Source organism: Ranitomeya imitator, chromosome 2 (genome assembly GCF_032444005.1).
Source record: "Ranitomeya imitator isolate aRanImi1 chromosome 2, aRanImi1.pri, whole genome shotgun sequence".
NCBI lineage: Eukaryota > Metazoa > Chordata > Amphibia > Anura > Dendrobatidae > Ranitomeya > Ranitomeya imitator.
In genome coordinates this window covers 340,823,617-340,967,795 of record NC_091283.1, presented here as the reverse complement: position 1 = coordinate 340,967,795, position 144,179 = coordinate 340,823,617, and the positions used below count along the sequence as shown (strand labels likewise).

The window sequence follows — 144,179 nt, the reverse complement described above, 5'->3', positions numbered from 1 at the left end:
CTCAGATCCTGCAGTGCCAGACGTGTCCCACTGCTTAAGCCAGTACATGTCCGGGCCCGTCTGAAGTTTGCTAGAGAGCATTTGGATGATCCAGAGGAGTTTTGGGAGAATGTCCTATGGTCTGATGAAACCAAACTGTAACTGTTTGGTAGAAACACAACTTGTCGTGTTTGGAGGAAAAAGAATACTGAGTTGCATCCATCAAACACCATACCTACTGTAAAGCATGGTGGTGGAAACATCATGCTTTGGGGCTGTTTCTCTGCAAAGGGGCCAGGACGACTGATCCGGGTACATGAAAGAATGAATGGGGCCATGTATCGTGAGATTTTGAGTGCAAACCTCCTTCCATCAGCAAGGGCATTGAAGATGAAACGTGGCTGGGTCTTTCAACATGACAATGATCCAAAGCACACCGCCAGGGCAACGAAGGAGTGGCTTCGTAAGAAGCATTTCAAGGTCCTGGAGTGGCCTAGCCAGTCTCCAGATCTCAACCCTATAGAAAACCTTTGGAGGGAGTTGAAAGTCCGTGTTGCCAAGTGAAAAGCCAAAAACATCACTGCTCTAGAGGAGATCTGCATGGAGGAATGGGCCAACATACCAACAACAGTGTGTGGCAACCTTGTGAAGACTTACAGAAAACGTTTGACTTCTGTCATTGCCAACAAAGGATATATTACAAAGTATTGAGATGAAATTTTGTTTCTGACCAAATACTTATTTTCCACCATAATATGCAAATAAAATGTTAAAAAAACAGACAATGTGATTTTCTGGATTTTTTTTTCTCAGTTTGTCTCCCATAGTTGAGGTCTACCTATGATGTAAATTACAGACGCCTCTCATCTTTTTAAGTGGTGGAACTTGCACTATTGCTGACTGACTAAATACTTTTTTGCCCCACTGTATATAATATTGCTTTCTTAGTTCTGTATATAAGATTGCTTTCTTAGTTCTGTATATAAGATTGCTTTCTTAGTTCTGTATATAAGATTGCTTTCTTAGCTCTGTATATAATATTGCTTTCTTAGTTCTGTATATAAGATTGCTTTCTTAGTTCTGTATATAACATTGCTTTCTTAGTTCTGTATATAACATTGCTTTCTTAGTTCTGTATATAAGATTGCTTTCTTAGTTTTGTATATAAGATTGCTTTCTTAGTCCTGTATATAAGATTGCTTTCTTAGTCCTGTATATAAGATTGCTTTCTTAGTTCTGTATATAAGATTGCTTTTTTATCCTGTATATAAGATTGCTTTCTTGGTTCTGTGTATAAGATTGCTTTCTTAGTTCTGTATATAAGATTGCTTTCTTAGTTCTGTATATAAGATTGCTTTCTTAGTCCTGTATATAAGATTGCTTTCTTGGTTCTGTATATAAGATTGCTTTCTTATCCTGTATATAAGATTGCTTTCTTAGTTCTGTATATAAGATTGTTTTCTTAATTATGTTTATAAGATTGTTTTCTTAGATCTGTATATAAGATTGCTTTCTTAGTTTTGTATATGATTGCTTTCTTAGTTCTGCATATAAGATTGCCTTCTTAGCTCTGTATATAAGATTGCATTCTTAGTTCTGTACATAAGATTGCTTTCTTGTTTCTGTGTATAAGATTGCTCTCTTTGTTCTGTGTATAACATTGCTTTCTTAGTTCTGTATATAGGATTGCTTTCTAGGTTCTGTATATAAGATTGCTTTCTTAGTTCTGTATATAAGATTGCTTTCCTAGCTCTGTATATAAGATTGCTTTCTTAGTTCTGTATATGATTGCTTTCTTAGTTCTGTATATAAGATTGCTTTCTTAGTTCTGTATATAAGATTGCTTTCTTAGTCCTGTATATAAGATTGCTTTCTTAGTTCTGTATATAAGATTGCTTTCTTAGTTCTGAATATAAGATTGCTTTCTTAGTTCTGTATATCAGATTGCTTTCTTAGTTCTGTATATAAGATTGCTTTCTTAGTTCTGTATATAAGATTGCTTTCTTAGTTCTGTATATAAGATTGCTTTCTTAGTTCTGTATATAAGATTGCTTTCTTAGTTCTGTATATGATTGCTTTCTTAGTTCTGTATATAAGATTGCTTTCTTAGTTCTGTATATAAGATTGCTTTCTTAGTCCTGTATATAAGATTGCTTTCTTAGTTCTGTATATAAGATTGCTTTCTTAGTTCTGAATATAAGATTGCTTTCTTAGTTCTGTATATCAGATTGCTTTCTTAGTTCTGTATATAAGATTGCTTTCTTAGTTCTGTATATAAGATTGCTTTCTTAGTTCTGTATATAAGATTGCTTTCTTAGTTCTGTATATAAGATTGCTTTCTTAGTTCTGTATATCAGATTGCTCTCTTAGTTCTGTATATAAGATTGCTTTCTTAGTTCTGTATATAAGATTGCTTTCTTAGTTCTGTATATAATATTGAGTTCTTAGTTCTGTATATAATATTGCTTTCTTAGTTCTGTATATAAGATTGCTTTCTTAGTTCTGTATATAAGATTGCTTTCTTAGTTCTGTATACTGTATAAGATTGCTTTCTTAGTTCTGTATATGAGATTGCTTTCTTAGTTCTGTATATAAGATTGCTTTCTTAGTTCTGTATAAAGATTGCTTTCTTAGTTCTGTATATGATTGCTTTCTTAGTTCCGTATGAGATTGCTTTCTTAGTTCTGTATATAAGATTGATTTCTTAGTTCTGTATATCAGATTGCTTTCTTAGTTCTGTATATCAGATTGCTTTCTTAGTTCCGTATATAAGATTGCTTTCTTAGTTCCGTATATAATATTGCTTTCTTAGTTCTGTATATAAGATTGCTTTCTTAGTTCTGTATATGATTGCTTTCTTAGTTCTGTATATAAGATTGCTTTCTTAGTTCTGTATATAAGATTGCTTTCTTAGTTCTGTATATAAGATTGCTTTCTTAGTTCTGTATATGATTGCTTTCTTAGTTCTGTATATAAGATTGCTTTCTTATTTCTGTATATAAGATTGCTTTCTTAGTTCTGTATATAAGATTGCTTTCTTAGTTCTGTATATGATTGCTTTCTTAGTTCTGTATATAAGATTGCTCTCTTAGTTCTGTATGTAAGATTGTTTTCTTAGTTCTGTATATAAGATTGCTTTCTTAGTTCTGCTATAATATTGAGTTCTTAGTTCTGTATATAAGATTGCTTTCTTAGTTCTGTATATGATTGCTTTCTTAGTTCTGTATATAAGATTGCTTTCTTATTTCTGTATATAAGATTGCTTTCTTAGTTCTGTATATAAGATTGCTTTCTTAGTTCTGTATATGATTGCTTTCTTAGTTCTGTATATAAGATTGCTCTCTTAGTTCTGTATGTAAGATTGTTTTCTTAGTTCTGTATATAAGATTGCTTTCTTAGTTCTGTATATAATATTGAGTTCTTAGTTCTGTATATAAGATTGCTTTCTCAGTTCCTTATATAATATTGCTTTCTTAGTTCTGTATATAAGATTGCTTTCTTAGTTCTGTATATAAGATTGCTTTCTTAGTTCTGTATATAAGATTGCTTTCCTAGCTCTGTATATAAGATTGCTTTCTTAGTTCTGTATATGATTGCTTTCTTAGTTCTGTATATAAGATTGCTTTCTTAGTTCTGTATATAAGATTGCTTTCTTAGTTCTGTATATGATTGCTTTCTTAGTTCTGTATATAAGATTGCTTTCTTAGTTCTGTATATAAGATTGCTTTCTTAGTTCTGTATATAAGATTGCGTTCTTAGTTCTGTATATAAGATTGCTTTCTTAGTTCCGTATATAATATTGCTTTCTTAGTTCTGTATATAAGATTGCTTTCATAGTTCTGTATATAAGATTGCTTTCTTAGTTCTGTATATAAGATTGCTTTCTTAGTTCCGTATATAATATTGCTTTCTTAGTTCTGTATATAAGATTGCTTTCTTAGTTCTGTATATAAGATTGCTTTCTTAATTCTGTATATAAGATTGCTTTCCTAGCTCTGTATATAAGACTGCTTTCTTAGTTCTGTATATAAGATTGCTTTCTTAGTTCTGTATATAAGATTGCTTTCCTAGCTCTGTATATAAGATTGCTTTCTTAGTTCTGTATATAATATTGCTTTCTTAGTTCTGTATATAAGATTGCTTTCTTAGTTCCATATATAATATTGCTTTCTTAGTTCTGTATATAAGATTGCTTTCTTAGTTCCGTATATAATAATGCTTTCTTAGCTCTGTATATAAGATTGCTTTCTTAATTCTGTATATAAGATTGCTTTCCTAGCTCTGTATATAATATTGCTTTCTTAGTTCTGTATATAATATTGTTTTCTTAGTTCTGTATATAAGATTGTTTTCCTAGCTCTGTATATAAGATTGCTTTCTTAGTTCTGTATATAATATTGCTTTCTTAGTTCTGTATATAAGATTGCTTTCTTAGTTCTGTATATAAGATTGCTTTCCTAGTTCTGTATATAAGATTGCTTTCTTAGTTCTGTATATAAGATTGCTTTCTTAGTTCTGTATATAATTTTGCGTTCTTAGTTCTGTATATAAGATTGCTTTCTTAGTTCTGTATATAAGATTGCTTTCTTAGTTCTGTATATAAGATTGCTTTCTTAGTTCTGTATATAAGATTGCTTTCTTAGTTCTGTATATGAGATTGCTTTCCTAGCTCTGACTATAAGGTAGCTTTCTTAGTTCTGTATATAATATTGCTTTCTTAGTCCTGTATATAAGATTGCTTTCTTAGTTCTGTATATAAGATAGCTTTCTTAGTTCTGTATATAAGATTGCTTTCCTAGCTCTGTATATAAGATTGCTTTCTTAGTTCTGTATATAAGATTGCTTTCCTATCTCTGTATATACGATTGCTCTCTTAGTTCTGTATATAAGATTACTATCTTAGTTCTGTATATAAGATTGCTTTCTTAGTTCTGTATATAAGATTGCTTTCTTTGTTCTGTATATAAGATTGCTTTCTTAGTTCTGTATATAAGATTGCTTTCCTATCTCTGTATATAAGATTGCTTTCCTAACTCTGTATATAAGATTGCTATCTTAGTTCTGTATATAAGATTGCTTTTTAGTCCTGTATATAAGATTGCTTTCTTAGTTATGTATGTAAGATTACTTTGTTAGTTCTGTATATAAGATTGCTTTCTTAGTTCTGTATATCAGATTGTTTTCTTAGTTCTGTATATAAAATTGCTTTCTTAGTTCCGTATATAAGATTGCTTTCTTAGTTCTGTATATAACATTGCTTTCTTAGTTCTGTATATAACATTACTTCCTTAGTTCTGTATATTAACAGCTTTACGCTACATAGCGCTTTATAGTAAGTAACAGATGATGTTATAAATGCATTGTATACGGGCGGTAGGACAGAAAACATCACACACTCGCATGACACTCGTCCAACTCTCCGGGATGAACATCGGAGCGATTTATAATACACTGATGTGAACATGCCCTTAGCTGAACTCTGAATATAGTATGTGAAGACCGCCATCCCTGGAAGGGGTTAAACACAGGAGATTTCGGCATTTTAGCTCCTGGTATGGAGTCGATAGCACAATCATATGTCGTCATATAGTAGACGTCCGGTAACTGGTGATAATTCCCTCATGTGTGGGGTCTATTTGTCTCCAAGCAGAGAAATCACACGTTACATTCCACACATAAAACTGTGTAGAAAAAGCGGCGCGGGGTAAGGCTATGTGCACACGTTTAGGAATTTCGTGTTTTTTTTCCGCGTTTTTTCGCTATAAAAACGCGATAAAACCACGAAAAAAATGCATACATTAAGCATCCTATTTTTAGAAAGCATTTCGCATTTTTTGTGCACATGCTGCGTTTCTTTCCAGGATGCAATTCCGCGGCGGAAAAAAAAGCATGTTCATTAAAGTGCAGAGTTGCGGCAATTCCGCACACATAGGAATGCATTGATCCGCTTACTTCCCGCATGGGGCTATGCCCACCATACAGGAAGTAAGCGGGTCATGTGCATTTGGTACCCAGGGTGGAGGGGAGGAGACTCTCCTCCAGGCCCTGGGAACCATATAATTGTAAAAAAAAATAAAAGAACTAAAATAAAAAATCATGATATTCTCACCTTCCGGTGTCCAGCGCAGCTTTCCCACTCCTCGCAACGCTCCGGTCCCAGTAACGCATTGAGAAAATGACCTGTGATAACGTGCGGTCACTTTGTTTGACAAGTGTGACCAACCTGTCAATCACGCTACAGATCGCTTGGAAAACGCTAGCATTCTGCAAGCTAATTACACTTGCAAAACACTAGTGTTTAGCGAGAAAAGGCCAATTCCGCCTGCAATATACCCACGGCAGGAGTTGCAGAATTGCCGTAGAAATTCCTGCGGCAATTCTGCAACGTGTACACTTAGCCTCATTGTGCCAGTAGTGAGGGCAAATAATGGTGGAAATGTCACTGACTTAGGAGAAGTTTCCATGTAATGTCTGCACTCCGGATATCATTCACTGAGGCCCTTGATCATGTGACCCCTGACTCCTCCCTCCTGTGACCTCATCACAGGTCCTGTGTGCACAGAGCAGCCGTATATGTGGTGTGCGGCTCTGCAGGAGGAGGTAGGTGCTGGAGATTGACGTTATTTTCTGTCAGGATTTTCCGTTGTTCACACTCGTCCGCACTTCATACACAAACACTCGGTTTTCCTCTGTGTGATGTTGCTCTTTTTCTATCTGTATCCGGGAAGCTGTCACATGGGATAACGTGGTTCTCCGACTCATAACGGGTTAATCCTCCTTCCTCCCTGGAGTTGCGGGCCTCAGTCACACCTGCGTCCCTTCACCGAGGGCAGCACCCCTAATAATAGACACTCCGCTCCGTATACGAATCGTCCACAATATGACACACGCGGCTCCGCTCCGTACATGAATGTCACCCAATAGGACACACACGGCTCCACTCTGTACATGAATCGTCCACAATATGACACACGCGGCTCCGCTCCGTACATGAATGTCACCCAATAGGACACACGCGGCTCCGCTCCGGACATGAATCGTCCTCCATTAGGACACACACGCGGCTCCACTCTGTACATGAATCATCCCCCAATAGGACACACTGCTCGGACACCGCTGTGTCTGCTACCCACACCACGCCACCAATGACCCCTTGGCAAACCACCAAGACAACTGCTTCCTGGAAGTTTAATGCGCATATTGGACAGCCAACTATACTGGACATTGCGCTATACGAAATACAGTGATACTACCAACTCGGTGACACTTTACTCAAAAGGCGACCATATGATAAAGGCCGTTTTACCGGTCGAAACGTCTAGCTGTCGCTTCGCTCATCATCGTTAATAAACATTCACCTGAAGCTTACTTTTCCCATTGTATGAGTGCAGTGATTCCATATTGAGCTTGTATCTATGGGGCCAGTAGTCGCCTTTCATTAGCACCTTATACCCATAGTAATTTGTCGAGTGCCATCCATCGATATTATATACCATTCCGTATATGAATTGTCCCCAATAGTACACACGCTGCTCCGCTCCGTACATGAATCGTCCCCCAATAGGACACACGTGGCTCTGCTCCATACATGAATCGTCCCCCAATAGGACACACGTGGCTCCGCTCTGTACATGAATCGTCCCCCAATAGGACACACGTGGCTCTGCTCCGTACATGAATCGTCCCCCAATAGGACACCTGCTATGACCTGGTGGTTAGGACAATAATGGACCTGGTGGTTAAGAGCACACGGAATGACCTGATAGTTACTAATATTACAGGACAAGCTCTGGGACGTGGGAACTCTGCTGACCGCAATCCCTAATCCTATCACACACACTAGAAATAGCCGTGGATTGCTCCTAACGCTCCCTATGCAACTCGTCACAGCCTAAGAAACTAGCCAGCCCTAAAGATAGAAAAATAAAGCCTACCTTGCCTCAGAGAAATTCCCCAAAGGAAAAGGCAGCCCCCCACATATAATAACTGTGAGTTAAGATGAAAATTACAAACACAGAGATGATATAGATTTAGCAAAGAGAGGCCCGACTTACTGAACAGACAGAGGATAGGAAAGGTAACTTTGCGGTCAGCACAAAAACTACAAAAAGACCACGCAGAGGGCGCAAAAAGACCCTCCGCACCGACTCACGGTGCGGAGGCGCCCCTCTGCATCCCAGAGCTTCCAGCAAGCAAGACAACAAATTAAATAGCAAGCTGGACAGAAAAATAGTAAACCAAAGAAAAACAAGCAGGAACTTAGCTTCTGCTGGGAAGACAGGTCACAAGAACGATCCAGGAGCGAACTAGACCAATACTGGAACATTGACAGGTGGCATGGAGCAATGATCTAAGTGGAGTTAAATAGAGCAGCCAGCTAACGAATTAACCTCATCACCTGTGGAAGGAAACTCAGAAGCCGCAGCCCCACTCACAACCACCAGAGGAAGCCCATGGACAGAACCAGCCGAAGTACCATTCATAACCACAGGGGGGAGCTTGACAACAGAATTCACAACAGTACTCCCCCCTTGAGGAGGGGTCGCCGAACCCTCACCAGAGCCCCCAGGCCGACCAGGACGAGCCAAATGAAAGGCACGAACCAGATCGGCAGCATGAACATCAGAGGCAAAGACCCAGGAATTAGCTTCCTGACCATAACCCTTCCACTTGACCAGGTACTGGAGTTTCCGTCTCGAAATACGAGAATCCAAAATCTTCTCCACGACATACTCCAACTCCCCCTCAACCAACACCGGGGCAGGAGGATCAACGGATGGAACCACAGGCGCCACGTATCTCCGCAACAACGACCTATGGAATACATTATGGATGGCAAAAGAAGCTGGAAGGGCCAAACGAAATGACACAGGATTGAGAACCTCAGAAATCTTATACGGACCAATGAAACGAGGCTTAAACTTAGGAGAGGAAACCTTCATAGGAGCATAATGAGACGACAACCAAACCAAATCCCCAACACGAAGTCGGGGACCCACACAGCGCCGGCGGTTAGCGAAACGTTGAGCCTTCTCCTGGGACAATGTCAAATTGTCCACCACATGAGTCCAAATCTGCTGCAACCTATCCACCACAGTATCTACACCAGGACGGTCCGAAGACTCAACCTGCCCTGAAGAGAAACGAGGATGGAAACCAGAATTGCAGAAAAACGGCGAAACCAAAGTAGCCGAGCTGGCCCGATTATTAAGGGCGAACTCAGCCAAAGGCAAAAAGGACACCCAATCATCCTGATCAGCAGAAACAAAGCATCTCAGATATGTTTCCAAAGTCTGATTAGTTCGTTCGGTTTGACCATTTGTCTGAGGATGGAAAGCCAAGGAAAAAGACAAATCAATGCCCATCCTAGCACAAAAGGATCGCCAAAACCTTGAAACAAACTGGGAACCTCTGTCCGAAACGATGTTCTCCGGAATGCCATGTAAACGAACCATATGCTGGAAAAACAATGGCACCAAATCAGAAGAGGAAGGCAATTTAGACAAGGGTACCAAATGGACCATCTTAGAGAAGCGATTACAAACCACCCAAATGACCGACATCTTTTGAGAGACAGGGAGATCCGAAATAAAATCCATAGAAATATGCGTCCAGGGCCTCTTCGGGACCGGCAAGGGCAAAAGCAACCCACTGGCACGAGAACAGCAGGGCTTAGCCCGAGCACAAGTCCCACAGGACTGCACAAAAGAACGCACATCCCGTGACAAAGACGGCCACCAAAAGGATCTAGCCACCAAATCTCTGGTACCAAAGATTCCAGGATGACCAGCCAACACCGAACAATGAACCTCAGAGATAACTCTACTAGTCCATTTATCAGGGACAAACAGTTTCTCCACTGGGCAACGGTCAGGTCTATCAGCCTGAAATTTTTGCAGCACCCGCCGCAAATCAGGGGAGATGGCAGACAAAATTACTCCCTCTCTGAGAATACCCGCCGGCTCAGGAACACCCGGAGAGTCAGGCACAAAACTCCTTGACAGGGCATCAGCCTTCACATTCTTAGAGCCCGGAAGGTACGAAACCACAAAATCAAAACGGGAGAAAAATAGCGACCAACGAGCCTGTCTAGGATTCAACCGTTTGGCAGACTCGAGATAAGTCAAATTCTTGTGATCCGTCAAGACCACCACGCGATGCTTGGTTCCTTCAAGCCAATGACGCCACTCCTCGAATGCCCACTTCATGGCCAACAACTCTCGATTGCCAACATCATAATTGCGCTCAGCAGGCGAAAACTTTCTAGAAAAGAAGGCACATGGTTTCATCACCGAGCCATCAGAACTTCTTTGCGACAAAACAGCCCCTGCTCCAATCTCAGAAGCATCAACCTCGACCTGAAACGGGAGTGAAACATCTGGCTGGCACAACACAGGGGCAGAAGAAAATCGACGCTTCAACTCCTGAAAAGCTTCCACAGCCGCAGAAGACCAATTGACCACATCAGCACCCTTCTTGGTCAAATCAGTCAACGGTTTAGCAACACTAGAAAAATTACTGATGAAGCGACGATAAAAATTAGCAAAGCCCAGGAACTTTTGCAGACTCTTCACAGATGTCGGCTGAGTCCAATCATAAATGGCCTGGACTTTAACAGGGTCCATCTCGATAGTAGAAGGTGTAAGACTCATGTCGGTGTGGTAGTTGGGGGCAGGTATATCTCGCCTGTCATGATCTGGTAATTCAGTACCACAATGGACATAGGAGTCAGAGCACATACAGTGACCTGACAATAACCCAAAAACATAGAACGAGCTCTGAGACGTGGAAACTCTCCTGACCGCAATCCCTAATCCTGTCCAACACAACTAGAGGCAGCCGTGGATTGCGCCTAACGCTCCCTATGCAACTCGGCACAGCCTGAGAAACTAGCTAGCCTGAAGATAGAAAATAAGCCTACCTTGCCTCAGAGAAATACCCCAAAGGAAAAGGCAGCCCCCACATATAATGACTGTGAGTTAAGATGAAAAGACCAACGTAGAGATGAAATAGATTTAGCAAAGTGAAGCCCGACTTTCTGAACAGAGCGAGGATAGGAAAGGTAACTTTGCGGTCAACACAAAACCCTACAAACAACCACGCAAAGGGGGCAAAAAGACCCTCCGTACCGAACTAACGGCACTGAGGTACACCCTCTGCGTCCCAGAGCTTCCAGCAAGAACGAGAAAACAAATAAGCAAGCTGGACAGAAAAAAACAGCAAACAAAAAGCAAAAGCGGAACTTAGCTATGCAGAGCAGCAGGCCACAGGAACGATCCAGGAGGAAACAGGTACAATACTAGAACATTGACTGGAAGCCAGGATCAAAGCACTAGGTGGAGTTAAATAGAGCAGCACCTAACGACTTCACCACATCACCTGAGGAAGGAAACTCAGAAGCCGCAGTACCACTTTCCTCCACCAACGGAAGCTCACAGACAGAATCAGCCGAAGTACCACTTGTGACCACAGGAGGGAGCTCTGCCACAGAATTCACAACAGTACCCCCCCCTTGAGGAGGGGTCACCGAACCCTCACCAGAGCCCTCAGGACGACCAGGATGAGCCACATGAAAGGCACGAACAAGATCGGGAGCATGGACATCAGAGGCAAAGACCCAGGAATTATCTTCCTGAGCATAACCCTTCCACTTAACCAGATACTGGAGTTTCCGTCTTGAAACACGAGAATCCAAAATCTTCTCCACAATATACTCCAACTCCCCCTCCACCAAAACCGGGGCAGGAGGATCAACAGATGGAACCATAGGTGCCACGTATCTCCGCAACAATGACCTATGGAATACGTTATGTATGGAAAAAGAATCTGGAAGGGTCAGACGAAAAGACACAGGATTAAGAACCTCAGAAATCCTATACGGACCAATGAAACGAGGTTTAAACTTAGGAGAGGAAACCTTCATAGGAATATGACGAGAAGATAACCAAACCAAATCCCCAACACGAAGTCGGGGACCCACACAGCGTCTGCGATTAGCGAAACGTTGAGCCTTCTCCTGGGACAAGGTCAAATTGTCCACTACATGAGTCCAAATCTGCTGCAACCTGTCCACCACAGTATCCACACCAGGACAGTCCGAAGACTCAACCTGCCCTGAAGAGAAACGAGGATGGAACCCAGAGTTGCAGAAAAACGGCGAAACCAAGGTAGCCGAGCTGGCCCGATTATTAAGGGCGAACTCAGCCAAAGGCAAAAAGGACACCCAGTCATCCTGATCAGCGGAAACAAAGCATCTCAGATATGTTTCCAAGGTCTGATTGGTTCGTTCGGTCTGGCCATTAGTCTGAGGATGGAAAGCCGAGGAAAAAGACAAGTCAATGCCCATCCTACCACAAAAGGCTCGCCAAAACCTCGAAACAAACTGGGAACCTCTGTCAGACACGATATTCTCTGGAATGCCATGTAAACGAACCACATGCTGGAAGAACAATGGCACCAAATCAGAGGAGGAAGGTAATTTAGACAAGGGTACCAAATGGACCATCTTAGAGAAGCGATCACAGACCACCCAAATGACTGACATCTTTTGAGAGACGGGAAGATCTGAAATAAAATCCATAGAGATATGTGTCCAAGGCCTCTTCGGGACCGGCAAGGGCAAAAGCAACCCACTGGCACGAGAACAGCAGGGCTTAGCCCGAGCACAAATCCCACAGGACTGCACAAAAGTACGCACATCCCGCGACAGAGACGGCCACCAAAAGGATCTAGCCACTAACTCTCTGGTACCAAAGATTCCAGGATGACCAGCCAACACCGAACAATGGACCTCAGAGATAACTTTATTCGTCCACCTATCAGGGACAAACAGTTTCTCCGCTGGGCAACGATCAGGTTTATTAGCCTGAAATTTTTGCAGCACCCACCGCAAATCAGGGGAGATGGCAGACACAATTACTCCCTCTTTGAGGATACCCGCCGGCTCAGATAAACCCGGAGAGTCGGGCACAAAACTCCTAGACAGAGCATCCGCCTTCACATTTTTAGAGCCCGGAAGGTACGAAATCACAAAGTCAAAACGGGCAAAAAACAGCGACCAACGAGCCTGTCTAGGATTCAACCGCTTGGCAGACTCGAGATAAGTCAAGTTCTTATGATCAGTCAAGACCACCACACGATGCTTAGCTCCTTCAAGCCAATGACGCCACTCCTCGAATGCCCACTTCATGGCCAGCAACTCTCGATTACCCACATCATAATTTCGCTCAGCAGGCGAAAACTTCCTGGAAAAGAAGGCGCATGGTTTCATCACCGAGCAATCAGAACTTCTCTGCGACAAAACAGCCCCTGCTCCAATCTCAGAAGCATCAACCTCGACCTGGAAAGGAAGCGAAACATCTGGTTGACACAACACAGGGGCAGAAGACAAACGACGATTCAACTCTTGAAAAGCTTCCACAGCAGCAGAAGACCAATTGACCACATCAGCACCCTTCTTGGTTAAATCGGTCAATGGTTTAGCAATACTAGAAAAATTGCAGATGAAGCGACGATAAAAATTAGCAAAGCCCAGAAACTTTTGCAGACTTTTCAGAGATGTCGGCTGAGTCCAATCATGAATGGCTTGGACCTTAACAGGGTCCATCTCGATAGTAGAAGGGGAAAAGATGAACCCCAAAAATGAAACCTTCTGAACACCAAAGAGACACTTTGATCCCTTCACAAACAAAGAATTAGCACGCAGGACCTGGAACACCATTCTGACCTGCTTCACATGAGACTCCCAATCATCCGAAAAGATCAAAATGTCATCCAAGTACACAATCAGGAACTTATCCAGGTACTCTCGGAAGATGTCATGCATAAAGGACTGAAACACTGATGGAGCATTGGCAAGTCCGAATGGCATTACTAGATACTCAAAATGGCCCTCGGGCGTATTAAATGCAATTTTCCATTCATCGCCTCGCTTAATACGCACAAGATTATACGCACCACGAAGATCTATCTTGGTGAACCAACTAGCCCCCTTAATCCGAGCAAACAAATCAGATAACAACGGCAAGGGGTACTGAAATTTAACCGTGATCTTATTTAGAAGGCGGTAATCTATACAAGGTCTCAGTGAACCATCCTTCTTGGCTACAAAAAAGAACCCTGCTCCTAATGGCGACGATGACGGGCTAATATGCCCCTTCTCCAAGGACTCCTTAACATAACTCCGCATAGCGGCGTGCTCAGGCACAGATAAATTAAACAGTCGACCTTTTGGGAATTTACTACCAGGAATCAAATCGATAGCACAATCACAATCCCTATGCGGAGGTAGGGTATCGGACTTGGGCTCATCAAATACATCCCGGTAATCAGACAAGAACTCTGGAACCTCAGAAGGGGTGGATGACGAAATAGTCAGAAATGGGACATCACCATGTACTCCCTGACAACCCCAGCTGGACACAGACATGGATTTCCAATCTAATACTGGATTATGGACTTGTAGCCATGGCAACCCCAACTCGACCACATCATGCAGATTATGCAACACCAGAAAGCGAATAACCTCCTGATGTGCAGGAGCCATGCACATGGTCAGCTGGGTCCAGTACTGAGGCTTATTCTTGGCCAAAGGCGTAGCATCAATTCCTCTCAATGGAATAGGACACTGCAAGGGCTCCAAGAAAAACCCACAATGCCTAGCATACTCCAAGTCCATCAAATTCAGGGCAGCGCCTGAATCCACAAATGCCATGACGGAATACGATGACAAGGAGCAGATCAAGGTAACGGACAGAAGAAATTTAGATTTTTTTAATGGTGGCAGATCTAGCGAACCGCTTAGTGCGCTTAGGAGAATCAGAGATAGCATGAGTGGAATCACCACAGTAGAAACACAGCCCATTCAGACGTCTGTGTTCTTGCCGTTCAACTCTGGTCAAAGTCCTATCGCACTGCATAGGCTCAGGTTTAAGCTCAGGTAATACCGCCAAATGGTGCACAGATTTACGCTCACGCAAGCGTCGACCGATCTGAATGGCCAAAGACATAGACTCATTCAGACCAGCAGGCATAGGAAATCCCACCACGACATCCTTAAGGGCTTCAGAGAGACCTTTTCTGAAAATAGCTGCGAGCGCACCTTCATTCCATTGAGTGAGTACGGACCACTTTCTAAATTTCTGACAATATACCTCTATCTCATCCTGACCATGACACAGAGCCAGCAAATTTTTTTCTGCCTGATCCACTGAATTAGGCTCATCGTACAGCAATCCGAGCGCCAGGAAAAACGCATCAACATTACTCAATGCAGGATCTCCTGGCGCAAGGGAAAATGCCCAGTCTTGAGGGTCGCCACGCAAAAAAGAAATAATAATTCTCACTTGTTGAACTGGGTCACCAGAGGAGCGAGATTTCAAGGCCAGAAACAGTTTGCAATTATTTTTGAAATTCACAAACTTGGCTCTATCACCATAAAACAAATCAGGAATAGGAATTCTTGGTTCTAACATAGGCTTCTGAACCACCAAATCTTGAATCTTTTGTACATTTATAACGAGATTATCCATTGAAGAGCACAGACCCTGAATGTCCATGTCCACACCTGTGTCCTGAACCACCCAAATGTCTAGGGGAAAAAAAAGGCAAAACACAGCGCAGAGAAAAAAAAATGGTCTCAGAACTTCTTTTTTCCCTCTATTGAGAATCATTAGTACTTTGGGCTTCCAGTACTGTCATGATCTGGTAATTCAGTACCACAATGGACATAGGAGTCAGAGCACATACAGTGACCTGACAATAACCCAAAAACATAGAACGAGCTCTGAGACGTGGAAACTCTGCTGACCGCAATCCCTAATCCTCTCCAACACAACTAGAGGCAGCCGTGGATTGCGCCTAACGTTCCCTATGCAACTCGGCACGGCCTGAGAAACTAGCTAGCCTGAAGATAGAAAATAAGCCTACCTTGCCTCAGAGAAATACCCCAAAGGAAAAGGCAGCCCCCACATATAATGACTGTGAGTTAAGATGAAAAGACCAACGTAGAGATGAAATAGATTTAGCAAAGTGAGGCCCGACTTTCTGAACAGAGCGAGGATAGGAAAGGTAACTTTGCGGTCAACACAAAACCCTACAAACAACCACACAAAGGGGGCAAAAAGACCCTCCGTACCGAACTAACGGCACGGAGGTACACCCTCTGCGTCCCAGAGCTTCCAGCAAGAACGAGAAAACAAATAAGCAAGCTGGACAGAAAAAAACAGCAAACAAAAAGCAAAAGCGGAACTTAGCTATGCAGAGCAGCAGGCCACAGGAACGATCCAGGAGGAAACAGGTACAATACTAGAACATTGACTGGAAGCCAGGATCAAAGCACTAGGTGGAGTTAAATAGAGCAGCACCTAACGACTTCACCACATCACCTGAGGAAGGAAACTCAGAAGCCGCAGTACCACTTTCCTCCACCAACGGAAGCTCACAGAGAGAATCAGCCGAAGTACCACTTGTGACCACAGGAGGGAGCTCTGCCACAGAATTCACAACACTCGCCCAGGTTTTTGTCCTATGTGAATTAGGCCACTCAGTATCTTCAGGATGCTAATGGGTTAACAAGTGCAGGAATAAAGGATGACCAGCTGGGGGTTTCCAGCATCAGCCTGGGGCACACAGATTGCCTGTCTGTGTGAGACAAACGTGAGTGAGAGCTGTGCTCAAGAACTGTGTGTTGTTAGCTGGGTGGGAGTAGCCCCCCCAGTTGTTGAGATAGCAACGTGTTGGTTTAGTTAGCGCCGGACAGGCTAGGATTTTTTTTTATGTTTTGTTTTTCCTATGTTGCTTTCACGCTAATAAATCTGACCTGAGGTCAGCCTGCTCAGAAAACCTGCTGTACGCCTCAGATTCAATGCACAAACCACGTGGCCTTTGACCCCAGCAAAGGCGATCCCGGAGTGTTGTGTCACATTGTGGTGGAGAATGCGGGCATACCGTGGCACAGGCGACAGCATGGAAGACGTGGTGAAAGCCTTAGTACAGTCCACTGCCGTACAGCAGCAGGCCACTGCCGCACAGCACGAAGCTAATCGCTTGATTGCCGCACAGCTGAAGGAGTTAGTGGACATGACGGTTGCAGACCGCCAGCTTCTCCAACAGGTGGCGCAGCGCCTGGTGAGCATACCTGACGCTGACCCGGAAGCAGAGTCCAAAAGGATCCATGTGAGTCGATACTGGCAAAAGCTGACTGCAGAAGATGACGTTGAGGCATACCTGACAACGTTTGAGCGGACGGCATTGAGAGAGAAGTGGCCGAAGGCACGATGGGCCGATTTGATTGCCCCGTTTCTCTCCGGCGATGCCCAAAAAGCTTACCATGATTTGGACCCGGAGGTCGCTCAGGACTTTGAGAAGCTGAAAGCTGAGATCCTGGCCCGGCTGGGTGTGACGACGGCTGTCCGGGCACAGAGGGTACATCAGTGGACATACCAGCAAGATAAACGGGCGCGGTCTCAGATGTTCGACCTGATCTACTTGACAAAGAAATGGCTGCAACCCGAGGTACTGACAATACCCGAAATAATCCAGCGGGTTGTCCTGGACAAGTACCTGAGAGTACTACCGCCAGCGCTGAAAAGGTGGGTAAGCCAAGGAAATCCCACGACAGCGTATCAACTTGTGGAGTTGGTCGAGCGTTATTCCGTGGCAGAAGGACTTCCTGACGACACCGCCAGCCCCCGGTTTGTGCCTCCTCCTCGTGGAACCGGTAAGACTGTTCCAGGGACCACGGGTGAAGGAAAATCGCTTAAAACTGTGGGGGAGGAGCCCGGGACTGCTCGCACTCCGAGACCGAGAGTATTGGACGGTGGTCTCAGTAGGGGACCTGTTAGGTGTTTCCGCTGCCATGAGAAGGGCCATGTTTCTGCGAACTGTCCTGTTACCGCTGAACCCATGCAGTGCGACGTTATAGACTCTAAAAAACGCATGTCTTTGGTTACACGGCTAGTGAGTGTGAATGCGAGTCAAAATGATACAGCGAAACACCTGTGTGAATTATCTGTTGATGGGAAAAATGTTGTGGCATTACTAGACTCTGGAAGTGTGGTGACTCTGGTGAAAGCTAGTCTGGTGGCACTTCCATCTGGTCCGTCTGACAAGTTTTCTGTAACCTGTGTGCATGGTGACACCTGCTCGTACTTAACAGCGGTCATATGGATTTCCACTCCCTATGGGTCAGTGCAGCACAAAGTGGGACTCGTTCCCGCATTGTTACAGGATGTAATCCTGGGCAGGGATTTTCCCTATTTCTGGCAGTTGTGGGAGAATCAGTTGCTCCTTCACGGTAGCTGTACTCGTGAATCTTCTCCCATGCCATCTGGAGGTCCCGAGTCCCTAGAGGAGACCCCACAGGAAGATGTTGCTGGGGAGGTTAGTGAATCTAACCTTCAGTACCCCTTCTCCGTCATGGCGGGGGAAACGGAGGAAACTGAGGAACCTCAGCGAGAGGCGGAGGCAGACAGCCATCCGGCACCCTGCCTGCCAGATTTGGGGGTCCAGTTGGATGACTACCACAGCGAGCAAATGAAAGATCCTACCCTGACTCCGGCTAGGAAAAATGTAAAAATGATAGATGGGGTACTCGTAGAACCTGACACTAAGCTAGCGTACCCGTATATGGTTCTTGAAAATGATTTGCTCTACCAGGTAGAAAAAAAAGGGGAAGACACAGTGCAACGGTTAGTGGTACCCAAACCTTATCGGCGGAAGGTACTGGACTTGGCCCACGGACATATAATGGGGGGACATCTGGGGGTACAGAAAACCACAGAAAGGATATCGCATTGTTTTGTGTGGCCTGGAATACATAATGATGTGCGTAACTATTGTGAGTCCTGTCCAGAGTGCCAAATCGCGGCACCTAAACCTCGGTTCCGTAGCCCTTTGGTACCCCTTCCTATCATTGGAGTCCCTTTTGAGAGAATTGGAATGGATTTGGTTGGGCCCCTTCCCCGATCCGCACGTGGGCACCAACATATCCTCGTCATCGTGGACTATGCCACTCGTTACCCGGAAGCCATCCCTTTGCGTAACACAGCTACCAAGACGATCGCCAAGGAATTGGTACAAGTGTTTAGTCGGGTGGGAATTCCAAAACATACTCACCGACCAGGGGACTCCCTTTATGTCGAGGGTAATGAAGGAGCTCTGCAGACTCTTACAAATAGACCCGTTGCGTACGTCTGTCTATCACCCTCAAACAGATGGCCTGGTTGAGCGGTTCAACAAAACCTTAAAACAGATGCTTCGGAAGGCGATAGACAAAGATGGGAAGAACTGGGATTACTTGTTACCCTATTTGCTGTTTGCCATTAGGGAAGTTCCCCAGTCTTCCACAGGGTTTTCGCCTTTCGAACTGTTGTACACCCGTCATCCCCGGGGACTGTTGGACGTCGCAAAAGAAACCTGGGAAGGTCAAGTCACTCCCTTTAAAACGGTGATCGACCATGTAACACAAATGCAGGATCGTATTGCCGCTGTCATGCCCATTGTTAGGGACCATATGTTACAGGCCCAGGGAGCCCAGAGGCAAAGTTATGATAAAGGCGCTAAGGTCCGTACATTTGCATCCGGGGATAGGGTGTTGGTCCTAATCCCTACGGTGGATAGTAAATTTCTGGCGAAATGGCAGGGCCCATTTGAGGTCCTGGAAAGAGTTGGTGAAGTGAACTATAAAGTGTACCAGCCTGGTAAGAGAAAACCAGAACAGATTTATCATGTGAATCTGATAAAACCCTGGAAAGACCGCTCTGCCCTAACGGCGGATCTGCCCCGTCCGGTTTGTTCACCTACTGTACCGGAGGTGCAGGTTGCCGAGACTCTCTCGGAACAACAAAAATCTGAGGTTAAGCAGTTTTTGTTACAGAACCGACAGTTTTTCTCGGAAAAACCTGGCCGGACTAAGCTAGTGAAACATGAGATTGTTACAGAGCCTGGCGTCACCGTTCATGTGAAGCTCTACCGGATTCCGGAAGCACGCCGTGAAGCCGTCTCCCGGGAAGTGATGGCAATGTTGGACTTAGGAGTCATTGAAGAGTCGCACAGCGCCTGGTCCAGTCCAATCGTGTTGATACCTAAACCGGATGGCTCCATACGGTTTTGTAATGACTTTAGGAAACTGAATGCGGTTTCTAAATTTGATGCGTACCCTATGCCCCGGGTCGATGAGTTGATCGACCGGCTTGGTAAAGCCCGATACATTACGACCCTGGATTTAACAAAGGGGTACTGGCAGATCCCTCTGGCTGAGGCGGCCAGAGAGAAGACGGCATTTTCTACACCGGAAGGTCTGTTCCAGTATGTTTACATGCCGTTTGGACTTCACGGAGCTCCCGCAACATTCCAGAGATTGATGGATCGAGTCTTGAGGCCCCACAGACAATACGCTTCTGCCTACCTGGATGACATCGTAATTTACAGCATGGACTGGGAAACTCACCTCCGGAAGGTACAAGCGGTGATTGATGACCTGCGAGATGCAGGCTTAACGGCAAACCCCCAAAAATGCCACATCGGGCTTGAATACTTGGGCTACGTGATTGGCAGAGGAGTGGTTAAACCCCAGATCGACAAAATACAGGCAATTCAGGGCTGGCCACAACCAGTGAACAAAAAACAAGTACAGGCTTTCCTGGGGATTGCCGGTTCATACCCAGTTTTGCAGCCATGGCTACCCCCTTGACGGATCTTACCAAAGGGAAGGGTTCCGTCATGGTAAAATGGACCTCAGCTGCTGAAGAAGCCTTCCACAGCCTGAAACGGGCTTTATGCTCTCAGCCCGTACTAGTGACTCCTGATTTCAGCAGCGAGTTTTTGGTACAAACTGATGCCTCTGATACTGGTGTCGGAGCTGTACTTTCCCAGGTGAGGGACGGAGTCGAACACCCGGTCCTCTACCTCAGTCGGAAATTGAATGTGCATGAGCAGAGGTATGCGGTGGTTGAAAAAGAGTGCCTAGCCATTAAATGGGCTCTCAACTCCCTCAAGTATTACCTGGCCGGTAGGAAGTTTAGGCTGGTCACGGACTATGCCCCTCTCAAGTGGATGCACCTCCACAAGGATTGTAATAGTCGGGTTTTTGTCCTATGTGAATTAGGCCACTCAGTATCTCCAGGATGCTAATGGGTTAACAAGTGCAGGAATAAAGGATGACCAGCTGGGGGTTTCCAGCGTCAGCCTGGGGCACACAGATTGCCTGTCTGTGTGAGACAAACGTGAGTGAGAGCTGTGCTCAAGAACTGTGTGTTGTTAGCTGGGTGGGAGTAGCCCCCCCCAGTTGTTGAGATAGCAACGTGTTGGTTTAGTTAGCGCCGGACAGGCTAGGATTTATTTTTATGTTTTGCTTTCACGTTAATAAATCTGACCTGAGGTCAGCCTGCTCAGAAAACCTGCTGTACGCCTCAGATTCAATGCACAAGCCACGTGGCCTTTGACCCCAGCAAAGGCGATCCCGGAGTGTTGTGTCACAAAGGGGAAAAAATGAAACCCAAAAATGAAACCTTCTGAACTCCAAAGAGACACTTTGACCCCTTCACAAACAAAGAATTCGCATGAAGGACCTGGAACACCATTCTGACCTGCTTCACGTGAGACTCCCAATCATCCGAGAAGACCAAAATATCATCCAAATATACAATCAGGAATTTATCCAGGTACTCTCGGAAGATGTCATGCATAAAGGACTGAAATACTGATGGAGCATTGGAAAGCCCGAATGGCATAACCAGGTACTCAAAATGGGCCTCGGGCGTATTAAATGCTATTTTCCATTCATCAACCTGTTTAATACGCACAAGATTATACGCACCACGAAGATCTATCTTGGTGAAACAACTAGCCCCCTTAATCTGAGCAAATAAATCAGACAGCAGCGGCAAAGGGTACTGAAATTTGACTGTGATCTTATTAAGAAGGCGGTAATCAATACAAGGTCTCAAAGAACCATCCTTCTTGGCCACAAAAAAGAACCCTGCTCCCAATGGTGACGACGACGGGCGAATATGACCCTTCTCCAAGGATTCCTTTATATAACTCCGCATAGCGGCGTGTTCTGGCACAGATAAATTGAACAGTCGGCCCTTAGGAAACTTACTACCAGGAATCAAATTAATAGCACAATCGCAATCCCTATGAGGAGGTAGGGCACTGGATTTGGGCTCATCAAATACATCCCGGTAATCCGACAAAAACTCCGGGACTTCAGAAGGGGTGGATGACGAAATAGACAAAAATGGAACATCACCATGTACCCCCTGACAACCCCAGCTGGACACAGACATAGATTTCTAATCCAATACTGGATTATGGACCTATAGCCATGGCAACCCCAAAACGACCACATCATGCAGATTATGCAACACCAAAAAGCGAATATCCTCCTGATGTGCAGGAGCCATGCACATGGTCAATTGGGTCCAGTACTGAGGCTTATTCTTGGCCAAAGGTGTAGCATCAATTCCTCTCAATGGAATAGGATACTGCAAGGGCTCCAAGAAAAAACCACAGCGCCTAGCAAACTCCAAGTCCATCAAATTCAGGGCAGCGCCTGAATCCACAAATGCCATAACAGAATAGGACGACAAAGAGCAGATCAGAGTAACGGACAAAAGAAATTTAGACTGTACCGTACCAATGGTGGCAGACCTAGCGAAACGCTTAGTGCGCTTTGGACAATCGGAGATAGCATGAGTGGAATCACCACAGTAAAAACACAGCCCATTCTGACGTCTGTGTTCTTGCCGTTCAGCTCTGGTCAAAGTCCTATCACATTGCATAGGCTCAGGTCTATGCTCAGATAATACCGCCAAATGGTGCACAGCTTTACGCTCACGCAAGCGTCGATCGATCTGAATGGCCAAAGACATAGACTCATTCAGACCAGCAGGCATGGGAAATCCCACCATGACATCCTTAAGGGCTTCAGAGAGACCCTTTCTAAAAATTGCTGCCAGGGCACATTCATTCCACTGAGTGAGTACAGACTACTTCCTAAACTTCTGACAATATATCTCTACCACATCTTGACCCTGACACAGAGCCAGCAAGATTTTCTCTGCCTGATCCACTGAATTTGGTTCATCATAAAGCAATCCAAGCGCCAGAAAAAACACATCAACATCACGCAATGCCGGATCTCCTGGCGCAAGGGAAAATGCCCAGTCTTGAGGGTCGCCACGTAACAAAGAAATAATGATTTTCACTTGTTGAACAGGGTCACCTGAGGAGCGAGGTTTCAAAGCAAGAAACAATTTACAATTATTTTTGAAATTCAGAAACTTAGATCTATCCCCAAAAAAACAAATCAGGAATTGGAATCCTAGGCTCTGACATCGGATTCTGAACCACAAAATCTTGAATGTTTTTATTAGGTTCTATTAGGTTCTGTAGAAGGACGTAGATCTGGGGATTTATTATGATGGAATATAGGCTGAACTGGATGGACAAATGTCTTTTTTCGGCCTTACTAACTATGTTACTATGTTACTATGTTACCCTTGCAGTGAGATTATCCATACAAGAGGACAGACCTTGAATGTCCATATCTACACCTGTATCCTGAACCACCCAAAGGTAAAGGGGAAAAGAGAGACAAAACACACTGCAAAGAAAAAAAAATGGTCTCAGAACTTCTCTTATCCCTCTATTGAGATGCATTAATACTTTGGGCCACCTGTACTGTTATGACCTGGTGGTTAGGACAATAATGGACCTGGTGGTTAAGAGCACACGGAATGACCTGATATTTACTAATATTACAGGACAAGCTCTGGGACGTGGGAACTCTGCTGACCGCAATCCCTAATCCTATCACACACACTAGAAATAGCCGTGGATTGCTCCTAACGCTCCCTATGCAACTCGTCACAGCCTAAGAAACTAGCTAGCCCTAAAGATAGAAAAATAAAGCCTACCTTGCCTCAGAGAAATTCCCCAAAGAAAAAAGGCAGCCCCTCACATATAATGACTGTGAGTTAAGATGAAAATTACAAACACAGAGATGAAATAGATTTAGCAAAGAGAGGCCCAACTTACTGAACAGACAGAGGATAGGAAAGGTAACTTTGCGGTCAGCACAAAAACTACAAAAAGACCACGCAGAGGGCGCAAAAAGACCCTCCGCACCGACTCACGGTGCGGAGGCGCCCCTCTGCATCCCAGAGCTTCCAGCAAGCAAGACAAAAATCAAAATAGCAAGCTGGACAGAGAAATAGCAAACAAGAGAAAAACAAGCTGGAACTTAGCTTCTACTGGGAAGACAGGTCACAAGAACGATCCAGGAGCGAACTAGACCAATACTGGAACATTGACAGGTGGCATGGAGCAATGATCTAAGTGGAGTTAAATAGAGCAGCCAGCTAACGAATTAACCTCGTCACCTGTGGAAGGAAACTCAGAAGCCGCAGCCCCACTCACAACCACCAGAGGAAGCCCATGGACAGAACCAGCCGAAGTACCATTCATGACCACAGGAGGGAGCTTGACAACAGAATTCACAACAGACACCTGCGGCTCTGCTCCATACATGAATCGTCCCCCAATAGGACACAAGCGGCTCCACTCTGTACATGATTCGTCCCCCAATAGGACACACGTGGCTCTGCTCCGTATATGAATCATCCCCCAATAGGACACACATGCGGCTCCACTCTGTACATGAATCGTCCCCAAATAGGACACACGCGGCTCCGCTCTGTACATGAATCATCCCCCAATAGGACACACGTGGCTCTGCTCCGTACATGAATCGTCCCCCAATAGGACACCTGCGGCTCTGCTCCATACATGAATCGTCCCCCAATAGGACACACGCGGCTCCACTCTGTACATGAATCGTCCCCCAATAGGACACACGCAACTCCACTCTGTACATGAATCGTCCCCCAATAGGACACATGCGGCCCTGCTCCGTACATGAATGGTCCCCCAATAGGACACCTGCAGCTCCGCTCCGTACATGAATCGTCCCCAGTAGGACACACATGGCTCCGCTTCGTACATGAATCATCCCCCAATAGTACACACATGGCTCCGCTCCGTATATGAATCGTCACCAATAGGACACATTCGGCTCCGCTCAGTGCATGAATCATCCACCAATAGGATGCACGCAGCTTCGCTCCGTACATGAATTGCCCCCAATAGTACACATGCGGCTCCACTCCGTACAAGAACCATCCCCCATTAGGACATTTCTCGGTCGCTGTGTGTGGACGGGGAGGTCACTACATCGCTCCGGGCTCCAGAGGAAAGAGCTGCTCCAGTGCAGAATATAAAGTTTCTTTATCTGGAGACGTAGTTACAATCCAAGGCTGACGAATGACGCGAGTGCTGACACTCACGCGAGTGCTGACACTCATGTCCTGAGTTGTCGCTGTTGGTCGGACACAGATAGATCTGATGTTTCTCGCTCTCGACCAATCAAATCTCCTGAGAGTTCATTGCAATAATGAGAGAAGAAACAGACGGCGAGGACATAGTATGTCTGTATCATCTGATTAATAAAAGTATGAAAACTCATACTTTTATTAATCAAATGAGTTGCCATATGAATTGAAAATCTAGTCCAGACATTGACAAGGTTCGAAAAAAATATTTGTGTTTGAAATAATAATTTTCTCCTTCAAACTAAAATAATGCTTCATTTGCAGCAATTACAGCACTGCAGTCCTTTGGCATTCTAGCAGATAAATTGCTGAGGTAATCTGGAGAAATTTCACCCCATGCTTCCGGAAACCCCTCCCTCAAGTTGGTTTGGCTTGATGGGCACTTTTTATCTACCATACGGTCAAGCTGCTCAATGGGGTTGAGATCTGGTGACTGCTCTGGCCACTCCATTACAGATATAATTCCAGCTGCCTGCTTCTTCCCTAAATAGTTGCATATTTTGAAGGTCATTGTCCTGTTGTAGGATGAAATTGGCTCCAATCAAGTGCTATCGATAGGGTATGTCATGGCATTGCAAAATGGAGTGATAGCCTTCCTTATTCAATATCCCTTTTACCTTGTACAAATCTCGCACTTTACCAGCACCAAAGCAACCCCAGACCATCACATTACCTCCACCATGCTTGATAGATTGTGTCAGGCACTCTTCCAGCATCTTTTCAGTTGTTCTGCGTCTCAAAAATGTTCTTCTGTGTGATCCAAACACCTCAAACTTGGATTCATCTGTCCATAACACTTTTTTCCAATCTTCCTCTGTTCAATGTCCGTGTTCTTTTGCCCATATTAATCTTTTCCTTTTATTAGCCAGTCTCAGATATGGCTTTTTTTTCCACTCTGCCCTGAAGGCCAGCATCCCGGAGTCGCCTCTTCACTGTAGACATTGACATGGTGTTTTGCGTGTACTATTTAATGAAGCTTCCAGTTGAGGACCTGTGAGGCGGTGATTTCTCAAACGACAGACTCTAATGTACTTGTCTTGTTGCTTAGTTGTGCAGCGGGGCCTCCCACTTCTCTTTCTACTCTGGTTAGAGCCTGTTTGTGCTCTCCTCTGAAGGGAGTAGTACACACCGTTGTAGGAAATCTTCAGTTTCTTGGAAATTTCTCGCATGGAACAGCCTTCATTTCTAAGAACAAAAATAGACTGTCGAGTTTCACATGAAATTTCTTATTTTCTGGCCATTTTGAGAGTTTAATGGAACCAACAAATGTAATGCTCCAGATTCTCAACTAGCTCAAAGGAAGGTCAGGTGTATAGCTTCACTAATCAGCCAAACTGTTTTCAGCTGTGCTAACATACGTGCACAAGGGTTTTCAAGGGTATTCTAACCATCCATTAGTCTTCTTACGCAGTTAGCAAACACAAAGTAACATATGAACACTGGACTGGATACACCTATGAAGATATTGCATTACAAACCAGATGTTTGTAGCTAGAATAGTCATTTACCACATTATCAATGTATAGAATGTATTTCTGAATCATTTAATGTTAGCTTCATTGGAAAAAACTGTGCTTTTCTTTCAAAAATAAGGAAATTTCTAAGTGACCCTAAACTTTGGAACGGTAGTGTAGATGTAAAAAAGAAAACTAAATATTATGAAATAATAAATCTCAGCATAAGTTTCCTTTATTATCTCCAGTAGTTTTATTATTACTCAGGATTTTTATTATGTTTCTTCGGCTCATCTTCTTCTCATTCAGGTCCCTACAATCCTTTTAGTGAAGAAAATTTTCCTTATTTACCCATCAAAGATTGATATGGACAGAGACAAGATGGTGGAGAGGATATTACACTTCACCCTAGAGATCCTCTTCCGGCTTACTGGAGAGGTGAGAGATTCTGATGACATCACATTACATTATTCTTATATATGGGAATAACAGATGGACAGAATTGGAGAGGCGAGGACTCTGGAAATGTCTGTAGTGAGATTTATTAATGTGTTTCTCCATAACCAGGATTACACAGTAGTGAAGAAGACCTCTAGTGAGTGCTGTCAGGATCCTGTGTCTGAGGAATGGGGAAGACCCCTGAGACCCATCACTGGGCCTCCACCGCACCCCCTGATACATGACAAAAATGACCAGAAGATTCTAGAACTTGCCTACAAGATGATTGAGCTGCTGACTGGAGAGGTGACACTGCTTGGAATGCTGGGACGTTATACAGTAACCGTATGAAGGTATCTGGGGATGATGGTATCATTGTATGTGTCAGGTTCCTATAAGGTGTCAGGATGTCGCCGTCTATTTCTCCATGGAGGAGTGGGAGTATTTAGAAGGACACAAAGATCTTTACAAGGGCGTCATAGTGGAAGTTCCCCAGCCCCTCACATCACCAGGTAATAGACAGGACAAAATTCACACGGCGTATAATTATCTGTATGTAAAAAATGAATTCAGTCCCTGTATGTGTTTCCTCCAGATCTATCCAGAAAGAGCACAACACCAGAAAGATGTCCCTGTCCTCTTCTTCTTCAGGACTGTAAAAAAGAAGATTCCAATGTTCCTCAAGATCATCTGGTAGATGGAGAGAAGGTGTTCTTAGATCTTCCCTATGATGTGTAGACGGGAGTGAAAGTCTTGTATTCAGAATTGTTTTATCCACCAGTATTATATGTTCTATATTTGTGTAATGAGAATGGTGGAGATTGCAGGATTAGATCTGATCATAGATGTGACTTCTCCATGTGTCTGTGACTTTTACAATATTTGTTTCAGGGTGAAGATCTGACCCATATTAATACTACAGAGACATATGTGAGGGGTGATGAGTGGTGTAAAGAGCAGATTCCTACATATGACTACCCAGGTGAGTAGTAACCATTAAATGCAGAAAAGTCACAGATTCTTCTCAGTCACCGGCTGTGGCTGCTTTATCGGTAGTGTAATCCGGCCGTATTACTATGATCACCATTTTGCCTTTAGACCACAACATTCTCCTTCACCAAAACTGATCAAATGACTTTGGGCATTGAAAGCCCTTTTCTGTAGAACTTACAACATGGAAGATACACCTACACCCTTGAATTAGAAGATGCTGACGGTTACCTGCCCAGATCTGTAAACTGCAAAGCCAAATGACAGCGTACGTAGAATGTGCTGACAAGTTAGAAAATCACTTAATAAAAAATATTAGGAAGGGTCTGTAAAAGAAACAGGAGAGTAATGATGCTGTTGGCTTCCTAGATCCCTGACATCTTATTGTATGAATCTACCTTTTCTCCGTTTTGTGCTACTGAATGTGCTCATATGGTCCCTACGAGACCAGGTCCAGTCTTTCTGGCCAAACTTCACTTTTATGATCGACAACATTAAATGTGCAGTCAGGGCCAAGTGCGAATTTCTGTACAATACCAACAGAGTTTCCCTTTATCCTGACTTTTCAATCTCTTTTATTCCGACTAACTTCAAACAAGATCATGATAAACTACATAAAAACATTACACCCTTGCCATGATATATCTCTAAGCTTTGTATGGCTGATGGCTGTAATATATATTTTTTTCACATCTTCAGGAGATGTGTTGGCATGGCTCGAGCCCTGGTTTAATCTATTCACTCCACGTCATAAATTCCATTATGTTTTGAATTTTAAGGAATTTGGATTCCTGCACAATCTCTCCTGAAATGGGGAGCAATAATATTTTCTCTACTCTCCTGGACAGGATTTATTGTATCTTTAATGGCCCACCATAAATGAGCGCAAAACTGTTGAGTTTGATCATTTCAGTAGATGTGTTATTGTGTTTTAACCTCTTCCCTCAGCCAGTTTTGTGTTCCTATTCATGCCCCATTTTTCATATCTGGCAAGTGTCACTCTATGTGGTGATATCTTTGGAATTATTCACAAAGGACAATAATAGACAGACCTTACAAATTATTTTCCAACTTCTCTTGAATCCAACAATACTCTACATACTGATGTACACTACTGTCTGGGCACACGTCTGGGTTAAGAAGGGAAGGAGCGCCATTTAGCTATTTGAATGCAGATCTTGCTGGAATAGTTTGCAGACATGATGTATTGGGGGCACTGTCCTTGGTCACCTGGCCAGATTCCAGGGAATGTTTTGCTCATCACCATTTAACCCTTCTACATGGATCTGTACTTGCACAGAGACCCCCAGGCCTGGGTCATGGTGTTACCTGCTGTTCTGTGGAGTGAAATGGGGAAAAATAGTCATAGCCGGGTCAGAACCAGGAGCGCAAAGAAAATTCAAGATGAGAAGATGCAAGAGTATTCAGAAAACAGGCCGAGGTCACAACAGGAAACAAACACACAAGCCAGGAGCTGAGCACAGAGGACTGAACCACAGGAAAACAAGGCTGTACTAGTCAGCATCCAGCAATATGCTATGAGCTTTGGAAGGGTGTGGTGCTCTCCAATTGGTGGAAGCAGGTAGCAGATTACTGCAGCTAGACAGCACACACACCCATAACGCCAGAGTGGATGGTACTACTGGTCACAAGCATCGTAATCTTAGTGGCTGGAAAGAGCCTGCGCCCAGAGCTTCTGATTCCGACCTCTCCATCACCAGTGCTGCCTGCAGATTTAATAAGGTGGCTCCTGATGACAGAAGAAGATGCTGCAGGAGCAGATCCAAGACGAGATGGAACACACCATTTGCAAAAGCCCTATTATGACAAAATGGCAGAAAACCAGAGCAGTAGAAATCCCTGTAAAGTGACTCCATTTTGGAAATGATAGCCCTCAGTGAATTAATCTATAGGAGTAGTGACAATTTTGACTCCATAAACTTTCTGGAAATTAGCATACAGTGGATGTTGGAGAGTGAAAATTACTGTACAAATGTGCCATTTTATTGCCCAACATAAAATGCCCAGATTGTGATCCAGGAGACAGACTCCATAAATTAAATGGGTTCTTCTCGCTATAGTAATGCCAAATACATGGATGCTAAACGTTGTTTGAGCACACTGCAAGGCTTAGAAGCTAGGGTGAGATTTGACTTTGGGAGAGCCGATATTGCTGGATTGGTTTATGGAATCCATGTTGCTTTTCAAGAGCATTTAAGCCACTAAGAATGTGGAAACCTGTTTTTCCACTGAGACATGATGGACATGAAAGGGGGCTTGTTTTATGTGGGATGAATAGAAGTTTAGTGGAATAATTTTTGTCTACATAACATTGTTTGGTGGCTTTTTATGCTATATTTGGGAAGCAGAATGAACAAACAGTTGAACCCCACGCTCTACTGGTTCATCCTATGAGGTTTTCTATTAGACTGTAAACTGTCATTGTTTTGGTGAATAATTCAATATTTTTACATAACTTGCTATTTTTACTTTCCAAGTAATCTTTCTTGGATTTTAACAATTAACTGGGTAGGAAGGGAGAAGGAAAAGGGGGGATGAGGGGAGAGGGAAAGGGGAAGAGGAGGGGGGCTGGAAGGGGGGGGGAGAAAATGGAAAGAAAAGGGGAGAGAAGACACTTGAAGTAAGCGACAACAGGTAATCATATTTGTCAAATGATAAAACAACGTTTGGAAGGTGAATAATCAGAATACATTTGATCATGAAAGAAGGATAAATTCACTGGTCAGTCCTGAAATACAGACACTTTAAACCAAAGTCCGGATCACTTTGCGACAATTCCAACTGTAAATTGCTACGGGAAAGCTTCTTCCCAACGAGCCCATTTTTTTGAGCATTTTTTGAAGCTATGATTATTTAGGGCGAATTTTTGCTCGTATGTACTATGGAGGGCAATACGATCTTTGATCTCTTGGAATGATGGAGGTTTAGGATTTTTCCAATTGTATGCGATGGCATTTTTAGTTACCAAAAGAATATGAATGACCAACGCTTTAAGAGGAAAGTGTGTGTCACTTAATCCCACAGAGAGCAATGCCATCTGAGGAGTCAGGATGAAATTTTTATCCAGAAGTACTCCAATCAGGTCAGAGATTTTAGACCAAAGTGTTTTTATTTTGGGACAGCTCCAGAAAATATGGAGCAAATTAATAAAGTAAAATATGGAGCAAATTAATAAATAAAATATGGAGCAAAATATGCTCCATAAAATATGGAGCAAATTAATAAAGGGGATGGGAGAACTACAATACCCAGATAGATTAGCGAAATTAGGATTATTTAGTCTAGAAAAAAGACGACTGAGGGGCGATCTAATAACCATGTATAAGTATATAAGGGGACAATACAAATATCTCGCTGAGGATCTGTTTATACCAAGGAAGGTGACGGGCACAAGGGGGCATTCTTTGCGTCTGGAGGAGAGAAGGTTTTTCCACCAACATAGAAGAGGATTCTTTACTGTTAGGGCAGTGAGAATCTGGAATTGCTTGTCTGAGGAGGTGGTGATGGCGAACTCAGTCGAGGGGTTCAAGAGAGGCCTGGATGTCTTCCTGGAGCAGAACAATATTGTATCATACAATTAGGTTCTGTAGAAGGACGTAGATCTGGGGATTTATTATGATGGAATATAGGCTGAACTGGATGGACAAATGTCTTTTTTCGGCCTTACTAACTATGTTACTATGTTACTATGTAAATTGCCCCTGTGACCACAAACCCTCCAACAATCTGGAGAAGTATGACCCCCTATCATAGACAGTCTTGCTGGGGTGAGGTACCAGCACGTAACTAGTTTGAAATAGGACTCTTGTAACGACATAGAAATGGAAGCTGAGTATGAGTGGACCAGGGCACTTTCCCATTCATCTGGGTCAATTGTTGTCTGGAGATCCTGTTCCCATTTCAGCATGTATGAAGATTTCGCGAAGTCTGAATCATGGTTAAACCAACTATAAATATATTTGTAGCTCCAGAAAATATTATGGTCGGGGTTACAAATCAGATTTTGAGCCGCTTCAGAAAAACTGGGCTTTTTTGATAAGAATTTTTGACATTGATCCTTGATGATCATGCACTCGCAAAACATAGAAGAGGGGATATTATAAGTGTTTTTGAGAGAATTAAAGGGTACAAAATTTTCTCCGTCGAATATGTGGGAGAGTTTTGTGATTTTGTAATCGGACCATTTGGGATTGACCAATTTATTATGCAACTCGAATATATAAGAGATAGCCAGATTTTTCAGAGACTCGAATCTTTCTGTTCCTCTTTTGGGCCTAGCAAACTTAGACCATGCATTACATATTGCACTAAAAATAGGGTGGGATTTATTACTGGATTTTTTTATGTTCGTTAGCTGGTCTAGGATCAGTTCTTTGGGAGCTCTATCCAAGTTTAAAGATGACTCGATCTCTAGCCAGGCTGGGGATTCTAATTTAGACCACCAGGAGCAGCTTTGTTTAATCAAATTTGTATGGTAATGAGCCAGAATATTAGGAAGGCCCATTCCCCCTGACGCTTTATTTTTGTAGAGGGTACTAATAGCTACTCTCGCTTTTTTATTATTCCATAGGAACTTGTTGATCAGAGTTTGGATATTAGTTAAGTAAGAAGTTGGGATAGGAACGGGGATGGATCTAAATATATATAGGATTTTAGGGATTATAAATGTTTTTACTGATAAGTTCTTTCCCCACCAGGAGAGATCCCTCCCTGCAAAGTGGTTCAGATCAAGTGAGATAATTTTGGTTACGCTATCTAGATTCGTAGAAATGAGTGAGTCTATATTTTTAGTGATTTTGATCCCCAGATAGGAGAAATCGCTAGCCGCCCAGCTCCACGAAGTTGCTTTTGATAAATCTTTGATTTGAATGGGATCGAGGTTAAATTGCATAATTTGGGATTTGGTTTTGTTGATTTTGAAGTATGAGAGCTGGGAGAAAGTATCTAATAAATTTTGGGTGGCAGGAACAGATACTATAGGGTTTGTCAGGGTCAGAGTGACATCGTCGGCGAAGAGGCCTATTTTGAATTCTCTGTTTTTTGTTTGAATGCCAGTTATGTTATCATCTTTTCTTATTGACTGAGCCAAAGGCTCCATCGCCAAGGCGAACAGTAGAGGAGACAGGGGGCAGCCCTGACGCGTACCGTTTGTAATTGAAAAAGGAGATGAAAGGTGGTTATTGGAGAAAACCCTGGCGGTGGGACTCGAGTACAGAGCCATAATTGCAGAGATAGATTTTGGGTTAAAACCAAATTGTTGCAGAGTGAGTTTCAAGTATGACCAGTTCAGGCGATCAAACGCCTTTTCCGCATCTAGTGAGGCGAAGATTGAGGGGATTCTTTTTGAGTTGATAAACTTCATCAGATTTATGATTCTTCTTGTACCATCACTCGACTGTCTGCCCCTGACAAACCCTATCTGATCATTAGTTATCAAATTGGGAAGGAAGTTATTAATTCTGTTTGCGAGGATCTTTGAATACAATTTAATGTCCGTATTGACTAGGGAAATTGGCCTATAGTTTGGGAGCTGATCAGGATCTCCTTTATCTTTGGGAATTAAAATGATTGAGGCCTCCAACATTTCTTTTGGGAACTTGCCCAATGTTGCAGCGGAATTGAAAATTTTAGACATGTGTGGGGCTAGGATTTCACTGAAAGATTTAAAATATTCGTTGGTGAAACCGTCCAGCCCTGGGGCTTTCAGAGATTTTAATTTTTTAATGTTTTCGGAAATCTCCTCAGGGGAGAACGGGGCGGTGAGTTCGTCTATGTTTTCCGGCGAGAGATTAGGTAGATTAAGATTTGATAGGAATTTTTTAATATCAGAGTCCGATGGTTGTACTAGTTGGGGATTTAGATTGAGATTATATAATTCTGAGTAAAAGGCAGCAAACGCGTCTAATATGTCCTGCGGGTGAGTAAGCAAACGACCACCAGGGGGAGCTATTTTTATGCTCCTATTCTGGATCCTTTGTTTTTTCAGTCTGTTTAGCATGAACCTATTAGGTTTGTTTAGGGAAGCAAACTGTTCAAATTTTAAAGACCTATTTGACGCGTCATAAAAAGAGAAGATTAGAGCCCTCAACTCCTGCCTGAGGGATATCAATTCGGTTTGAAGGTTGGGAGATTTAATGACTGAATTAGCAAGTTCTGTTTCTTTGGTTTTTATTTTTGACTGTAGCTCCTTTATTTTAGCCCTGATATGTTTTTTTTCTCTAGCAGAGATTTGAATCAAGGCCCCTCTTGTCACAGCCTTGTGGGCGCTCCAAAGGGTGAATGGGTCAGTTGAATCTGATTCATTCTCTCTGAAGTAGTTTTTAATAGTCTGGTTAATCGCATTTTTATGTGCTGGATTACAGAGAATGGAAGAGTTGCACCTCCATGAGACATGAGATCTGGAAGTTGGGCCGCAAGATAATTCTGCAATGACAGGAGAGTGGTCAGAAATTGTTTTAGGTAGGATTGAGATTTTTCTAAATTTTGGTAATGAAAAAATGTTGGAGATCATCAGGTCAATTCTAGAGGCGGAATGATGCACGTCTGAAAAGTGGGTGTACTCAATAGAGGTAGTATTGAGACATCTGAAAATGTCGTACATTTCATTTTGGTGGAGCCACTTGTTTAGGGTCAAAGATTTGTGCCTGTTCTGGGAAGAGGAGTCAAGGTGGCCGTCAGGAACCACGTTGAAGTCACCCACTATTATTAAATCTCCCTTCTTGATCTCCAACACTCTTCTCATGAGCCTATTCAGAAATCTAATTTGGCCTTTGTTCGGGACGTATATGTTGACAATGGTGAAAGGATGGTTGTCAATGTTACCGATTAGGATATGAAAATTGCCTTTTGAGTCCTTGCATTCCTTAATGAGTTCAAATGAGACATTGCGACTAATTATGGTCATAACACCAGCTTTCTTTTTGCTACCACAGGATTCGAAAACCTGTGAAAACTTTCTATCTGTAAATTTTGGGTGATCGTTGGATTTAAATTTGGTTTCTTGTATGCACATGATGTCGGACCTTGATTTAACCAGCTCATTTTTTATAGAGAACCTCTTTCTCGGACTATTAAGACCCCTAACATTATATGACATTATCTTAAGAGACATGTTTGATTGAGGTTAGGGGGATGTGAAGAAGTTATTCACCTGAAGATACCTGTGAGTAGATTTAGGAACTGTATAACAGAAATACACTAACTAAAGATTTAGGAATTACTTTTAGTGTGTAGTAAAACAGAAATACAAAATAGAACAACACACACTTGAACTTAACCTGTCCTCTCTGAAGAAACCCTCCAGTGGGTTCTTCGCTGTCCGGGGGAAAGTTCGTGAAAGAGCTCTGGATGGAACTTGAGGCATCCTCCGAGATATAGAAAAAGTGGACAAAGGAATAAAAATTTTAATATAAACATTATAACATTGGTAATATCTTGGACCTTGGAACCTCCTACAAAGATTTATTTATAGGCAGCAGGCTAAGGTCATATAGATTAATCAGGGAAAAATAACTCTTAAACTGAACTAAGTGATAGAGGAAATGAACCTTTCTCCGTCTTCAGGAGTACTAATGGGGATAGTTTTACTTTTGTATTGTACCAGAAGCTTCAGCGGAAACCCCCATTTATATGAGATTCCCATGTCTCTCAAAGAATTTGTCACCTTTTTAAAAGCTTTCCTGCCCTCCAGAGTCTCTCTGGATAGATCCGCGTATAGTTTTAAGTTCTCAAAGGGCTCAGGGAACCTTTTCTCCACTTTGATAAAGTTTTGTAGCTGTTCTTTTATGTGGAAGAAATGAATCCTGAGAATTGTGTCTCTAGGGAGGTCTGCAGCAACGCTTGAGGGCTTGGGCAGTCTATGGATCCTATCTATAGTGAGCTCCTGGGCTGATATGGATGGGATAACTTTTTTAATCAACGATTGGGTGAAATTGAGGAGTTTTTCTGGAGGGACATTTTCGGGGATGCCACGAATTTTTACGTTGTTACGTCTGCTTCTGTCTTCCAGGTCAGCCATTTTTAATCTGAGACGGTCTACTTCTATTTTTACTGATAGTTTAAATAGGAATGTTAAATGTAAACTTTGTGGATATTTTATTAAAAAATGATAATTGGTTTTATTCTTGGCAGATGACTGTACCAGGAGATCAGAGGGACAGCTGACCTCTTCAATTTTTAAATCAGATGATCTTGAGATCCCACAGGATACAACTGAAGTGAATGCCATTTCTCCAGATATACCATCATGCCTTCACAGAAAAGATCTGTCATCTGATCCTTTGAAACAGGTCCTGTCTTCTGATTCATTACCAACTACTAAGGAAAATCCAAGTCATAAAATCAGCATTAAAAAACGAAGTGCTTCTACAGCAAAGAAGCAATTTTCATGTTCAGAATGTGGAAAAAGTTTTGTAAATAAATCAAATTTTATTATACACCAGAGAATTCACACAGGGGAGAAGCCTTTTGCATGTTCAGAATGTGGGAAATGTTTTAACCAGAAATCGAGTCTTAATGGACACCAAAGAACCCATACAGGGGAGAAGCCTTTTTCATGTTCAGAATGTGGGAAATGTTTTAACCAGAAATCAAATTTTGTTAAACACCAGAGAATTCACGCAGGGGAGAAAACTTTTTCCTGTTCAGAATGTGGGAAATGTTTTACAGATACATCAAATCTTATCTCACATCAGAGAACTCACACCGGGGAGAAGCCTTTTTCATGTTCAGAATGTGAGAAATGTTATAACTATAAATCGGATCTTGTTAGGCACCAAAGAACCCACACAGGGGAGAAGCCTTTTGCATGTTCAGAATGTGGGAAATGTTTTAACCGGAAATCGAATCTTGATGAACACCAAATAGCTCACACAGGGAAGAAGCCTTTTTCATGTTCAGAATGTGGGAAATGTTTTAACCGGAAATTGCATCTTGATGAACACCAAATAACTCACACAGGGAAGAAGCCTTTTTCATGTTCAGAATGTGGGAAATGTTTTATACGGAAATCGAATTTTGATGAACATCAAAGAACCCACACAGGAGAGAAGCCTTTTTCATGTTCAGAATGTGGGAAATGTTTTAACTCTAAATCGTATCTTGTTAAGCACCAAAGAACCCACACAAAAATATCAGAATGTGGAAAACGTTTTGTGGTGAAAAAATCTCTTCTTAATCACCAGAACAGTGAAACAGGGGAAAAGCCTTTTTCAGGTTCTTAGTGTGGGAAATGTTTTACACAAAAATCTAATCTTAATAAACATCAGAGATGTCACAGGACAAATCCATTTTAATGTTTAAAATGTTGGAAATGTTTAAACTGAAAAGGTTTTCTTACTAAAGGTGTTATCCACCAGTAGGACAACACCTTATTGTTTGGCCTCATTAAAATAAAAACGCTCATACTCGCCTCCTGTACCTGAACAATTCCTGCAGTGTCAGGACCCATATTCTGGGAGCTCACATGAGGTTTTTACATCACATGAGCCTTGCGCCCAATCAGTAAAGACTTCACTGTCCCCATTTTCATATGTATTGAACATTAACAGGAAGGTTACTATGTATTCCTATTAATGTTTGATTTGTCCGAAGGTGAGGACAGTGAGACCAGCACTGATTTCGGCACAGTGGTCACATGACGTAACAACCTCACATGAACCTCAGGAATGCAAGTGCTCACGCTACTGGAATGCCGACAGCATGGGAGGTGAGCATAAATGTTTTTATTTTAAAAGGACCAATCATGAGGAAATGTAAGAAAGGGTTGTCCAAGTAGTGGAAAACCCCTTTAAACATTAAGTGTATATACCCTCTATTAGAGATCCTGCGGGACACGTATCGGCCCACCCAGAGATCATTTACAAAGCATTTTACGAATTCTATCAGAAACTCTACTCCGCTCCCGAAACACCCCCCCGCACCTTCTACAAGCATTCCTACAGGATACACCCCTGCCCAATATCACTGAGCAAATATCCCAGCAGCTCCAATCAGAAATTCTAACTGAAGAAATAGACTTAGTGATCAAAAAACTAAAAACAGGAAAAGCCCCCGGTCCAGATGGACTCACTGCCTTGTACTATAAAAAATTTAATAAATTATTAACACCCCACATTAAAACATTCTGCAATGCCCTTCTTAACGGTTCCCAAATGCCCCCCGAATTCTATATAGCCCACGTAACGGTCATTCCCAAACCAAAGAGTGATCACTTACTAGTTAAAAACTATAGACCCATCTCATTATTAAATGTCGACCTCAAAATATTTACTTCAATTATCAACGATAGACTCAGTAAACTTCTTCCCTCACTGATACACCAGGACCAAGTGGGCTTCATACCCCAAAGACAAGGCCCTGATAACATAAGGAGAAATCTTAATATTATACACTCAGCAAATCATTTACACAAACCACTCATGATGTTAGCCCTAGACATTGAAAAAGCTTTTGATTCCCTCTCCTGGCCATACCTCTTTTTGGTCCTAACTAAATTTGGCTTTCTTCAAAAATTGATCTCATGTCTTCAACTAATTTATGATAATCCAACTGCATATCTTAAGCTCCCAACTACCAGGCCCTCCCCTATAAACATACAGCGAGGTACACGTCAAGGATGCCCGTTATCGCCAACGTTATTCGCCCTAGCAATGGAACCTCTGGCCCATGCTATAAGGAAAAATCCTAATATATTATGCCCTGCAGATCTCGGGGATCAATATAAAGTCAGCCTTTTCGCGGATGATCTCCTCTTGGCCTTAACGAACCCTTACTCCACCCTCCCTAACCTATTCTCTCTTCTACGCATGTTCGAACTGGTATCTGGCCTCAAAATTAACGTCGAAAAGTCGGAAGCATTATTTGTTAATACCTCTAAAGAAGACCAAGATAATCTGGTGGCCCAGTTCGGATTTAGCAAAAAAGATCACTTTCTAACCTATCTAGGGATTAACTTGACATCTCACAAATCAACCCTATACAAATGGAATTATCTCCCTTTAATTAAAAAATTTCAGGCCGATGTGACCAGATGGTCTTCTCTGAATCTATCACTACTGGGTCGACTACATGCTATTAAAATGATATCTCTTCCGAGATTTTTATATCTCTTTCGATCCCTCCCTATCACAATACCGTCAAAAAATCTTCGGGATATACAAACGCTTATCGCAAAATTCGTATGGAATGGTAAGAGGCCAAGGATCAAACAAAATGTTATGCTTTTGCATAGAAAGATAGGCGGGCTGTCCTTACCCAACCTCAATTTATACTTTAAATCAGCCCAAATAGCCCAACTAACTAGTGTCAACTCTGGTAGCAGACGCCCTAGGTGGGTACATTTAGAATCCTATCTCCTTAGGCCATATTCTCTCCAGGGTCTCCTCTGGTCCACTGGAAAACTACCGCATAATATTTTTGACACTGCCCCTTTTACTGCCCACTCCTTAATACTATGGAGGAAGGAAAGATTCAAGTATGGATTACAATCAGATCCCTCTCCACTCACCTCCCTTTTTTATAACCCCATGTTTTTACCAGGCCTAGAGCCCTCTCTTTTTGCTTGGTGGATCCTGAAAGATATCACTACCTTGAAACACCTATGCACCCCATTCAATGTCCTACTCACCAGGCAAGAATTTATTCAAAAGCATGAACCACCATTTAGGGAAGCTCTCCGCATAAATCAAGTGCTCCACTTCGCCAAGCATATTACGCCACATGGAACACCACTTCTGGCATCTGGGTTTGAGAATAGGTGCCTACATGACCCCATGGGGAAGGGATTGATCTCCCTAGTATACTCTGCCCTTAATACACCCTGCACTAAAGGGAAGTTAAAATATATGTTACAATGGGAGGAGGATTTAGGCCTAGTAATGCCTATAGAGAAATGGCACATGTCTTGCGATACATTGACAAAGGGCAGTCATCAGGCCTCGTTAGCGGAAACGTCGATTAAAGTCCTCCACAGAGCATATTACGTCCCAGCGAGACTTCATGCCATCCACTCACACATACCTAGCAATTGCTTTAGAGGTTGTAATGCTTTAGGTGACATGTTGCACATATGGTGGAGCTGCCCTATTGTCGAGGCTCTGTGGCGAGAAGTTAAATTAATTATAGATCAAATCTATGGTAAGACAATCTCCATGGATCCTTCAGTTTTCCTGTTGGGAGCAAAATATCCCAGCTTCTCCAAAAGTCTACATAAACTTGTGACCATTATATGTATGGCCACGAAAATTCACATTGCGGCCAGATGGAGAACCACGTCACTCTCTATTTCGCTAGTTAAAGACAGAATAAACTCGATTCTACTGCATGAACGCATACAAGCTACCAGGAATGATGATTGGAACACTTTCTTTCGGACTTGGAGTCATTGGATTGATCTTGACCTGGATTCCGTCGCTCAACTGACCCAAGCTCTCAGGATCTCCCCATAATGTGAACATATATGGTTAGAAGGTCTGGAGACGAACACTTCTAGGTGGGATTAATATCCCTATCATTTACTTACAAAGTTATATATTCTTGGTGCCCCTCTATTGTTTGCTATATTTGGATTGTTCCTGATAATGGCTAACCAGACTAACGAGACCTTTAGTTTCTGACCTACCTGAGTAATTTCTCATGTTATGTTAAAGTTGTTGCTTGTTTGATGACTGATTAGATACCCCCCTCCCTGATGTCTCCATCCTTTGTCTCTCTGTATTGTCTATGAGTCTTTGTACGTTTTGTTTGTCCCCTCTAAGGCTAATTATTTGTACAGAACAATTATTACATTTCTCTTTTTTTGTTGATGCACATTTCTCTTCTGTACGGAAGTTTGCCTAGCCTTGGTTGTATTGAAAACTTTAAATAAATATATTGAAACTAAACATTAAGTGTATGTTTCCACGTTCAGGAAACGCTGCGTTTTTGATGCTGCGTTGAGCCGCAGCGTCAAAAACGCAGCGTTCAGATGTTGGCATAGTGGAGAAGATTTCATGAAATCCCGTCTCCACTATGCATTAAAAAACGCATGCGGCATACCTGCAAAAACGCACATGCGGCGCGTCTTTTAAGAACGCAGCATGTCCTTACATTGCAGAAACAACGCAAGGACAGCGCAGGTGACCTGCTAGTGACCTCAGGTGCAGATTTGGTCAGGATTTTACCTGCATAAAATCCTGACCAAATCCTGATACAATCCTGAACGTGGACACATAGCCTAAAAATCCCACACGGATAGACAGCATTATTAGTGATGAGCAAGCACTAAAATAATCGAGTGTTCGAATAGAGCAGGTCGGGTGCTCTGCAGACTTTCCAATGAGGTCTGGGGGGCAGGAAAACCTGTGAAATGAATGGGAACAGCTCAGGGAAGATACCTGGATGCATCTCTGACTCCCAGGACGCTGCTGGGATCAAAGGTGTCAAAGTATTACGCCACTTTTACGGAGTGAAAATAAAACCGAAGATAACATTTATTTTACAAGAAAAGATATTAGGAAACATTCTTGTATAATTTATTTTATATAAGGCAATTTAAAAAGGAGAAAAAAAGCCTCCTCTACCCCTTAGGTTATGTTTGCACATAGCGTTTTTGCACTTTCTCATTGCTTTCGATGGTGAAAAAAATATTCACTGTAAATGTAATTTTAACATTTTACTACCTTATATGGGCATGTGGTGTGTGTGACATGGTCAGACATGTCCTGTTTAATTTATGAAAAAGGGGCTCTGAAACTCACAAAAAATATCCGGGCAGTGCAAGAACTTCCAAAAATTAGAAGGAAGAGGTACTCCAATACCCAGGAAGACACATACAGGAGGACCTCAGAAAACCTTTTTTTCTCATTTTTAAGGTGTGGGACTCTTACACTGGTAAAGCCTGTGCACTAAGTGCAAGGTCTAGCAAAAATGTAAATGAGGGATGTACTCTGGAAGACACACAGAGAATGGCCTCAGAATTAATGTTTTGACAATTTTAAAAAGATTGTGATGAAGCCCTCACCAACGACTATCTCCCTGGGTCACGTTACATTTGCCTTTTTGTGAATGTCTGCAGATGACCACAAACAGCCTGACTTTGTCCAAGAATATATGGAAAGCAGCTATCATGTTACAGACTGTGGAAGAGATTAATTTGACCAGAAGGAATACTCATCTGATGGAAATGATACTGACATGAGACCAGAAATAGAATAAGATGGGAAAAAGCAAATGCTTAACTTGAATAAAAGAGAGAATAATTTTCAAAACAGTGGGACTCCTGTTGTGAATTCTGTGGCAGAGCTCCCTCCTGTGGTCACAAGTGGTACTTCGGCTGATTCTCTCTGTGAGCTTCCGTTGGTGGAGGAAAGTGGTACTGCGGCTTCTGAGTTTCCTTCCTCAGGTGATGTGGTGAAGTCGTTAGGTGCTGCTCTATTTAACTCCACCTAGTGCTTTGATCCTGGCCTCCAGACAATGTTCTACTATTGGACCTGTTTCCTCTTGGATCGTTCCTGTGGCCTGCTGCTCTGCATAGCTAAGTTCTGCTTTGCTATTTTGTTTGCTGTTTTTTCTGTCCAGCTTGTCTATTTGTTTTTTCCTGCTTGCTGGAATCTCTGGGACGCAGAGGGTGTACCTCCGTGCTGTTAGTTCGGTACGGAGGGTCTTTTTGCCCCCTTTGCGTGGTTTTTGTAGGGTTTTGTGTTGACCGCAAAGTTACCTTTCCTATCCTCGCTCTGTTCAGAAAGTTGGGCCTCACTTTGCTAAATCTATTTCATCTCTACATTTGTCTTTTCATCTTAACTCACAGTCATTATATGTGGGGGCTGCCTTTTCCTTTGGGGTATTTCTCTGAGGCAAGGTAGGCTTATTTTCTATCTTCAGGCTAGCTAGTTTCTCAGGCTGTGCCGAGTTGCATAGGGAGCGTTAGGCGCAATCCACAGCTGCCTCTAGTGTTGTTGGAGAGGATTAGGGATTGCGGTCAGCAGAGTTCCCACGTCTCAGAGCTCGTTCTATGTTTTTGGGTTATTGTCAGGTCACTGTATGTGCTCTGACCTCTATGTCCATTGTGGTACTGAATTATCTTATCATAACAGTACTGGAGGCCGAAAGTACTAATGATTCTCAATAGAGGGAAAAAAGAAGTTCTGAGACCATTTTTTTTTCTCTGCACTGTGTTTTGCCTTTTTTTTCCCCTAGACATTTGGGTGGTTCAGGACACAAGTGTAGCGATGGACATTAAAGGTCTGTCTTCATGTGTGGATCAGCTCGCGGCAAGAGTACAAAATATTCAAGACTTTGTGGTTCAGAATTCTATGTTAGAACCGAGAATTCCTATTCCTGATTTGTTTTTTGGAGATAGAACTAAATTTCTGAGTTTCAAAAATAATTGTAAACTATTTCTGGCTTTGAAACCTCGCTCCTCTGGTGACCCAGTTCAACAAGTTAGGATCATTATTTCTTTTTTACGTGGCGACCCTCAGGACTGGGCATTTTCTCTTGCGTCAGGAGATCCTGCATTAAGTAATATCGATGCGTTTTTCCTGGCGCTCGGATTGCTGTACGATGAACCTAATTCAGTGGATCAGGCAGAGAAAAATTTGCTGGCTCTGTGTCCGGGTCAGGATGAGATAGAGGTATATTGTCAGAAATTTAGAAAGTGGTCCGTACTCACTCAATGGAATGAAGGTGCGCTTGCAGCTATTTTCAGAAAAGGTCTCTCTGAAGCCCTTAAGGATGTCATGGTGGGATTTCCTATGCCTGCTGGTCTGAATGAGTCTATGTCTTTGGCCATTCAGATCGGTCGACGCTTGCGTGAGCGTAAATCTGTGCACCATTTGGCGGTATTACCTGAGCTTAAACCTGAGCCTATGCAGTGCGATAGGACTTTGACCAGAGTTGAACGGCAAGAACACAGACGTCTGAATGGGCTGTGTTTCTACTGTGGTGATTCCACTCATGCTATCTCTGATTCTCCTAAGCGCACTAAGCGGTTCGCTAGGTCTGCCACCATTGGTACGGTACAGTCAAAATTTCTTCTGTCCGTTACCTTGATCTGCTCTTTGTCATCATATTCTGTCATGGCATTTGTGGATTCAGGCGCTGCCCTGAATTTGATGGACTTGGAGTATGCTAGGCGTTGTGGGTTTTTCTTGGAGCCCTTGCAGTGTCCTATTCCATTGAGAGGAATTGATGCTACGCCTTTGGCCAAGAATAAGCCTCAGTACTGGACACAGCTGACCATGTGCATGGCTCCTGCACATCAGGAGGTTATTCGCTTTCTGGTGTTGCATAATCTGCATGATGTGGTCGTGTTGGGGTTGCCATGGCTACAAGTCCATAATCCAGTATTAGATTGGAAATCCATGTCTGTGTCCAGCTGGGGTTGTCAGGGGGTACATGGTGATGTCCCATTTCTGACTATTTCGTCATCCACCCCTTCTGAGGTTCCAGAGTTCTTGTCTGATTACCGGGATGTATTTGATGAGCCCAAGTCCGATACCCTACCTCCGCATAGGGATTGTGATTGTGCTATCGATTTGATTCCTGGTAGTAAATTCCCAAAGGGTCGACTGTTTAATTTATCTGTGCCTGAGCACGCCGCTATGCGGAGTTATGTGAAGGAGTCCTTGGAGAAGGGGCATATTCGCCCGTCATCGTCGCCATTAGGAGCAGGGTTCTTTTTTGTAGCCAAGAAGGATGGTTCACTGAGACCTTGTATAGATTACCGCCTTCTAAATAAGATCACGGTTAAATTTCAGTACCCCTTGCCGTTGTTATCTGATTTGTTTGCTTGGATTAAGGGGGCTAGTTGGTTCACCAAGATAGATCTTCGTGGTGCGTATAATCTTGTGCGTATTAAGCGAGGCGATGAATGGAAAACTGCATTTAATACGCCCGAGGGCCATTTTGAGTATCTAGTAATGCCATTCGGACTTGCCAATGCTCCATCAGTGTTTCAGTCCTTTATGCATGACATCTTCCGAGAGTACCTGGATAAATTCCTGATTGTGTACTTGGATGACACTTTGATCTTCTCGGATGATTGGGAGTCTCATGTGAAGCAGGTCAGAACGGTGTTTCAGGTCCTGCGTGCTAATTCTTTGTTTGTGAAGGGATCAAAGTGTCTCTTTGGTGTTCAGAAGGTTTCATTTTTGGGGTTCATCTTTTCCCCTTCTACTATCGAGATGGACCATGTTAAGGTCCAAGCCATCCATGATTGGACTCAGCCGACATCTCTGAAAAGTCTGCAAAAGTTCCTGGGCTTTGCTAATTTTTATCGTCGCTTCATCTGCAATTTTTCTAGTATTGCTAAACCATTGACCGATTTGACCAAGAAGGGTGCTGATGTGGTCAATTGGTCTTCTGCTGCTGTGGAAGCTTTTCAAGAGTTGAAGCGTCGTTTTTCTTCTGCCCCTGTGTTGTGTCAACCAGATGTTTCGCTTCCGTTCCAGGTCGAGGTTGATGCTTCTGAGATTGGAGCAGGGGCTGTTTTGTCGCAGAAAAGTTCTGATTGCTCGGTGATGAAACCATGCGCCTTCTTTTCCAGGAAGTTTTCGCCTGCTGAGCGAAATTATGATGTGGGCAATCGAGAGTTGCTGGCCATGAAGTGGGCATTCGAGGAGTGGCGTCATTAGCTTGAAGGAGCTAAGCATCGCGTGGTGGTCTTGACTGATCATAAGAACTTGACTTATCTCGAGTCTGCCAAGCGGTTGAATCCTAGACAGGCTCGTTGGTCGCTGTTTTTTGCCTGTTTTGACTTTGTGATTTCGTACCTTCCGGGCTCTAAAAATGTGAAGGCGGATGCTCTGTCTAGGAGTTTTGTGCCCGACTCTCCGGGTTTATCTGAGCCGGCGGGTATCCTCAAAGAGGGAGTAATTGTGTCTGCCATCTCCCCTGATTTGCGGCGGGTGCTGCAAAAATTTCAGGCTAATAAACCTGATCGTTGCCCAGCGGAGAAACTGTTTGTCCCTGATAGGTGGACGAATAAAGTTATCTCTGAGGTTAATTGTTCGGTGTTGGCTGGTCATCCTGGAATCTTTGGTACCAGAGAGTTAGTGGCTAGATCCTTTTGGTGGCCATCTCTGTCGCGGGATGTGCGTACTTTTGTGCAGTCCTGTGGGATTTGTGCTCGGGCTAAGCCCTGCTGTTCTCGTGCCAGTGGGTTGCTTTTGCCCTTGCCGGTCCCGAAGAGGCCTTGGACACATATCTCTATGGATTTTATTTCAGATCTTCCCGTCTCTCAAAAGATGTCAGTCATTTGGGTGGTCTGTGATCGCTTCTCTAAGATGGTCCATTTGGTACCCTTGTCTAAATTACCTTCCTCCTCTGATTTGGTGCCATTGTTCTTCCAGCATGTGGTTCGTTTACATGGCATTCCAGAGAATATCGTGTCTGACAGAGGTTCCCAGTTTGTTTCGAGGTTTTGGCGAGCCTTTTGTGGTAGGATGGGCATTGACTTGTCTTTTTCCTCGGCTTTCCATCCTCAGACTAATGGCCAGACCGAACGAACCAATCAGACCTTGGAAACATATCTGAGATGCTTTGTTTCCGCTGATCAGGATGACTGGGTGTCCTTTTTGCCTTTGGCTGAGTTCGCCCTTAATAATCGGGCCAGCTCGGCTACCTTGGTTTCGCCGTTTTTCTGCAACTCTGGGTTCCATCCTCGTTTCTCTTCAGGGCAGGTTGAGTCTTCGGACTGTCCTGGTGTGGATACTGTGGTGGACAGGTTGCAGCAGATTTGGACTCATGTAGTGGACAATTTGACCTTCTCCCAGGAGAAGGCTCAATGTTTCGCTAATCGCAGACGCTGTGTGGGTCCCCGACTTCGTGTTGGGGATTTGGTTTGGTTATCTTCTCGTCATATTCCTATGAAGGTTTCCTCTCCTAAGTTTAAACCTCGTTTCATTGGTCCGTATAGGATTTCTGAGGTTCTTAATCCTGTGTCTTTTCGTCTGACCCTTCCAGATTCTTTTTCCATACATAACGTATTCCATAGGTCATTGTTGCGGAGATACGTGGCACCTATGGTTCCATCTGTTGATCCTCCTACCCCGGTTTTGGTGGAGGGGGAGTTGGAGTATATTGTGGAGAAGATTTTGGATTCTCGTGTTTCAAGACGGAAACTCCAGTATCTGGTTAAGTGGAAGGGTTATGCTCAGGAAGATAATTCCTGGGTCTTTGCCTCTGATGTCCATGCTCCCGATCTTGTTCGTGCCTTTCATATGGCTCATCCTGGTCGTCCTGGGGGCTCTGGTGAGGGTTCGGTGACCCCTCCTCAAGGAGGGGGTACTGTTGTGAATTCTGTGGCAGAGCTCCCTCCTGTGGTCACAAGTGGTACTTCGGCTGATTCTCTCTGTGAGCTTCCGTTGGTGGAGGAAAGTGGTACTGCGGCTTCTGAGTTTCCTTCCTCAGGTGATGTGGTGAAGTCGTTAGGTGCTGCTCTATTTAACTCCACCTAGTGCTTTGATCCTGGCCTCCAGACAATGTTCTAGTATTGGACCTGTTTCCTCTTGGATCGTTCCTGTGGCCTGCTGCTCTGCATAGCTAAGTTCTGCTTTGCTATTTTGTTTGCTGTTTTTTCTGTCCAGCTTGTCTATTTGTTTTTTCCTGCTTGCTGGAAGCTCTGGGACGCAGAGGGTGTACCTCCGTGCCGTTAGTTCGGTACGGAGGGTCTTTTTGCCCCCTTTGCGTGGTTTTTGTAGGGTTTTGTGTTGACCGCAAAGTTACCTTTCCTATCCTCGCTCTGTTCAGAAAGTCGGGCCTCACTTTGCTAAATCTATTTCATCTCTACGTTTGTCTTTTCATCTTAACTCACAGTCATTATATGTGGGGGCTGCCTTTTCCTTTGGGGTATTTCTCTGAGGCAAGGTAGGCTTATTTTCTATCTTCAGGCTAGCTAGTTTCTCAGGCTGTGCCGAGTTGCATAGGGAGCATTAGGCGCAATCCACAGCTGCCTCTAGTGTTGTTGGAGAGGATTAGGGATTGCGGTCAGCAGAGTTCCCACGTCTCAGAGCTCGTTCTATGTTTTTGGGTTATTGTCAGGTCACTGTATGTGCTCTGACCTCTATGTCCATTGTGGTACTGAATTATCTTATCATAACAGACTCCTATACTGCTAAAGTCTATAAACTATATGCAAGAGCTGGAAAAAAATCAGGGGGTGAGAATGCAATACACCCTAGAAGATAGGTAGAGGAGTGCCCAAGACCTGCTCCTGCAGCAGGCACATTTTTCCCTGGCCCACAGCCTCTGCGAGCACCACCATCAGCAGGACATCCCCTTCCCTTACCTCATGCCTTGTGCATTTTTTAGTTGGATAATAAATACCTGAAAAATTTACGGTATTTGGAAAATTAAATATATAGCCTTAAAAAGGACTTTTGTTTTAAGCTTGCTGCAGCAATAGACCTGTGAAATGAGTAGACGCCAATAAACGCTGCCTATATGCCTCTTATACTACAATTCCCTAATCGAGCAACTATCCCTACAATCAGTGCAGGTAATTGCAGTATTGTTAAGGATATGCATTTGATTGAAGATATACAAAATGAATGAATATATACAAAATGGACGCTTACATCAATATACATAAGAATCATAGAGACTGATTATATGTCTACATGGTAGAAATCATACCTGTCAGTAGTTTAAGAACACATGTGGACTTTGATATGATGGCGTCTCTCCTTTGCTGATAAAGAATGAAGTAATACTTGGGGGAAAAAACAAAATCATAAAAGCTAATGAATATTGGTTCCTGAGGGAGGAGGAATTAGGAGGTTTTACCAATGAACACTATGATAACTGATAATCTATATAAGGATGTACCTTATTACATGTGTTACATGTGTTACATGTGTCCTTAATAAAACAGATTTTCTGTATATGACTATGTGATCAATCACAAGTATATAATTTGGCAACAGACAATTAAGATGATCAAACAGCTTTAGTGTGACTCTAACAGTTGGCGCCCAATGTTGGCCAGGACGAGGCGTTCAGACTGCAGCCGCACCAGACCTCTTCCCGTGGTGAACCACACCTGAGGGCCAGAGACCGTGCAGCTCCTAAAGAGGTAGGAAAATATGTCATCTTGCCTAATGACCCTCTAGTGTGTGTCCGTAAAGAGATAGAGATAGCCGACTGTCATCTTCGGACAATAATTGACCACAATTGACAAGTCCTGAGCCTTTGAGCCAGTCAGATTATTATCCCTAATTGTCTGTTTGTCTGTGTTGTTCAAATAAGTGAGAAGTGTTTCCAGTGATAACATATTGCAACGGACAAGCAAACGGAGAAATACACAGAGTAACATCGAGCAATCACTCTGGTTCCAGCCTCTAGCATGGCTAATGATGGTCCCAGGTGTGTTCAGTCCTCGTCCAGGGTACAGCTCCCCAGATCAGCGCAAAAAATATTACGATTGTGGTGATTATTAAATTTCTCCCTGCTTGCATCAAGTTGTTGAAACCAGTATTAGGGGGAAAAAAGGGAAAAATCATCCAAGTTAATGATTAGCTTAACCTTTATTATCCCAGCCAAATCAAAGGCCAGATTCCCCGTTGCCTTGGTGACAAACGTATTAGCTAAAATTTATTACTGATGCCCAGGCAGGGTCACAGTCCAGGCTGCAGTAATAGTAAAAAGGTAGAACTGGTTTGTGCTAAAATATTAACCATTTCACAACCAGCCACATCGGTCAGACGACATGCCCTCATTGCACTGAAGCATTAGAACTTAGTATCTCACATGAAGGTTGGCGTTTTACCAGAATAGTAGGGTAGCAGAGACACCCTTCGCTAAAATTAAAACAGGTTATACAGCTTTTTTCCACTAAGTCAGATCACACCAACACTGGCAGCCATCGTAAGTCAGGCCACACCGATGGACATCTTAAGCACCAACCTTCTGGTGGCACAAGACCACTCACACAACATGAACACACAGAGCCCAGGATCAGCTGCTACAACTGTGGCAAGGTAGGACACCTGAAAATGAACTGCAGATCAGCCCCCCAGAGGAGGGAACCAGTACAGCAGGGGCAACCGGATAACAAGCCATAATAGGACATTGGCAAGCCAGATCCACCACAAACACCAGGACTACATACACTTACATGCTATAAAACAGTTGAGTGGACAAACCCCCCACCATCCAGGTAAATGTTGAGGGTAAACCCCTCAATTTCCTCGTGAATACTGATGCAGCCAGAAGTGTAATAAGGAACATTGACTTACCAGATTGTCTCACAGATGAAGTGGTGCCTTGTGTAGGGGTGGATGGAAACACGGTACACACCAATGTCCATACCCCTACACATAGGCCTACAACCCACGCAGGGTATGCTGTCTCAGCTAGTAGTCTTTTCAATCTGCCCTATAAATCTGCTGGGATAAGATCTACTGTCAAAACTCCAGGCCAGCATTCGATTTCATGAGGAACTGTCATATTCAACACTCCACTTTCAAAGGAACACTCAGCAGAAGAATACGGCCTCTTCTCTCTGAAGGATACACCTCTAGACACAGCAGCTGCTAAACTGATGGCACAAGTTCCGGACACACCATGGGCACAAGGCCCAGAAGACATTGGACGACTCCAACTCCAGCTTGTGGAAGTGAAACTCAAGCCAGGAGCCTTGCTACCACAGAAACCCCAATACCCACTCTCCATTCCACAATCTGCTGCTATCACCCAACAATTCAAAATCTACCTCAGGAATGAAGCAAGTCACCTTGCAATACCCCATTGTTTTCAGTGAAGAAAACACTAAAGGGGCAACCTACCAAGTTCCGCATGGTACATTATTTACATGCTGTTAATGAAGCCACAGTACTGAACACCCTAATTGTGCCAAATCCACACAGTCTGCTTTCATCTATCCCGTCTACCTCCACCTGGTTCACCATGATTGATTTGGGAAATGCCTTCTTCAGTGTTCCACTACACCCTGACAGCCAGTACTTGTTTGCTTTCACACATGAGGGCCAAAAATATCCTTGGACTGTGTTGCCTCAAGGGGCACAAAAAAGCTTCTCCATGTTCACCCAAGCCATGACCACAGTCCAGGAACCTTGGAAAATGACACACCCCACTTTCACACTTCTGCAGTACCTTGATGACCTCCTCTGGTCTGACACTAAGGCAAAAACACAGAGGAAGTCCATCTCCTTACTCCAGTTTCTGGCACACAATTGATGCAAAGCATCCAAAGTTAAGTTGGAATTCTGCCCGGATAGGTTTGTGTTCCTACAATACTGCATCTCACATCGGACAAAACATCTGACTGAAGACAGGAAGACAGCTGTGGAGAACATACCACTGTCAATATGGCTACATTCCTTCCTTGGACTTGTATCCTATTGCCGCCCTTAGATCCTTGATGTCTCTCTACACATGCAACCCTTGCATGATTGCCTCAAGGACACTCCCTTCAGCCTAACCAAGGTTGCCAGGGATGGATTCTACATGCTAAAGGCTGCAATCACATCCTCTCCTGCTCTAGGACTTCCAGACTACAACAAACTTCTGCCAGTTTGTCATGGAGAAGAAAGGACATGCAACTGGAGTCCTGACACAACTTCACGGAGGAAGACCACACCCTCTTGGGTACTACTCTGCCAGACTAAACCCAGTTGCCCATTGAGCACCGACCTGCATGAAAGCCGTGTTTGCAACTCATCTATTGCGGATAAGGCTTCTGACAGCATTCTGGGCTACCAGCTAAAGATAATAGAAGTAGAGGGCTAGCACTCAACTGAGGGAGTTGGACGGTGCTAGTAAGGGACTGATAATCCCAATAGTCAGTAGTTCAAAGAGATACTGCACTCGTCAAAATGAAGATTTATGCTCAATAGTGTAATATTATTTGCAACAAGTGATTTGTAGCCACAAGTTAAACGTTTCAGCCCATTTAGTGGCCTTGATCACATAGTCGCACTGTGCGGGGAACCTGCATTAATATGACCCTTAGTGATGCATAAGGAGCATGGCCAGTCTATAAGGCATAAGGCAACCGCCAATCAGTGTTGGTGCAGCTGCCTGGTGCTTACACTATTGAGCATAAAACTTCATTTTGAGTGCAATATCTCTTTGAACTACAGCTAAAGATAATGGCACCCCATGACATTACTGCCATTCTTGCCCAGACACAGCCAAACCACCTACAGTCATGGCCAAAAGTATTGACACCCCTGCAATTCTGTCAGATAATACTCATTTTCTTCCTGAAAATGATTGCAAACACAAATTGTTTGGTATTATTATCTTCATTTAATTTGTCTTAAATGAAAAAACACAAAAAGAATTGTCCTAAAGCCAAATTGGATATAATTCCACACCAAACATAAAAAAGGGGGTGGACAAAAGTATTGGCACTGTTCGAAAAATCATGTGATGCTTCTCTAATTTATGTAACTAACAGCACCTGTAACTTACCTGTGGCACCTAACAGGTGTTGGCAATAACTAAATCACACTTGCAGCCAGTTGACATGGATTCAAGTTGACTCAACCTCTGTCCTGTGTCCTTGTGTGTATCACATTGAGCATGGAGAAAAGAAAGAAGACCAAAGAACTGTCTGAGGACTTGAGAAACCAATTGTGAGGAAGCATGAGCAATTTCAAGGCTACTAGTCCATCTCCAAAGACCTGAATGTTCCTGTGTCTACCGCGCGCAGTGTCATCAAGAAGTTTAAAGCCTATGGCACTGTGGCTAACCTCGCTAGATGTGGACGGAAAAGAAAAATTGACAAGAGATTTCAACGCAAGATTGTGCGGATATTGGATAAAGAACCTCGACTAACATCTAAACAAGTTCAAGCTGCCCTGCAGTCCGAGGGTACAACAGTGTCAACCCATACTATCCGTCGGCGTCTGAATGAAAAGGGATTGTATGGTAGGAGACCCAGGAGGACCCCACTTCTTACCCCGAGACATAAAAAAGCCAGGCTGGAGTTTGCCAAAACTTACCTGAAAAAGCCTAAAACGTTTTGGAAGAATGTTCTCTAGTCAGATGAGACAAAAGTAGAGCTTTTTGGGCAAAGGCATCAACATAGAGTTTACAGGAGAAAAAAAAGAGGCATTCAAAGAAAAGAACACGGTTCCTACAGTCAAACATGGTGGAGGTTCCCTGATGTTTTGGGGTTGCTTTGCTGCCTCTGGCACTGGACTGCTTGACTGTGTGCATGGCATTATGAAGTCTGAAGACTACCAACAAATTTTGCAGCATAATGTAGGGCCCAGTGTGAGAAAGCTGGGTCTCCCTCAGTGGTCATGGGTCTTCCAGCAGGACAATGACCCAAAACACACTTCAAAAAGCACTAGAAAATGGTTTGAGAGAAAGCACTGGAGACTTCTAAGGTGGCCAGCAATGAGTCCAGACCTGAATCCCATAGAACACCTGTGGAGAGATCTAAAAATGGCAGATTGGAGAAGGCACCCTTCAAATATCAGGGACCTGGAGCAGTTTGCCAAAGAAGAATGGCCTAAAATTCCAGCAGAGCATTGTAAGAAACTCATTGATGGTTACCAGAAGCGAATGGTCGCAGTTATTTTGGCTAAAGGTTGTGCAACCAAGTATTAGGCTGAGGGTGCCAATACTTTTGTCTGGCCCATTTTTGGAGTTTTGTGTGAAATGATCAATGTTTTGCTTTTTGCTTCATTCTTTTTTGTGTTTTTTCATTTAAGACACATTAATTGAAGATAATAATACCAAATAATTTGTGATTGCAATCATTTTCTGGAAGAAACTGAGTATTATCTGACAGAATTGCAGGGGTGTCAATACTTTTGGCCATGACTGTATATGCTTCCTGTCATCTACGACTACAATGCTCCCTTCTGCTCCCAGACAACATCACCACCTACAGATGTGTTATCCTTAACCCAGCTACTCTCTTGAAGGTATGTGCACACGTTAAGGTTTTTTCGCGTTTTTTCGCGATAAAACCGCATCAGAAACTGCAGACATATGCATCCTATCATTTAGAATGCATTCTGCAATTTTTGTGCACATGATGCGTTTTTTTCCACAAAAAAACGCATCGCGGTAAATAAAGCAGCATGTTCATTAATTTTGCGGGGTTTTTTTCGTGTTTTTCCCACTATTCTATGCATTTGGAAAAAACGCGCAAAAAAACACTGGCAGAAATGTCAGGTTTTTGTCGGGAAAATTTCTGCCAGAAATCCTGATGTGTGGACATAGCCTAAATCTGCCAAAGGGGAAGATGATGAAGATCACATCTCTTGACACACTAGTGGAAGATGTAGTTGACTCATAGTAACATAGTAACATAGTTAGTAAGGCCGAAAAAAGACATTTGTCCATCCAGTTCAGCCTATATTCCATCATAATAAATCCCCAGATCTACGTCCTTCTACAGAACCTAATAATTGTATGTTACAATATTGTTCTGCTCCAGGAAGACATCCAGGCCTCTCTTGAACCCCTCTACTGAGTTTGCCATCACCACCTCCTCAGGCAAGCAATTCCATATTCTCACCGCCCTAACAGTAAAGAATCCTCTTCTATGTTGGTGGAAAAACCTTCTCTCCTCCAGACGCAAAGAATGCCCCCTTGTGCCCGTCACCTTCCTTGGTATAAACAGATCCTCAGCAAGATATTTGTATTGTCCCCTTATATACTTATACATGGTTATTAGATCGCCCCTCAGTCGTCTTTTTTCTAGACTAAATAATCCTAATTTCGCTAATCTATCTGGGTATTGTAGTTCTCCCATCCCCTTTATTAATTTTGTTGCCCTCCTTTGTACTCTCTCTAGTTCCATTATATCCTTCCTGAGCACCGGTGCCCAAAACTGGACACAGTACTCCATGTGCGGTCTAACTAGGGATTTGTACAGAGGCAGTATAATGCTCTATCATGTGTATCCAGACCTCTTTTAATGCACCCCATGATCCTGCTTGCCTTGGCAGCTGCTGCCTGGTACTGGCTGCTCCAGGTAAGTTTATCATTAACTAGGATCCCCAAGTCCTTCTCCCTGTCAGATTTACCCAGTGGTTTCCCGTTCAGTGTGTAATGGTGATATTGATTCCTTCTTCCCATGTGTATAACCTTACATTTATCATTGTTAAACCTCATCTGCCACCTTTCAGCCCAAGTTTCCAACTTATCCAGATCCATCTGTAGCAGAATACTATCTTCTCTTGTATTAACTGCTTTACATAGTTTTGTATCATCTGCAAATATTGATATTTTACTGTGTAAAGCTTCTACCAGATCATTAATGAATATGTTGAAGAGAACAGGTCCCAATACCGACCCCTGCGGTACCCCACTGGTCACAGCGACCCAGTTAGAGACTATACCATTTATAACCACCCTCTGCTTTCTATCACTAAGCCAGTTACTAACCCATTTACACACATTTTCCCCCAGACCAAGACTTCTCATTTTGTGTACCAACCTCTTGTGCGGCACGGTATCAAACGCTTTGGAAAAATCGAGATATACCACGTCCAATGACTCACCGTGGTCCAGCCTATAGCTTACCTCTTCATAAAAACTGATAAGATTGGTTTGACAGGAGTGATTTCTCATAAACCCATGCTGATATGGAGTTAAACAGTTATTCTCATTGAAATAATCCAGAATAACATCCCTCAGAAACCCTTCAAATATTTTACCAACAATAGAGGTTAGACTTACTGGCCTATAATTTCCAAGTTCACTTTTAGAGCCCTTTTTGAATATTGGCACCACATTTGCTATGCGCCAGTCCTGCGGAACAGACCCCGTCGCTATAGAGTCCCTAAAAATAAGAAATAATGGTTTATCTATTACATTACTTAGTTCTCTTAGTACTCGTGGGTGTATGCCATTTGAACCCAGAGATTTATCTATTTTAATCTTATTTAGCCGGTTTCGCACCTCTTCTTGGGTTAGATTGGTGACCCTTAATATAGGGTTTTCATTGTTTCTTGGGATTTCGCCTAGCATTTCATTTTCCACCGTGAATACCGTGGAGAAGAAGGTGTTTAATATGTTAGCTTTTTCCTCGTCATCTACAACCATTCTTTCCTCACTATTTTTAAAGGGGCCTACATTTTCAGTTTTTATTCTTTTACTATTGATATAGTTGAAGAACAGTTTGGGATTAGTTTTACTCTCCTTAGCAATGTGCTTCTCGATGTGTTTCCTTTTTGGCAGATGGCTCAACATGATTGTCTTGCTCTCATAAGGCAAGAAACCTCCAGATTTGATTTTCTCACTGAGAGACTCCAGACCCAACAATGCAGATGAGCTGAACAACACCTCAGTAGTGCCCCAGGCTGATCGCCTCATGCCATGCTGCATTGATGCAGTAATTGATGCAAAATGAGCCCCGACAAGTATTGAAAACATTTACTGAACATACATTTCAGTACCCCAACATTTCTGATTAAAATCCTTTAACCCCCAAGGCCAATTTTTACAATTCTGACCACTGTCCCTTTGAGGCAATACCTCTGGAACGCTTGCATGGATCCTGGTGATTCTGACAATGTTTTCTTGTGACATATTGTACTTCGTGATAGTGGTAAAATTTCTTTGATATGACTTGCATTTATTTGCGAAAAATGGAAATTTGGCGAAAATTTAGAAAATTTCACAATTTTCCAGTTTTGAATTTTCCTGCCCTTAAATCTCAGAGATATGTCACACAAAATACTTAATAACTAACATTTTCCACATCTCTACTTTACATCAGCACAATTTTGTAATACAATTTTTTTGAGGGGTCTATATGATAGAAAATACCCCAAAGTGACACCATTCTAAAAAACTGCACCCCTCGAGGTGCTCAAAACCACATTGAAGAAATTTTTTAACCCTTCAAGTGCTTCACAGAAATTTTTGGAATGTTGAAAAAAATGCAAATTGCCTCTTCAGAGAAAAAGAGGAATTAAACTCTATAGCGTCACCTGTTGGAAGTAGCGATCCTACAAGTCACAATCAACCCTTTAACGAGTCGTGCAATATGACTTAGGATAAAAGCCAAATCAGTATCTCAATTCGCAGACACGGTGTTTCGGGCTGTTGGCCCTTGTCAGTGCGAAGCATTGACATTTACATAAAGAAATCTATTTATTGTAAAAAAAAAAATTATATATTTTGGAATTAAAAAAAAAATTTTTTTTTACACATTTAAATTTTTTTCTTTTACTTTTTTATATTGTCCAAGAGTGGGACATCACTGTATAAAGTCAGATCGCTGATCTGACACTTTGCAGAGCACTGTGTCAGATCAGCGATCAGACAGGCAGTGTAGGAGGCTTCTCAGCACCTGCTCTCAGCAGACACTGACAAGCCACCTCGTGGCCATCTTGGATCCAGGGGATCAGCAAGGAGGAGACCCTCAGAACAATGTGCGACACTTCCCTATGCCACTGGAACGCTGCAATCTTGTTTGATCGCAGTGTTCTGGGAGCGGTCCTTGACCGCTACTGGCACATAGTGCCGCGCTTCCCCTGTGAGCGCTGCTGATCGCGTATGATGTACTATCCCGTCGATGGTCAGACAGGCCCAGGTCACCTCGACGGGATGGTACATCGGATGTCAGAAAGGGGTTAAAATCATTTTCCTTTTATAAAGTATTCTAATTTACTGAGATAATGACTTTTGGGCTTTCATTCCTTATTTTTCTCATTTCCATAATCATCCGCATAAACAGAAATAAACACTTGAACTATATCACTTTGTTTGCAATGACTATATAATATATGAGTTTAATGCTAAAGTAAAGACGTGGCACTCACCCGAAGTACACTGAAATCAATGTCCTTTATTCATCTTCATGCAGTAATGAACATTAGTGGAGAGGCGGCAGGTAAACGAGGGGGTGCGAGTGAGGATAGGACGACGGCCGTTTTGCGCAAATGCGCTTCTACGGGTCCAGGTGCATAATTAAGAACGTAATTTCCTTTATAAGGGGTTAGACAGGTTAGTGAAATAATGTGAATTCATGCAAATAACAATAAAAATCACATTTTGCAATCGAAATAAGTTCCTCTTAATATCAAAATAGACTGTGACATTGCGAACTTATAAAAATATAGCCATATCTAGTTTGTCGTTAAGACCAATAGGACCTTGGGCATTCGTTTTTATTATCCACCTTGCTTCATGTTGAAGGAGTAATTTATTCAGGTTTCAGCCTTGGGGTGGAGATTTAACTAACTCTAAACCCGCAAAACGTAGTACATTGGGATTTGCATTATGCTTTTCTTGCATATGCTTAATAAATCGCAAACAACCTTTACCTGACGGAATAGAACTGTAATGTTCGGGCGGATGGTCTTACCGATATAATAAAACAAACACAGGCAAAAGACTACGTGGACTACCAACACACCCCTCATCCCAGCCTGCAGCATCACCCCACTCCTGACTCCTGCAGCAGCGACCCTGGGACCCCGCTTCACCGCAGCCACCACCCCCAGTAAGCAATAAGATGCATGTATTATAAGAAGTACCACCATTTTATTTAAATAAAAATCCTATTTTTCTTTTCAAAATTTGGGGTGCGTCTTATAATCCGGAGCGTCTTATAATCTGAAAAATACAGTATTTTTCTGACCACCTTTTTTACTTTATAAATTGTATTATTTATTATTATATTTTATTGTCATATTCATCATAAATGTTATTATTCTATTAATTGAGGATTAATTATTTTAACACACTTCTAATACATTCATAAATTTCATTGTCATATTTATCACTCTTATTTATAATAGGTTTAATACATTTCTACTATAAAAACACATAGTTTGTTTATATGAAATCGGGTAATTACTCTTTTCATATCCTAATATATACCATACTATATACTACACACCTGCCACCACAGGCTGGCTGGCATTTTTCAGCCTGGGGGGGAGGAGGGGGGCAATCACAAGGCAGTGGCCCTCCAGTTGCGGTGCTTTTGCCCTGCTTACAGTATCTCTGGACGCTGCACTAAAGCAGCAGAGATAAAAGGCTTTAAAAACATGCTGGTACATAGATATGAGAACAGAACAGAGCTAGCTGCATATATATGGAAGCAGAACCAAGCTTGCTGCCTACATAGAAACTGTAACAGAATCAAGCTGACTACATAGACACGAGATCAGAACCATGATTGCTATGTAGACAAGGAAACTGACTGGAGCTTACTATAGAGCTTTTGGGAGCAGAACCGAGCTTACTACAGAGATGTAGGAACAGAACCGAATTTACTACAGAAATATGGGAGCAGAACTGAGCTTACTACAGAGATATGGGAACAGAACCGAGCTTACTCCAGAGATATGGGAGCAGAACCAAGCTTACTGCAGAGATAAGGGAGCAGAACCAAGCTTACTGCAGAGATAAGGGAGCAGAACTGAGATTACTATGTCTACTGCAAGATACGGAAACAGAACCAAGCTTACGGCATACATATCGTACCAGAATCTAGATTACTACATCGATACAGTGCCAGAACCAAGGTTACTGCTTAGATATGGTACCATAACTCAGCTTATTTACAAACATACATATAACTCCAGAAACACAGACATGTAAACCAGGGCCGGCGTCAGCACCCGGGCAAGTGGCGGGGCCCTGAGCAGGCAGGGGGCCCACTCGCCGTCGGGGACACTGGCGTGCTATAGTGGACCCCCACCTGCTCTGGACCCCGGCACTTGCGATACTTACGTCTCCCGGTTCCAGCGCTGCATCGTCTTCCATCCTTTGACTGTGACATTCAGGTAGAGGGCGCAATGACGTCACCAGTGCGCGCCCTCTGCCTGAGCAGTCGCAGCACAGAGAGAGCAGGAAGACACCGAGGAGTCAAGAAGCAGAGCAGCGTCAAGCAATGAGAGATATTTTATTTTATTTATTTTGTTTAATATTTGGAGCAATATATGGGGACCATCAGAATGGGCCCGTATATGGAGCATTATATGGGGCTAATTCTATATGGAGCATCTTATGGGGCTAATAATATAGGGAGCATCTTATGGGGCCAATTCTATAAGGAGCATCTTATGGGGCCAATAATATAGGGAGCATCTTATGAAGCCAATTCTATAGGGAGCATTGTTGTGAGTTCTGTTTTTGGGCTCCCTCTGGTGGTTACTGATGGTACTGGGTGACTTGTCTTTCCTGGGTTTCTGGGTTCCACCTGTTCCATCAGCATATGGGAGTTTCCTATTTAACCTGGCTTTGCTGGCATTTCCTCGCCGGTTATCAATGTATCCAGTGTGTCTTGTTTCCTCTGCTCCCTGCTCCTAGAACCTTCTGGACAAGCTAAGTTTGGATTTTCCTGTTTTGTGTTTTGCTTAATTTGGTTTTTAGTCCAGCCTGCAGATATGTGATTCTCTGCTGCTGGTTGCTCTAGTGGGCTGAAATTGCTTTTCATGTACCATGAGTTGGTACATGAGTTCAAGTAATTTCAGGATGGTTTTTTGAATGGTTTTACGCTGACCGCGCAGTTCACTTTTGTATCCTCTGCTATCTAGCTTTAGCGGGCCTCATTTTGCTGAAACTGTTTTCATTCTATGTATGTGCTTTCCTCTCATTTCACCGTCATTATATGTGGGGGGGGCTGCTATTTGCTGTGGGGTATTTCTCTGGAGGCAAGAGAGGTCTGTGTTTCTTCTAATAGAGGAAGTTAGATCTTCGGCTGGAGCGAGACGTCTAGGATCATCGTAGGCACGTTCCCCGGCTACATTTATTTGTGTGTTAGGTTCAGGGTCGCGGTCAGCTCAGGTTCCATCGCCCTAGAGCTTGTTTGTATCTGTGCTTGTCCTTTTTGTGATCCCCTGCCATTGGGATCATGACAGTATAACCGGCCCACAAAGTGTTAATTGTATTGGCTGAAGTAGGAGGATAAGTAGTCTGAGGAAGTTTTTTTTTTTTTTTTTCTTTCTCTTTCCCTCAGAGTTTGCTGCCTAGCCTTATTGCAGTCTGGCTACTTCCTCCTCCTCTTAATCTTTGAATGGCTCTGATCCCAGCTGTTTATCATGGACGTCCAGAGTTTGGCTTCCAGCCTGAATAATCTTGCCACTAAGGTTCAAAATATACAGGATTTTGTTGTACATGCTCCTATGTCTGAACCTAAAATTCCTGTCCCAGAGTTTTTTTCTGGAGATAGATCTCGTTTTCTGAATTTTAGGAACAATTGCAAGTTGTTTCTTTCTTTGAAATCTCGCTCCTCTGGAGACCCTGCTCAGCAAGTCAAGATAATTATATCTTTCCTGCGGGGTGACCCTCAGAATTGGGCATTTGCATTGGCACCAGGGGACCCTGCGTTGCTTAATGCGGATGCGTTTTTTCTGGCATTGGGTTTGCTCTATGAGGAACCTAACCAAGAGATTCAGGCTGAAAAAGCTTTGTTGGCCCTCTCTCAGGGGCAAGATGAAGCAGAAATTTATTGTCAAAAATTTCGGAAGTGGTCGATGCTTACTCAGTGGAATGAGTGCGCTCTGGCTGCAAGGTTCAGAGATGGCCTTTCTGAGGCCATTAAAGATGTTATGGTGGGGTTCCCTGCGCCTGCTGGTCTGAATGAGTCTATGACTATGGCTGTTCAGATTGATCGGCGTTTACGGGAGCGCAAACCTGTGCATCATTTGGCGGTGTCGTCTGAACCGTCACCTGAGATAATGCAATGTGATAGAATTCAGTCCAGAAGTGAACGGCAAAAGTATAGGCGGAAAAAAGGGTTGTGCTTTTATTGTGGTGATTCAGCTCATGTTATATCAGCATGCTCTAAACGCACAAAAAAGGTTGATAAGTCTGTTGCCATTAGTACTTTACAGTCTAAGTTCATTCTGTCTGTGACTCTGATTTGTTCATTATCATCCATTTCCGTCGATGCCTATGTGGATTCAGGCGCTGCCCTGAGTCTTATGGATTGGTCATTTGCCAATCGCTGTGGGTTTAGTCTGGAGCCTCTGGAAGTCCCTATTCCTTTGAAGGGAATTGACTCTACACCTTTGGCTATGAATAAACCTCAGTACTGGACACAAGTGACCATGCGTATGACTCCCGTTCATCAGGAGGTGATTCGCTTCCTGGTACTGTATAATTTGCATGATGTTCTAGTACTTGGTCTGCCATGGTTACAAACTCATAATCCAGTCCTTGACTGGAAATCAATGTCTGTGTTAAGCTGGGGTTGTCAGGGGGTTCATGATGATGCACCTCCGATTTCTATCGCTTCATCTACTCCTTCTGAGATTCCTGTGTTTTTGTCTGACTATCGGGATGTTTTTGAGGAGCCTAAGCTCAGTTCGCTTCCTCCTCACAGGGATTGCGATTGTGCTATAAATTTAATTCCAGGCAGTAAATTTCCTAAAGGTCGTTTGTTCAATCTGTCAGTGCCAGAGCATACTGCTATGCGGGATTATGTTAAGGAGTCCTTGGAAAAGGGACATATCCGTCCATCTTTGTCCCCTTTGGGAGCAGGTTTTTTTTTCGTGGCCAAAAAAGATGGTTCCTTGAGGCCTTGTATAGATTATCGTCTTTTGAATAAGATTACCGTAAAATATCAGTATCCTTTGCCATTGTTGACTGATTTGTTTGCTCGCATTAAGGGGGCTAAATGGTTCACTAAGATTGATCTTCGGGGTGCGTATAATCTTATACGAATAAAGCAAGGTGATGAGTGGAAAACCGCATTTAATACGCCTGAGGGCCATTTTGAGTATTTGGTAATGCCTTTTGGACTTTCTAATGCTCCTTCAGTCTTCCAGTCCTTTATGCACGATATTTTCCGTGAATATCTGGATAAATTTATGATTGCGTATTTGGATGATATTTTGGTTTTTTCTGATGACTGGGAGTCTCATGTTCAGCAGGTCAGGAAGGTGTTTCAGGTCCTGCGGGCCAATTCCTTGTTTGTAAAAGGCTCAAAGTGTCTCTTTGGAGTCCAGAAGATTTCTTTCTTGGGGTATATTTTTTCCCCTTCTACTATTGAGATGGATCCCGTCAAGGTTCAGGCTATTTGTGACTGGACGCAGCCTACATCTCTTAAGAGTCTACAGAAGTTCTTGGGCTTTGCTAATTTCTATCGTCGTTTTATAACTAATTTTTCTAGTGTTGTTAAGCCTTTGACGGATTTGACTAAGAAGGGTGCTGATGTTGCTAATTGGTCTCCTGCGGCTGTGGAGGCCTTTCAGGAACTTAAGCGCCGGTTTTCTTCTGCTCCTGTGTTGCGTCAGCCAGATGTTTCGCTCCCTTTTCAGGTTGAGGTTGATGCTTCCGAGATTGGAGCGGGGGCGGTTTTGTCACAGAGAAGCTCCGATGGCTTAGTGATGAAGCCATGCGCATTTTTTTCTAGAAAGTTTTCGCCGGCTGAGCGGAATTATGATGTTGGTAATCGGGAACTTTTGGCCATGAAGTGGGCATTTGAGGAGTGGCGTCATTGGCTAGAGGGTGCTAGACATCGTGTGGTGGTCTTGACTGATCACAAAAATTTGATTTACCTTGAGTCTGCCAGGCGTCTGAATCCTAGACAGGCTCGTTGGTCACTGTTTTTCTCTCGTTTCGATTTTGTGGTTTCGTACCTGCCAGGTTCAAAGAATGTGAAGGCGGATGCTCTTTCTAGGAGTTTTGTGCCTGACTCCCTTGGAAATTCTGAGCCCTCTGGTATCCTTAAGGATGGGGTGATTTTGTCTGCTGTCTCCCCAGACTTGTGACGTGCTTTGCAGGAGTTTCAGGCGGGTAAACCTGATCGTTGTCCGCCTGAGAGACTGTTTGTTCAGGATAATTGGACCAGTAGAGTCATCTCCGAGGTCCATTCTTCTGCGTTGGCAGGTCATCCTGGAATATTTGGTACTAGAGACTTGGTGGCCAGGTCTTTTTGGTGGCCTTCCTTGTCGAGGGATGTGCGTTCTTTTGTGCAGTCTTGTGAGGTTTGTGCTCGGGCTAAGCCTTGCTGTTCTCGGGCCAGTGGATTGTTGTCACCTTTGCCTATCCCGAAGAGGCCTTGGACACACATTTCCATGGACTTTATTTCGGATCTCCCTGTCTCTCAAAAAATGTCCGTCATCTGGGTTGTGTGTGATCGCTTTTCTAAAATGGTTCATCTGGTACCCTTGCCTAAGTTGCCTTCCTCCTCTGAGTTGGTCCCTCTGTTTTTTCAGAATGTGGTTCGTTTGCATGGGATTCCTGAGAACATCGTTTCTGACAGGGGATCCCAGTTTGTATCTAGATTTTGGCGGACGTTCTGTGCTAAGATGGGCATTGATTTGTCCTTTTCGTCTGCATTCCATCCTCAGACGAATGGCCAGACTGAACGAACTAATCAGACCTTGGAAACTTATTTAAGGTGTTTTGTTTCTGCTGATCAGGATGACTGGGTTACCTTTTTGCCGCTGGCCGAGTTTGCCCTTAATAATCGGGCTAGTTCTGCTACCTTGGTTTCTCCTTTCTTTTGTAATTCGGGGTTTCATCCTCGTTTTTCCTCTGGTCAGGTGGAACCTTCTGATTGTCCTGGAGTGGACATGGTGGTGGATAGGTTGCATCGGATTTGGAGTCATGTGCTGGACAATTTGAAGTTGTCCCAGGAGAAGGCGAAGCAGTTTGCTAATCGCCGTCGCCGCGTGGGTCCTCGACTTCTTGTTGGTGACTTGGTGTGGTTGTCTTCTCGTTTTGTTCCTATGAAGGTCTCTTCTCCTAAGTTCAAGCCTCGGTTCATCGGTCCCTATAGGATCTTGGAAATTCTTAACCTTGTGTCGTTTCGTTTGGATCTCCCGGCATCGTTTGCTATTCATAATGTGTTCCATCGGTCGTTGTTGCGGAAGTATGAGGTACCTGTTGTTCCTTCGCTTGAGCCTCCTGCTCCAGTGCTGGTGGAGGGAGAATTGGAGTATGTTGTGGAGAAGATCTTGGATTCTCGTGTTTCCAGACGGAAACTCCAGTATTTGGTCAAGTGGAAGGGTTATGGTCAGGAGGATAATTCTTGGGTGGTTGCCTCGGATGTTCATGCTGATGATTTGGTTCGCGCTTTTCATAGGGCTCATCCTGGTCGCCCTGGTGGTCTCGTGAGGGTTCGGTGACCCCTCCTCAAGGGGGGGGGTACTGTTGTGAGTTCTGTTTTTGGGCTCCCTCTGGTGGTTACTGATGGTACTGGGTGACTTGTCTTTCCTGGGTTTCTGGGTTCCACCTGTTCCATCAGCATATGGGAGTTTCCTATTTAACCTGGCTTTGCTGGCATTTCCTCGCCGGTTATCAATGTATCCAGTGTGTCTTGTTTCCTCTGCTCCCTGCTCCTAGAACCTTCTGGACAAGCTAAGTTTGGATTTTCCTGTTTTGTGTTTTGCTTAATTTGGTTTTTAGTCCAGCCTGCAGATATGTGATTCTCTGCTGCTGGTTGCTCTAGTGGGCTGAAATTGCTTTTCATGTACCATGAGTTGGCACATGAGTTCAAGTAATTTCAGGATGGTTTTTTGAAGGGTTTTTCGCTGACCGCGCAGTTCACTTTTGTATCCTCTGCTATCTAGCTTTAGCGGGCCTCATTTTGCTGAAACTGTTTTCATTCTATGTATGTGCTTTCCTCTCATTTCACCGTCATTATATGTGGGGGGCTGCTATTTGCTGTGGGGTATTTCTCTGGAGGCAAGAGAGGTCTGTGTTTCTTCTAATAGAGGAAGTTAGATCTTCGGCTGGAGCGAGACGTCTAGGATCATCGTAGGCACGTTCCCCGGCTACATTTATTTGTGTGTTAGGTTCAGGGTCGCGGTCAGCTCAGGTTCCATCGCCCTAGAGCTTGTTTGTATCTGTGCTTGTCCTTTTTGTGATCCCCTGCCATTGGGATCATGACAGAGCATTATATGGGGCCAATTTAATATGGAGCATCTTATGGGGCCAATTCAATATGAAGCAGTATATGGGGCCAATTACATATGGAGCAGTATATGGGGTCAATAATATATCAAGCATCTTATGGGACTAATTATATATGGAGCATTTTATATGCCCAATTATATATGGAGCATTATATTGGGCCCATTATACATGGAGCATCTTATGGGGCCAGTTATTTTTGGAGCATTATATGGGCCCATTCTGTATGGAGCATCATATGGGGCACATTCTGTATGGAGCAATATATGGGACTCAGTATACTGTATGGGGCTGATCATATACTGTATGGAGCATTATGTGAGGCCCATTATATATGGAGCAATAGATGGGGCCCATCATATACTATATGGAGAATTATATGTGGCTCACTATACTGTATGGAGCATTATATGGGGTAAATTCCATATGGAGCAATATATGCGGCTCATTCTAAATGGAGCACTCTGTGGTGCCCATTATACTATATGAAGCATTATATGAGGCTCATTATTCTGCTTGGAGCAATATATGGGGCTCATTATTCTGTATAGAGGACTATGTGGTGCCAATTATAATGTATGGAGCACTATATGGGGCCATTATACTGTATGGGGCAATATATGGGGCTCATTATTCTGTTTGAAGCAATATATGGGGCTCATTATTCTGTATAGGGGACTATACTGTCCGGTTTCTGAGCTAATATAGAATGTACAATAGATATCACTCATGTAATGTAAGAAGTAAGTGAAATCTTTGGCATTGTACTATACCTTTATTTCTCTGCCGCATCGGTGCATTATGAATTGTGGTATGTCTTAAAGGGGCCCACTGGGACTCTTTCGCCCAGGGCTCATGAAAACCTGGAGCCGGCCCTGGGTGTTCCAATGTGCGGCGTGCCTCTGCAGATGTCCGGCGCTGCTGGGGTGTCCAGCGCTTCTCCAGCGCTGCTGTGGGTGTCTCCGGCGCTGCTGAGAGTGTCTCCGGTGCTGCAGGAGCTCTGCCGACAGAGCCCCTGCAGTTCCATGGTTAACTGTGCAGTAGACTTCGGGAAAATGATCGCCGGGGGCGGCGCATGCACAGATGGAGATCTCAGCACCATCTCGAGAGATTCTGAACCTGTGGGGGAATCTCCTCTATTGGGAATATTTTCAGTTGTTTGAAAACTTTATTGTGTTTGGTGGTGCAGTGGCGTGAAAGCCCATGTTTGAGAAAACCCTTTTGAATATTGGAATGATGTGAGTTCAGCCTTTTATGGAAGGGTTGGGTAATCCTTCCCACATATAAATTCTGGCATTAGCATACAATCACATATATAACATAACTGGTGGAACATGACATGGGACTTTTGATCAGAAAATTTCACCTATAGAATAAAAGGTGAATTCAGAGAGACCATTGCAGATTACGTGACAACATAGACAATTTTTCAGATCACATTTAATGATTTTATTCGGCAGACACGCCACTTTTAGGGAATCTTCCATCTTCTTTTTTTCTTTCTTGGTGCTAGGACATTTTTTAATGATGGAGCTCTATTCGAAATGTAAAAAAGGGATTGCTAGTTAATGTTTTTCCCACTTCAGCTGTCTGACATATTCACGATGCTCCTCCAGAGTACGTGAGTAAGGCCGGGGACACACACAACGTATAAAAATACGGTCCGTTTTACATGAGAATCGCACCAATGTTTACAAAACAGTGATCCGTGTGCAGTGCAAGGATGCGATTTCCTCGCATCAAATTATCCGTATGGCATCCGTACGGCGATATTTTTTCGCCGGCTTGCAAAACGGACATAGAATGGATCCGTGGCCTAAAATATTAGTAAAAACATATATACAATCTGTCTGTATATATATATATATATATATATATATATATATATATATATATGTCAGTGAGACACATATATATACAGGTCCTTCTCAAAAAATTAGCATATAGTGTTAAATTTCATTATTTACCATAATGTAATGATTACAATTAAACTTTCATATATTATAGATTCATTATCCACCAACTGAAATTTGTCAGGTCTTTTATTGTTTTAATACTGATGATTTTGGCATACAACTCCTGATAACCCAAAAAACCTGTCTCAATAAATTAGCATATCAAGAAAAGGTTCTCTAAACGACCTATTACCCTAATCTTCTGAATCAACTAATTAACTCTAAACACATGCAAAAGATACCTGAGGCTTTTATAAACTCCCTGCCTGGTTCATTACTCAAAACCCCCATCATGGGTAAGACTAGCGACCTGACAGATGTCAAGAAGGCCATCATTGACACCCTCAAGCAAGAGGGTAAGACCCAGAAAGAAATTTCTCAACAAATAGGCTGTTCCCAGAGTGCTGTATCAAGGCACCTCAATGGTAAGTCTGTTGGAAGGAAACAATGTGGCAGAAAACGCTGTACAACGAGAAGAGGAGACCGGACCCTGAGGAAGATTGTGGAGAAGGACCGATTCCAGACCTTGGGGAACCTGAGGAAGCAGTGGACTGAGTCTGGTGTGGAAACATCCAGAGCCACCGTGCACAGGCGTGTGCAGGAAATGGGCTACAGGTGCCGCATTCCCCAGGTAAAGCCACTTTTGAACCATAAACAGCGGCAGAGGCGCCTGACCTGGGCTACAGAGAAGCAGCACTGGACTGTTGCTAAGTGGTCCCAAGTACTTTTTTCTGATGAAAGCAAATTTTGCATGTCATTCGGAAATCAAGGTGCCAGAGTCTGGAGGAAGACTGGGGAGAAGGAAATGCCAAAATGCCTGAAGTCCAGTGTCAAGTACCCACAGTCAGTGATGGTGTGGGGTGCCATGTCAGCTGCTGGTGTTGGTCCACTGTGTTTCATCAAGGGCAGGGTCAATGCAGCTAGCTATCAGGAGATTTCGGAGCACTTCATGCTTCCATCGGCTGAAATGCTTTATGGAGATGAAGATTTCATTTTTCAGCACGACCTGGCACCTGCTCACAGTGCCAAAACCACTGGTAAATGGTTTACTGACCATGGTATTACTGTGCTCAATTGGCCTGCCAACTCTCCTGACCTGAACTCCATAGAGAATCTGTGGGATATTGTGAAGAGAAAGTTGAGAGACGCAAGACCCAACACTCTGGATGAGCTTAAGGCCGCTATTGAAGCATCCTGGGCCTCCATAACATCTCAGCAGTGTCACAGGCTGATTGCCTCCATGCCACGCCGCATTGAAGCAGTCATTTCTGCCAAAGGATTCCCGACCAAGTATTGAGTGCATAACTGAACATTATTATTTGATGGTTTTTTTGTTTGTTATTAAAAAACACTTTTATTTGATTGGATGGGTGAAATATGCTAATTTATTGAGACAGGTTTTTTGGGTTATCAGGAGTTGTATGCCAAAATCATCAGTATTAAAACAATAAAAGACCTGACAAATTTCAGATGGTGGATAATGAATCTATAATATATGAAAGTTTAATTGTAATCATTACATTATGGTAAATAATGAAATTTAACACTATATGCTAATTTTTTGAGAAGGACCTGTATATTTATATTTCATACAGCGCTAGATAGCAGAAAAGCCGGTAATTCAATCGCCGGCTTTTGCTATCTCCTTCCCAAACCCGACAGGATATGAGACATGGTTTACATACAATAAACCATTTCATATCCCTTATTTTTTTTACATATCCCTCATATGTAAAAAAAATAAGGGATATGAAATGGTTTATTGTATGTAAACCATGTCTCATATCCTGTCGGGTTTGGGAAGGAGATAGCAAAAGCCGCCAGTGAGAAAAACATATAATTTATGAAATTTTCCAAGACTGCCAGAGCATTAATTAACCCGAATGGCATCACCAAATTTTCAATATGACCCTCAGGTGTATTGATTGAGGTCTTCCATTCATCACCATGGCGTATACGTATAAAGTTATATGCCCTTCTTACGTTGAGTTTGTGAAACCATTTAGCTCCAGGTAATTGGTTAAACAGGTCAGGTATAAGGGGTAAAGGATAGAGAAGGTGAGCTGTGATTTTATTAATCTCTCTAAAATCCAAGCATGGACGCATCCCTACATCCATTTACCAAAACAAAAACCCCACGGCGACTGGAGAGGTGGATGGCCATATATGAGCTAAGCGTCGGGCCGACGTACCGACGCACGTTGTGAAATTTGTGCACGACGTGGGCAGCGGATGCAGTTTTTCGACACATCCGCTGCCCATTCTGAAGTCCGGGGAGGAGGGGGCCGCGCATGCGCGGTAGAAAATAGCGGACGCGACGTCCGAAAAAGTTACATTGAACTTTTTTTCGTGCCGACGGTCTGCCAAAACACGACGCATCCAGTGCACGACGGACGCGACGTGTGGCCATCCGTCACGATCCGTCGCTAATACAAGTCTATGGGCAAAAAACGCATCCTGCGGGCATATTTGCAGGATCCATTTTTTGCCCAAAACGACGGATTGCGACGGATTGCTAAAAACGCAAGTGTGAAAGTAGCCTTAGTCGGACTCTGAAAGGGGTTAAATAAATGAGATTTCGGCATTTTAGCTCCTGGTATGAAGTCGATCGCACAGTCATATGCCGCCATATAGTAGACGTCCGGTAACTGGTGATAATTCCCTCATGTGTGGGGTCTATTTGTCTCCAGAGAAATCACACGTTACATTCCACACATAACACTGTGCAGAAAAGGCGGCGCGGGGTAATTGTGCCAGTAGTGAGGGGCGAATAATGGCGGAAATGTCACTGACTGAGGAGAAGTTTCCATGTAGCGTCTGCACTCAGGATATCATTCACTGAGGCCCCTGATCATGTGACCCCTGACTCCTCCCCTCCTGTGACCTCATCACAGGTCCTGTGCGCACAGAGCAGCCATATATGTGGTGGCGGCTCTGCGGGTGGAGGTAGGTGCTGGAGATTCCCCATTACTGAGCGCGGGGGACATTAACCCCTTCAGCACTGAGACTCTTTTGGGGTTTTTGTTGCCACTTTATAAGAATCATAACGTTTCTGTTCTGTTTCCTGTAATAGAATTAGGATTATTTATTCTAGAAAAAAGACGACTGAGGGGCGATCTAATAACCATGTATAAGTATATAAGGGGACAATACAAATATCTCGCTGAGGATCTGTTTATACCAAGGAAGGTGACGGGCACAAGGGGGCATTCTTTGCGTCTGGAGGAGAGAAGGTTTTTCCACCAACATAGAAGAGGATTCTTTACTGTTAGGGCAGTGAGAATCTGGAATTGCTTGCCTGAGGAGGTGGTGATGGCGAACTCAGTAGAGGGGTTCAAGAGAGGCCTGGATGTCTTCCTGGAGCAGAACAATATTGTATCATACAATTATTAGGTTCTGTAGAAGGACGTAGATCTGGGGATTTATTATGATGGAATATAGGCTGAACTGGATGGACAAATGTCTTTTTTCGGCCTTACTAACTATGTTACTATGTTACATACGACCCAACTATGGGAGACAGGAAGTGAGGAAAGGGAATGTTCTCATAGTACAGGGCCCCATTCTTGGTTACTCCATAATGTAATGCCCCCAATATGCCCCTTAAGCAGTATATATGATGCCCCCCACCAGGGGCGGATTTTAGACAAAGTGGGGCCCTAGGCAAAAATTTAAAGTGGGGGCCCCAAATGATAACATTGCACTGTGACCCCCATATTTAGGGGCCTTATATCGGCCGACGGGTCTGCCACTATTAGCTGTACGCAGGGGCGTTGCTAGGGTCAGAAACGATTGGGGGCCCAAGACAAAGGGTTGCCACCAACCCCCTCTTAATTTTTTTTTTTTGAGAACAGATAATGTAGTAGATGTCACCTGCAGTCCTATGTAACACCAGAGATAGCAGTGATAATTCTCTGAGTACAGATAATTTAGTATATATCACATGCAGTCCTATGTAACACCACAGATAGACCTAGCGTTTCAGAGTAAGACCATGCAACATTTTTTTTATTTTTTTCAGTAGCTAAAACCTTTTCTATTAGCAGTAAAAATGTTGCGTTCAAAACACCTGTTTTTCAGCTTGTTTTGTGGTGTTCTTCACACCTTTTTCAGCTTTTTTTTGGAGAGAGGATGTTAGTTTTGTCTACAGTATGTTTAAGGCCACGTTCACACGTTGAGTGTTTGGTCAGTATTTCACATCAGTATGTGTAAGCCAAAACCAGGAGGGTGAGAAATACAGAAGTAGTTACGTGTTTCTCAGGCTATGTGAACACGTTGCGGATTTTGCTGCGGATCTGCAGAAGTTTTCCATGCGTTCACAGTACCATGTAAACGTTTGGAAAACAAACTCCGCAGTGCACATGCTGCGGAAAATGCAGCGCGGAAAAGCTGCGTTGTATTTTCTGCAGCATGTCAATTCTTTGTGCGGATTCCCCAGCATTTTACACCTGCCCCATAATAGGAATCTGCAGGGGTAAAAACGCTGTTGAAAACCGCAGTAAATCCACGATAAATCCGCTGTAAATCTGCAGATAACACGAAGGGCGTTTTACCTGCAGATTTTTAGGAATCTGCGTGTAAAAATCCGCAGCAGATTCCGCAACGTGTGCACATAGCCTCATTGTTCCACTGCTGTTTCTGCATTACAAATACCGACCTAATAGTTTAATTCACCAAAACCACTTAAAAAATTGCAGCGAATAATGCCGTTGCAATATCTGCAGCTTTTTATTCTTTCATTGCTTTCTACGGGTGAAAACACACTGAAAGAAGTGACAAGCTACAGATTTAAGAAGTGCTACAGTTCTGAAATCCAGTCAGAAAAAAAACAAGCGCATGCAGGAGATTTCGGAAATCTATGTTTTGCTGGCACTTTATAAAGCAGCTTTTCGCCATGTTCATATGCAGACGTTTTGCAGCTTTTTCTTCTGCAAATAAGAAGTTTACAGCACTTTACAGCACAAGCAAAAACTGAGATTTTCAGAAATCTCCTGCACACCCTTTTATTTTACCCTGACTGAATTTCACAACTGCAGCGTTTTTTAAATCTGCAGCATGTCACTTCTTTCAGCAATTTTTTTCACCCGTAGAAAGCAAATAAAAAGTTAAAAAAATGCTGCAAATGTTGCAATGTTGTTTTTCGCTGCATTTTTTTGTGAATAACACTAACTTTATTAAACATGTACTGTAGACAAAATGCATACTGTAAAAAACAAACTGCAAAAGCTCTAAGGGTATGTGTCCACAATCAGAAAACGCTGCAGGTCGGCTGCTGTATACTTGTGCAGCGTCCAACCCGCAGCGGCCAGATGTTACAGTATAGTGGATGGGATTTCAAGAGATTCCATCTCTACTATGCGTGCATGACACCCGCACCTCACCCGCAGAGACGGACATGTTGCGCGTCTGTCCATGCTGCAGCATGTCAATTTATATGGCGTAGACGCGAGTCTCCGCAAGAGAAATCTCACCCCTGCAATGTATAGGACGCAGGGATTCCGCACAGATCAATGAACACACGCGCAATCACCTGTGTTCAAAAGATGGCAGCACTTTGGACACCGCACATATCCGCTGCATCCAAAGGGCTGTCATTTCCAGTGTTTTTACTGCCAAGAGAGCAGGCTTTGGCTGCAAAAAAAAAATGCACCAAAAAATACTGATTCCTATGCACACCTGTATTATATATATGTGTAGTTTACCCTTATTATTTCACGTGGGAATTTATTTCTATATAAAAAATACCCTGATTCAGCAGACAATATTCCTGCCTTGTGTCATCCAGACAGTAGTGACAGCAGGTCGCCCTGTCAGATTACAAGCAGTGATTCAATGACTGTGATCAGAGCCTATGCTGATCCCTGCTGTATGTTACTGTGAAACCTGATCCTACAGCAAACAGCACAGAGCTCCAGACCACATGAGTAAATCACAGCACTGAGGGGGTCTCAAGGGGGGTTTGGGAGAGACATTCCAGGACAACAGAGCAATGCACAGCCTTATTCACTGCTGTGCACCCTCTGGGCACTTCATACAGGGGCTGCAGAGGCAGGGGGCCCCTTTTCTAGGTGGAGGCCCCAGGCATCTGCTTGGTCTGCCTGTGCCAAACGCCGGCCCTGCCCACCACGCAGGATAATGCCTCCATAATGCCCCTATAAGCAGGTGACCTGATATAACACACAGACAAACCAGAAGTAACCAATATAATTATTTCCCTGATAAGAAGAATTGTGATCAGTATTGCAAGAGTAAATAATACAAAACAGGGTGATTACGAGGTGAAAAATACAAAATCCCATATACAATGAATTTTCTGGCTCACTCACTGTAATAGCAGCCTCTAACCATATGTTACTTTAGCTACTGAAAATAGTGATTTTCCTGATACATATAGTCGACAACACTGTCTCTTTTGCGAACACAGGCCATAGCGGGGTCTCCGCCTTTTCTCGTTAGGCCATAAGTCCTAACAATGTCTATCAAGGCTCGCTGGACCGCCTTCACTTCAACCAGCTTTCACCTGTACTGACGTCAGTGCTGGAAGCAATGGCCCGACTCACTCGCTCCTCCTGCTCTTTACTGCATGCGAATACTACTGAGTGGAATCTCCTCACAGATCATTGGCACATCCATCTCTTGTACCAGAAGTAATAAGAGCTCTGCTCTTGCCTGGTATAGTCTGGACTCTAAGTCTTGACCGACGCAGGTCAGCTTCTTAGGCCTTGACAGGCATAGTCTGGTCTGAATTCCGAGTCTTGACCTGCGCAGGTCTGCTTCTCTGGTCTTGGCTGGCGTAGTTTGGACTCTGGGACTTGTTTGGTGCCGCCTGGGTTCTGCTGCCACAACCAGCTGCCTCAGGCACTTTACCATGGCTTGGTACCTCAGATTCTTTACTGGCACCCTCTTTTTTTTTTTGCTTGGCGCAAAATCTGTTCTGGCTTTGGAGCTATAGCCTTTATAATAACATTAAACTGCACCATCAAGGTCATCTGACTTGGTGTGTTGTGAATTCTGTTGTCGAACTCCCTCCTGTGGTCGTGAATGGTACTTCGGCGAGTTCTGTCTATGGGCTCCCTCTGGTGGCTATGAGTGAAGCTGCTGCTTCTGAGGTTCCTTACACAGGTGACGTGGTTTATCCTTTGGTTGGCTTCTCTATTTAACTCCACTCAGATCGTTACTCCATGCCAGCTGTCAATGTTTTAGCACTGGTTCAGTTCGCTCCTGGATCTGCCTGGTGACCTGTCTTCTCCTGCTGAAGCTAAGTTCCTTATTGTTATTTTTGCTCATTGTTTCTTTGTCCAGCTGGTTATCCTGATTTTGTCTTGCTAGCTGGAAGCTCTGGGATGCAGAGTGCCTCCCCCCCCCCGCACCGTGAGTCGGTGCGGAGGTCTTTTTTGCACACTCTGCGTGGTCTTTTGTAGGTTTTTGTGCTGACCGCAAAGATTCCTTTCCTATCCTCTGTCTATTTAGTAAGTCTGGCCTCTCTTTGCTGAAACCTATTTCATTTCTGCGTTTGTGACTTTCATCTTTTCTCACAGTCATTATATGTGGGGGGCTGCCTATTCCTTTGGGGAATTTCTCTGAGGCAAGGTAGGCTTTATTTTCTATCTCTAGGGCTAGCTAGCTCTGAGGCTGTGACGAGGCGCCTAGGGAGCGTCAGGAGCGCTCCACGGCTATTTTTAGTGTGTGTGATAGGATTAGGGCTTGTGGTCAGCAGATCTCCCACATCCCAGAGCTCGTCCTGTATGAGTTTAACTATCAGGTCGGGTGCTCCTAACCACCAGGTCATAACAGTACAGCTGGCCAAAAGTATTAATGCATCTCAATAGAGGGATAAGAGGACTTCTGAGACCATTTTTTTTTTCTTTGCACTGTGTTTTGTCTTTCTTTTCCCCTAGACCTTTGGGTGGTTCAGGACACAGGTGTAGAGATGGACATTCAGGGTCTATCCTCTTGTGTGGATCATCTCACTGCAAGGGTACAAAACATTCAAGATTTTGTAGTTCAGAATCCTATGTTAGAGCCTAGAATTCCTATTCCTGATTTATTTTCTGGGGATAGATCTAGATTCTTGAATTTCAAAAATAATTGTAAACTGTTTCTAGCTTTGAAACCCCGCTCCTCTGGTGACCCCGTTCAACAAGTAAAAATCATAATTTCTTTGTTGCGTGGTGACCCTCAAGACTGGGCATTTTCCCTTGCGCCAGGAGATCCTGCATTGCGAGATGTAGATGCGTTTTTTCTGGCGCTTGGATTGCTTTATGATGAACCAAATTCAGTGGATCAGGCAGAGAAAATCTTGCTGGCTTTGTGTCAGGGTCAAGATGAAGCGGAGGTGTACTGTCAGAAGTTTAGAAAGTGGTCTGTGCTTACTCAGTGGAATGAATGTGCCCTGGCGGCAATTTTCAGAAAGGGTCTTTCTGAAGCCCTTAAGGATGTCATGGTGGGATTTCCCACGCCTGCTGGTCTGAATGAGTCTACGTCCTTGGCCATTCAGATCGATCGGCGCATGCGTGAGCGCAAAGCTGTGCACCATCTGGCGGTATTCTCTGAGCATAGGCCTGAGCCTATGCAATGTGATAGGACTTTGACTAGAGCTGAACGGCAAGAACACAGACGTCAGAATGGGCTGTGTTTTTACTGTGGTGAATCCACTCATGCTATCTCCGATTGTCCTAAGCGCACTAAGCGGTTCGCTAGGTCTGCCACCATTGGTACGGTACAGTCTAAATTTCTTTTGTCCGTTACTCTGATTTGCTCTCTGTCGTCCTATTCTGTAATGGCATTTGTGGATTCAGGCGCTGTCCTGAATTTGATGGGCTTGGAGTTTGCCAGACGCTGTGGTTTTTTCTTGGAGCCCTTGCAGTATCCTATTCCATTGAGAGGAATTGATGCTACGCCTTTGGCCAAGAATAAGCCTCAGTACTGGACTCAATTGACCATGTGCATGGCTCCTGCACATCAGGAGGATATTCGCTTTTTGGTGTTGCATAATCTGCATGATGTGGTCGTTTTGGGGTTCCCATGGCTACAGGTCCATAATCCAGTATTGGATTGGAAATCTATGTCTGAGTCCAGCTGGGGTTTCAGGGGGTACATGGTGATGTTCCATTGCTGTCAATTTCGCATTCCACTCCTTCTGAAGTCCCTGAGTTTTTATCAGATTACCGGGATGTATTTGAAGAGCCCAAATCTGGTGCCCTACCTCCTCATAGGGATTGCGACTGTGCTATTAATTTGATTCCTGGTAGTAAGTTTCATAAGGGCCGTCTGTTTAATTTATCTGTGCCAGAGCACGCCGCTATGCGGAGTTATATAAAGGAATCCTTGGAGAAGGGTCATATTCGTCCGTCGTTGTCACCATTGGGAGCAGGGTTCTTTTTTGTGGCCAAGAAGGATGGTTCTTTGAGACCTTGTATTGATTACCGCCTTCTAATAAGATCACAGTCAAATTTCAGTATCCTTTGCCGCTGCTGTCTGATTTGTTTGCTCGGATTAAGGGGGCTAGTTGGTTCACCAAGATAGATCTTCGAGGGGCGTATAATCTTGTGCGAACTAAACAGGGTAATGAAAGCAAAACAGCATTTAATACGCCCAAGGGCCATTTTGAGTACCTGGTTATGCCTGTTGTGAATTCTGTTGTCGGGCTCCCTCCTGTGGTCATGAATGGTACTTCGGCTGGTTCTGTCCATGGACTTCCTCTGGTGGGTGTTTCTGAGTTTCCTTCCTCAGGTGACGAGGTTAATTCGTTAGCTGGCTGCTCTATTTAACTCCACTTAGATCTTTGCTCCATGTGTTGTGAATTCTGTTGTCGGGCTCCCTCCTGTGGTCACGAATGGTACTTTGGCTGGTTCTGTCCATGGACTTCCTCTGGTGGGTGTTTCTGAGTTTCACAGGTGACTAGGTTAATTCGTTAGCTGCTGCTCATATTTAACTCCACTTAGATCTTTGCTCTATGCCACCTGTCAATGTTCCAGTATTGGTCTAGTTCACTCCTGGATCGTTCTTGTGACCTGTCTTCCCATCAGAAGCTAAGTTCCAGCTTGTATTTCTTTGGTTTTCTATTTTTCTGTCCAGCTTGCTATTTAATTTGTTGTCTTGCGTGCTGGAAGCTCTGGGACGCAGAGGGAGCGCCTCCGCACCGTGAGTCGGTGCGGAGGGTCTTTTTGCGCCCTCTGCGTGGTCTTTTTGTAGGTTTTTGTGCTGACCGCAAAGTAACCTTTCCTATCCTCGGTCTGTTCAGTAAGTCGGGCCTCACTTTGCTAAATCTATTTCATCTCTGTGTTTGTATTTTCATCTTTACTCACAGTCATTATATGTGGGGGGCTGCCTTTTCCTTTGGGGAATTTCTCTGAGGCAACGTAGGCTTTATTTTTCTACCTTCAGGGCTAGCTAGTTTCTTAGGCTGTGCCGAGTTGCATAGGGAGCGTTAGGCGCAATCCACGGCAATTTCTAGTGTGTTTGGTAGGTTTAGGGATTGCGGTCAGCAGAGTTCCCACGTCCCAGAGCTCGTCCTTATTATCAGTAACTATCAGGTCATTCCGTGTGCTCTTAACCACCAGGTCCATTATTTTCCTGACCACCAGGTCATAACAGTACAGGTGGCCCAAAGTACTAATGCATCTCAATAGAGGGATAAGAGAAGTTCTGAGACCATTTTTTTTTCTTTGCAGTGTGTTTTGTCTCTATTTTCCCCTTTACCTCTGGGTGGTTCAGGACACTGGTGTAAACATGGACATTCAAGGTCTGTCCTCTTGCATGGATAATCTCACTACAAGGATACAAAACATTCAAGATTTTGTGGTTCAGAATCCGATGTCAGAGCCTAGGATTCCAATTCCTGATTTGTTTTTTGGTGATAGATCTAAGTTCTTGAATTTCAAAAATAATTGTAAATTGTTTCTTGCCTTGAAACCTCGCTCCTCAGGTGACCCTGTTCAACAAGTAAAGATCATTATTTCTTTGTTACGTGGTGACCCTCAAGACTGGGCATTTTCCCTTGCGCCAGGAGATCCGGCATTGCGTGATGTTGATGCGTTTTTCCTGGCGCTTGGATTGCTTTATGACGAACCTAATTCAGTGGATCAGGCAGAGAAAATCTTGCTGGCTCTGTGTCAGGGTCAGGATGAAGAGGAGATATATTGTCTGAAGTTTAGAAAGTGGTCTGTGCTTACTTAGTGGAATGAATGTGCCCTGGCAGCAATCTTCAGAAAGGGTCTCTCTGAAGCCCTAAAGGATGTCATGGTGGGGTTTCCCATGCCTGCTGGTCTGAATGAGTCTATGTCCTTGGCCATTCAGATAGATCGACGCTTGCGTGAGCGTAAAGCTGTGCACCATTTGGCGGTGCTATCTGAGCATGGGCCTGAGCCTATGCAATGTGATAGGACTTTGACCAGAGCTGAACGGCAAGAACACAGACGTCGGAATGGGCTATGTTTTTACTGTGGTGATTCCACTCATGCTATCTCCGATTGTCCTAAGCGCACTAAGCGGTTCGCTAGGTCTGCCACCATTGGTACGGTACAGTCTAAATTTCTATTGTCTGTTACTCTGATTTGCTCTTTGTCATCCTATTCTGTTATGGCATTTGTGGATTCAGGCGCTGCCCTGAATTTGATGGACTTGGAGTATGCTAGGCGCTGTGGTTTTTTCTTGGAGCCCTTGCAGTATCCTATTCCATTGAGAGGAATTGATGCTACGCCTTTGGCCAAGAATAAGCCTCAGTATTGGACCCAATTGACCATGTGCATGGCTCCTGCACATCAGGAGGATATCCGCTTTCTGGTGTTGCATAATCTGCATGATGTGGTCGTTTTGGGGTTGCCATGGCTACAGGTTCATAATCCAGTATTGGACTGGAAATCTATGTCTGTGTCCAGCTGGGGTTGCCAGGGGGTACATGGTGATGTTCCATTTTTGTCTATTTCGTCTTCCACTCCTTCTGAAGTTCCAGAGTTTTTGTCGGATTATCGGGATGTATTTGATGAGCCCAAAGCCAGTGCCCTACCTCCTCATAGGGATTGCGATTGTGCAATTAATTTGATTCCTGGTAGTAAGTTTCCTAAGGGCCGATTGTTCAATTTATCTGTGCCAGAACACGCCGCTATGCGGAGTTATATAAAGGAATCCTTAGAGAAAGGCCATATTCGCCCGTCGTCATCACCGTTAGGAGCAGGGTTCTTTTTTGTGGCCAAGAAGGATGATTCTTTGAGACCTTGTATTGATTACCGCCTTCTTAATAAAAGTACAGTCAAATTTCAGTATCTTTTGCCGCTGCTGTCTGATTTGTTTGCTCGGATTAAGGGGGCTAGTTGGTTCACCAAGATAGATCTTCGAGGGGCGTATAATCTTGTGCGTATTAAACAAGGCAATGAATGGAAAACTGCATTTAATACGCCCGAGGGCCATTTTGAGTACCTGGTTATGCCATTCGGGCTTTCCAATGCTCCATCAGTATTTCAGTCCTTTATGCATGGCATCTTCCGAGAGTACCTGGATAAATTCCTGATTGTGTATTTGGAGGATATTTTGGTCTTTTCGGGTGATTGGGAGTCTCATGTGAAGCAGGTCAGAATGGTGTTCCAGGTCCTTCGTGCGAATTCCTTGTTTGTGAAGGGGTCAAAGTGTCTCTTTGGAGTTCAGAAGGTTTCATTTTTGGGGTTCATTTTTTCCCCTTCTACTATCGAGATGGACCCTGTTAAAGTCCAGGCCATTTACGATTGGACTCAGCCGACATCTGTGAAGAGCCTGCAAAAGTTCCTGGGCTTTGCTAATTTTTATCGGCGCTTCATCGCTAATTTTTCTACTGTTGCTAAACCGTTGACTGATTTGACCAAGAAGGGTGCTGCAAAAATTTCAGGCTGGTAGACCTGACCGTTGCCCAGCGGAGAAACTGTTTGTCCCTGATAGATGGACTAGTAGAGTTATCTCTGAGATTCATTGTTCAGTGTTGGCTGGGCATCCTGGAATCTTTGGTACCAGAGATTTGGTGGCTAGATCCTTCTGGTGGCCGTCTTTGTCACGGGATGTGTGTTCTTTTGTGCAGTCCTGTGGGACTCGTGCTCGGGCTAAGCCCTGCTTTTCTCGTGCCAGTGGGTTGCTTTTGCCCTTGCAGGTCCCGAAGAGGCCCTGGACGCATATTTCTATGGATTTTATTTCGGATCTCCCCGTCTCTCAAAAGATGTCGGTCATTTGGGTGGTTTGTGATCACTTTTCTAAGATGGTCCATTTGGTACCTTTGTCTAAATTGCCTTCCTCCTCTGATTTGGTGCCATTATTTTTCCAGCATGTGGTTCGTTTACATGGTATCCCGGAGAACATCGTTTCTGACAGAGGTTCCCAGTTTGTTTCGAGGTTTTAGCGATCCTTTTGTGCTAGGATGGGCATTGATTTGTCTTTCTCCTCGGCTTTCCATCCTCAGACAAATGGCCAAACCGAACGAACTAATCAAACTTTGGAAACATATCTGAGATGCTTTGTTTCTGCTGATCAGGATGATTGGGTGTCCTTTTTGCCGTTGGCTGAGTTCGCCCTTAATAATCGGGCCAGCTCGGCTACTTTGGTTTCGCCGTTTTTCTGCAATTCTGGTTTCCATCCTCGTTTCTCTTCAGGGCAGGTTGAGTCTTTGGACTGTCCTGGTGTAGATACTGTGGTGGATAGGTTGCAGCAGATTTGGACTCATGTGGTGGACAATTTGACGTCCCAGGAGAAGGCTCAACGTTTCGCTAACCGCCGGCGCTGTGTGGGTCCCCGACTTCGTGTTGGGGATTTGGTTTGGTTGTCGTCTCGTTATGTTCCTATGAAGGTTTCCTCTCCTAAGTTTAAGCCTCGTTTCATTGGTCCGTATAAGATTTCTGAGGTTCTCAATCCTGTGTCATTTCGTTTGGCCCTTCCTGCTTCTTTTGCCATCCATAATGTGTTCCAAAGGTCGTTATTGCGGAGATACGTGGCGCCTGTGGTTCCATCCGTTGATCCTCCTGCCCCGGTGTTGGTTGAGGGGGAGTTGGAGTATGTGGTGGAGAAGATTTTAGATTTTCGTGTTTCGAGACGGAAACTCCAGTACCTGGTCAAGTGGAAGGGTTATGGTCAGGAAGATAATTCCTGGGTTTTTGCCTCTGATGTTCATGCTGCCGATCTGGTTCGTGCCTTTCATTTGTCTCATCCTGGTCGGCCTGGGAGCTCTGGTGAGGGTTCGGTGACCCCTCCTCAAGGGGGGGTACTGTTGTGAATTCTGTTGTCGGGCTCCCTCCTGTGGTCATGAATGGTACTTCGGCTGGTTCTGTCCATGGACTTCCTCTGGTGGTTGTTTCTGAGTTTCCTTCCTCAGGTGACGAGGTTAATTCGTTAGCTGGCTGCTCTATTTAACTCCACTTAGATCTTTGCTCCATGCCACCTGTCAATGTTCCAGTATTGGTCTAGTTCACTCCTGGATTGTTCTTGTGACCTGTCTTCCCAGCAAAAGCTAAGTTCCAGCTTGTATTTCTTGGGTTTGCTATTTTTCTGTCCAGCTCGCTATTCTTATTGTTGTCTTGCTTGCTGGAAGCTCTGGGACGCAGAGGGAGCGCCTCCGCACCGTGAGTCGGTGCGGAGGGTCTTTTTGCGCCCTCTGCGTGGTCTTTTTGTAGGTTTTTGTGCTGACCGCAAAGTAACCTTTCCTATCCTCGGTCTGTTCAGTAAGTCGGGCCTCACTTTGCTAAATCTATTTCATCTCTGTGTTTGTATTTTCATCTTTACTCACAGTCATTATATGTGGGGGGCTGCCTTTTCCTTTGGGGAATTTCTCTGAGGCAAGGTAGGCTTTATTTTTCTATCTTCAGGGCTAGCTAGTTCCTTAGGCTGTGCCGAGTTGCATAGGGAGCGTTAGGAGCAATCCACGGCTATTTCTAGTGTGTTTGATAGGATTAGGGATTGCGGTCAGCAGAGTTCCCATGTCCCAGAGCTCGTCCTTTATTATCAGTAACTATCAGGTCATTCCGTGTGCTCTTAACCACCAGGTCCATTATTGTCCTGACCACTAGGTCATAACATATGCCATTCGGGCTTTCTAATGCTCCATCTGTGTTTCAGTCCTTTATGCATGACATCTTCCGAGAGTACCTGGATAGATTTATGATTGTATATTTGGATGACATTTTGGTCTTTTCGGATGATTGGGAGTCTCATGTGAAGCAGGTCAGAATGGTGTTCCAGGTTCTTCGTGCGAATTCCTTGTTTGTGAAGGGGTCAAAGTGTCTCTTTGGAGTTCAGAAGGTTTCATTTTTGGGTTTCATTTTTTCCCCTTCTACTATCGAGATGGACCCTGTTAAAGTTCAGGCCATTTACGATTGGACTCAGCCGACATCTGTGAAGAGCTTGCAGAAGTTCCTGGGCTTTGCTCATTTTTATCGTCACTTCATCGCTAACTTTTCCAGTATTGCTAAACCGTTGACTGATTTGACCAAGAAAGGTGCTGATGTGGTCAATTGGTCCTCTGCGGCTGTAGCGGCTTTTCAGGAGTTGAAGCGTCGTTTTGCTTCTGCCCCTGTGTTGTGCCAGCCAGATGTTTCGCTCCCTTTTCAGGTGGAGGTTGATGCTTCTGAAATTGGAGCAGGGGCTGTTTTGTCGCAAAGAAGTTCTGATGGCTCGGTGATGAAACCCTGTGCCTTCTTTTCTAGAAAATTCTCGCCTGCTGAGCGCAATTATGATGTGGGCAATCGGGAGTTGTTGGCCATGAAGTGGGCATTCGAGGAGTGGCGACATTGGCTTGAAGGAGCTAAACATCGCGTGGTGGTCTTGACGGATCACAAGAATTTGATTCATCTCGAGTCTGCCAAACGGTTGAATCCTAGACAGGCTCGATGGTCGCTCTTTTTCTCCCGTTTTGATTTTGTGGTTTCATACCTTCCGGGATCTAAGAATGTGAAGGCTGATGCCCTGTCAAGGAGTTTTGTGCCTGACTCTCCGGGTGTTCCGGAGCCGGCGGGTATTCTTAAAGAAGGGGTAATTTTGTCTGCCATCTCCCCTGATTTGCGGCGTGTGCTGCAAAAGTTTCAGGCTGATAGACCTGACCGTTGTCCTACGGAGAAACTGTTTGTCCCTGATAGATGGACTGGTAGAGTTATCTCGGAGATTCATTGTTCAGTGTTGGCTGGGCATCCTGGAATCTTTGGTACCAGAGATTTGGTGGCTAGATCTTTTTGGTGGCCTTCTTTGTCACGGGATGTGCGTTCTTTTGTGCAGTCCTGTGGGATTTGTGCTCGGGCTAAGCCCTGCTGTTCTCGTGCCAGTGGGTTGCTTTTGCCCTTGCCGATTCCGAAGAGGCCCTGGACGCATATTTCCATGGATTTTATTTCTGATTTCCCTGTTTCTCAAAAGATGTCGGTCATTTGGGTGGTTTGTGATCGCTTCTCTAAGATGGTCCATTTGGTACCCTTATCTAAACTGCCTTCTTCCTCTGATTTGATGCCATTGTTTTTCCAGCATGTGGTTTGTTTGCATGGCATTCCGGAGAAAATCGTCTCGGACAGAGGTTCCCAGTTTGTTTCGAGGTTTTGGCGGTCCTTTTGCGCTAAGATGGGCATTGATTTGTCTTTTTCTTCGGCTTTCCATCCTCAGACTAATGGCCAAACCGAACGAACTAATCAGACTTTGGAGACATATCTGAGATGCTTTGTTTCTGCTGATCAGGATGATTGGGTGTCCTTCTTGCCTTTGTCTGAGTTCGCCCTTAATAATCGGGCCAGCTCGGCTACTTTAGTTTCTCCTTTTTTCTGAAATTCTGGTTTCCATCCTCGTTTCTCTTCAGGGCAGGTTGAGCCTTCGGACTGTCCTGGTGTAGATGCGGTGGTGGACAGGTTGCAGCAGATTTGGACTCATGTGGTGGACAATTTGACATTGTCCCAGGAGAAGGCTCAACGTTTCGCTAACCGCCGGCGTTGTGTTGGTCCCCGACTTCGTGTTGGGGATTTGCTTTGGTTGTCATGTCGTCACGTTCCTATGAAGGTTTCCTCTCCTAAGTTTAAGCCTTGTTTCATTGGACCATATAAAATTTCTGTAGTTCTTAATCCTGTGTCATTTCATTTGGACCTTCCAGCTTCTTTTGCCATCCATAATGTGTTCCATAGGTCGTTATTGCGGAGATACGTGGCGCCTATGGTTCCCTCCGTTGATCCTCCTGCCCCGGTGTTGGTTGAGAGGGAGTTGGAGTATGTGGTGGAGAAGATTTTGGATTCTCGTGTTTCGAGACGGAAACTCCAGTACCTGGTCAAGTGGAAGGGTTATGGTCAAGAAGATAATTCCTGGGTTTTTGCCTCTGATGTTCATGCTGCCGATCTTGTTCGTGCCTTTCATTTGGCTCATCCTGATCGGCCTGGGGGCTCTGGTGAGGGTTCGGTGACCCCTCCTCAAGGGGGGGGGGTACTGTTGTGAATTCTGTTGTCGAACTCCCTCCTGTGGTCGTGAATGGTACTTCGGCGAGTTCTGTCTATGGGCTCCCTCTGGTGGCTATGAGTGAAGCTGCTGCTTCTGAGGTTCCTTACACAGGTGACGTGGTTTAGCCTTTGGTTGGCTTCTCTATTTAACTCCACTCAGATCGTTACTCCATGCCAGTTGTCATTGTTTTAGCATTGGTTCAGTTCGCTCTTGGATCTGCCTGGTGACCTGTCTTCTCCTGCTGAAGCTAAGTTCCTTATTGTTATTTTTGCTCATTGGCCCCCCCCCCCCTGCACCGTGAGTCGGTGCGGAGGTCTTTTTTGCACACTCTGCGTGGTCTTTTGTAGGTTTCTGTGCTGACCGCAAAGATTCCTTTCCTATCCTCTGTCTATTTAGTAAGTCTGGCCTCTCTTTGCTGAAACCTATTTCATTTCTGCGTTTGTGACTTTCATCTTTTCTCACAGTCATTATATGTGGGGGGCTGCCTATTCCTTTGGGGAATTTCTCTGAGGCAAGGTAGGCTTTATTTTCTATCTCTAGGGCTAGCTAGCTCTGAGGCTGTGACGAGGCGCCTAGGGAGCGTCAGGAGCGCTCCACGGCTATTTTTAGTGTGTGTGATAGGATTAGGGCTTGCGGTCAGCAGAGCTCCCACATCCCAGAGCTTGTCCTGTGTGAGTTTAACTATCAGGTCTGGTGCTCCTAACCACCAGGTTATAACATTGGTGTACCATATAGACTCTTTCTTCCTGAAATTCTCCCTCTTCCCATTGATTCCGCAGGGTCCCATCTGGATGGCATATGGCAGTCTTTCTGCCGCAGTATAATGTTTCTACAGTACTGGCATCTCTCACACAAAACATATTTCCACAGTATCGCTATACGCCTACACATAGTATAATCTTCTTACAGTATCGATGTTCCCCCCACACATAGTATAATCTTCTCACAGTACCAACATCCCACCACACAGTATAATCTCACAGTACCGCCATTCTCTCCACACAGTTTAATATTTCCGTAGTGCCATCATCCCACCACACACAGTGTAACGTTCCCACAGTACCACCATCCCCCTACATAGTATAATGTCCCCACAATAGCAGCTTGCCATACACACAGGATAATGTTTCCACAGGACTGACATCCCCCTCACACAGTATAATGTTCCAACAGTACTGCCTTCCCCTTACTTTCTAGTTTTCCCACAGTTCATCCCCTACATGCACAATATGGTACAATCCACTCCACCTAAAACCTCACAGCTAATTAAGAAATACTCACTTAGCCTCATTCTTGGTGCAGATACTAATGAACCCAGAATCTATGACATATTTACAATACAATAGTTGGATAGGCTTTAGTGTATCATCCATAAAGATAGCCCACTCAGTTGCTATGATGCCCATGAATTCCGAGGGCTCGTGGGGTTTGATATTGATCACCTTCTCCTTTCCATCATAACCATTTCAGAGATATCTACATTCCGATGACGGTGAATAGAATAGTGAATCAGGGAGTCAAAAGCTCCTGATTCACCATTCAACCTTCACTTCTGAGTCTGAGACTCTGTGCAATGCAGGCACAATGACGTTACTACATCACACCTGTAGTATGAAACCTCTACTCAACACTGCACATACTGGAGCATTACACCTTAGGAACTGGGTTGGGTGAGTAGTGTGTGTGTATTTTTTTTTAACCCCTTCCCGATCTGTGACACAGCGTATGCGTCATGAAAGTCGGTGCCAATCCGACCTGTGACGCATATGCTGTGTCACAGAATGATCGCGTCCCTGCAGATCGGGTGAAAGAGTTAACTCCCATTTCACCCGATCTGCAGGGACAGGGGGAGTGGTAGTTTAGCCCAGGGGGGGGGGGTGGCTTCACCCCCCCGTGGCTACGATCGCTCTGATTGGCTGTTGAAAGTGAAACTGCCAATCAGAGCGATTTGTAATATTTCACCTAAAAAACTGGTGAAATATTACAATCCAGCCATGGCCGATGCTGCAATATCATCGGCCATGGCTGGAAACACTTATGTGCACCCACCCCACCCCACCGATCGCCCCCCCAGCCCCCGATCTGTGGTCCGCTCCCCTCCGTCCTGTGCTCCGCTCCCCTGTCCTCCTGTCCGCTCCCCCCGTGCTCCAATCAAACCCCCCCGCACTCCGATCCCCCCCCCGCACAGCGATCCCCCCCATGCTCCGATCCACCCCACTGCACAGCGATCCCCCACCCCGTGCTCCAATCCACCCCCCCGTGTTTCGATCCACCCCCCCCCCGTGCTCCGACGCCCCCCCGTGCCCTGATCTCCCCCCCCTTATACTTACCGAGCCTCCCGGGGTCCGTCCGTCTTCTTTCCTGGGCGCCGCCGGCAGATTCGTTCCAAAGTGAATTTTGATCACTGAGATATAACCTATCTCAGTGATCAAAATAAAAAAAATAGTAAATGACCCCCCCCTTTGTCACCCCCATAGGTAGGGACAATAAAAAAAATAAAGAATTTTTTTTTTTTCCACTAAGGTTGGGGTAAGAACTAGGGGTAGGGTTCGGGATGTGCACACGTATTCTGGTCCTCTGCGGATTTTTCCGCAGAGGATTTGATAAATCCGCAGTGCTAAACCGCTGTGGATTTACCGCGGTCTTTCTGCGCATTTCACTGCGGTTTTACAACTGCGATTTTCAATTGGAGCAGTTGTAAAACCGCTGCGGAATCCGCAGAAAGAAGTGACATGCTGCGGAATGTAAACCCCTGCGTTTCCGTGCAGTTTTTCTGCAGCATGTGTACAGCGATTTTTGTTTCCCATAGGTTTACATTGAACTGTAAACTCATGGGAAACTGCTGCGGATCTGCATCGTTTTCCGCAGCGTGTGCACATACCTTTAGAATTAGGCTATGTGCACAAGGTGCGGATTTGGCTGCGGATTCGCAGCGGATTGGCCGCTGCGGATTCGCTGCAGTGTTCCATCAGGTTTACAGTACCATGTAAACATATGGAAAACCAAATCCGCTGTGCCCATGGTGCGGAAAATACCACGCGGAAACGCTGCGTTGTATTTTCCGCAGCATGTCAATTCTTTGTGCGGATTCCGCAGCGTTTTACACCTGTTCCTCAATAGGAATCCGCAGGTGAAATCCGCACAAAAAACACTGGAAATCCGCGGAAAATCCGCAGGTAAAACGCAGTGCCTTTTACCCGCGGATTTTTCAAAAATGGTGCGGAAATATCTCACACGAATCCGCAACGTTGGCACATAGCCTTAGGGTTAGGGTTGGGTTGGAATTAGGGTTGTGGTTAGGGGTGTGTTGGGGTTAGGGTTGTGGTTAGGGTTACGGCTACAGTTGGGATAAGGGTTAGGGGTGTGTTGGCGTCAGAATTGAGGGGTTTCCACTGTTTAGGCACAGCAGGGGGTCTCCAAACGCAACATGGCGCCACCATTGATTCCAGCCAATCTTGTATTCAAAAAGTCAAATGGTGCTCCCTCACTTCCGAGCCCCGACGTGTGCCCAAACAGTGGTTTAGCCCCACATATGGGGTACCAGCATACTCAGGACAAACTGCGCAACAATTACTGGGGTCCAATTTCTCCTGTTACCCTTGAGAAAATAAAAAATTGCTTGCTAAAACATCATTCTTGAGGAAAGAAAAATGATTTTTTATTTTCACGGCTCTGCGTTGTAAACATCTGTGAAGCACTTGGGGGTTCAAAGTGCTCACCACATATCTAGATAAGTTCCTTGGGGGGTCTAGTTTCCAAAATGGGGTCACTTGTGGGGGGTTTCTACTGTTTAGGCACACCAGGGGCTCTGCAAACGCAACGTGACGTCTGCAGACCATTCCATCAAAGTCTGCATTTCAAAAGTCACTACTTCCCTTCTGAGCCCCGACGTGTGCCCAAACAGTGGTTTACCCCCACACATGGGGTATCAGCGTACTCAGGAGAAACTGGACAACAACTTTTGGGGTCCAATTTCTCCTGTAACCCTTGGGAAAATAAAAAATTCTGGGCTAAAAAATAATTTTTGAGGAAAGAAAACGTATTTATTATTTTCACGGCTCTGCGTTATAAACTTCTGTGAAGCACTTGGGGGTTGAAAGTGCTCACCACATATCTAGATAATTTCATTTCGGGGTCTAGTCTCCAAAATGGGGTCACTTGTGGGGGGGTTTCTACTGTTTAGCCACATCAGGGGCTCTGCAAACGCAACGTGACGCCCGCAGAGCATTCCATCAAAGTCTGCATTTCAAAACGTCACTACTTCACTTCCGAGCCCCAGCATGTGCCTAAACAGTGGTTTACCCCCACATATGGGGTATCAGCGTACTCAGGAGAAACTGGACAACAACTTTTGTGGTCCAATTTCTCCTGTAACCCTTGGGAAAATAAAAAATTCTGGGCTAAAAAATTATTTTTGAGGAAAGAAAACGTATTTATTATTTTCACTGCTCTGTGTTATGAACTTCTGTGAAGCACTTGGGGGTTCAAAGTGCTCACCTCACATCTAGATAAGTTCCTTTCGGGGTCTAGTTTCCAAAATGGGGACACTTGTGGGGGGTTTCTACTGTTTAGCCACATCAGGGGCTCTGCAAACGCAACGTGACGCCCACAGAGCATTCCATCAAAGTCTGCATTTCAAAACGTCACTACTTCACTTCCGAGCCCCAGCATGTGCCTAAACAGTGGTTTACCCCCACATATGGGGTATCAGCGTACTCAGGAGAAACTGGACAACAACTTTTGGGGTCAAATTTCTCCTGTTACCCTTGGGAAAATAAAAAATTGCGGGCTAAAATATCATTTTTGAGAAAATAAATTTTTTTATTTATTTTCATGGCTCTTTGTTATAAACTTCTGTGAAGCACTTGAGGGTTCAAAGTGCTCACCACACATCTAGATTAGTTCCTTTGGGGGTCTAGTTTCCAAAATGGGGTCATTTGTGGGGGATCTCCAATGTTTAGGCACACAGGGGCTCTCCAAACGCGACATGGTGTCTGCTAATGATTGGAGCTAATTTTCCATTTAAAAAGCCAAATGGCGTGCCTTCCCTTCTGAGCCCTGCCGTGCGCCCAAACAGTGGTTTACCCCCACATATGGGGTATCTGCGTACTCAGGACAAACTGGACAACAACATTTGTGGTCCAATTTCTCCTATTACCATTGGCAAAATAGGAAATTCCAGGCTAAAAAATCATTTTTGAGAAAAGAAAAATTATTTTTTATTTTCATGGCTCTGCATTATAAACTTCTGTGAAGCACCTGGGGGTTTAAAGTGCTCAGTATGCATCTAGATAAGTTCCTTGGGGGGTCTAGTTTCCAAAATGGGGTCACTTGTGGGGGAGCTCCAATGCATAGGCACACAGGGGCTCTCCAAACGCGACATGGTGTCCGCTAACAATTGGAGCTAATTTTCCATTCAAAAAGTCAAAAGGCGCGCCTTCCCTTCCGAGCCCTGCCGTGTGCCCAAACAGTGGTTTACCCCCACATATGAGGTATCGGCGTACTCGGGAGAAATTGCTCAACAAATTTTAGGATCCATTTTATCCTATTGCCCATGTAAAAATGAAAAAATTGAGGCGAAAAGAAATTTTTTGTGAAAAAAAAGTACTTTTTCATTTTTACGGATCAATTTGTGAAACACCTGAGGGTTTAAAGTGCTCACTAGGCATCTAGATAAGTTCCTTGTGGGGTCCAGTTTCCAAAATGGGGTCACTTGTGGGGGAGCTCCAATGTTTAGGCACACAGGGTCTCTCCAAACGCGACATGGTGTCCGCTAACGATGGAGATAATTTTTCATTCAAAAAGTCAAATGGCGCTCCTTCCCTTCCGAGCCTTACCATGTGCCCAAACAGTGGTTTACCCCCACATGTGAGGTATCGGTGTACTCAGGAGAAATTGCCCAACAAATTTTAGGATCCATTTTATCCTGTTGTCCATGTGAAAATGAAAAAATTAAGGCTAAAAGAATTTTTTTGTGAAAAAAAGTACTTTTTCATTTTTACGGATGAATTTGTGAAGCTCCTGGGGGTTTAAAGGGCTCACTATGCATCTAGATAAGTTCCTTGGGGCGTCTAAGTTTCCAAAATGGGGTCACTTGTGGGGGAGCTCCAATTTTTAGGCACACGGGGGCTCTCCAAACGTGACATGGTGTCCGCTAAAGAGTGCAGCCAATTTTTCATTCAAAAAGTCAGATGGCGCTCCTTCCCTTCCAAGCCCTGCCGTGCGCCCAAACAGTGGTTTACCCCCACATATGAGGTATCAGCGTACTCAGGACAAATTGGACAACAACTTTCGTTGTTCAGTTTCTCCTTTTACCATTGGGAAAATAAAAAAATTGTTGCTGAAAAATCATTTCCATTACGTCCCTCAGGCCAGCACCCTGGAGGACGTCCTTCCTTGACCTATAGCGGGACAGGATCATAGAGAGGTTAAAGGACCCTCCCACCTCCACCCTCCAGTGTTTTTCCTGTCCCTACAGGGACGGTTGTATGAGAGGTTGCTCCTAGAGCGAAGATAGCCTGTGGATTCTCTTCCCCCTGTCAAGTGGTCCGTGGCTGACACCTCACTGGGTAGAGGTCCCTCAGCTATCAGTGCTGTACCAGATGGACTCAGAGTTCGGGGGTCTCAGCCTTCCCTTTTCCTGGTCAGACGGACCATGGCTGACTCCTCTTTGAGAGGTTCCTCAGCCAACAGCCTGTGTAATGGGCTTAGGGGGATCGTGCGGCAGGTCCAATCCTTCCCCCTGTCAAGTAGCCCAGGGTGGAAACTCCCCGGTGGGGAGTCCCTCAGCCCCAGAGACCAGTCGAGCGGACGGGCTCCTGGGTAGAGCCGCCTCCTCCCAGTGGGGGGCTCTCGGCTCGGACGCCGACCAGCAAAACACCGCTACTTCCGAAAGTCATGTGGTGAAGAAGGCCATTGCGCTTCCATTGACCGACGTCAGAGAGGAGCGCCGGCACTTAGGATCGGCGTGCGTTCCACGATGGAACACGGAAGGGGGCACAGGCAGTAATGCAGCATTTCTGACGGGACGCCGCTTCCTTCCACGGTAGGCTCTCGGCGTTACCAGCTCCCCCTGTCTTCTAGCAGGTATGGAGCCAGCACAGGTGAGTGCATGGTTTAATGTTGCATTGATGGCCTGGGCCTCTGGGCTGACTCTAGTCTCAGGCCTTGGTGCCAAAGCTGTACCTGGAGCTAGGCCTTGGACCTCTAGGCTGTGGTGAGGCCATACGTCCAGGCTACATCTCATGACTGGACTTCAGTTTGTTGCAGGTCTTGTCTGCACAGAGCCTTATGATTGGGCTTCAGAGTGACTTTTTTGGAAGCATGCTTTCCATTTTCTGGTTCAATAAGCAAGCGTTTCACTTTTCTTTGCAACTTAACTACTCCATCCATAGGAGGACACAGGGTGTTAAATTGGCACATTGTCTCCATGAAGACTGCCCTCCAGCTGCTGCTCATTAATTAGCTCCTTCGGGTGGAGTCAGTCTGACAAATGAGATGTACTGTTCAGAGTGGAGATTTATCTGGAACTCTGATAGATTGCTCTTTTGCTTAAAAGTGTAAGTCTGGTCTCTTGTTTGGCACCTTCAGGCATGGCCTAATCATACTGCTTCTATGCATCGTATTGAGTGCCTCCGGGCATAATACTGCATCATAGTGCCCTCTATGCATCATATTGAGTGCCTCCGTGCATAATACTGCATAATAGTGCTTCTATGCATTATATTGAGTGCCTCTGTGCATAATACTGCATCATAGTGCCTCTATGCATCATATTGAGTGCCTCCGTGCATAATACTGCATCATAGTGCCTCTATGCATTATATTGAGTGCCTCCGTGCATAGTACTGCATCATAGTGCCTCTATGCATCATATTGACTGCCTCTGTGCATGATTCTGCATCATAGCACATCTATGCATCATACTGAGTGCCTCTGTGACATCATACGGCATCATACTGTTTCATAGTCACTTCATGTATCATTACATCATATTTCTTCATTGTTCCAATATGCATCATAGCGCTTCATAGTTACTTCATGCATCATATTGCATTATATTGCTTCATGGTTCCTATATCCATCATGGTGCTTCATTGTTCCTATATGCATCATAGCGCTTCATAGTTACTTCATGTATCATATTGCATCATATTGCTTCATGGTTCCTATATGCATCATGGTGCTTCATTGCTCCTATATGCATCATAGCGCTTCATAGTTACTTCATGTATCATATTGCATCATATTGCTTCATGGTTCCTATATGCATCATGGTGCTTCATTGCTCCTATATGCATCATAGCGCTTCATAGTTACTTCATGTATCAGATTGCATCATATTGCTTCATGGTTCCTATATGCATCATGGTGCTTCATTGTTCCTATATGCATCATAGTGCTTTATATTGCCTTTCTGCATCATATTGCTTCATGGTTCCTATGTGCATCATAGCGCTTCATAGTGACTCTGTGCATCATTTTGCATCACTGTTCCTATATGCATCATAGTGCTTCCGATTGCCTTTGTGCACTAAATTACAGCATATTGCTTCATGGTTTCTATACGCATCATAGCGCTTCATATTGCCTTTGTGCATTATATTACAGCATATTGCTTCATGGTTCCTATATGCATCATAGCGCTTCATATTACCTTTGTGCATTATTTTTCAGCAGGTTGCTTCATGGTTCCTACATGCATCATATTGCTTCTTTGTTCCTATATGCATCATAGTGCTTCAAGTTGCCTTTGTGCATCATATTTCTCCATAGTTGCTATATGCATCATAGCACTTCTTAGTAACTTTGTGCATCATATTGCTTCATTGCCTCATAGTTCCTATATGCATCATTTTGCATCATAGGGTTTCGGTGCCCTTTGCAGTGCAGGGGGTATCATTAGTGTGCCGGACTTGGTGCCTTTTTCACCTCTGGCTGTGAGCCAATGGGTCAGACCTTCTGTCTGGTGCCTTGTTGTGTGGCCGCACATTGTATCTTCGGCCTACAACTTCACATTAGTGTCTTGGGCCTCAACTCCAGATATGGAGTCCTTGTGTTTTCGGACCCAGATCCAGCTTCTGTTACTTCTTTCTTTACAACAGGGCTTAGTCAAGCAAACAGATATGCTTGAATTGGCTTAGTAAAATTTGCATTTCTTCTGTTTGGAACAGATCTCTCAGGTAGGTTCTACCTTGAGTGCTAAAGGCAAGTCTATTACATAATTAGCTTTATAAGATGACATATGTCATTTTGGTACATCCTATAATCCTATAAAAGGACATACTTCTGTCCTGGGAGTGGAAGATCCCACGAGTTGGAAGTAAGGATTCCTTCCGCCTCGGAATGCTTTGCCCTAAGATATTAGGACCATCTACAATTTGCATAGTTTTAGGCGCTCCCTTAAGACACATTTGTTCAGAGCGGCCTATCACGTTCCCCAATAAGTCATTTTATGTTTGTGTGTGTAGCCCATTCACTGTCTCCATCTATCCCCCACCCCCTGAAGATGGCTGGACCATGATTGTAAATAAAATATTGTTGATACACACCTGTACTTTGTATCTTCCCCGCCTCATTGTAGATTGTAAGCTTTCACGAGCAGGGTCGTTTTATTTTGCTTTAATTATTATGTGGTTGTTACTTATGACTGTTGTGTTTGAAACTGTCAATCTGTAAAGCACTGCGATATATATTGACACTATATAAATAAAGTTTATTATTGTTGTTATTATTAATCCTTCCCAAACTCCACATTTGGCAATCGGACAGATTCTTGTCCCATAAGTCTGTTGCGTTATGTTTACCAGGGACATCAGCACTGCCTTCTGTACCTTGTGGTGAAGCAGCAGCACTGTGTCGTGTGGCAGAGGATACCATACTCGCGGCTCTTACAGCAGTCGCGGCTCCTAAGATAAATTAAACTGTATCCAGGGCTCTTACTCTTAAGACCCCATTGTCTCACTGCCTCACAGTAGATAATCTCCCTCTGTTATGAGGAAGAAACCAACTTTTCTCTAGCCATGGAATATGGTTACTCCCACAATGGCAGTCTGAGTGTATAAAGATCCCTGAGAAGATTGCCTCTTGGGATATGTATGTGCGTATATGCAGATATGGACAAATAAGTTGACATACTTATAATGTCTGGACCAATGACTCGTATAAATGCAGTTTCGAATAATTTCAAGTGTCGGAAGATTTTACTAGCACCACCACCACCTTCATCGATTCAGAGTCCAGACTCCCTGTGTCTAACATCAGTAAAACAGGAGTAATGATCCACGTTTCTTTCAGCGCTTCTAAAGAGAAGCCCGACGTTGGTAATGGCAGGAGATATTACCTGCCGGATGGTGTATTCCTTAGTTTCAACAATATATAACCCTTACTTGGGGTTAGACATCTAAGGATTTGGAATAGACGTGATCTCCTGGATGAGTAATGTGCGTACATCCCAATGCTCTGCCATTATCCATGTACTAACTGTTATTGGTTTGATCTTCCCGCAGTCCAGGGCCTCTGTCCTGCAGGTCTCCTTGTAGTATGGTAAGCTGCTCTGTAACCAAGGTTTAACCTGAGCCCAGAAGGACTGATTAAGGAACAGTCCCGTTATAAGCACATGGAGCTTATTATTGGTCGGTACAGTCCTCATGGTGTGGTGGCTGGGACTTTCACCATATTTTGCTGGGCAATAAAGTTTTCTAACCCTATTCTGGGGCTGTGATGTCTATAAGTATCTATCACAATAAATAACTTGCTGTGGTTCATTATTGGTATTGGAGTACAATGGGTGTATTTCACTCTCTACTTCTGATGCTTATTTCGTTTACCACATTTCATACTGAAATTGGCCATTATAGATGTATATCAGACACTACGGTGTTTCTCTTTGCGGATCTCTAGATATCTATGGTTTTTCTGATCTTTCAGATCATTTATTTATCATCTAGTCCGGTTTTTGCCTTGGACTTTGATTCCTGGCTTCTGTACCCACCCTGGGAGAGTTGCTTTGGTATTCTCCAGGGTGCTGGCCTGAGGGACGTAATGGAAAAAGGGAATTACACTTACCGGTAATTCGGTTTCCAGGTAGTCCCTCAGGACAGCACCCTTATGTTCCCTTTTTAGGCTTGTACGGGATTAAGCTACCGGCAGATCGTTCATCCTTTGGGTCACCATGGCTCGAAATTAAGACGGAGGCGTTAAAGGGTTTACTACACACGTGTTTGTAAGGGCATGTATAGACCATTTATTTCCATCCTTCGGTGGTACTTTGAAACAACACTGGAGGGTGGAGGTGGGAGGGTCCTTTAACCTCTCTATGATCCTGTCCCGCTATAGGTCAAGGAAGGACGTCCTCCAGGGTGCTGTCCTGAGGGACTACCTGGAAACCGAATTACCGGTAAGTGTAATTCCCTTTTTTTGTGACTAAAAAGTTAAATGTTCATTTTTTCCTTCCATGTTGCTTCTGCTGCTGTGAAGCACCTGAAGGGTTAATAAACTTCTTGAATGTGGTTTTATGCACCTTGAGGGGTGCAGTTTTTAGAATGGTGTCACTTTTGGGTATTTTCAGCCATATAGACCCCTCAAACTGACTTCAAATGTGAGGTGGTCCCTAAAAAAAATGGTTTTGTAAATTTCGTTGTAAAAATGAGAAATCGCTGGTCAAATTTTAACCCTTATAACTTCCTAGCAAAAAAAAATTTTGTTTCCAAAATTGTGCTGATGTAAAGTAGACGTGTGGGAAATGTTATTTGTTAACTATTTTGTGTCACATAACTCTCTGGTTTAACAGAATAAAAATTCAAAATGTGAAACTTATGAAATTTTCAAAATTTTCGCCAAATTTCCGTATTTATCACAAATAAACACAGAATTTATTGACCTAAATTTACCACTAACATGAAGCCCAATATGTCACGAAAAAACAATCTCAGAACCGCTAGGATCCATTGAAGCGTTCCTGAGTTATTACCTCATAAAGGGACACTGGTCAGAATTGCAAAAAACGGCAAGGTCTTTAAGGTCAAAATAGGCTGGGTCATGAAGGGGTTAAATATCAGGAATTATGGGGCCTTAATATTAATAGAAGAGCTGTTGGATCTCTCATACTGATTGTATGGCTGGTAGGGGCCATTACACTGAGTAAGGGGTTGTGGAGGACTGTAAATGCCTCCCATTTGACTGGGGGTCCTTATTTTCTGTAGCAGGTTGTGATGGCCATAATACTGTGTGAGGTGTTGTGGGGGCCGCCATACTGTGTGGGAGACCTCATTGTGAGCTACATGGGCACACAGAAGAGCAAATTCCTTGTGACGAGTCAGATAGGGATAAATAAGTGAGAAATACAAACCTTTGGTCTATCTGATTGTAGACTTGAATTCACATGGTGCCAGGAGGGAGACCTCAGATAGTACGTTCTGAAGGAAAGCAAAGATATAATGGCTGTGAGAATAGCGGAAACAAAAAGTAAGGCGAGGTTCTAAGCTCAGGTTTGCTGGACTATTTGGCTTATAACAAAAGTTATGCATCGCCACATGTAACCGGAAAGTTCCTGACTCTGCATAATGCAGAAGAAGCATTTTAGAGTAATGTACATGCTATCTGATGCCAGCTATCTGGTTTATATAGTGAGGATGGGAGGGAGATCATATGCGAAGGTCGATATGTATCATCCAGGATGCAGACAGAGTTCTATTAGACCCGCTGGAGTGCCTTATGGTCACAGCAGGTCAAAATATTTGGCCAAGGCATTGTTCAGGAAAGCTTTTATTTTTTAAACGGAAGGTGGCGGAGTGGTCCGTTTGCTCCAGGCTGGGTCTTGCAAGTGGCCCATGGCCACAGATTCCAGGTTAAAACCCTGCAGTAAGGGTTTGGGTGTGTCAGTTTTGGAGTTTGCAACTTGCAGAGGATTCGACTCTACAGAAGCTTAGCCTGTGTGAGCTAACACAGAGCCAGCAGTGCGAGCTCCTGGCACTCTGCAGCGTGATATAGGGGTGATGTCGCCCGTGGTAACCAGACTCCCATGGACTGTTTTGTTTCAAAGCTGCGATCCGGAGGATGCCATATGCTGTACACTGTGTGAATGTGGACATTAAAACATATTTGCTGTGAACTGTTCCTGCAGACAAAATGGAGGAAATCCTGAGGCAGCTGGTCCTCACGCAGCACCGACAGCAACAGACCAATAACCTGTTGTTGCAGCAAATTGCAGCCCTGCGTGAGTCACCTTCAGCACCGACCCCTGAACATCGCGAGGTGCACTTTGCTTTGAGGAAACTAAGTCCAGAAGACAATGTTGAAGCTTTCCTCAACGTCTATGAGTGCACGGCAGAGCGGGAGAACCTGCCAACTTCCCAGTGGGCCGAAGTGGTGACTCCGTTCCTGAGATGTGGCGCGCTAAAGGCCTACTCTGACCGCCGGAGCCCACCTCAAAGCAGGGGAGTCTGCCAGCTGACGTACTATCCCATCAGCTGGCAGAAAGGGGTAAAGGACACTAAAGCTGTCCTAAAAGTATTTGATAAATTTGTGTGGAATGACGAGATCAGCTGGATTACAATAGATGTAGTGGCAATCTATCCATCATTCCCTTTTGAGGTGGGTACAATAGCTCTAAAATTCTTTCTTTTTAAATACAGATCAATGATGAACTCTGCCATATGCAACTAATAAGCTGTATATGGTAGAGTTCATCATTGAATCTTTGAAATTTATTCTTAATGAATATTATTTCACATTTATTAGCAACATTTATATCCAGAAACAAGGTGTAAGCATGAGGGGGGGGAGTTCTCACCCTCCCTTGCAAATATTACCATGGCCTATTGGGAAGAAACTATATTGTTCTCTGCAGATAATCCTTTCTTGAATGACATAATAACATAGTTATTAAGTTTGAAGGAAGACTTTAAGTCCATCTAGTTCAACCCATAGCCTAACCTTACATGTCCTAACATATTGATCCAGAGGAAGGCAAAAAAAAACCTTGTGGGAAAAAACATTCCTTCCCGACTCCACATACGGCAATCAGATTAGTTCCCTGGATCAACACCCTAACAAAGAATCTAGTATATACAGTATACCCTGTAACATTATACTTTTCAAGAAAGGCATCCAGTCCCCTCTTAAATTTAAGTAATGAATCACTGTTCTTCAACTATATCAATAGTAAAAGAATAAAAACTGAAAATGTAGGCCCCTTAAAAAATAGTGAGGAAAGAATGGTTGTAGATGACGAGGAAAAAGCTAACATATTAAACACCTTCTTCTCCACGGTATTCACGGTGGAAAATGAAATGCTAGGTGAAATCCCAAGAAACAATGAAAACCCTATATTAAGGGTCACCAATCTAACCCAAGAAGAGGTGCGAAACCGGCTAAATAAGATTAAAATAGATAAATCTCCGGGTCCGGATGGCATACACCCACGAGTACTAAGAGAACTAAGTAATGTAATAGATAAACCATTATTTCTTATTTTTAGTGACTCTATAGTGACTGGGTCTGTTCCGCAGGACAGGCGCATAGCAAATGTGGTGCCAATTTTCAAAAAGGGCTCTAAAAGTGAACCTGGAAATTATAGGCCAGTAAGTCTAACCTCTATTGTTGGTAAAATATTTGAAGGGTTTCTGAAGGATGTTATTCTGGATAATCTCAATGAGAATAACTGTTTAACTCCATATCAGCATGGGTTTATGAGAAATCGCTCCTGTCAAACCAATCTAATCAGTTTTTATGAAGAGGTAAGCTATAGGCTGGACCACGGTGAGTCATTGGACGTGGTATATCTCGATTTTTCCAAAGCGTTTGATACCGTGCCGCACAAGAGGTTGGTACACAAAATGAGAATGCTTGGTCTGGGGGAAAATGTGTGCAAATGGGTTAGTAACTGGCTTAGTGATAGAAAGCAGAGGGTGGTTATAAATGGTATAGTCTCTAACTGGGTCGCTGTGACCAGTGGGGTACCACAGGGGTCGGTATTGGGACCTGTTCTCTTCAACATATTCATTAATGATCTGGTAGAAGGTTTACACAGTAACATATCGATATTTGCAGATGATACAAAACTATGTAAAGCAGTTAATACAAGAGAAGATAGTATTCTGCTACAGATGGATCTGGATAAGTTGGAAACTTGGGCTGAAAGGTGGCAGATGAGGTTTAACAATGAGGTTTAACCTTTTTGGAAGTGCATTTGAACAGCAAGGTGGATTGCTGTTAAGGGAACTAGAGAAAAAAAAAATCTATAAATCTTCAGCATAGCGAGTGTGAGCGAGCTGAGTGTGGCCTGAGCGTAAGTGTGGACCGCGGTAAGTGTGACTTGTGATTCAGTGACTTTGGATTCAGGGAGTTTCCAGGGGAGGAATTACTGAATTGCTGTCTGTTTCTTATTAATACTTTGTATTTATTTTTTATTTATTTTTATTTAACTTTTCTGTCTGGTACAATCCCCATTAGGAAATGTGCTCCACTCTTGTTAATGCCATCCAGTGCACGTCTTGCCACATGTATGCAGTCCTTGAGCAGCCGATCGAGGGTGCATACTGCTGTGCGAGATGTGAGCACGTTGTGAATTTGGAAACACAGATTCTGACTCTAAATGTGCAGCTGGCAACACTGAGATCCATAGACAATATGGAGAGGAGTCTTCTGCTCACGGAGCAGACGCTCAATGGGACAGATGAGGGGGGGGGGGATGGTAGAATGGAGCTGCAGGATGGTGAAGTAGGAAGCTGGGTGACAGTTAGGAAGCGGGGTAGAGGGAAGAGTGCTAGGGAGGCTAGTCCTGATCTGGAACACCCCAATAAGTTTGCTAAGTTGGCAGATGAGGGGGGTGCCAGTACAGGGGTAGCACTGCTGCAGTCAGGCATGTCCTCTGAAAGCCGGAGGAGTGACTGCTCCAGTAAGGAGGGAAATAGGAGAGCAGGGCAGGCCAGACAGGTGCTGGTAGTTGGGGACTCAATTATTAGGGGAACAGATAGGGCAATCTGTCACAAAGAAAGCCGGAGGAGTGACTGCTCCAGTAAGGAGGGAAATAGGAGAGCAGGGCAGGCCAGACAGGTGCTGGTAGTGGGAGACTCAATTATTAGGGGAACAGATAGGGCAATCTGTCACAAAGACAGGGATCGTCAAACGGTGTGCTGCCTACCTGGCGCTCGACTCCGACACATCGCTGATCGGGTGGACAGATTACTGGGAGGGGCTGGTGAGGACCCAGCGGTCATGGTGCACATTGGCACAAATGACAAAGTTAGAGGTAGGTGGAAGATCCTTAAAGATGATTTCAGGGAATTAGGCCGCAAGCTGAAAGCAAGGACCTCCAACGTGGTATTTTCCGAAATACTGCCTGTGACACGCCAGAGAGGCAACGGGAGATTAGGGAGGTTAATAAGTGGCTCAAGAATTGGTGTAGGAAGGAGGGGTTTGGGTTCCTGCAGAACTGGGCTGACTTCTCAGTTGGCTACAGGCTCTACGCTAGGGAAGGTGCAGCTGTGTTGGGGGAGAAAATGGCTAGAAGGTTGGAGGAGTGTTTAAACTAGGAATTGGGGGGGAGGGTATTCAATTTATAGGAGGGGAAGATAGTGCAGATAGAGACCTGGGCACAAATAAGGAAGTTGGGGGTGGCGGTGGCATGGGGGGTGGGGTTAGAACAGTTAATAATTTAAGAAAGAATAGAGGTACAGAGAGGAACATCAAGTGCATGTATACTAATGCCAGAAGCCTCGCCAACAAAATGGACAAATTAGAACTAATGTTGTTGGAGCATAATTATGACATGGTGGGGATATCCGAAACGTGGCTGGATGAGAGCCATGACTGGGCTGTTAACTTGCAGGGCTATAGCCTGTTCAGAAATGACCGTACAGATAAGCGAAGGGGAGGGGTGTGTCTATATGTAAAATCATCCTTAAAACCCATTCTACGTGATAATATAGGTGAATTTAATGAAAATGTAGAATCCCTGTGGGTGGAGATAAGGGGAGGGGGAAAAATAATAAATTACTGATAGGGGTTTGTTATAAATCTCCAAAAATAATGAAAGCAATGGAGAATATCCTCGTAAAGCAAATAGATGAAGCTGCGACTCAAGGAGAAGTCATTATTATGGGGGACTTCAACTACCCTGAAATAGATTGGGGAACAGAAACCTGCAGTTCCAGCAAAGGTAATCGGTTTTTGACAACTATGAGAGACAATTACCTTTCACAACTGGTTCAGGACCCAACAAGAAGGGGGGCACTGCTAGACCTAATATTAACCCACAGGCCAGACCGCATAGCAAATGTAAGGGTTGGGGGTCACTTGGGAAATAGTGATCACAAAATAATGTTTTCATGTATCCTTTAATAAGATTTGTAGTAGAGGGCTTACAAGGACACTAAATTTCCAACGGATGAGAGATGATCTTGGTGCAATTTACTGGGACGATATCCTGAGACACAAAAATACACAAAGAAAATGGGAGACATTTATTAGCATCCTGGATAGGACCTGTGCACAGTATATACCGTATGGGAATAAACATACTAGAAATAGGAGGAAACCAATATGGCTAAATAGAGCTGTAAGGGGCGCAATAAGTGACAAAAAGAAAGCATTTAGAGAATTAAAGGAAGTAGGTAGTGAGGAGGCATTAAATAAATACAGAAAATTAAATAAATTCTGTAAAAAGCAAATCAAGGCAGCAAAGATTGAGACAGAGAGACTCATTGCCAGAGAGAGTATAAATAATCCCAAAATATTCTTTAACTACGTAAATAGTAAGAAACTAAAAAATGATAGTGTTGGCCCCCTTAAAAATAGTCTGGGTGAAATGGTGGATGAGGATGAGGAAAAAGCCAATATGCTAAATGACTTTTTTTCATCAGTATTTGTACAAGAAAATCCCATGGCAGACAAAATGACTAGTGATAAAAATTCCCAATTAAATGTCACCGGCTTAACCCAGCAGGAAGTGCGGCGTCGTCTAAAAATCACTAAAATTGACAAATCTCCGGGCCCGGATGGGATACACCCTCGAGTACTGCAGGAATTAAGTACAGTTATTGATAGACCATTATTTTTAATCTTTAGAGACTCCATAATAACAGGGTCTGTACCACAGGACTGGCGTATAGCAAATGTGGTGCCAATATTCAAAAAGGGGACAAAAACTGAACTCGGAAATTATCGGCCAGTAAGCTTAACCTCTACTGTGGGTAAAATCCTGGAGGGAATTCTAAGGGATGCTATACTGGAGTATCTGAAGAGGAATAACCTCATGACCCAGTATCAGCACGGGTTTACTAGGGACCGTTCATGTCAGACTAATTTGATCAGTTTCTATGAAGAGGTAAGTTCCGGATTGGACCAAAGGAACCCAGTGGATGTAGTGTATATGGACTTTTCAAAAGCTTTTGATACGGTGCCACACAAAAGGTTGATACATAAAATGAGAATAATGGGGATAGGGGAAAATATGTGCAAGTGGGTTGAGAGCTGGCTCAGGGATAGGAAACAAAGGGTGGTTATTAATGGAGCACACTCGGACTGGGTCGCGGTTAGCAGTGGGGTACCACAGGGGTCATTATTGGGCCCTCTTCTTTTTAACATATTTATTAATGACCTTGTAGGGGGCATTCAGAGTAGAATTTCAATATTTGCAGATGACACTAAACTCTGCAGGGTAATTAATACAGAGGAGGACAATTTTATATTACAGGATGATTTATGTAAACTAGAAGCTTGGGCTGATAAATGGCAAATGAGCTTTAATGGGGATAAATGTAAGGTCATGCACTTGGGTAGAAGTAATAAGATGTATAATTATGTGCTTAATTCTAAAACTCTGGGCAAAACCGTCAATTAAAAAGACCTGGGTGTATGGGTGGATGACAAACTCATATTCAGTGGCCAGTGTCAGGCAGCTGCTACAAAGGCAAATAAAATAATGGGATGCATTAAAAGAGGCATAGATGCTCATGAGGAGAACATAATTTTACCTCTATACAAGTCACTAGTTCGACCACACTTAGAATACTGTGCACAGTTCTGGTCTCCGGTGTATAAGAAAGACATAGCTGAACTAGAGCGGGTGCAGAGAAGAGCGACCAAGGTTATTAGAGGACTGGGGGGTCTGCAATACCAAGATAGGTTATTACACTTGGGGCTATTTAGTTTGGAAAAACGAAGGCTAAGGGGTGATCTTATGTTAATGTATTGGTCTGGGGGAAATTGTGTGTAAATGGGTTAGTAACTGGCTTAGTGATAGAAAGCAGAGGGTGGTTATAAATGGTATAGTCTCTAACTGGGTCGCTGTGACCAGTGGGGTACCGCAGGGGTCAGTATTGGGACCTGTTCTCTTCAACATATTCATTAATGATCTGGTAGAAGGTTTACACAGTAAAATATCGATATTTGCAGATGATACAAAACTATGTAAAGCAGTTAATACAAGAGAAGATAGTATTCTGCTACAGATGGATCTGGATAAGTTGGAAACTTGGGCTGAAAGGTGGCAGATGAGGTTTAACAATGATAAATGTAAGGTTATACACATGGCAAGAAGGAATCAATGTCACCATTACACACTGAATGGGAAACCACTGGGTAAATCTGACAGGGAGAAGGACTTGGGGATCCTAGTTAATGATAAACTTACCTGGAGCAGCCAGTGCCAGGCAGCAGCTGCCAAGGCAAACAGGATCATGGGGTGCATTAAAAGAGGTCTGGATACACATGATGAGAGCATTATACTGCCTCTGTACAAATCCCTAGTTAGACCGCACATGGAGTATCCCTAGTTAGACCGCACATGGAGTACTGTGTCCAGTTTTGGGCACCGGTGCTCAGGAAGGATATAATGGAACTAGAGAGAGTACAAAGGAGGGCAACAAAATTAATAAAGGGGATGGGAGAACTACAATACCCAGAAAGATTAGCGAAATTAGGATTATTTAGTCTAGAAAAAAGACGACTGAGGGGCGATCTAATAACCATGTATAAGTATATAAGGGGACAATACAAATATCTCGCTGAGGATCTGTTTATACCAAGGAAGGTGACGGGCACAAGGGGTCATTCTTTGCGTCTGGAGGAGAGAAGGTTTTTCCACCAACATAGAAGAGGATTCTTTACTGTTAGGGCAGTGAGAATCTGGAATTGCTTGCCGGAGGAGGTGGTGATGGCGAACTCAGTCGAAGGGGTTCAAGAGAGGCCTGGATGTCTTCCTGGAGCAGAACAATATTGTATCATACAATTAGGTTCTGTAGAAGGACGTAGATCTGGGGATTTATTATGATGGAATATAGGCTGAACTGGATGGACAAATGTCTTTTTTCGGCCTTACTAACTATGTTACTATGTTACTATGTTACTATGTTAAATATATGAGGGGACAGTACAAAGACCTTTCTGATGATCTTTTTAATCATAGACCTGAAACAGGGACAAGGGGGCATCCTCTGCGTTTGGGGGAAAAAAGGTTTAAGCATAATAACAGACGCGGATTCTTTACTGTAAGAGCAGTGAGACTATGGAACTCTCTGCCGTCTGACAGGAACAGTCCCTAGTAAACCCATGTTGGTATTGGGTCATGAGGTTATTCCTCTTCAGATACTCCAGCATAGCATCCCTTAGAATGCCCTCCAGGGTTTTACCCACAGTAGAGGTTAAGCTTACTGGCCTATAGTTACCGAGTTCAGTTTTTGTCCCCTTTTTGAATATTAACATAGTAACATAGTAAGGCCGAAAAAAGACATTTGTCCATCCAGTTCAGCCTATATTCCATCATAATAAATCCCCAGATCTACGTCCTTCTACAGAACCTAATAATTGTATGATACAATATTGTTCTGCTCCAGGAAGACATCCAGGCCTCTCTTGAACCCCTCGACTGAGTTCGCCATCACCACCTCCTCAGGCAAGCAATTCCAGATTCTCACTGCCCTAACAGTAAAGAATCCTCTTCTATGTTGGTGGAAAAACCTTCTCTCCTCCAGACGCAAAGAATGCCCCCTTGTGCCCGTCACCTTCCTTGGTATAAACAGATCCTCAGCGAGATATTTGTATTGTTCCTCATATACTTATACATGGTTATTAGATCGCCCCTCAGTCGTCTTTTTTCTAGACTAAATAATCCTAATTTCGCTAATCTATCTGGGCATTGTAGTTCTCCCATCCCCTTTATTAATTTTGTTGCCCTCCTTTGTACTCTCTCTAGTTCCATTATATCCTTCCTGAGCACCGGTGCCCAAAACTGGATACAGTACTCCATGTGCGGTCTAACTAGGGATTTGTACAGAGGCAGTATAATGCTCTCATCATGTATATCCAGACCTCTTTTAATGCACCCCATGATCCTGTTTGCCTTGGCAGCTGCTGCCTGGCACTGGCTGCTCCAGGTAAGTTTATCATTAACTAGGATCCCCAAGTCCTTCTCCCTGTCAGATTTACCCAGTGATTTCCCGTTTAGTGTGTAATGGTGATATTGATTCCTTCTTCCCATGTGTATAACCTTACATTTATCATTGCTAAACCTCATCTGCCACCTTTCAGCCCAAGTTTCCAACTTATCCAGATCCATCTGTAGCAGAATACTATCTTCTCTCGTATTAACTGCTTTACATAGTTTTGTATCATCTGCAAATATCGATATTTTACTGTGTAAACCTTCTACCAGATCATTAATGAATATGTTGAAGAGAACAGGTCCCAATACCGACCCCTGCGGTACCCCACTGGTCACAGCGACCCAGTTAGAGACTATACCATTTATAACCACCCTCTGCTTTCTATCACTAAGCCAGTTACTAACCCATTTACACACATTTTCCCCCAGACCAAGCATTCTCATTTTGTGTACCAACCTCTTGTGCGGCACGGTATCAAACGCTTTGGAAAAATCGAGATATACCACGTCCAATGACTCACCGTGGTCCAGCCTATAGCTTACCTCTTCATAAAAACTGATTAGATTGGTTTGATAGGAGCGATTTCTCATAAACCCATGCTGATATGGAGTTAAACAGTTATTCTCACTGAGATAATCCAAAATAACATTGGCATAATATTGGCACCACATTTGTTATACTCCAGTCCTGTGGTACAGACCCTGTCATTATGGACTCTTTAAAAATGAAAAATAATGGTCTATCAATGACTGTTCTTAATTCCTGCAGTACTCGGGGGTGTATCCCATCCGGGCCCGGAGATTTGTCAGTTTTAGTGATTTTTAGACGCCGACGTACTTCCTGCTGGGTTAAGCAGGTGACACTTAATGGGGAATTTTTGTTATCACTGATCATATTGTCTGCCATGGAATTTTCTTGTGCAAATACTGAATTTCTTTTGTAAATACCGATGAAAAATAGTCATTTAGCATATTGGCTTTTTCCTCATCCTCATCCACCATTTCACCCAGACTATTTTTAAGGGGGCCAACACTATCATTTTTTAGTTTCTTACTACCGTATATACTCGAGTATAAGCCGAGATTTTCAGCCCAAATTTTTGGGCTGAAAGTGCCCCTCTCGGCTTATACTCGAGTCACGGTCGGCGGGTGAGGGGGAGAGGGCGCTGAGGCATACTTACCTAGTCCCAGCGATCCTGGCGCTCCCCCTGCCGTCCCACGGTCTTCGGTGCTGCAGTTCTTCCTCTATCAGCGGTCACGTGGGACCGCTCATTAGAGAAATGAATAGGCGGCTCCACCTCCCATAGGGGTGGAGCCGCCTATTCATTTCTCTAATCAGCGGTAACGGTGACCGCTGATAGAGGAAGAGGCTGCGGCACCGAAGACAGCTGTCCGGGAGAAGGAGCCGGACGCCAGGACCAGGTAAGTATTACATATTCACCTGTCCGCGTTCCAGCCGCCGGGCGCCACTCCATCTTCCCGGCGTCGATCCATCTTCCCAGCGTCTCTGCGCTCTGACTGTTCAGGTCAGAGGGCGCTATGACGCATATAGTGTGCGCGGCGTCCTCTGCCTGATCAGTCAGTGCAGAGACGCCGGGACGAGACGCCGGGACCGAACGCCGGGAGCTGCAAGCAAGAGAGGTGAGTATGTGTTTTTTTTTTTTTACTGCAGCAGCAGCGACAATGGCAGAGCTTTCTATGGGGCAGTATGAACGGTGCAAGAGCACTATATGGGGCAGAGCTTTCTATGGGGCAATATGAACGGTGCAAGAGCACTATATGGGGCAGAGCTTTCTATGGGGCAATATGAACGGTGCAAGAGCACTATATGGGGCAGAGCTTTCTATGGGGCAATATGAACGGTGCAAGAGCACTATATGGGGCAGAGCTTTCTATGGGGCAATATGAACGGTGCAGAGCACTATATGGGGCAGAGCTTTCTATGGGGCAATATGAATGGTGCAAGAGCACTATATGGGGCAGAGCTATAGGGCAATAATGAACGGTGCAGAGCACTATATGGGGCACAGCTATAGGGCAATAATGAACGGTGCAGAGCACTATATGGGGCAGAGCTACAGGGCAATAATGAAAGGTGCAAGAGCACTATATGGGGCAGAGCTATAGGGCAATAATGAACGGTGCAGAGCACTATATGGGGCAGAGCTATAGGGCAATAATGAACGGTGCAAGAGCACTATATGGGGCACAGCTATAGGGCAATAATGAACGGTGCAGAGCACTATATGGGGCACAGCTATAGGGCAATAATGAACGGTGCAGAGCACTATATGGGGCAGAGCTATAGGGCAATAATGAACGGTGCAAGAGCACTATATGGGGCAGAGCTATAGGGCAATAATGAACGGTGCAAGAGCACTATATGGGGCAGAGCTATAGGGCAATAATGAACGGTGCAGAGCACTATATGGGGCAGAGCTATAGGGCAATAATGAACGGTGCAGAGCACTATATGGGGCACAGCTATAGGGCAATAATGAACGGTGCAAGAGCACTATATGGGGCAGAGCTATAGGGCAATAATGAACGGTGCAAGAGCACTATATGGGGCAGAGCTATAGGGCAATAATGAACGGTGCAGAGCTATAGGGCAATAATGAACGGTGCAAGAGCACTATATGGGGCAGAGCTATAGGGCAATAATGAACGGTGCAGAGCACTATATGGGGCAGAGCTATAGGGCAATAATGAACGGTGCAGAGCACTATATGGGGCACAGCTATAGGGCAATAATGAACGGCGCAGAGCACTATATGGGACAGAGCTATAGGGCAATAATGAACGGCGCAGAGCACTATATGGCACAGCTATGGGGAAATAATGATCTATTTTTATTATTGAAATTCACCGGTAGCTGCTGCATTTCCACCCTTGGCTTATACTCGTGTCAATAAGTTTTCCCAGTTTTTTGTGTCAAAATTAAGGGGGTCGGCTTATACTCGGGTCGGCTTATACTCGAGTATATACGGTATTTACGTAGTTAAAGAATATTTTGGGATTATTTTTACTCTCTCTCTGGCAATGAGTCTCTCTGTCTCAATCTTTTCTGCCTTGATTTGCTTTTTACCGAATTTATTTAATTTTCTGTATTTATTTAATGTCTCATCACTACCTACTTCCTTTAATTCTCTAAATGCTTTCTTTTTGTCACTTATTGCGCCCCTTACAGCTCTATTTAGCCATATAGGTTTCCTCCTATTTCTAGTATGTTTATTCCCATACGGTATATACTGTGCACAGGTCCTATAATCATTTAGTTTGAGTGATATATTGATGACCTCTTGCTGGTGTGGACAGTGACATAGATGAAGCAAATGCATTTCTGAATGATAATCCATTCAATTTTAACCCCTTAGTGACAGAGCCAATTTGGTACTTAATGACTGAGCCAATTTTTACAATTCTGACCACTGTCACTTTATGAGGTTATAACTCTGGAACGCTTCAACGGATCCTGCTGATTCTGAGATCGTTTTTTCGTGACATATTGTACTTCATGTTAGTGGTAACATTTTTTCGATATTACTTGCGATTATTTATGAAAAAAACGGAAATATGGCGAAAATTTTTAAAATTTTGCAATTTTCAAACTTTGTATTTTTATGCCCTTAGATCAGAGAGATATGTCACGAAAAATAGTTAATAAATAACATTTCCCACATGTCTACTTTACATCAGCACAGATTTTGGAAACAAAATTTTTTTTTGTTAGGGAGTTATAAGGGTTAAAAGTTGACCAGCAATTTCTCATTTTTACAACACCATTTTTTTTAGGGACCACATCACATTTGAAGTCATTTTGAGGGGTCTATATGATAGAAAATAACGAAGTGTGACACCATTCTAAAAACTACACCCCTCAAGGTTCTCAAAACCACATTCAAGAAGTTTATTAACCCTTTACGTGCTTCACAGGAACTGAAACAATGTGGAAGGAAAAAATGAACATTTAACTTTTTTTTGCAAACATCTTAATTCAGAACCATTTTTTTTTTATTTTCACATGTATAAAAACAGAAATGTAACCATAAATTTTGTTATGCAATTTCTCCTGAATACGCCAATACCCCATATGTGGGGGTAAACCACTTTTTGGGTGCACCGCAGAACTTGGAAGTGAAGGAGCGCCGTTTGACTTTTTCAATGCAGAATTGGCTGGAATTGAGATCGGACGCCATGTCACGTTTAGAGAGCCCCTGATGTACCTAAACAGTGGAAACTCCCCACAAATGACACCATTTTGGAAACTAGACCCCTTAAGGAACTTATCTAGATGTGTGGTGAGCACTTTGAACCCCCATGTGCTTCACAGAAGTTTATAACGTAGAGCCGTGAAAATAAAAAATCGCATTTTTTCTACAAAAATGATCTTTTTGCCCCCAAATTTTTATTTTCACAAGGGTAACAGGAGAAATTAGACCACAAAAGTTGTTGTGCGATTTCTCCTGAGTACGTCGATACCCAATATGTGGGAGTAAACCACTGTTTGGGCGCACCGCAGAGCTTGGAAGAGGAGTGCCGTTTTACTTTTTCAATGTAGAATTGTCTGAAATTGAGATCGGACGCCATGTCGCATTTGGAGAGCCCCTGATATGCCTAAACAGTAGAAATCCCCCACAAGTGACCCCATTTTGGAAACTAGACCCCCCCCATGGAACTTATCTAGATGTGTGGTGAGAACTTTGAATGCCCAAGTGCTTCACAGAAGTTTAGAATGCAGAGTCGTGAAAATAAAAAATATTTTTTTTCCCACAAAAACGATATTGTAGCCCCCAAGTTTTTATTTTCACAAGGGTAACAAGAGAAATTGGACCCCAAAAGTTGTTGTCCAATTTGTCCTGAGTATGCTGGTACCCCATATGTGGGGGTAAACCACTGTTTGGGCGCACGGCAGAGCTCGGAAGGAAGGAGCGCCGTTTTGGAATGCAGACTTTGATAGAATGGTCTGAGGGCGTTATGTTGCGTTTGCAGAGCCCCTGATGTACCTAACCAGTAGAAACCCTCCACAAGTGACCCCATTTTGGAAACTAGACCCCCCCCAAGGAACTTATCTAGATGTGTGGTGAGAACTTTGAATGCCCAAGTGCTTTACAGAAGTTTAGAATGCAGAGTCGTGAAAATAAAAAATATATTTTTTTCCACAAAAAATATTTTGTAGCCCCCAAGTTTTTATTTTCACAAGGGTAACAGGAGAAATTGGACCCCAGAAGTTGTTGTCCAATTTATCCCGAGTACGCTGATGCCCCATATGTGGGGGTAACCCACTGTTTGGGCGCACGGCAGAGCTCAGAAGGGAGGGAGCACCATTTGACTTTTTGAGCGCAAAATTGGCTGTCGTGTTTGGAGACCCCCTGATGTACCTAAACAGTGGAAACCCCCCAATTCTAGCTCCAACCCTAACCCCAACACACCCTTAACCCTAATCCCAACCTGATCCATAATCCTAATCACTAACCCTAACGATAATCACAACCCTTACCCCAAAACAACCCTAATGTCAACCCTAACCATAACCCTAATCAAAACCCTAAATCCAACACACCCCTAATCCTAATCTCAACCCTAACCTCAAACCTAACCCTAATCCCAATACACCCCTAATCACAACCCTAACCTTAACCCTAATCCCAAACCTAACCCTATACCCAAGCGTAACCCTAATGCCAACCCTAACCCTAATACCAACCCTAATCCTAACCCTAATCCCAACTCTAACCCTAACTTTAGCCCCAACCCTAGCCCTAACTTTAGCCCCAACCCTAACCCTAGCCCTAAGGCTACTTTCACACTTGCGTCGTTTGGCATCTGTCGCAATCCGTCGTTTTGAACAAGAAACGGATCCTGCAAATGTGCCCGCAGGATGCGTTTTTTGCCCATAGACTTGTATTGCTGACGGATCGTGACAGATGGCCACACGTCGCGTCCTGTTATGATACAGTGGTCTAGGAGCAACATGGAACGAGCTCTGAAGGACATGGTAACTGTACTGACCGCAGTCCCTAAGCTAAACACAACACTAGAAATAACCGTGGAATGCTCCTAACTCTCCCTAGGCATCTTGTCACAGCCTAAGAGCTAACTACCCCTAAAGAAAGAAGCAGGAAAACTATCTTGCCTCAGAGAAAATCCCCAAAGGATAGATTAGCCCCCCCACAAATAATGACTGTGAGTGGAGAGGGAAAAGACATACACAGAATGAAACCAGGATGAGCACAGGAGGCCAGTCTAGCTAAATAGATAGGACAGGATGGAATACTGTGCGGTCAGTATAAAACACTACAAAAATCCACACAGAGTTTACAAAAAATCTCCACACCTGACTAAAGGTGTGGAGGGCAAATCTGCCTCCCAGAGCTTCCAGCAAGACAGAATTAATTCACACTGATAAGCTGGACAAACATAGAAAGCACAGAATGGATAAGTCCACAATCTATGGACAGAAAAGAGCAAGCAAAAACTTAGCTTAGCTGAACTGGTCAGGATAACAGGGAACTCCAAAGAGATGTGAATCCAACCAGGAACCATTTACAAGTGGCACTGGCTGAAGAAAGAGCCAGACTTAAATAGCCGAGCAGAAGAGACGATAAGTGGAGGCAGCTGATGACAGCTAACTCCAAGGAGCAGCCATACCACTAGAAACCACAAGAGGGAGCCCAAGAGCAGAACTCACAAAAGTGCCACTTACAACCACCGGAGGGAGCCCAAGAGCGGAATTCACAACAGCGTCCATCGTGCACTGGATCAGTGTTTTGGCGGACCGTCGGCACAAAAAAAGTTCAATGTAACGTTTTTTTGTTCGGCGCATCCGCCATTGCTGACCGCGCATGCGTGGCCGTAACTCCGCCCCCTCCTCCCCAGGACATAGATTGGGCAGCGGATGCGTTGAAAAACTACATCCACTGCCCACGTTGTGCACAATTTTCACAACGTGCGTTGGTATGTCGGGCCGACGCATTGTGACGGCCCCGTACCGACGTAAGTGTGAAAGAACCCTAACCCTGAATTTAGCCCCAACCCTAACCCTAAATTTAGCCCTAACCCTAGCCCTAACCCTAGCCCTAACCCTAGCTCTAACCCTAGCTCTAACCCTAGCCCTAGCTCTAACCCTAGCCCTAACCCTAATTTTAGTCCCAACTGCTCTTCTCCTGTCGGCCGGCAGATGGCGATAGATGGCGGGCGCACTGCGCATGCGCCCGCCATTTTCTTTTCCCCGGCAGCCAGGTGGAGCAGCAGGAGGATCCAGGGACTCCGGTAAGTATAATGGGGTCCCCGAATCCCCCTATTTCTCTGTCCTCTGATGTGCGATCACATCAGAGGACAGAGAATTACACTTTGATTTTTTTTTTTTTTTTTTGCGGTCGCCGGTAACCAGTTAATTACCGGCGATCGCAAAACAGGGGTCGGTAAAACCGACCCCGATCATGTTCTTTGGGGTCTCGGCTACCACGAGGAGCACCGGGGGAGATAGGTGAGTATCGGGGGGCTATCTGGGACCCCTTTTCTCTGTCCTCTGATGTGCGATCACATCGGAGGACAGAGAAATTAAAAAGAGATCGCTTTTTTTTTTTTTTTTTTGCGATCGCCGGTAAACGGTTAATTACCGGCGATCGCAAATGCGGGGTCGGTTAAAAAAAACCCCGAATCATGTTCTCTGGGGTCTCTGCTACCCCCGGCAGCCGAGACCCTGGAGAAAATACGACTCTGGGGGGCGCTATTTACTTTTTCCACAGCGCTGTTAATTAAATAAACTGACACTAATACCATTCTTAAACCAAACTTATGTCATCCGAAGCATGTTACACACAATATACCTGTGGGAGAACTCATTAGAATCAAAAGGAATTGTTCTGAGAAAAAAATGTGTTGAATTACTGAGTAGAGGATATTCACAAAACATCTCGAAAGGAGCCAAAGACAAGGTAGCAAAATAGAGTAGAGATGATCTCATTAAAAATAATAAAAAAAGTAATATCTATCGGTACAGGTTATATTAATTTCACTACCCAATATAGTGCTAACTATGGGCAAGTAGTGAATATAATTAGAAAATACATACCGATTCTACACCAGAATCCACAGCTCAAACAAATTCTGGCTGAAAATACTGTTCAGTTTTCTGCCATAAAAGCTCCCACTTTGGGCACAATATTTCTCCTAGAATTTTTGTTAGAGATAACACTAAGGAAACCAATAACTGGTTAAGTTTGACAGGATTCTATAAATGTGGTCAGAAAATATGTACCAGTTGCACGCATGCTATGAAATGTAAGGAGTTTACTTCATATCACATGGGTTTGACATACCCAATCAAAGATTTCATAAATTGTAATACCAGCGAAGTTATATATTTATTTGAATGTGTGAAGTGTAAGGTTCAGTATATTGGTTGCACGATCATCCCCTGAAACGTACAATCAGGAGACATCTCTCTGATTCTATGGGTGAATTGAAAATAAATGTTTCAGCCGTCTCAAGACACTTTGCGGGAATGCATGGTGGGAATACTGCCGCATTACGACTTTGCTGCATTGAGAAGGTCAGACGCCCGATTCGAGGTAGAGACTATAGAAGAAAGGTTCTGAATCGCAAAACATTCTGGATGTTTAAGTTGGTTACTAGACATCCAGATGGTTTTAAAATTATGAGGGATTTAATCCTACAATATAATTAATATCCTGAAAAATTGCATTAAATTATAGGAACCTGTTATTTCTCCATTAAAACATCTAAGTTGAGCCTTTCTATAAACAACTTTTTCTGAATTATAACCCACATGCCCACAAACTTTTTATGTTCCAGTTTAATTTAAAATAACGTATATTATACTGATCGGGTTTGGAACTAATATGATATTCAGGCTTCATATATTATGCAGAATCTTTAGGAATAATTGATAATTGTGATATATATGGATGATGGTATAAAATAGGTCATATTGCAAAGGTAGGTGGAATACTATTCTATTTACATTAACCAGTGGATAATGTATGTTGTACAGGTATATTCATATATTGATATCCCAATTATTTGTTTTTTTTGTATCAATTTATTTATTGTAAAAGATAAAAAATATTAATAAATACCGTGCACATATACAGTGGGGAAAAAAAGTATTTAGTCAGCGACCAATTGTGCAAGTTCTCCCGTTTAAAAAGATGAGAGAGGCCTGTAATTGACATCATAGGTAGACCACAACTATGAGAGACAAAATGAGTAAACAAATCCAGAAAATCACCTTGTCTGATTTGTCAAGATTTATTTTGCAAAGTATGGTGGAAAATGAGTATTGGGTCATTAACAAAAGTTAATCTCAATATTTTGCTATACATCCTTTGTTGGCAATGACAGTGGTCAAACGTTTTCTGAAAGTCTTCACAAGGTTGACACACACTGTTGGTATGCTGGCCTATTCCTCCATGCAGATCTCCTCTAGAGCATTGATGTTTTAGGCCTGTTGCTGGGCAACACAGACTTTCAACTCCCTCCAAAGGTTTTCTTTGGGGTTGAGATCTGGAGACTGGCTAGGCCACTACAGGACCTTCATATGCTTCTTACGAAGCCACTCCTTCATTGCCATGGCAGTGTGCTTGGGATTATTATCATGCTGAAAGACCCAGCCACGTTTCATCTTCAATGTCCGTGCTGATGGAAGGAGGTTTGCACTCAAAATCTCACAATACATGGCCGTATTCATTCTTTCATGTACACGGATCAGTCATCCTGGTCCCTTTGCAGAGAAACAGCCCAAAAGCATGATGTTGCCACCCCCATTCTTCACAGTAGGTATGGTGTTCTTTGGATGCAACTCAGCATTCTGTCTCCTCCAAACACGACGAGTTTTGTTTCTATCAAACAGTTCTACTTTGGCTTCATCAGACCATATGACATTCTCCCAATAGTCTTATGCATAATTCAAATGCTCTCTAGCAAACTACAGTCGGACCCGAACATGTACTGGCTTAAACAGCAGGGCACGTCTGGCACTGCAGGATCTGAGTCCCTGGCGGCGTAGTGTGTTACTGATGGTAGCCTTTGTTATGGTGGTCCCAGCTCTATGCAGGTCATTCACTAGGTCCCCCGTGTGGTTCTGGGATTTTTACCCCACAGGGTGAGATCTTGCATGGACCACTAGATCAAAGGAGATTATCAGTGGGTCTTGTATGTCTTCCATTTTCTTATTATTGCTCCCACAGTTGATTTCATCACACCAAGCTCCTTGCCTATTGCAGATTCAGTCTACCCAGCCTGGTGCAGGGCTACAATTTTGTTTCAAGTGTCCTTCAACAGCTCTTAAGTCTTTACCATAGTGAAGTTTGGAGTGCGACTGTTTGAGGTTGTGGACAGGTGTGTTTTATACTGATAACAAGTTTAAACAGGTGCCATTACAACAGGTAATGAGTGCAGGACAGAGGAGCCTCTTAAACAAGAAGTTACAGGTCTGTGAGAGCCAGAAATCTTGCATAGTTTTAGGTGACCAAATACTTATTTTCCACCATGTCTTGCAAAATTAGACAGTGCAGTGTGATTTTCTGGATTTGTTTTCTAATTTTGACTCTTATAGTTGTGGTCTACCTATGATGTCAATTACAGGCCTCTCTTACCTTTTTAAGTGGGAGAACATGCACAATTGGTCTCTGACCAAATACTTTTTTTCCCCACTGTAATACCATCAATATATTCCACTAAAGTTTGATTGTCAATGTTGTGTCATCTGCAAATGTTCCATAGTCTATTATGTATCACATTAATTTGTAATGAGTATGGGAATGTCCTAATATATGAAAGGATACACTCCTTGTAGTGTTGTTGTTTTTTTTTTATAAAATAACATAATTCCTTGCTCTCTTTTATCATATTTATAGGTTCACAGGAACCTTTTTTTCTAGCTGCACTTCTGGTTACAAGGAATGTTTGAAATTGAACAACCACATTGAAACTATCTGCATGCATGCTGGATATGAAAGAGTTACTCACACAGCAGAAATTACTGCTGAATTTCGCACATTGGAATACCCCCTCATCCCATCCTGCAGCAACACTCCACTCTTGCCTTCTCCAGCAGCGACCCTGCTTCACTGCAGGCACCACTCCCGGTAAGTAATAAGACGCATGGATTATAAGAGACACCACCATTTTATTAAAAAAAGTTTTTTCCCCATTTTTCTCCTCAAAATTTGGGGTGTATCTTATAATCTGGTGGGTCTTATAAACCGCAAAATACGGTATATTGTAATTCTTGCAAGAATAGGTACCGTATATACTCGAGTATAAGCCCAGATTTTCAGCCCATTTTTTGGGGCTGAATGTTCCCCTCTCGGCTTATACTCGAGTCATACCCGGGGGTCGGCAGGGGATGGGGAGCGGGGGCTGTGTAATTATACTTGCCTGCTCCCGGCGCGGTCCCTGCAGTCCCTGCTTTTTCGAACGCTGCATCTTCTTTCTGTATTGAGCGGTCACATGGTACCGCTCATTACAGAAATGAATATGCGGCTCCACCTCCCATAGAGATGGAGCCGCATATTCATGACTGAAAATGAGCGGTAACTGACCGCTCAATACAGGAAGAAGATGCAGCATCGGGACCGCGCTGGGAGCAGGTAAGTATACCGGGAGAGGAGCGCTGCGTGATATTTACCTGGTCCTCGTTCCGGTGCGGCTCCGTCTCCAGTGTCCTCTAGCTGTGACGCTCAGGTTAGAGGGCGCGGTGATGTAGTCAGTGCGCGCCCTCTGCTGAGCGTCAGTGCTGGAGACGGAGCCGCACGAGGAGCAGGTAAATATTGAAAGCGCCGGCGTCCTGAGCGAAGGGAGGTGAGTGTGATTTTTTTTTTTTTTTTATTGCAGCAGCAACAGCAGCATTATATATTGGACAGCTTTATATGGAGCATCTATGGGGCAATAATCAACGGTGCAAAGCATTATATATGGCACAGCTTTCTATGGAGCATCTATGGGGCCATAATGAACGGTGCAGAGCATTATATGTGGGGCACAGCTTTATGTGGAGCATCTATGGGGCCATAATGAACAGTGCAGAGCATTATATATGGGGCACAGCTTTATGTGGAGCATCTATGGGGCCATAATGAACGGTGCAGAGCATTCTATATGGGGCACAGCTTTATGTGGAGCATCTATGGGGCCATAATGAACGGTGCAGAGCATTCTATATGGCACAGTTTTATATGAGGCAATAATGAACGGTGCAGAGCATTCTATATGGCACAGTTTCATTATGGCCCCATAGATGCTCCTTATAAACGGTGCAGAGCATTCTATATGGCACAGTTTTATATGGAGCATCTATGGGGCCATAATGAACGGTGCAGAGCATTCTATATGGCACAGTTTTATATGGAGCATCTATGGGGCCATAATGAACGGTGCAGAGCATTATATATGGCACAGCTTTATGTGGAGCATCTATGGGGCAATAATGAATGGTGCAGAGCATTCTATATGGCACTGCTTTCTATGGAACATCTATGGGGCCTTAATGAACGGTGCAGAGCATTATATATGGCACAGCTTTATGTGGAGCATCTATGGAGCAATAATGAACGGTGCAGAGCATTCTATATGGCACAGCTTTCTATGGACCATCTATGGGGTTATAATGAACGGTGCAGAGCATTATATGGGGCACAGCTTTATATGAAGCATCTATGGGGCAATAATGAACGGTATGGAGCATCTATTTTTATTTTTGAAATTCACCGGTAGCTGCTGCATTTCCTACCCTAGGCTTATACTCGAGTCAATAAGTTTTCCCAGTTTTTTGTGGCAAAATTAAGGGGGTCGGTTTATACTTGGGTCGGCTTATACTCGAGTATATACGGTAATCATATACTGTATAATTTAGGATAGAAATAATACAATCTTTGCATAAATCAATAGGACCGATGATAAGTATAAAGTTTGTAAAATATGTTTTTAGATGGCTTTACTCTGAGCTTTTAATATCAGGCTTGTCTCGGGGTACTGTTATGGCCGGCAATCAGGCAACACAGCGTGCAGTAATCAGCGCACATACAGAGATCTGGCAATAACCAAAAACAATAGGACGAGCTCTGAGACGTGGAATCTCTGTAGACTGCAGTACCTGATCTATCCTCACACAACTATAAGCAGCAGTGGATTGCGCCTATCACTACCTATGCAACTCGGCACTGCCTGAGGAGCTGACTAGCCTGAAGATAGAAATACAAGCCTGACTTACCTCAGAGAAATACCCCAAAGGAACAGGCAGCCCCCCACATATAATGACTGTTAGCAAGATGAAAAGACAAACGTAGGAATGAAATAGATTCAGCAAAGTGAGGCCCGATATTCTAGACAGAGCGAGGATAGCAAAGAGAACTATGCAGTCTACAAAAAACCCTAAAACGAAAACCACGCAAAGGGGCAAAAAGACCCACCGTGCCGAACTAACAGCACGGCGGTGCACCCCTTTGCTTCTCAGAGCTTCCAGCAAAAGTTAATAGCAAGCTGGACAGAAAAAACAGAAAACAAACTAGAAGCACTTATCTAGCAGAGCAGCAGGCCCAAGGAAAGATGCAGTAGCTCAGATCCAACACTGGAACATTGACAAGGAGCAAGGAAGACAGACTCAGGTGGAGCTAAATAGCAAGGCAGCCAACGAGCTCACCAAAACACCTGAGGGAGGAAGCCCAGAGACTGCAATACCACTTGTGACCACAGAAGTGAACTCAGCCACAGAATTCACAACAGTACCCCCCCCTTGAGGAGGGGTCACCGAACCCTCACCAGAACCCCCAGGCCGACCAGGATGAGCCACATGAAAGGCACGAACAAGATCTGGGGCATGGACATCAGAGGCAAAAACCCAGGAATTATCTTCCTGAGCATAACCCTTCCATTTGACCAGATACTGGAGTTTCCGTCTAGAGACACGAGAATCCAAAATCTTCTCCACAATATACTCCAATTCCCCCTCCACCAAAACAGGGGCAGGAGGCTCCACAGATGGAACCATAGGTGCCACGTATCTCCTCAACAACGACCTATGGAATACATTATGTATGGAAAAGGAGTCTGGGAGGGTCAGACGAAAAGACACCGGATTGAGAATCTCAGAAATCCTATACGGACCAATAAAACGAGGTTTAAATTTAGGAGAGGAAACCTTCATAGGAATATGACGAGAAGATAACCAAACCAGATCCCCAACACGAAGTCGGGGTCCCACACGGCGTCTGCGATTAGCGAAAAGCTGAGCCTTCTCCTGGGACAAGGTCAAATTGTCCACTACCTGAGTCCAGATCTGCTGCAACCTGTCCACCACAGAATCCACACCAGGACAGTCCGAAGACTCAACCTGTCCTGAAGAGAAACGAGGATGGAACCCAGAATTGCAGAAAAATGGAGAGACCAAGGTAGCCGAGCTGGCCCGATTATTAAGGGCGAACTCAGCCAACGGCAAAAATGACACCCAATCATCCTGGTCAGCGGAAACAAAACATCTCAGATATGTTTCTAAGGTCTGATTGGTTCGTTCGGTCTGGCCATTAGTCTGAGGATGGAAGGCCGAGGAGAAAGATAGGTCAATGCCCATCCTACCACAAAAGGCTCGCCAGAACCTCGAGACAAACTGGGAACCTTCTGTCAGAAACAATATTCTCAGGAATGCCATGTAAACGAACCACATGCTGGAAGAACAAAGGCACCAAATCAGAGGAGGAAGGCAATTTAACCAAGGGCACCAGATGGACCATTTTAGAAAAGCGATCACAGACCACCCAAATGACCGACATTTTTTGAGAAACGGGAAGGTCAGAAATGAAATCCATCGAAATATGTGTCCAAGGCCTCTTCGGGACCGGCAAGGGCAAAAGCAACCCACTGGCACGTGAACAGCAGGGCTTAGCCCTAGCACAAATTCCACAGGACTGCACAAAAGCACGCACATCCTGTGACAGATGGCCACCAGAAGGATCTAGCAACCAACTCCCTGGTACCAAAGATTCCTGGATGACCGTCCAGCACCGAACAATGAAGTTCAGAGATAACTTTACTAGTCCACCTATCAGGGACGAACAGTTTCTCGGCCGGACAACGATCAGGTTTATTAGCCTGAAATTTCTGCAACACTCTCCGCAAATCAGGGGAGATGGCAGACACAATGACTCCTTCCTTGAGGATACTCGCCGGCTCAGATAACCCCGGAGAGTCGGGCACAAAACTCCTAGACAGAGCATCCACCTTCACATTTTTAGAGCCCGGAAGGTATGAAATCACAAAATCAAAACGAGCAAAAAATAACGACCAACGGGCCTGTCTAGGATTCAAGCGCTTGGCAGACTCAAGATAAGTAAGGTTCTTATGATCAGTCAATACCACCACGCGATGCTTAGCACCCTCAAGCCAATGACGCCACTCCTCGAATGCCCACTTCATGGCCAGCAACTCTCGGTTGCCCACATCATAATTACGCTCAGCAGCAGAAAATTTCCTGGAAAAGAAAGCACATGGTTTGAACACTGAGCAACCAGAACCTCTCTGTGACAAAACCGCCCCTGCACCAATCTCAGAAGCATCAACCTCGACCTGGAACGGAAGAGAAACATCAGGTTGACACAACACAGGGGCACAGCAAAAACGACGCTTCAACTCCTGAAAAGCTTCCACGGCAGCAGAAGACCAATTAACCAAATCAGCACCCTTCTTGGTCAAATCGGTCAATGGTCTGGCAATGCTAGAAAAATTACAGATGAAGCGACGATAAAAATTAGCAAAGCCCAGGAATTTCTGCAGACTTTTTAGAGATGTCGGCTGAGTCCAATCCTGGATGGCCTGAACCTTAACCGGATCCATCTCGATAGTAGAAGGGGAAAAGATGAACCCCAAAAATGAAACCTTCTGAACACCGAAGAGACACTTTGATCCCTTCACGAACAAGGAATTAGCACGCAGTACCTGGAAAACCATTCTGACTTGCTTCACATGAGACTCCCAATCATCTGAGAAGATCAAAATGTCATCCAAGTAAACAATCAAGAATTTATCCAGATACTCACGGAAAATGTCATGCATAAAAGACTGAAAAACAGATGGAGCATTGGCAAGTCCGAACGGCATCACCAGATACTCAAAATGACCCTCGGGCGTATTAAATGCCGTTTTCCATTCATCTCCCTGCCTGATTCTCACCAGATTATACGCACCACGAAGATCAATCTTAGTAAACCAACTAGCCCCCTTAATCCGAGCAAACAAGTCAGAAATCAATGGCAAGGGATACTGAAACTTAACAGTGATCTTATTAAGAAGGCGGTAATCAATACACGGTCTTAGCGAACCATCCTTCTTGGCTACAAAAAAGAACCCTGCTCCCAATGGTGACGACGATGGGCGAATATGTCCCTTCTCCAGGGACTCCTTCACATAACTGCGCATAGCGGTGTGTTCAGGTACGGACAAATTAAATAAACGACCCTTAGGGAATTTACTACCAGGAATCAAATCGATAGCACAATCACAATTCCTATGCGGAGGTAGGGCATCAGACTTGGACTCTTCAAATACATCCTGAAAGTCCGACAAGAACTCTGGGATGTCAGAAGGAATGGATGACGAAATAGACAAAAATGGAACATCACCATGTACTCCCTGACAATCCCAGCTGGTTACCGACATAGAGTTCCAATCCAATACTGGATTATGGGTTTGTAGCCATGGCAACCCCAACACGACCACATCATGCAAATTATGCAGTACCAGAAAGCGAATAACTTCCTGATGTGCAGGAGCCATGCACATGGTCAGCTGGGCCCAGTACTGAGGCTTATTCTTGGCCAAAGGTGTAGCATCAATTCCTCTCAACGGAATAGGACACCGCAAAGGCTCCAAGAAAAATCCACAACGTTTAGCATAATCCAAATCCATCAGATTCAGGGCAGCGCCTGAATCCACAAACGCCATGACAGAATACGATGACAAAGAGCACATTAAGGTAATGGACAAAAGGAATTTGGACTGTACAGTACCAATAACGGCAGAGCTATCGAACCGCCTAGTGCGTCTAGGACAATTAGAAATAGCATGAGTAGAATCACCACAATAGAAACACAGTCTGTTCAGACGTCTGTGTTCTTGCCATTCTACTTTAGTCATAGTCCTGTCGCACTGCATAGGCTCAGGTTTACTCTCAGACAATACCGCCAGATGGTGCACAGATTTACGCTCGCGCAAGCGACGACCGATCTGAATGGCCAAGGACATAGACTCATTCAAACCAGCAGGCATAGGAAATCCCACCATTACATCCTTAAGAGCTTCAGAGAGACCCTTTCTGAACAAAGCCGCTAGTGCAGATTCATTCCACAGAGTGAGTACTGACCACTTCCTAAATTTCTGACAATATACTTCTACATCATCCTGACCCTGGCATAAAGCCAGCAGATTTTTCTCAGCCTGATCCACTGAATTAGGCTCATTGTAAAGCAATCCCAGCGCCTGGAAAAATGCATCAACATTACTCAATGCAGAATCTCCTGGTGCAAGAGAAAACGCCCAGTCCTGTGGGTCGCCGCGCAAAAAAGAAATAATAATCAAAACCTGTTGAATAGGATTACCAGAAGAATGAGGTTTCAAGGCCAAAAATAGCTTACAATTATTTCTGAAGCTCAGGAACTTAGTTCTGTCACCAAAAAACAAATCAGGAATCGGAATTCTTGGTTCTAGCATCGATTTCTGATCAATAGTATCTTGAATCTTTTGTACATTTACAACGAGATTATCCATTGAGGAGCAGAGAGCCTGAATATCCATGTCCACAGCTGTGTCCTGAAGCACTCTAATGTCTAGGGGAAAAAAAAGACTGAAGACAGAGCTAAGAAAAAAAAATGATGTCAGGATTTCTTTTTTCCCTCTATTGGGAATCATTGGTGAGGCTCCTTGTACTGTTATGGCCGGCAATCAGGCAACACAGCGTGCAGTAATCAGCGCACATACAGAGATCTGGCAATAACCAAAAACAATAGGACGAGCTCTGAGACGTGGAATCTCTGTAGACTGCAGTACCTGATCTATCCTCACACAACTATAAGCAGCAGTGGATTGCGCCTATCACTACCTATGCAACTCGGCACTGCCTGAGGAGCTGACTAGCCTGAAGATAGAAATACAAGCCTGACTTACCTCAGAGAAATACCCCAAAGGAATAGGCAGCCCCCCCACATACATGACTGTTAGCAAGATGAAAAGACAAACGTAGGAATGAAATAGATTCAGCAAAGTGAGGCCCGATATTCTAGACAGAGCGAGGATAGCAAAGAGAACTATGCAGTCTACAAAAAACCCTAAAACGAAAACCACGCAAAGGGGCAAAAAGACCCACCGTGCCGAACTAACAGCACGGCGGTGCACCCCTTTGCTTCTCAGAGCTTCCAGCAAAAGTTAATAGCAAGCTGGACAGAAAAAACAGAAAACAAACTAGAAGCACTTATCTAGCAGAGCAGCAGGCCCAAGGAAAGATGCAGTAGCTCAGATCCAACACTGGAACATTGACAAGGAGCAAGGAAGACAGACTCAGGTGGAGCTAAATAGCAAGGCAGCCAACGAGCTCACCAAAACACCTGAGGGAGGAAGCCCAGAGACTGCAATACCACTTGTGACCACAGAAGTGAACTCAGCCACAGAATTCACAACAGGGTACAGCTCACTAAATGCTTCACATCATATTTCTTCACAGTCTATGAAGAGGGGAGGAGGAAGGGAGCATGTTTCTGCTGAATCATATTCCAGAACACACACACAAAAATATATATGTCCTCATCGATCCTGCTACTGTATTTCCGAATTTGAGATGTTGGAATACAGTTTTTCCCCTTATATTTTATGTATAGTGTATATAAGTAATCAGAGCAGCTAATTTCTCCAGACATGAGCTAAGAGGAAAAATAAACTAAAACATCAAGCATACAGAGACAACATATACCGGATTATTGATTTATAGTGATGAGCGAGTGTACTCGTTGCTCTGGTTTTCCCAAGCACGCTCGGGTGATCTCCGAGTATTTGTTAGCATTCGGAGATTTAGTTTTCATCTCCTCAGCTTAATGATTTACAGCTACTACCCAGGCTGAGTACATGTGGGGGTTGCCTGGTTGCTAGTGAATCCTCACGTGTAATCAAGCTGTCTAGTAAATCATTCAGCTGCGGCGATGAAAACTTAATCTCCGAACACTAGCAAATACTCGGAAATCACCTGAACGTGCTTGGGAAAACCCGAGCAACGAGTACACTCGCTCATCACTATTGATTTATGCACAGTTTATTGAAAGTTTAGGTATGCTTTAAGAAGTACTTACCTTAATCCTGCTTTTCTGTTCACTCCAGAATTTCTGAGAAGAATGCAGGCATTCCTTCCCTGTGTGTTTGTTATTTTTTCCCCTTATCTGTAGAGGAAGAGCTTCACTACTTATCATGAACATAAACAGCAGCACAGATTCATCTCAACTAAAAGTCTAGACCTTACATCAGGAATAGGACAGACATTTATAGGACATTTCATAACTTTCCCAAATTCTTATGAAAAAAATATTCCCCACAAACTCCATTAAACTATTGTACCCAATTTATTATATATTTTAGGAGTCAGTCAATCCATTTTATACCGACTCCACCAAAATGGGCTCCGTCGTCACGACTCCGACTCCACAGCCCTTAAAAATACCATTGGTGCTTGGGTCCCCACCAGTCTCTGTATTTCCTGGTCAATCCCAACGAATTTGTGATTCCTACAGCTAATCAGTCGCTGAACCAGTGAGTAACCTAACCAGTGATTGGGAGCATAGAGGAGATGACTTAGTCAGCAATTCAACTAGTGTTCTAATCCATACAAGACTAGAAGATACAACATCTACACGTTCTATCTCCTGATATGTTTCCTTTATTATCTTCAGTAATTGTATTATTACATAGGATTTTTATGATGTTACATCGGCTCGTCTTCTTTTCATTTAGGTCTCTACAATATTGAATCCTCTTAGTGAAGATCTTTTATAGTAAGAAAATTTTTCTGTTTTATTCATCAAGGATGGATATGGACAGAGACAAGATGGCAGAGAGGATATTACACCTCACCCTAGAAATCCTCTTCCGGCTTACTGGAGAGGTGAGAGATTTTGATGACGTCACATTACATCATTCTTATCTATGGGAATAACAGATGGATAGAACTGGAGAGGTGAGGACTCTGCAAATGTCTGTAGTGAGATTTATTAATGTGTTTATATATCCAGGATTACACAGTAGTGAAGAAGACCTCTAGTGAGCGCTGCCAGGACACAGTGTCTGATGGATGGGGAAGACCCCTGGGCCCAATTTTAAGGCCTCCACCTCACCCCCTGATACATGTGGACATCAATGACCAGAAGGTCCTAGAACTCACCTACAAGATGATTGAGCTGCTGACTGGAGAGGTGACATTGCTTGGAATATTGGAAAATTATACAGTAATGCTATAAAGCGATTGGAGGGATGACTGTATCATTGTATGTGTCAGGTTCCTATAAGATGTCAGGATGTCACTGTCTATTTCTCCATGGAGGAGTGGGAGTATTTAGAAGAACACAAACATGTGTACAAGGACGTCATGATGGATGTTCCCCATCCCCTCACATCATCAGGTAAAACACACATGGCCTATAATTATCTGTATGCAAAGAATGAATTCAGTCCCTGTATGTGTTTCCTCCAGATCTGTCCAGTAAGAGGACAACACCAGAGAGATGTCTCCGTCCTTCTTTTTCACAGGACTGTAAACAAGAAGATCTCAATGCTCCTCAGGATCATAAGGTAGATAGAGAGAAGGTGTCATGAGATCTCCCCTATGATGTGTAGACGGCTGTAAAGGTTTTGTTTTCAGTCTTGTTTTATCCACCAGTATTCTATGTTTTATACTTGTGTAATGAGAACGGTGGAGATGGCAGGATTAGAGCTGATCATAGATGTGACTTCTTATCTGTCTGTCACTTTTACAATATTTGTTTCTTCAGGGTGAAAATCTGACCCATATTAATACTACAGAGACATATGTGAGGGGTGATGAGTGGTGTAAAGAGGAGATTCCCACATATGACTACCCAGGTGAGTAGTAACCACTAAATGCAGAAGAGTCACAGATTATTCTCAGTCACCAGCTGTGGCTGCTTTATCAGTTGTGTACCACGACCATATCATAATCGTGTGATAACCATTTTGCCTCTAGACCACAACATTCTCCACCATTTGGAAGTGTTGAAATTACTTTGTGAAATTGTGAAATCCTTTTCTATAGAACTTATACCCTGGAGGATTCACATACTCCATGGGATTAGAAGACACTGACCGTTACCTGCTGAGATCTGTAAACTGCAAAGCCAAATGACAGCATGCATACAATGTGCTGACAAGTTAGAAAATCACTTGAAGAAAAATATTATAATGGGCCTATAAGAGAAAGTGGAGGGTAATGATGCTGTTGGCTTCCTAGAACCCTGATATCTTATTGGATAAATCTACCTTCTCTCCCATCTGTGCTGCTGAATGTGCTCATATAGTCCCTACATGACCAGGTCCAGCCTTTCTGACCAATCTTAGCTTTTATGATCGACAACATTAAATGAGCAGTGATGGTAAAGTGTGAATTTCTGTACAATAACAACAGTTTCTCTTTATCCTGACTTTTCAATTTCTTTTAAAACCGACTAACATTAAACAGAAGTTTGATAATCTACATAAAAATATTACACTTGTGCCATGATATATCTCTTAGCTGTGCGTGGCTGATGGCTGTAATATACATTTATTCACGCTTGCAGGAGATGCGTTGGTATGGCTCGAGCGCTGGTTTCATGGATTTACTCCACGTCATAAATTTTAATTGTTTTTGATCCGAAGAAATTCATATTACTGCACAATATCTCCTGAAATGGGGAGTACTAGTACTTTCTCTACTCATATCTTTTGACTATCTAATATTTCTTCTTGAAACTCATCTGACGGAAAATATTGGTCATTATGATAGTTTAGATTGCCAAGTGCCACCGAGTCCCATACTGTCATTACTACAGAGAAGTTTCACCACTGGCTACTCATTTATTGCTGATGAAGATGTGTTATTGTCTATAGTAGATGTGTTATTGTCTATAGTCACAGTTCTTGACTACAGTAGTTTGTTCCCAAAATACTCTGATAACCACTTCCTGCAGCCAGTTTTGGGTTTTTAATCAGGGCTCTTTTTCAAATCTTTTTACGTCATAATAATTTTGGATTTCTTCACAAAATATAAGCCCCAATTTTTTCACTTTCCCAAAAGAGAAGAGCAAACACATGGACCTCACAAATTATTTTACAACTTCTCTTGAATCCGACAATACCCTACTACCATAGTCAGGTAGCCGGGTCAGAACCAGTAGGGCAGAGATAATACAAAATCAGAAGAAATAAGAGTAGTCAGCAAACAAGCCTGGGTCACAACAGGAAACAAATACACAAGCCATGAGCTGAGCATATAGGACTGATCCAGAGGAAAACAAGGCTGTATCTTGCAGCTTCCTTCAATAAGCATCAACCTTTAGTAGAATATGGTGCTTTCCACTTTCCTGAATAAGGGAGCAGATTACTTTAGCTGGACAGCACACTAATCCATACTACCAGAATAGATGGTACTAATGGTGCCAGGCACCATAATCTTAGTGGCTGGACTGAGCTTATGTTGTCCGGAGCTTCTCGTTCCAAGGTCTACTCCATTACCAGCCCCACCCGTCATATGAATAAGGACACGCCTGGTGACAAAAGCAGACATCGTCGGAGCAGATCCCAGAAAGAGATGTTACACACCATCTGCAGAAGCTCTAATTTGACAAAATTTCAGGAAACCAGGGCAGTAGAAATCCCCATAAAGTGACTCCATTATGGAAATTATAACCCTCAGGGACTATTTTTGATTCCACAGGCACTTTCCCAAAATTAGCACACAATGGATGCGGGAGAAAAAATTCAAAAATGCCATTTTATTACCCAACAGAAAGTGCCCAGATTGTGCTCCAGGAGACACACACAGTAAATTAAATTGATTCTTCACACTATAGTAATGCCAAATACATGGATGCTAAATGTAGCAAGGCTCAGAAGCGAGGGGGAGATTTAACTTTGGGAGACTGGTTATTGGTGGATTGGTTTATTGAAGCCAAGTAGCTTTTCAAGAGCTTTGGAGACACTAATAATGTGGAAACCTCTGTTTTTCCACTGACAGATGATGGACCTGACTGGGGACTTGTTTTTTGTGAGATGAATAGAAGTTTTTATTGGTATTATGTTTGTCTACATAACGCTTCTTTGTGGCGTTTTATTCCATATTTGCGAGGCATAATGAGCTGACAGTTGAACACCACGCTCCACTGGTTCATCCTATGAGATTTTCTATTAGACTGTGAACTGTCATTGTCTTGGTGAAGAATTCAATCTTTATACATAACTTGTCATTTCTACAGACAGTTTAAGTAGAAATGTTAAATGACATTCAAAGATATTTTATTCAAAATAATAATTGGTTTTATTCTTGGCAGATGACTGTACCAGGAGATCCGAGGAACAGCTGACATCTTCAATTTTTAAATCAAATGATCTTGAGATCTCACAGGATACCACTGAAGTGAATGCCATTACTCCAGATATACCATCATCATCCCTTAACAGCAAATATCTGTCATCTGATCCTTTGAAACAGTTACTGTCTTCTGATTCTTTAGCGACAACTGAGGAAAATCAGAGTCTCAAAATAAGCTTTAAAAACGGAAATACTCCTAAATCAAAGAAGCCATTTTCATGTGCAAAATATAGAAACTGTTTTCCCATCGAAAAGTTTTTTCTTAAACATCCAAAAATTCACACGGTGGAAAAAAGATTTTCATGTTCCAAGCGTAGGAAATGTTTTAAGCACAAATCCCATCTTGATCCATCCCACCAAAGATCTCACACAGGGGGGAAGCCTTTTTTCTGTTCAGAATGTGGGAAATTTTTTATCCAGAAATGGAATCTTGTTAGACATCAAAGAACTCACACAGGGGAGAAGCCATTTTCATGTTCAGAATGTGGGAAATGTTTTAACCAGAAATGTAACCTTGCTAAACACCAAAGAACCCACGCAGTGGAGAAGCCATTTTCATGTTCAGAATGTGGGAAATGTTTTACAGAGAAATCAGATTTGGTTAAGCATCAAAGAAGTCACACAGGGGAGAAGCCTTTTTCCTGTTCAGAATGTGGGAAATGTTTTATCCAGAAATGGAATCTTCTTAGACACCAAAGGACACACACAGGGGAGAAGCCATTTTCATGTTCAGAATGTGGGAAATGTTTTACACAGAAATCAGATTTGCTTAAGCATCAAAGAAGTCACACAGGGGAGAAGCCTTTTTCCTGTTCAGAATGTGGGAAATGTTTTAACCATAAATGCAATCTTGTTATACACCAGAGAACCCACATAGGAGGGAAGCCTTTTTCATGTTCAGAATGTAGGAAATTTTTTAACCGGAAAGCGCATCTTGATCGCCACCAGAGAACCCACACAGGGGAGAAGGGTTTTTCATGTTCAGAATGTATGAAATGTTTTAATCAGAAATCAGATTTGGATAGGCACCAGAGAACACACTCAGGGGAGAAGCCTTTTTCCTGTCCAGAATGTGGGAAATGTTTTAACCAGAAATGCCATGTTGTTATACACCAAAGAACCCACACAGGGGAGAAGCCATTTTCATGTTTGGAATGTGGGAAAGTTTTTACACATAAATCAGATTTGGTTAAGCACCAGAGAAGTCACACAGGGGAGAAGCCATTTTCATGTTCAGAATGTGGGAAATGTTTTACCCGGAAACAGCATCTTCATAGCCATCAGAGAACCCACTATTCATGCGTTCCACAGCCACACAAGGATAATAAAGAATAGTATAATCCTTGGGTAAATTTTATTATATACCCAGAAGGAATATTTCACACTCCTCCCATTGAATAGAGATATAGACAGTTGAAAAACAAAACTGGTCAACACAAAAAAATCATTAGCAAAGGTAATATGTCTGTTTTATTGAGTTTGATGTGCTGATTCCAAAAATATGCTTAGTTTCTGAGATACAAGTATTTTTGTTATCACGTTATTTCTACATTTTCAATGTATGTGGTTTTTCCTATGTTATTCCGAATTCTTTGCTTGTCTTACTTATTTGTGAATTTTCTTACAGGGACAGCATCTGTAAAGGTTTTATTGAGTTTTATGGGAAGGAGTATTGACAGTGCACTCAACCAATGACTGCTTCTTGGAAAGTCACATGTTATGGGGAGGAGCTAACCTTTATGAGGCAGTAAGATTTCAGTCAGTCAGAAAAGGATGGTGATGGCAGCAAGGACTGGTATGTGAGACTCTGACAGGAGACAGGCCTCTAAAGGGATGAGCCCTGCCACAGGGAGATAGAAGGGAAGGCAGCGGACAGCCGCCATTGTGAGAGGATTTTCACTGCATTTCTGGGAGGGCAAGTTACTTCAGAGGGAAGAAAACTGCTCAGCCACTGAGGTGTAACTGAGTGAGGATCTCAACAGAGAGAAAACCTAAAAGCAGCCAATATCACAGTGAGAAATTGCCTATCTGCAAATGTTCATCTATAAGGAATAGGCTGACCCATTTACCTCACAAATGTATATAGTTACCTACCAGATTACCTCCAGTAAAATCAGTTCTAAATACAAGCTGCCTCTGTCATCTCTGGGGAAATATCTATATAGAGTCTGTCGGCTCATCACATTTTTTTTTTTAGTTTGTCACCACCATTTAAATGAACTTACTCTACTACTGCTTGATCTGATTTAATGGAGAAAAATGCCCCAACAGTGTATCTATCATTATTTGATCAATCATCAGATTCTGCTATGTGTGTGGTTCTTTTACACCAAAAGGCCAAGTACGTTCAATCACTCATGATATTAAAAGGAACCCGTCACCCCGTTTTTTTGATATGAGATAAAAATATCATTCAATAGGGCCTGAGCTCTGCTTTACATTAGTACCTTTATTATCCCCTGATTCCCCACCTTTGCAGAGAAAATACCTTAGTAATCTCGCCGTTTTCGTCTGTCAATCACCCCAGTCTGGTCCGATGGGCAGGGCCTAATCGCTGTCTCTCCCCCTCTCCTCGGCGCGTCAGATGTAACTCGATCTGTGAATAGCACAGATCGCGCTCATTTTTTGCGTTTGCGCATTGCATTAGCCTCTAGCGCATGCGCAGTATGTATTGCTCAACAGTGGACAAAGCATACAACACATCATTGCGCATGCGCAGGCTTTTCATGTTAACCTCTCTGCCCCTGAAGTCTGTTTATGCAAATCATGTTGTCCTGGACGCCGGAAAACTTTTCCCATCCAGGACTTAACGCTGTAACCCACTGCTAGCATAAGTTTTGTGACAAAATCGCTAATCTATCTATCTATCTATCTATCTATCTATCTATCTATCTATCTATCTATCTATCTATCTATCTTTCTTTCTTTCTATCTCTTTACATCTATCTATCTCTCTATTTCTTTACATCTATCTATCTATCTCATTTAATCTGTTATTCCTTCTAATTTTCTGATTCCTTCTTTCTATCTATGCATCTCTCATCTATCTAAGAGCAGAGTACATACAACATGCAACATACACCCTGTAACATACGCCATGCAACATACCACATGTGACATGCGACATACTACGTGCGACATACCACATGTGCCATGCGATAAACTACTTGTGACATACCACATGCGACATGCAACATATGACATGCGACATACCATATGCGACATACTACATGCAACATACCACATGCAGCATACCACATGCAACATGCGGCATACCACATGTGACATGCAACATACCACATGCGACATACTACATGCGACATGCAACATACCACATGCGACATCCTACATGCTACAAACATGCAGCATACTGTACATACATACAGAACATGCAACATACCTAACATACATACAGTACATACATACAGACATACAGTACATTAAACAGAGAACATACTCACCATCACTTTGTCACCTTGATCCCGAAGCCATTGTCACCTGTAACAAATAATAAAATAATAAACAAACAATATACTCCCTGATGCGCAGAAATCCAATTAACGAGTGTCCCTCGACGATCTCCCATGGAGAGCAGCAGCATCAGCTGATGTGACCGCTCTCCAGGGGCTCCAGGAATACAATGATGGAAGGTATAATTCCACAATGTATTCCCCACATTGTATTCCTACGCCCCTGTGAGAAGAGTCCCTAGTCTCAGTTCTGGCACTGCTGTGTGGGAAAAATCCCAGGCAGCTTTGCCATAAAGTGAGACTCTGAACTAAGGTAACCTCAGTGATACACAGCAGGAGCTATTGTCTCCTGTCAGTGTGTCACTGGAGGTCTATAGAGCAGTGACATCACCCGATGTCACTGTTCTATAGGGGAGATCGTCGTGGGACACTCCTTATTAATTGGACTACGGCGGAAAGTAAGTATATGGTTTCTTTATTATTTTTTTCTTTTTTTGCAGGTGCTCCAGTATGGTAAGTATGGTGAAATTAGGAAAAATAAAATACTTTTTTCTGGCTGTGTCTTTATTTATTTATTTTTCACACTTTCACTACTATAGGATTAGTAATGGAAACGGACTGCCCTAAGCTGATGCTTTGTCCAGGTCATTTCTTGCATCCGATGTTGTAGAGGAACCAGCACACATCGTGACCCCCAGCAAAATTATTCTTGTGGCTCCGGTCAGCTTGTCTTCTTTACCACCAGGTAAAACCCTTGTGCGGGTGAACGAGAGGTCTCGAGTCCTACATTGGGGCCATGCCTCAAGACTGGCAGGCCATGTCGGGTACAAGAAAACGCTCGCTCTCATCTCGCACCACTATTGGTGGCCATCCCTTCTTTTGGATGTTCGAGGTTTTGTCGCTTCATGTCCGTCTTGGGCTAGGAACAAGGTTCCTAGATATCTGCCCTCCGATCTCCTACATCCACTTCCAGTTCCTTCAGCCCCGTGGCAACATATCGCTATGGACTTTATTACTGATCTGTCTCAGTCTTCTGGTCATACAGTCATTTTTGTTGTTGTGGATCGATTCTCCAAGATGTTTCGCTTCATCCCTTTGCCAGGATTGCCTTCCGCTCCTGAATTGGCGAGAATCTTCATTTCTCATGTCTTCCGGATTCATGGTTTTCCGTTGCACATAATCTCTGATAGAGTTCAGTTCACTTCTTGTTTCTGGCGGGCTCTATGTAAACTAATGAATGTTACCCTGTATTTCTCTGCAGCTTATCATCCACAGACCAATGGACAAGCAGAGCGCACAAACCAAATACTGATGACTTATCTTCCTCATTTTTCCAATGCTCATCAAGATGACTGGTCTGATTTGCTTCCGTGGGCTGAGTTCACTTACAATAACCACATAAATGAGTCTTCTTCCAAGTCTCCATTCTTCATCATCTATGGGCAACATCCTGGTATCCCTCTGCCGGTACTCACTGTCTCGAGTGTGCCAGCGGCTGATCTTCTGTCCGAGGAGTTCTCCAGGGTCTGGCAAGAGACCAAAATCGCTCTGGAACAGGCTCAGGCCAGGATTAAGAGACATGCCGATAAACGACGTCTGTTTTCTCCTGTATATCGGTCAGGCGATAAAGTGTGGGTGTCCTCCAGGTTTATTCGTCTAAAGATTCCCTCATATAAATTGGGTCCACGGTACGTAGGTCCTTTCGAGGTTGTGTCTCGTATCAATGATGTTGCCTACAAGCTGAAATTGCCCGCTTCTCTTTGCATACCTAACTCTTTTCATGTTTCTCTTTTGAAACCAGTTGTCTTCAATCAGTTCCATGTTTCTCCTGCTCAAACTCCTTTACCTGTCTCTGATCCAGATGTTTTTGAGATTAAAGACATTCTTGCCATGAAGAAGTCGAGAGGTAAAACTCTCTTTTTGGTTGATACCGAGGAGAGGTCTTGGGAGTCCCGTGAGAACGTGCAAGCTCCTTAGATTTTGTCCAGGTTTCTGTCTGGTCTTAGAAAGGGGGGGAGTAAGAGGAGGGGCACTGTCACGACCACCTCTCCTCTCGCCGTATCTGCTGCTGGGTTCACCGCCGCTCCAGCCCATACTTACCTGCTCCGGCGCACTCCTCCTGTTCCTCCAGCTGCTGGGTTCGCCGCCGTCTCCTCCACTTCTTTTCACCCACGGCGGCACGCTCCTCCTGCAGGCGCACGTCCTCTTCCTGGTTCGTGGCGGGTGCGCATGTGCACTCCTCGCTCCAGCACCTCTCTGCGCACGTGCACCTCTTCCCTGAACTACAGGTGCTCCATACCTTTTCTCTACGATCCTGAGAGGACTCTGACCCGGAAGTCCTTCAGCACATCATGTATATAAGGTAATTCCTTCCTCTGCTCTTTGCCTGTTTGTCATTTGTGTTTCTGTGACCCAGTTCCACTTTTGTCTCTGCGCTGTCTATCCAGAGTCTCTGCTTTGTTCAGCTAGCCTTGCTTCACTGCCTTTCCTAGACTTTCTTGTCCAGTCTTCCTAGTATGTTCCTCGTATTCCGTCCGTCTTGCGTCTCTGTCCTGTCCTGCTTCCTTGGTGTCCCTTCTTCCCAGTGCTCCCTTGGTTTCACCTGTACTCTGCTCGTACCAATCCGTACTACATCTTACCCTGCTCTGTCCATCCTTCGCTTAGCATCATTTTTTAGTACCTCCTACTTCCCGTTTGCGGGTCCCAGCTTCTGCGGCAATGGTCTCCCTTGGGCCTTCCCCTAACGCTCCCTGTATAGGGGGTGGTCTACCTGGTCAGCTCACCCTTGGGAGGTTCGTTGTCGTGGATCTGCGGGTTCACTCTTAAATTCCTTAAAACCTCACATAGATTTACAGGGTCTGCCATTAACATGGTGAAGCTGGGTTTATTGGACACTTGAGAGAGGAGAGCAGTTTGGGGGATGGTATATGTATGAGAGGACAGAGCATGGACACCTACATTGTCTGCCATTAGTTCTGTGGGCACATATTCGGGGGGGATGGACAAGGGTGAGAGGGGAAGAGTTGGGGGATGGTGTGTGTTTGATGAGGAGTGGCTGCACTTCATGGCAATGCTGTGTGTACTGGCACTGCTGTGCTGATTATTCCCTCTCCCCTTCCCATTTATGCAGTCTTGTGACCTGTATGTGACCTCATCTTTGCTATATGCTGATCATCTTGTGTGTATAGATTCAGTGCAACCAGGCTGCTTTCACTGTATATGTGGCATCTGTGTAAAGGCTCCGACCAAATGTGCTGTACGTCATCATGGATACACACCTGAGGTACTGTACATGTTATCACTTCTCACTCTGCTATATACGGATCACGCTGTGTATAAAGATGCTGTGTATAAAGATACTGTGTATACAGGTTTTTCCTTGCTCTACATATAATCTGGACCTGGCTTCCAGCTTAGTTCATTATTTCTGTAGTTATGGCAGCTTTTAGTCCTCTTATGTGGCACGCTGTCCTGCCTGATATATCCATCCTGTTTCTGTATATTGTTCCCCTCATATTTTACAGGATCGGGGTATACCCAACAGGTTCTTATTTTATATTACCTACACTGTGTGCAGAATTATTGGGCAAGTTGTATTTTGATCACATGATACCTTTTATACATGTTGTCCTACTCCAAGCTGTTCAGGCTTGAGAGCCAACTACCAATTAAAGAGACACTGTCACCTGAATTTGGAGGGAACAATCTTCAACAATGGAGGCGGGGTTTTGGGGTTTTTGATTCACCCTTTCCTTACCCGCTGGCTGCATGCTGGCTGCAATATTGGATTGAAGTTCATTCTCTGTCCTCCGTAGTACATGCCTGCACAAGGCAATCTTGCCTTGCTCAGGCGTGTACTATGGAGGACAGAGAATGAACTTCAATCCAATATTGCAGCCTGCATGCAGCCAGCGGGTAAGGAAAGGGTGAATCCAAAACCCCGCCTCCATGGCTGAAGATTGTTCCCTCCAAATTCAGGTGACAGTGTCCCTTTAAGTAAATCAGGTGATGTGCATCTCTGTAATGAGGAGGGGTGTTGTCTAATGACATCAAAACCCTTTATAACGTGTGCTTTATTATTAGGCAACTTCCTGTCCTTTGGAAAAATGAGTCAGAAGAGAGATTTGACGGGCTCTGAAAAGTCCAAATTTGTGAGATGTCTTGCAGAGGGATGCAGCAGTCTTGAAATTGCCAAACTTTTGAAGCGTGATCACCGAACAATCAAGCGTTTCATGGCAAATAGCCAACAGGGTCGCAAGAAGCGTGTTGTGCAAAAAAGGCGCAAAATAACTGCCTGTAATAATATTGTAGGAACTCTAGGATTCTGGTAGCGTGGGGCAATGAACAGACAGAGACGGGTTTCTTTAGTGCAAATACCAGTTTTTGCTTACCGGTAATAGGATTTTACAGAGTCCACGACAGCACCCACTACGAGAGAGGGGATCCTCCCACCATCAGGACAGGAACCTACAGGTTAAAAAGGGTCGGTCCCCCTCACCCTCCAGTGTATGTTCCAGAGTATCAAGGGATACCGCCAATTGATCAGTACATGATAATATCTTAAACAATACTAAATACCATCACCTCTATAGAGTGATCTCTAAAGGCACACCTTCCAATTGAGTGCAAGAATAAGTAATTAAATACAGGGGGGAATGTACCGGTGCTGTCGTGGACTCTGTAAAATCCTTTTACCGGTAAGTAAAAAACGGTTTTCCTATCGCCACGACAGCACCCACGAGAGACTTTCAAAGACTATTTAACTGGGAGGGACCACAGCACTAAGTACTGTACGGCCAAAGTGTAAGCTGGAATTAGCAGATAGATCAAGGCGATAGTGCTTATAAAAGGTGGAAGGTGATGACCAAGTTGCCGCCTTACATATCATCTCAATGGGGACATCTGCCTTCTCCGCCCAAGATGATGCCATAGCCTGAGTGGAGTGCGCTTTGATGCCCTATGGTGGTGTCTCCCTTTTGGCGGAATAAGCAAGACATATCGCATCCCTAATCCATCTAGCATTAGAACTCTTCGTGACACTTGAACCTCTTCTTCGATTCTGGAAAGAAACAAACAAAGTCCTACTCTGTCTCCAGCTTTGTGTCGTATTCAAATACTGCCCTTTTAACATCTAGAGTATGACATTTTTCCTCCTGTTTTGAAGCTGGATTTTCATAGAAGGATGGTAGGTATATCTCCTGGCTTCTATGAAACCTAGATGCTACCTTTAGCAAGTATGCAGGATCTGGTTTTAAGACAATTTTGTCTTGGAGGATTATTAGAGAGGGAGGATCAACTGATAACGCTTGGATATCACTGATCCTCCTAGCAGATGTTAAAGTAGAGCTGTCTTTAAGGTCAAAATCTTAATTGGAATAGAATCCAATGGTTCGAAAGGAGGTTCAGTTAACGCCTTGAGCACTAAATTTAGATCCCAAAGGGGCAATCTTGCAATATGGACCGGGTTGCAACGCTGACATGCTTTAATATATCTAGCAACCCATCTATTCCGAGCTACATCACTGTTATATAAGGCCCCTAAGGCTGAAACGTGGACTCTGTGTGTTAACTGCCAAACCCAATTCCCAGCCCTTCTGTAGGAATTCCAGAATGGCCGAAATTGGAACTTTGTCTGCTAGGGGTTGTTGATGGAATGTAAGGAATTTCTTCCAAATCCTAGAATAAATCCTTGTAGTGACCTCCTTCTGGCTTTTTAACAAGGTAGATATCAAAGCCTTGGAAAAGCCTCTTTCCCTCAGAAACTCCCTCTCAAGTTCCACGCCGTCTAATGAAGAGTCTCCAAATTTGGATGATGAAATGGACCTTGAGAAAGGAGCTCCGGAACCACTGGCAACACCCAAGGATCGATTACTGACATTGCTTTGAGGAGAGAGAACCAAGGCCTCCTGGGCCAGAAGGGGGCAATTAGAATTATTCTCGTTCTCTCTTCCCTGATGTTCCTAAGAACTATCGGAATCAAGCACATTGGGGAAATGCATATGCTAGCGGAAAGTCCCAACGGACCCAAAGGGAATCTACTATGCACGGTTGGTCTGTTATCTGGAGGGATGCAAACTCCCTGACCTTTCTGTTTTCTTTCATGGCAAACAGATCTATGACTGGTAACCCCCAGAGTCTGACTATCTGAATATCCGTTTGTCTAGAGACCATTCCCCCTGCCGAAGGGAATGGCGACTGAGATAGTCTGCCTCTATATTGAGCTCTCTTATGTGAATTGCCGACAGGGAACGAAAGTGACTCTCTGCCAAGGACAGTATTTGTGCTGTAGTGGACATCAGAGATTGCGATCTTGTCCCTCCTTGATGATTGAGGTAAGCTACTACAGTCATATTGTCGGTCTGTACTCGTACATGTGAACCCTTCAGGGATGGTAGCAAGTGATGGAGAGCATATTTGACTGCTGAGAGTTCTTTTAAATTTGACGAGCTTTGGGATTCTCAAACTGACCACCGCCCTTGGGTCAGAACCTCCCCCATGTGGGCTCCCCAACCAAATGGACTGGCATCGGGCGTAACTATCCTTTCTGGTCTGATACTCCACTGAACTCCTCTTGACAGATGAAGCAGGCTGAGCCACCATTTTAGATCGTGAAGAGTGGCTGTCGATAATCTGAGTTTCCCGTTTAGAGAACCCTGAAGTTCTTTTTCTGCCTGGAGGACTTCGAACTGTAGCATACGAGTATGAGCTTGAGCCCATCTCACGGCTGGCATACACGCTGTCAGTGACCCTAGCAGGGACATTGCGTCTCTTAATTTTAAATTTGGACCCTTTTTTACAGCCGTGACTTTGCGAACAATCTTCTGCTTTTTGTCCTCTGGTAGAAAAGATGACTGATCTTCTGAGGTTATCTGACACTTGGCAGGTTCTACTCTTGATTTTTCTATGTTGATCATCCAACCAAGTTCCTGTAGGGACGATATTATGGCGTTTGCACGGGCCTTACATTGACAAATCGAATTTCCGACTATCAAAAAATCATCTAAATAGGGTATCACAAGGGTATTCTTTTCCCTGACATAGGCCATTACTTCTGAAATAATTTTAGTAAATATCCTAGGTGCCATGGACAGGCCGAAGGGCATTGCCAGAAATTTAAAATGTCTAACCTGATGGTTTACCCACACTGCCATCCTGAGGAACTGTTGGTGATCTTTGTGAACTGGCAGATGGTAGTATGCATCTTTTAGATCCAGTACCGACATGTAGCACCTGGGAAACAAAAGTTTAGTTGTTGATTTAATGGATTCCATCTTAAAAGCGCAATATTGAAGAAAAGTATTTAATTCACGCAAATTTATGATAGTCCTAAAGGACCCGTCGGGTTTAGAAATCAAAAATAGTGCAGAATAAAATCCTGTCTTCTCCTGGTGTTTTGGAACCTCTTCAATAACCCGCTTTTTAAGTAACTGTTGAATCTCTATTTCTAGGGCCTGTTGTTGAGCCGGAGAATCAAGCGAAGTTAATACAAATTGATTTGGGGGAATCTTCAGAAATTCCAACTTCAACCCCGACGCAACTACCCCCAATACCCAGTTACTAGAAGTTATTTTAGTCCATTTATTGAGGAAGAATTTCAATCTACCCCCCACTAGTAGACTTGTTCTATCTATAGTTGCGTCTGCGTCTTGAAGACTAGGGGTTTCCATAGTAACTATCCACCTTTTTTCTTTTGTTCCGCTGGTTCCCAATCGCGACTATATCCTTGCTGGTCTAATTGAAATCTTCTGAAAGGTATGCGTCTTCTGAAGGTGTTCCTAAAAGTGGGATTAAACACTTTAGGAAACCCCTTCTTCTATCCTCTGCCTTCGCAAGGATATCATCCAGCACCGGGCCAAATAGGTACTCACCCCTACATGGAATGGTGCACAACTTGGCTCTAGCCTGAGCATCCCCCTTCCAGGTCTTAAGCCAAAGTGCCCGCCGGGCCGCATTTGAAAGACCAGCTGATCTTGCCGCTAATTTCAAACAGTCTATTGAAGCATCTGCTAAATAGGCTACTCCCTCTCTGATCTGAGACAGGGAATCCAGCAACTTCTCTCTAGGGACTTTCGCCTTAAGTTGCTCTTCTAGTTGACTTACGCAGACCATAACTGATCTGGCAGTACAAAAACACAAAGAAAAAAGAGACATACCAGAACCTGGAGAACACCCTGAATAAGGATAAATGTAGAAAAATTCATTTATTGATTTATATTAAAGTCCAAACAGCACATACCACATAGAAAATAGATAAATAAAAACATAAGTATTAAAAACACTGGTAATAGAAACCACCCCAAAGAGAAAAGGGGAGATAAAGACCCCCTGGACCCCAAACAGTGGGTCAAGTATATACAATACAAATGTTATACCGTAAAATTCAATACAAATACATCCAGTTACAATGGGACATGATAGCGAGTGCTGGTAATGCTGGTGTGGGAAAAAGACAATATTATGCCCACAAGACAAATACGGGCCAGGGTAGCAAGTGACTGGTTATAGACAGTAATGTGATATCACCATAAATACATATGTAGAAAGTCCACCAAAAATAAGTAGACCCTATATAACCAGCCAAACTGCATAATAGCCATACAATACCCAGGTGTTGGCAAAAAAATGGACCCTAATGTCCAGCAACCAGAAAACACATATAGACCCCAAGCAATTAGCTGGGATATATATAGTGTGTGAGACCAGAGCCCGCTGCTAAATGAATGCAAAATACACCTGGCACAATAAGGTGTACAGTGTCAGAATCGCAGGGGAAATAGGTACACGTACCCACCAAAGTAATCCATAGAAAAACTGTGTGCTGGGAAAATAAATAATTAACAAAGAATACAGCTGCAATCTACAGCACATATACCTGGAGCAATGGTGGATACATGGCCTATAAAGACGTGGCAGGAAAGCCAGAGATGACCAATGACCCCTGCCGACCAGATAGTCACGCTCAAAGTCCCATCACTCGTGTCCAAGCAAAGGTGTGCCAGACCCAAGGGGAGGTCAAGGGGGGTTAAGAACCCGACGCGTGTCGCCACAGCCGTGGCTTCATCAGGGGTAAGGAATGGCAGTACAAGTACCAGCAATCGCGGGTTTAAAGGCTCCCGAAGACGATTCCCATACTTTTTTCAGGAACATGTCCGCCTTTCTATCTGACAGGTCCTTAAGGAGTCCCACATCTTCCAGTGTTAGCGAGGCTGATTTTGAGGTGGAGGCCACTGCTGTGTCTACCTTAGGGTTCTTTATCCATTGAGATAAGAGGTCATCATCAAAGGGGTATCTTCTCTTTGCAGCGGATGGTAAGAACCCTTTATCCTGCTTATCCCACTCCCGTCTGACCAGATCTTTAATCGTGTCCACCACCGGAAAACTTTTACGATTTCTCTGGCACAGCCCCGCAAACATAGATTTTGCTTCTTTATTTTCTGTGACTCCCATAGTTGCCCGAACTGCTTTGACTAGGGTTTCCATAGAAAAACAAGGCCTTCCCTCCTCATCCGAGGAGGATGGCGACGAGCTTTCTGAACATTCGCCTTCCTGTAGGGAAGAGCTTGAATCAGACATCACATCCATCCTGATTTTTTTCATGCCGTTTTGATTTAAGGGAACATCTTATTTCTTCCCTAATGACCTCCCTCAAATTTGATGTACATAGAGGGTCTTCTTCTTCCAAAGTACAGCAGATACAAGCCTGACACAGTTTCTTTATATAACTGTCTGGCAATGGTTCCTTGCACAAAGCACACTGTTTATGCTTTGACTTTGTAACCTTTTTACCCTATAACAAAGCATAGCACAAAACAGCATAATCAGCTACTGGGCTGGAATTAAACACTCACCCACAGCTGATGATGGAGTACCGGTCTCTGAGGAGGTGAGGTGCCACGTGACATCTGGTTGCCAGACTCCTGCTGCCCGCGTACCATGTCACTGCTGCATGACAGACTGCTGCTCTTCCTTTGCTGCTCTGTCAGCTGCAAGTGCTCGTCGTCCCCAATCGAGGACATGTTGCCACACACACTCACCCTCTGCGGCTTTGCATTTTGTATCTGCCGCGCGCCTCCTCCCGGCCTCCCCCGGAAGTAGAATAACCATTTCTGGGTCACAAGCGCCGACATCCACTCAGCGTCGTGCGTCTGCGACCCAGGGCAGCATTCCCCGACCCTGGGAACACATCACACTCCAGCCAGACGAGGGGGGGGGTCTGCGGGCAATACAGATGCTGCTTCCAGTGCCCCCGATTCTGCCGTGC

At 43.8% G+C, this 144,179-nt stretch overlaps 2 protein-coding genes across 4 annotated transcripts; both read left to right on the top strand.

The window, feature by feature from the left end:
• The first annotated feature begins 6,527 nt into the window (after nucleotides 1-6,527).
• LOC138663676 (oocyte zinc finger protein XlCOF22-like) lies at nucleotides 6,528-42,618 on the top strand. 2 transcript variants are annotated; one of them, XM_069749971.1, is made up of 7 exons: nucleotides 6,528-6,579; nucleotides 27,137-27,265; nucleotides 27,395-27,571; nucleotides 27,654-27,777; nucleotides 27,861-27,958; nucleotides 28,157-28,247; nucleotides 36,407-42,618. In XM_069749971.1, exons 1-7 carry the CDS (start codon nucleotides 6,553-6,555, stop codon nucleotides 37,495-37,497), a joined length of 1,737 nt encoding a protein of 578 aa, XP_069606072.1. In that variant the 5' UTR covers nucleotides 6,528-6,552; the 3' UTR covers nucleotides 37,498-42,618. The 2 variants fall into 2 exon arrangements, with proteins under 2 accessions (XP_069606072.1, XP_069606071.1); XM_069749970.1 differs by having other exon boundaries at nucleotides 27,861-27,973.
• A 28,299-nt stretch (nucleotides 42,619-70,917) lies between these two features.
• On the top strand, nucleotides 70,918-132,577 carry LOC138663668 (oocyte zinc finger protein XlCOF22-like). 2 transcript variants are annotated; one of them, XM_069749953.1, is made up of 8 exons: nucleotides 70,918-70,968; nucleotides 117,700-117,930; nucleotides 126,893-126,971; nucleotides 127,099-127,278; nucleotides 127,362-127,485; nucleotides 127,557-127,654; nucleotides 127,855-127,945; nucleotides 130,408-132,577. In XM_069749953.1, the coding sequence occupies exons 1-8, from the start codon at nucleotides 70,943-70,945 to the stop codon at nucleotides 131,781-131,783; spliced, it is 2,205 nt and encodes a 734-aa protein (XP_069606054.1). In that variant the 5' UTR covers nucleotides 70,918-70,942; the 3' UTR covers nucleotides 131,784-132,577. The 2 variants fall into 2 exon arrangements, with proteins under 2 accessions (XP_069606054.1, XP_069606055.1); XM_069749954.1 differs by lacking the exon at nucleotides 70,918-70,968 and having other exon boundaries at nucleotides 117,801-117,930; nucleotides 126,821-126,971.
• Nucleotides 132,578-144,179: the final 11,602 nt, after the last annotated feature.

Coding starts and splice junctions, on each gene's coding strand:
- LOC138663676 (XM_069749970.1), top strand. CDS start 6,553: ATGTGGTGTGCGGCTCTGCAGGAGGAG. Junction 6,580..27,136: donor GTGCGGCTCTGCAGGAGGAG/GTAGGTGCTGGA, acceptor CTTCTCATTCAG/GTCCCTACAATCCTTTTAGT. Junction 27,778..27,860: donor CCAGCCCCTCACATCACCAG/GTAATAGACAGG, acceptor TGTTTCCTCCAG/ATCTATCCAGAAAGAGCACA.
- LOC138663668 (XM_069749953.1), top strand. CDS start 70,943: ATGTGGTGGCGGCTCTGCGGGTGGAG. Junction 127,279..127,361: donor TTGAGCTGCTGACTGGAGAG/GTGACATTGCTT, acceptor TGTATGTGTCAG/GTTCCTATAAGATGTCAGGA. Junction 127,946..130,407: donor TCCCACATATGACTACCCAG/GTGAGTAGTAAC, acceptor TATTCTTGGCAG/ATGACTGTACCAGGAGATCC.